This window comes from Polyodon spathula, chromosome 10, assembly GCF_017654505.1.
Source record: "Polyodon spathula isolate WHYD16114869_AA chromosome 10, ASM1765450v1, whole genome shotgun sequence".
Classification (NCBI taxonomy): Eukaryota; Metazoa; Chordata; class Actinopteri; order Acipenseriformes; family Polyodontidae; genus Polyodon; species Polyodon spathula.
The window spans coordinates 8,653,931-8,775,826 of record NC_054543.1 but is presented as its reverse complement, the minus strand read 5'-3'; the positions used below and the strand labels follow the sequence as shown (position 1 = coordinate 8,775,826).

At 40.6% G+C, this 121,896-nt stretch overlaps 2 protein-coding genes and 1 pseudogene across 3 annotated transcripts in view; 1 reads left to right on the top strand and 2 right to left on the bottom strand.

The window, feature by feature from the left end:
- Window positions 1-1,624: 1,624 nt before the first annotated feature.
- On the bottom strand, window positions 1,625-77,681 carry LOC121321854 (slit homolog 1 protein-like). Of its 2 annotated transcripts, XM_041261146.1 has the most exons (38): window positions 77,122-77,681; window positions 68,778-68,849; window positions 67,425-67,496; window positions 64,616-64,687; window positions 32,212-32,283; window positions 31,630-31,701; window positions 30,873-30,944; window positions 29,508-29,671; window positions 24,974-25,121; window positions 20,686-20,757; window positions 19,845-19,916; window positions 19,371-19,442; window positions 19,079-19,222; window positions 18,238-18,401; window positions 17,878-17,901; window positions 16,925-16,942; window positions 15,865-16,009; window positions 15,690-15,764; window positions 15,147-15,290; window positions 14,918-15,061; window positions 14,441-14,607; window positions 13,990-14,122; window positions 12,166-12,234; window positions 11,822-11,893; window positions 11,458-11,529; window positions 9,365-9,436; window positions 7,770-7,933; window positions 7,013-7,137; window positions 6,832-6,929; window positions 6,398-6,537; window positions 6,073-6,166; window positions 5,854-5,991; window positions 5,379-5,616; window positions 4,086-4,216; window positions 3,842-3,996; window positions 2,772-3,060; window positions 2,185-2,396; window positions 1,625-1,927 (listed from the first exon to the last, which is right to left on the bottom strand). In XM_041261146.1, exons 1-38 carry the CDS (start codon window positions 77,322-77,324, stop codon window positions 1,689-1,691), a joined length of 4,629 nt encoding a protein of 1,542 aa, XP_041117080.1. In that variant the 5' UTR covers window positions 77,325-77,681; the 3' UTR covers window positions 1,625-1,688. The 2 variants fall into 2 exon arrangements, with proteins under 2 accessions (XP_041117080.1, XP_041117081.1); XM_041261147.1 differs by lacking the exon at window positions 16,925-16,942.
- Window positions 77,682-82,440: 4,759 nt separating this feature from the next.
- Window positions 82,441-90,756, bottom strand: LOC121321644 (annotated as a pseudogene).
- Window positions 90,757-118,757: 28,001 nt separating this feature from the next.
- The window catches only part of LOC121321428 (pro-neuregulin-3, membrane-bound isoform-like), a 123,494-nt gene continuing 120,355 nt past the window's right edge, over window positions 118,758-121,896 (top strand). The window contains exon 1 of the mRNA XM_041260371.1: window positions 118,758-119,780. Coding sequence (XP_041116305.1) covers window positions 119,003-119,780 — 778 coding nt within the window. The 5' untranslated portion in view covers window positions 118,758-119,002. The remainder of the gene's footprint in view (window positions 119,781-121,896) is intronic.

Sequence of the window (121,896 nt, the reverse complement as noted above, 5' to 3'; positions counted from 1 at the left end):
GGATGCATGAAAATGTGGCACATTGGTGGACTGATCTAGTGACCTTCGAACCACACTGCACGTACTCCAGTACCTATTTTCCAAGGGAGCACCTTCATTCATTTCATAGAGCCATCCCCTGGCACAAGGCTGCAAATGCATCCAGTGTTACTTATTTTAAGGAAGTACAGTCATCACATACTAAACTAATCTTCATCATTTATCTCCATTATATGGTATTGCTACATGGCTAGAATTATAGTTCTTGCTTTCCAACATTTTTTTTGTACTCTCAGAACGCTCACCTTAATTTCTTGAAACCAAAAAAAATTATTAATTTCTTTCTTTCTCTAAATGCACAAACGCCTTTAAAAAAAAAAAAAAAAGATGCAGAAACCTTCGAATGAATTAGATGTAATATTCACATGGAAGACAACATATACAATATTAAACATTTTCCTAGAACAATGCTGCCTCCTCTAGTTCCAGGCCAACCACTGGCTACCTTACCGTTCACAAACTGGCTTGTTCGAGTGAGTGGAGAAAACAAATGAACGAACGAAAACACCTAGGGGAACCAATCCAATGTGAGATTGCTGTTTCCTACAGAAGCTTCCAGAAAACACTGATTTTACTCTTAACATATAAAAATACTATACCAAACTGAAATACACTGAAATATATCTATATATATATATATATATATATATATATATATATATATATATATATATATAAATTAGAATCGGTGTCTGTTAGGCATTTTGTATAAAGAGAGGACTAAAGGAGTTAGGTTACATCAGAAAAGAAAAATGTAAGCAGAAATACAAAATAAATCAAAAACAAAACATAAAAACAAATATTCTGCACCCTTTTTTGTTTTAGAAAAAAAAAAAAAGCTCTACGTATTGATCTGTAAAATCTTCCACACAGGCAATAGTTTGCACAAGTAATACTGCAGGGAAAGATCCAGTTACACTCAGACTGAGGAGAGGGCTTGACAATGAAATAATGCCCTTGCTATGTGACTCGTTCGGTGAAGCGCCCATCTGTCACAGGCAGTGGCACAGCCGGCCAGAGCCAACCTGGGAAAAAGCAGCCTGGAGTACACAGTCTTTTTGTTGTGAAGTCCCTAAAGGGCAGTTTAGTACAAGAACTCATCAGCTCTGTATGTGTGCATGTATGTTTGCATGTAAATCCTTGGAGAACTCCAGGATTTTAACCTGCACTCCTTGTCTCTTAGACGCATCTTGCTCTGTGTTAAATACTTGTTGATTTTCTGTTCATGCTTCAGTGGTCATGCTTTGAATGTAGCCCCTACATTCTGTACACTGCAGGGCAGCCATGTTTCTGAACTTCCAAAAAAACTCTGGGCTAGCTGGTCATTCTCCATGGTTCAATAAACAGCTGTGCTGTCAGGCTAAAAGGGTAAAAGGACTAGACTGTGTATGTGTGACAGTATGACAGTCGAAACACATCAATACTTGTATTTCCCTTGAAAAATGTTGTAGACGCAATGGTTTTTAGTTTTTTTCTGGTTTTTTTGTTTTTTGTGTTTTTGTTCAGTTTTCTTGTTTCAAACTCCCCAAGAAGGGAGGTAATGTCCCTATTTTACAAACATTGCTGTCCATTGCTGCGGTATATATTATATATATATATATATATATATATATATATATATAAAAGACTTTCTGGCTCCGGTGACTCCACTACATGCACCCCATGCAGCCGCACTTGATGGTCTTCTCCACTTCCTCTGTGAAGGAGCTCCCGTCGCTGCACTCAAAGGTGTATTTCCTGCGCTTCATGCGCTGGGCGCTGCAGCAGGCACCTGTCTCACATGCCCCGCTGCACTCTACCCATGACACCATGCGTGTGGTCTGGCAGATGGAATAGCCGCGCTGCACCTGGTAATAATCCCTCACTGGCTCTCCACGGCATTCAGACTCTACATGGAGAAAACATGCACAGAAATTACACCTTTCGTGATATGACATGGTAAAGAGATTTTAAAACTTTTAGTTGTTTCATCTGATTCAATCAATCTCTCCCCACCCCGCCCCCTCTCTTTTCTGGTGATTTTTCTGTAAATGCCAAGATTATTTTTGTGGTAATGCTACTTTCTTTAATTAAGAACCAACAATTATCATTTATAAAAAAAAACCCTACTTTTTAATACATTCAAATTGCAGCAAGTGTCCTCACCTGTGTCACAGAGCTTCCCACTGTAGCCACTGTCACAGTGACAATAGGCCTCCCCGGCATCAGAGATCTGGCAGTCCCCGTGTTTACATTGCAGTTTATTGCAAGGGTTAAAGAGCTCCACCTGCTGGTTACACAGGGCACCGCGATAGCTCTCCTTGCACTCACAGCGATAGGACAGCATGTCGAGTGGCACGCAGGCGCCATGAACACACCTGTACACAAAGACACAAACCTTGAGGGATAGCAAGAACCTACAAGTATATACTATTACTATCTACTCTTCTGCTACTGTTGAAACCATTCCTACAAATCATTTCACATTTGCTTCTGGAAATAAAAAAATACCCTTTAAAAACTGCAGTCAAGGTGCAGTAAATTGGTACAATTATTTAGACACACTGCCAGTGAAGTTAAACTACACCCTGACTGCAGTTCCACCACAGTTTTGTTTGAATTCTGTAGTGACAAAAGATGACAGTCACTGTGTAATTGCAGTGGGGTTGTGCTGCAGTATAATTGGCTGTTGCTTGTAGCAATGCACTGTACTTTCCCTACAGTGTAACTCTCCCCCTCGCTGTGTTTCTCACTTGTTGCCCTGGCAGGGGTTGCTGGCAGGCTGGTCACAGTGCACTCCGCTCCAGCCCGGCTGGCAGTGGCACACGGGTCCCGTGGCACCGTCGGGCTGGCAGATGCCGTGAAGGCAGTAGATCTTGCGGCAGGGCTCGCAGCCCGGCACCACGCCCGGCTTCATCTGGGTCTTGGTGAAGTCCTGAAGCTCGTTGTTGATGTACAGGTTCTGGATGCAGCCGTGGAAGCTGGAGCCATTCTGGATCTGCCAGAGCCTGGAGGCAGCAGCGTTCACATTGACCGGCATTCCTGATGGGGAGAGGGAGAGGCGGTGAGCAGGGAGCAGACACTGGGAGTGGGAACATGAACACAGGCAGGGGGGTTATATGAGTAATGGACCTTGAGGGGACAGTATACAAAACGTGCAAAAAAAAACCACCACATGCCGCAGAAAAATACAACATAACCACTGATAGTCGATGTCTGTGAAGTTCCATACCACACAAACAAAATGGATCAAACCCACTATACACTCCCAATGTTATCTTCAAAATGTTTTGGTATTAAGTGAAATATACCAGGTGTGTGTACACCAGTGTAACATTACCGTGCCTAAAAAATATATAATTTCAAATAAATCTGTACAAACTTAAGAGACTGTATCTGTTAGGATGGGCTTGTAGAATTTTTATACAATATATTCCACTGAGAGGGGATGTAATTCGACCTACATTAAATTTTTTTTTTTTTCCTCTGGATCGCTGTGCAATGAAACAATATTGAATCTACAGAAATTCATACAGTCAACACCATGGGCAGATGTTAATTAAACAGCTTGTCTGGGCACCCACAGCAAAATGGAAATCAATCATCAGACTTAACTAGGCCCTTAAAAAAAGTTCTGCGAACGGTTTGTAAAAATACTGTTTAAAGAACACAGTTTCAAAGATACATGTCACTACTAGCAAATACAGTGTCTTTGAAATCATGCAAGCAGTGGTGAAGCATGACCAGAGCGGCTGGGTGTGAATGACAGAAGTGTAGTAAAGAGTGCCTGTGGTAGAAGGAGGTATCTGCAGAGGCCCCCTACCCCCCACGTATAGCGGTGCCTCTCCGTTCAGGGGGTGTAGCTTTCCAAAGCTGTCCATGGTCATCGGGGCGCCCCCGTCAATGGACAGGTTCACCATCTGGTCAAATGTCACCAGCTCCACTGTGTGGAACTGTCCATCGTTAATGGTTTCAGTGCTGCGGAGAAGCAGTTTGTGTGAGAGAATGAATAAGAGGGGCGGTGATAATTGAAGCAATGCAGAATGAGCGCAGTACACCTAACAGACCTGTAGATGGCGTGGCTGGGCTGGCTGCCCGGGTCGTAACTGACCCTGACGTGACCCTGGTAGAGCTCCACAGCGATGTGGTCATTGTCTCCGTTATAGAGCAGGATCCCATTGTCCTCTGCTGTGGAGACCTGGAGGAGAGACCAGAGAGTCAGGGGTGAGATATACAGAATTAAATAAATATCTAAATAGCCCCCAAAAATGATAATTTGAAATTGATGTCTTAAGTGAAAACCACCTATTCTCAAGAAGACAATAGTAAGGTTATTGCTGTTGGGGTTTGCTAAATGTTTTTTTCGCGGTTGGTGGACCATGCACTGGACCATGCTTCAGTCAATGCTTTGATACACAATGCCTGCAGCTTTAGGTCAGTGCTGTCAGTATATATGTGAAAATGGAAATATCCTGAAAGTTTTATATTCATATTTAGGTCAACTGATATTGATATATTGCCCAGTCATTGAGTTATACCCATCACATTTAGTTATATATTCAATATATATATATATATATATATATCATATTATATTATATATATTATTATATATCTTATATATATAATTTTATTATATATATATATATATATATATATAGATATCTCTATATATATATATACCTATTTCCGATATAAACGTAGGACTCGAGGCTTATTTGACTCCTGATTATAATAAAAACTGGGCATAATACCGTAGTGACTGCAGATCTTCGTCTAGAAGATGGAAACTGACCTTTGGACCCCTGAGGACACATGTGGGGCCATTCAAACACAACGTTTAGTTTTCAATCACTCGACAACACCCACAATTGGTGTTTTTTACACACTTTTAACAACAGCAACTAAAAAATGAAATAAAAAGCAGACCCCACTGGAAGACCTTTTCCTTAAATACGTTATTGTTTTGCAGTTCAATATCTACCCAGCTTAATTCACTGTTCCTGAATTATCAAAAAGACAATTATATTTAAGATTCTTTAATATTGACTTAATTTACGATAATCACAGATAATATCCATGTATTATAAAAAATAATAGATGGGCTTCATTAAGTTACAGGAAAATAATTCCATCTCAGGTTTCTGTGACAGTTTATAAACTGCTCGACCTAACGGTTGCATAGTTTATGACATCACGTAAATATATATATATATATATACACACACACACACACACACACACACACACACACACACATGGTTATAGAGAGCGACATGTTACCTTCTTATAGTATGTGCAGTAACTAAACAAAAGGCGTAAATGTCCAGGTTCTTGACTGACGGGATGAAGATGGTTACCTGCAGAGTGATGTTGGCATGGGGCCAGTTCTTCAGGTCACTCAGTTGCAGATAAGAGTCTCGGTCCACAAAGTTAACGCTCACCAGCTTCTCACAGCGTGGCCCCCCAAAGCCTGGCAGACACTGGCACAGCGCATGCCCTCCCCGCTCTACACAGGGGGCGTTGTTCTGACATTCAACCACTTCACACGGAGAGGAAGGAATGGGGGGGCGTGAGGGAAACTCACAGAGCTGCCCTCTGCATAGAGAGAGAGGAAGAAATCAATGAGGAACTGTGAAGCAGGGAAGAGATCTAGGAAAAGTCTGCATATGCTAAGCATTTGGAATACACTGGGTGCCCTGTATCTATGTACTGAATGATAACCACCACACATACATGTAAATCTAAAAGGGCTGATCTCATGTCTCGATAATGTTGTTTAATCCTGTGGCTTTAGTTTTCACTTTCTGTAATGCTCCCAGCGCTGGTGCTTACCTGTAGCCCTCAGCACAGAGGCAGGTGTAGCCATTGAGCTCATCGATACATCTAGCCATGTTCTGGCAGCGGTGATCCACGCAGTCATCATAGTTCACACTGCAGTCATCACCCACAAAGCCAGGCGCACACTCACACCTTACACAAAAACAGGCAGAGTTAGGGCTGGGACAGCGAGAGACAGAGAAAAATTGCAGGTGTGGGAATGTTTTTACTCACTTGGGTCCGGAGGCAGTGACGACACACTTAGAGCCTTGCTGACATGGGTTCCTTCCAGGAGAGCAGACATCTTCCAACTCCTCACACAGGTCACCTGGAGAAGCAGAGGAGACCCCAAGAATCAGGGTCAGCAGATCACTCTGTGGTGAGTTGAATCAGTGTACAAAACCCTAATATTATGACTTGGGCCAACTTCATAATATATATTATGTAAATGAAAAGTATAATGCAGTATTTTGGAGACAGTAACATTTTATAGTATCTTGGATATATAATACTTTTTTAATCCTATGCACCGGTGCAATAAGGTCTGTAACTGGCATACCAGTGTGGTAAGGGGGGCACAGGCAGGTGTAGTTGTTGACTCCGTCCACACAGGTGGCTCCAGTTTCACAGTCATTGTCCTCGCAGTCGTCGAGATTTACTTCACAGGCTGGCCCATTGAACCCTTGCGGGCAGGTGCAGCTACGGGGAGAGAGAGACTCGGTATATCAGTTAACACAAAAGAAACTCCTCAGTCAAGCACGTACACCGACAATGAAAATATATAAATATATATAAAAATATCAGGGATGAGCAACTCAACTAGCTCCTACTCCTACTGCCACTAAGATTATTTATTACAACTGCCGTAAAGTCACCTGTTTGTATGTCAACTTATCTGATCCAGTTTAATTTGTGTTCATTTATTCTGTTTAACAAAAAGCTACCCCTTCCTCATTCCTCCTGTTGTTTCCATGCCCACACCCGCTCTCTTACGTGTATCCTCCGCTCTCCCCAGGGCTGGGCTGACAGGTTCCTTCATTGGCGCAGGGGTTGCTGATGCAGGCGTTTAGGGTCGTCTCACAGTCCTTCCCCTGCAGATGCAAAACAGAGTGGACGTAGAGCATGTCTGCCTTTGTATTGTGTCTGCGAGACTGGTGGAGATGAAGCAGCCTACCTTAAATCCTGGTGCGCAGGTACACTTGTAAAGCTCCACGGGGTCGCTCTGGCAGGTGCCCTCGTTGCGGCACGGGTTCGAAGTACAGGGACTGCACTTGGCCAGGACAGCAGGGTCTATCGTACCTGCAGACAGCCCAAAAATTTAAACTCAGGGTTCATAATACAGGAACAGAGAGATTTTAATATCTCAGAGATGCACTTTATAACATTCACCACCAGAGAGCAACATTGTCCCAGGAAAGGGCTCCAGTGTGAGTCAGTGAATGTCTTCCTTGCTCTCCTACTTTTTCAAAAGAATTCTGTTTAACTACCTCAAAGGTACACAGAGGGAGGAAGCTCCATGGTTTTTACAAAATGTATTTACAGCTAAAATGCATAGTGAAGAAGGTATTTCATAATACTGCATCATCATAATGCATATAACATTGGTTCTTCCGTTTATTGTGTACTAAAACTTATTTTAAATACTACGTTTTAGATAAACTTAGAGCAATATCCTCTTTTTCGTACACCCTCAAAACAGAAAAATGAACTCCTGTCAGAGTAAGATCCTTATCTTAATATGTTACCAACCTCCTAGATGATTTACCAAGGAATCTCTATATATTAGTAGACTCAATATTTTTCCTCAGCTAATCATCCTGCTCCCAATATGTATTTATATGTTTTTCAAAATTACCATTCAACTTGGGATTTTATAGGATCCCCCCTGAACTCTCCCTCGGCCAGTCAGATATGGTAATCGGGACTCTTACCCTGGCACTCAAACTTCTTGGCTGGCGTGGTGAGAAGCAGTTTGCCCTCCATGCCCGCCGGCCCTGTGCAACGTGCGATCCCTGGCTCTTTGTAACCAGTCTTCACCCAGTCAGACAGCCAGCGCAGGCGACAGTCACAGTACAGGGGGTTTGCTCCAATTGCCCTGCCGCAGGGAGGCAACACAGAGAGATCAGCAAGAGTCACATTCACATCAAGGTGTGCTTGATTCACAGCCCTGCATGGGGCATGTGTGCCTCGCAGGGAAAGCACCCACAGAAAATCAGTAGTGAGTGGTTTCAAATGCAGAAAAATGAGCACTTGCACCTCCACGATGCATCTCCAGTGATAAATGAAACTGCGGTAAATGTTTGCATTCTCTATTATTTATGTGGTCAGACACTGGGGTCCCAGGGATCAGCCCTGTATTCTGTCAGGGGTCTGAACCCAGTATTATCCTCAATCCACAGGCATCTGTGTTAACTGGCAGACCATCTGTCTCCCATTCATTAGGCATCTCCTTAACATTTTAGCGTTATTAAACAAATGCAGACCATAATGTCCTGGATACTGGGCTCAAGCCATCCAGTATGTGGAACTATAACCCTGCAGGTAAAAACCACTGTAGTGTTTGAATCAAAGAAAGAGGGCTCAGTTCATTGAATTTGTATATGCATGTGTATATAACAAACAAATATGTGAACAAGTGCCAATAGCAAAATAGAAGTAGCTTATTATACAGTGCTCTATATTGTTTATACAAAGTACTGTTTTTGGACTAACAGTTATTGCATTTTGGACCCTACTGGATCCATACAAAATAATTGATATTAAAATGTTCTCTGCCACCTCATGACAGCTGAAACAGAGGCTAATGAAATGAATGTAGAAGATGGACATTATTTTAAATGCTTATTACTTGTATACCCAGATACATGGCAGAATGTACTTCTCTCATCTGCCCCTCACCCCCTTCTCAGATTACAACTCCCAGCATCCAAATATCATCCTCCCAAATCAATCCAATTCCATTACTTAGAAAACATCCAAGAAATCCAATAAGTGGCAGCTGAAAATATGAAATCAATTGCTGACATAAACACAAAGGATCTCTTGAAATCATTGGCCAGTATCATCCTCTGTAACCCTTCCATACCCACACAATGGGATAGTAACATCTTTTTTTGCATGCTGGTGACATTTTATACAACAAACTCTACAATAACTTTCAGTGTGTGCTTTTAAATACACACACCCTTATAAAGAACTATGGGTAAGAATACAACGAATGAATAATAAACATTCAACATATATTTCATATACCAAATGGCTTGCATTTGCAGTTAAAAATGCTGCTCCAAATAGAGGAAACACCTGCGAGTGTTAAGATTTGAACATTTAAGTACCATTGTTATAGAAATTAGTTCGGAAACTGGACGGTGCCGTTAACAATTTCTGACAAAATAACCCCTTTATCTTGATCGCTGGCAAAATGAAATGCAAGGGCTGCCGTGCAGATGAGTGGGAGTGTAGAGGAGCCCCTGGTGGCAAGGCTTGGGGAGCAATCCCACAGGACTCCAGGAGGAGCCGTACTTACAGGTGAGAGAGAGATGGTACATCACTGAATATCCCCTCCAGTAGCTCAGACACATCGTTGCCATGGAGAGACCTGATTTACAGATCCAACAGGAAAGAAGAACAAATACAATCGAATAAAACTACTATTTTTTACCATGGTATAAACGTGCATATTATCCTGAAGTTGACAGCGCTTTTGCCATGCATTCACTGTGCTTTACTGCGTGTGCTGTTACCATCTGTGCTGTTTATTCTTCCTTCTAACTTGGATTTGCAGACAATGAGTCAGGAATTGTCTTATTATGAAACATCTCACTTCAAAACTAAACATTGCAAAATAATAATATTAATAATAAAATTCAGCCAGGGGACTGAGTGGTAGAATGTCTTGGGCTTTTATCTTCAGGGCATCCACTCAGCCTTAAAACCGGACCAGCTCTTGTTGAAATCAGAGCCCACATATCAATAACAACTGCTAAATCTGACACAGAACTGTGGCTGTTAGTGAAGGATTTTCACAGAAGTTAAGATAATGTAATTTAAACAGCAGTTGTTTAGCATTTGAGCACCCTAGGCGCTCAGCCTATGTGATGGGAATCATTTCTCAATCTGTCGCGCCCAACTGTAAAAGCAGGACCCCTCTTCTCTACCACTATTACTGGAAATACAATAAGGAACATCAGTATTAGAAGTGAATTCTGAAATGAATGTTTTCCCAGTTTAAAAAGCCAAGGGGAACCCAGTGCCTGTTTGGCTCGCCCAACACCTGTGCCAAATATCTTAGTCCACGTTTTATGTCATTTATTTTAGGTTTAAACTGGTGGCAAAGAGCTGCCCTGGAATTTTGTCAGACTGATATTGAGTTACTAATCTGGAGCTAAGAACTGCATCGCCCGGCTAATAAGAGAGTGGGATCTAATTAGGAAAGCCTGTCAGATATCCCCTATTCACAGTGGCTGTCCTTTCCTTCCTGATCTCTCAGCAGGATGACTGGGTGACGAGGCCTGGGGAGGCTTAATGGGTGTAAAACAACATGGAAGTCTTAATCTGTCAGGTCGTTACCACTTGCTTTAAAGGGCCAGCTCCCCCGGGTGCAGACAGACAGTGCAGGCTGCTGCCAGAGCAGCACCCTGGTCAGTGGGGAGCTTCAAGACAGAGACGGGGTGTCTCAGATATGTAAGCAATATCTGCAGAGATATTTCACTTTTCTTAACCCTTGCAGAGCCACAGTTCCCTTTGCTGTCACACTAGCACTGCCAATAGTCCCAATGTGACACTTATTGAATGCAATTTGAACCCTTTTTTTAAACAGCAGAAAATTACACAATAATTTAAAACAAGCCACAAAACAGTTGAGAAGGGGTTTTTGTTTCTGCTTATGTAAATCTGTAAATGTGACAATTTTTTTGAAATTACAAACCCCTAAACTAACCTGAGCACTCTGTTCCCAGCATCATTCGTTCATTTCTTCTCAAGTGATATGCAGCAGAGAGCAGTAGTAAACTGCACAGCTTCTTTATTCCATGCCAGACGAAACTAATGTCATGACAATATTTGAAATCCACGGAATGCCATCTGTCATGTGATTTCTGTTGCAAAGCAGATGGCATTTTCTCGCAGTGTGTTTCGGTGCGGACAAGGATATCCGGGCTCATTCATTTAGAAATAAAAAGCATTACATTTAAAATAATGTTTGCAGTTGTTGCCCAAGATTGTGCACGTTAAAAACATGCCAATTTCATGTGCTCCCGGACTGTTCTAATGTGCAGTGAAACAGTATGCATGGAATGGTGATGTCTGCTTTTCTATTCCGCCAATGGCAGGCGATTTGTCATGTAATTTGTCTCACTGTCCCTTATGTTTGGTTGTATTTCTCAGGCTCACAAACCTATCAATGGCCTGCACAGTATATAGTCAAACACGGCTGTCATAATTATCTGAAGGAGGTATTTTATACAATAAGGGTAAAAGCATTTGGGTTTCACTAGAATGGTATGGTAAAACTTGTTGAAACCTATTAGATTGGTTTTATTCAATTCAGAAACTTTCCCTTTGCCCTTGCCCTCATTACTAAGTAGAACTCTATGTATCTGTAAATAAAGGAAGTCTTACAGCAGACGCAGGGATCGCAGGCCTCTGAATGCCAGGACCGGGATGCATCGCAGGGAGTTGTAGCTCAGGATCCTGCAGAGACAACGTTGTTACAACCAACATCTTTCTATTTCTTTAGCAACAGTGTGTGATTCATTTCAAGATTTCAACGCTCTTCCTCGACTGCGATTAAAAAGGGGAAAGTGGTCCATTACGTTATGTGTCCCTTGAAATTGTTTCTTTGTAAAATAACATTACTGTTCAGAGTCTTTCCTTGCAATTGTTCTATTCCCCTTTGAATATTTACTGGAAGGTTTGCATGTTTTTTTTTTTTTTTTTATTACCTTCAGTATCTTGAATGCTATAAAGAACGATTCCTACTTACAGCGTTGTGAGCTGACTCATGTTGATGAAGGACGAGTTCGTCAGAGAGCTGATTTTGTTGTTACTCAGATCCCTGGAAATAAACACACACAAGCAAATACAATTGGGCAATTACTGCTGTTAAACTTTAAAACAAGCAGACAGAATAAAAGAGGATTCTTTCGCAGAACAGTGGAGCACAAATAAATGGTTACTGAGGGATGTATATTGAACCAAAGTATAGAACAGAAGGATATGGACAGAAAGCAGGAACATGTAGATAAGCAAAACGAATACAGGCAAGTCTGTTGGACTTTCTAAATGATGTTATGCTTATTTAGTTGTGTGAATGCCAGTGAGACTTACACAAGCTGAAGGTATTTAAAGGAAGAAAGCTCTTTTGGTACAATACTGAATTGGTTTCCATCCAAATACCTGTGGAAAGAAGAAAACAATAATTAGAGGAGCTCAACTCCCATACCGAAGGATAAGGAACGATACACACATCGTTTCTATTGGAGGCCGGGAGCTACTCGTATTGAAGTAAACAGCTGTGTGGTTACCTCAAGTTAAACAGCGTTTTACTCAAACACAGCCTCCCTGTCCTTTAAGCTGTAAATGCCAGGCCACACTACCTCCCTGTGTATGCCACGGTGTCCAGTGAAATCAAGTTTCCTCCAACTTTAACCCCTGACTCTATTCGCCTCTCACATTAAAGGCATCAAGCAGCTGGGATACGAGACTCCAGGGTTTATGAACTAGACTTCAAACAGTCAGCCCGCTTTCTGACTGGGTTGTGAAAGGTCTCCAGGTCACCTTCGATGTTTATCTGAGCACATTTCCAGTCACCCTGACAACCAGAGAGTGAAATAGCTGTGACCCAGGTCACATTCATGTCTCAGCAGCAGGTGTGAAGTTTTTTTTAAGTGCCTGTCTCCTCTCTTCAGCAGGTCAGCTGTGGGATTACAGTTTCTTTAGGATACTGTACTACCAGGGTCACACATCTTTCAAGCCGCAAATGTGTGGCAATTAGCATCTAACCTTATTTATGAGTTTATGAAACCAACTTGGCATCATAAGCTGGGGGTACCTGTCTCCTTTCTCCAATAGGAAAGTTAATCTACCAAACAGTTAACAGCAGTTGGTTTTTGAATGACGCTTATGCTACTTTTCAGCTTCAGATGAGTGTGAGACAGTGGGATGTCTGTTGATGGGAGCAAGGGGCAACATCTGTTGATTTGTATTGTAACCTTTGAACTGTAAGCTGAATTCCAAAGGATAGTCATGGGTGACTAAAACTCTGCTCTGCTGTCCCCCACCCTCAGTGCTAAAGCCTGGGGGCTGTGGGGATGATCCGCACAGTTAATGACAGTGTTTCTGCACCAGGGAATCCAGCTTTAAAGATGAGAGGGCACAATGTGGCGGCACACCTGGAATGCTAGCTGAGATCATCTCCACCCATCATTAGCACGTGCTCCCCATAATGACAGCCTAGCACACTGTCACTCTGAAACAATAGGTGCATTGACAGAGGTGTTTAACTGTGAGGGGGCCTCTCACCAGGTGCCCAGCTGTGAGGTATTGGGAGATAAACCACACGGGTGAGACAATAATATAAACTTGACAGGGGTTTGAGGAAAGTCTAAGGAACGAATGCCTTGGAGGTGACCTATTGTTACAATGAACTTTTGCTTGGAGATGTTTATTTATGATGGGTAGCAGTGTTAGCCACCAAAGAGCCCAGTTTCCAGGCATGGGAGGTGAAGAAGTCATTTTCATTGGTGTGATTTTGGTACACATATTACATTTCCACAAATGTTATCTTTTTCAGATTTTTTAACTGGGCCCTTAGTCTTCCAGAGTTACTTGCATAATAGTCTACAGTAAATGCCCATAGCCAATATTTTTAGAAAGCCAACAGACCAATGGCATGTTTATTTAGGTACTTCTGAAAGAGGAAGAGAACGTAGCTAACTATAATGAATCATAAAGTGACGAATCACAAAAAAAAGTCAAAACTCTAAATTAGTGCACTTTGTTGGTATCAATTTACTTTCGCTGCATTTTTGTGGTGTTCACGTTGAATCAGCCCACACTTAAACCATCAACCAGTCACAAAACCCTTCCCCTTCCCTCCCTTGAGCCAGCCACATGGCCGCCCTGCCCCCCTGGCCCCCTGGCCGCACTCACAGCTCGGTGACGTTCCTGGGGATGCCCCGGGGCAGGGCTCGCAGGTGCCTGTTGCTGCAGCGCACCACCGTCTCCAGGCAGGTACACTCGCTGGGGCACTGGGGCCGTGGCACACAGCTCGCCTCCTCCTGGCCTGTGGAAAGAGACATTTCTTAAAAGGTGAGTTACTTAAACAAAAACAATTTCAAACGCAACAGTGCATTTGCATATAAAAAATGTATTGTACTTAAGATAATAAAAATAAAAGATATGTAAAAGAGCAGTGTCAAAAATAAAATTATCAACATTTCTAATATCAAATCATTACTAGGATATACTGAAAATGATTAAACAATGGTGATTTCTTTGTGAAGCATTTAAAGAAATTGTCAACATTTCATTAGAAGCCAGGAAGGTCACCCTGAGGTGAGATCGTGTTTAGGATATGTGGTCAAGCTGGTATGACCCTCACCCTCCTCGCAGCGAAAATCCAGGAAGGCCACGTCCTGCAGGGGGATCTCCTTGAGGAAGGCGGGATGCTGGCAGCGTGGGTTGCCAGTCACAATCTTCCTGGTCCTCAGCCAGTCCCCAAGCCAGGCCAGCCGGCAATCACAGCTGAAGGGGTTAGCCAGCAGGTTCCTGGGAGAGGAGAGAAAGTGTGGAGAGCAGTGAGAGAGCTGGACCATTTCAAGACCCGGAGAAAGTGGGTGTTAGACCCTGATATTTAAATTAAAAGGCATACCAGCATTTGCATATTTACTGATATCAATGTATCATTCTGTTTCAAACAGTAGCTGAGTGAGTACACTGAACAGGAAAAATATTGATAATCAATCTAAAAAAAAAAGCACAGTGGATGGATGAGGATATTCATGATTTAAAGACTAGACTGAGGAGCAGTACAATTCTGATGGAATAAAAGCGATTAACAGGAGCCCTGGCCACTTACAGTGTGGAGAGGGACTGCAGGGTATCAAAGGCCCCAGGGGTGATGGTGGTGATCTGGTTATCGTAGAGAGAGAGGAGACGCACGTTGCGCAGCCCCGTGAAGCTGCTGTTGTGAACGCAGCTGAGGCGGTTGTTCCTCAGCATCCTGCAGGGGAGACGGAGAGTTTCAGTACAGGAGAGCAGCACAGAGCGATGAGTCTGCAGACAGCCCTAGCGGACGCGGCACTCACAGTGTGCGCAACCCTTCCAGCCCACGAAACATGCCGCTCCGCACCGAGTCCATCTGGTTGGCAGTCAGGTGCAGCTCGTTAACAGCGGCGGCGCCCTCGAACGCTCCGTCCTCAATCTCCGTGATCTTGTTGTTGCTCAGGTTACTGCTGACACAGAGGTAACCGAGAGGTTATGACAAGGGTGTCAAATGAGGGCATGGAAATAAGACTCCTATTGCATTATTTTCAACCCTATAATGAGCAATAATAGTAACAGTAATGATAATAATCTGAGTAGCAGTGCTATTACTAATAATAATATCCACAGCATCATCAAAAATGAAATGGCCTATCCTGGTCTTATCCGACATGCTTCATAGGACTGATTTTGAGGGTTTGAGGAATATTATAGGCAGTTGCAGGATTGTTATTACTCACCATAATATAGTATTTACTGCTGCTGTTTTTGTTATTTTTGTTCAAGAAAAGGCTTATCTTCTACCAGTCATTTGATAAAGATTCCAAATTTCCTTTATGCTGCCAATCTATCAGACAGTTACTCACATTTTCTTGAGCTGTGAGAGAGTCTTGAAGATGCCCGTCGCCTCCAGAGCTGCAATCTCATTGTTGTTCATACGTCTGAGGAGAGAACAGGTAGGGTTAGAACGGGAGACTCAAAAATCCAGAGAACGGTTGGAAGCAGGTGCTGCTTTTGGGGAGGCCCCCTCCGAGTACTCACAGCTCAGCGGTGGACTGTGGGATGTGCTCTGGGATCTTGGTGAGGCGGAGGTTGGAGCAGTCCACCACGTTGGCTTCACAGCGGCACTTTGGTGGACACGTCGTGTCACTGTTGCACTCACTGTTGAGTCGCGTATCCTCAGTGCCTGAAACAAGGGTATGCAAATACACAACCTCAAGCCAGGGACTAGGACTTAGAGGAGCTAAACTTTTAAACAAAAGCATCTATAGGCTGGAAACAAGGTTTGGGTCACTTTTCTCAGCACAGCAAAATGATTACCATTTCAGATCTGAGAGTGTTGGAGGGATGGACGTTAGCCTTATATCTGAGCCAGTATAAAGTTTAGGGGTGGACCCTAGAGGGTGGAGGAGTGAACAGCATCCATGTAGTGCCTATGATGAGTGAGGGAGGCGGTGGGTAAGCAGGTTTACATTGGAGGCTAGGTTAGAACACAGTCTTTTAGCATACTGGTGAAAGCCCACGCTGAAGCATTGCTGAGACCCTTCTGTTGTTTTTGGTGGTACCATGTTTGCACACTGTGCCAGAGCACATGGTTCTCTCTGTGACAAGCTGTGGCATGCTGTGCTGGGACAATCAGGCGTCCAGACACTACTGTAAGTAAACTTAATTTAATTACCTTACTGGAAACAGGCCTACATTTATTTGAACCATAAATACATCTCTCACTGCTTTAGTTTCCTTTGGATGCTCTGTTATCTTTTTCTCTACAAATCTATAAATATATAGTATGGCTAACGCACACAGAGCAAATACAGACATGCTGAAAAAAATGCCTTGCATGCAGCAAAGTTTACAACTTTTCTGCTGCATTTTCAAGGACAGAATAGGAAAGACAAAGCACACATTTTGCACGAGACAGTCCTATTAACATTTAAATCGGCGCTTCTTGGAGCAGTAGCGATTAAAACCTGGCCTGGATTCTCCAGCTGCCCAGCCGAGGATTGGATGCACACCACTGTGCCTCACTGCTTTCAAAACACCCTGCCACTGGCTGCTGGAAAGTCAATAAGGGCGGTGATTGGCTTGCTATGGTACTCACAGTTATTGTGGTGCAGTCCTTGTTAGTGATTGCAAGGGGAAAGAAAGCAAAGCATCAAATTGATGGGAAAAGGTTAGGAAAATCAAAAATCATTGGGACAAAACCATGACTTCCATAATTTCTAACTACTAGATCCCACTGCTTCCCAGTGCCTCAGTTCTAAGACTAGACTACAATGGCTCCCAGACTCAGCTAAAACATCTGAGGGCAAACCGTCACCCAGTCCTGTGTTCTAACACCTCAAGCACACACTGGCTCCCAATTCTAAAACTACAGGTCTAATAATTGGGACATGCTGCCTTATTGGCTGAATTTGCAATTGCAATTACATCATCTTCTGCTGTTATAAGAACTCAGACTAATGGCATTTGGACAGTGGTGATGCTCAAGTCCAGTTTAGGGAGGTGGAGAAATCCAGCCCAGGTATTGGAACTGACACCCATCTTTCCCAATAATAAATATATACCGTATATGAAGGTACACCTGTGCATATCAGGTTGTATTGTTTTGTTCGGTTTTGTATGCATTATTATTATAAAGCGCAGCAGTAATAGCTACCCAAGTGTCCTGCTAAAAGGACACCAGTGACTTTGTTCCATATGTATCAGACATTTGCCCTGACTAATGTGTGGCAAAACCTCCCTGGACATTAATGGTAGTGACCTGTGCTTGTTCCATTGAAGTTTCTATTCCATTGACTTTTCCTCAAAAGTAGTAATTCATGAGTCGTGAGGAATCCAGCGTTTTATTATTATTTTAATCCAGTTCTATCGTCATCTTGACACAGCCAAAGGATTCTGAAAAGCTCCTGCCAAATTTACTAGACAGCTGGAGGGGACTGGAGTCCTGGCTCCGACCAAACCCCCTCGACACGGGACAAATCAAAACTGTGAGGTCAGAGAAAAGAAATAGAGCGTGCTGAAAGAGGTCAGAAAAACAGAGGGGCTACTCACCTGGGATGAAGTACTGTTCTTTAGCTGCCAAGGGGACAGAATGAAAAAATAATATTAGTACAGTATATCATACACTTGCATGGTTATTGACCGTAAAACACAACTCAAGTATTCCCAGTACACGTGTGTTGTTAACCTCACAGTTGGCTATATTTTCCAAATTGATTCAAGTCAGAATTCTCCAATCTTGTAAATTAAAATGGGTACGTTGCTTGATTTTTGTTGTTTATTTCTTTAGATGATTTCACTTTTTAAATCTGACCAGGGTTGTAAATCCTGTAAATTCTATAATAACAGTATAATAATAAACTTGGTAATTTGGTAAAAGGTGAGGGGGGAGGAGAAGAAGAACGGACTCACCAGAGCAGCGGAACTTCTTGCTCTTGATCTGGCTGATGCGCTTGTTGGCGAGGCGCCGGGGGCTGGCGCAGCGCGCTCCGCTCGTCTCGATGGGGTTGGAGCGCAGGTAGTCTGCCAGCCACTTCAGATTACAGTCACAGATAAATGGATTCTGCGCCAGGTGCCTGAACAGTAAAACCAGATTTATGGAGTGATGAATCATTCCAGCCCACATCATCTCGATGATCTAACGTGAAACAATCTGTGACAGCCTATGAAACTCTTACTCACATAACCAGATTAATCCCAGCAATAAAACGATAAACCCAAAAGGATGCTAATTAATACGGAAAGATTATCACATGTCAGTCATCAGATTTTCCGGTGAAGTCTCAGATATTGCAGTAGGAGTCTGGGTTGTGAATATTTAATGATATATGCGGCCCTCCTTACCATAATTTACTAAAATAATTAAATACCATTTGATTTTCATGAAACGGTTATGAGCTTCCTTAACAATAATCACATTGTATGTTATTCTTAAAAAAAAAAAAAAAAAAAAAAAAAAAGTAAAATCTCAGGTGCTTAGTCTTCAAGAAACAAACGATTCCCATTTCTTAGACTGAACAGTTGTTTAAATGCTTTATAAAGGCTTTATGCTAGGTTTACAGCTGGAGAATCATAAGACCAGAGTCAGAATCTGAAGCTAATACCAATCTCGGCCTAATGCAATGCTATACTATATTTGATACTGAATTTGCAATAAAGTGGTACAAGTGTCTAGTAAAGGTTTCTTTACTTTGAAGGGTTTAGGGGTGTACTATAAATCTCAAGAACATTCTTTCTAACTGAAATGACTCACAGAGTCTGCACAGCGCGCAGTGCGGCGAAGGTCCCCTTGGCCAGAGTCTGGATCTTGTTGTCGTAGAGCGAGAGCAGGGATAGATTCTGCAGGTCCTGGAAGGCATCAGCACGGACACAGTGGATCTTATTGGCGTTCAGGAGCCTGGAATGAGAGAGACAAGGGTTTAAACAAACACACACAGCAGGAAATCTCAATTACTGTAGTGAACTGCTTACAGTACACTGAGTGGACAGTTTGGTAATTGATGTGGTGGTGTTATTATTATGATTATGACTATTATGTTACTTACAATAGCTGCAAGGCATACAGTCCATCGAAAACGCCTTTGGGTAGGTCTGTGATTTTATTTCCATAAAGGACCCTGAAAAATAAACACTTATTAAATATTATTACAGGAAAAATAATTAAATTCACACAAGTACAGAAAAAAAAAAAAGCACATCCCCTTGCAACTCTCCCATAATATTTAGTGGCAATGAAGTGACACAACAATGCCATAATTCTGTATTAACAGGCAATGGTAAGACAAGAGCAGCAGCAATTGTCCTGGTACCACATGGAAACATTTTCAGATTTTGTGGTAACAATCAATCCACACAACACACTGTACCTGTGTGCTAGGACCACTGTGCAAAATTGGTTCCAAATTGTTGGTAATGCTGAGGCATGCTAATGGCTCGACTTGTGTTTCTTCACAGTATCACATTGGTATTATAATGGTACCCCAATGGTATTTTTCAAACTTGTCTTTCAAGGTACCCACAGTGAGTTGAGAGAGCGCAGTCCTTGGAAGGCATCAGGTGCAATCTCAGAGATGTGGTTGTTACTCAGGTCTCTGGAGAGAAACAGCGTGCAGACTGGTTTAATACACATGCACATACAGTACAGCAGATATTGTGTTTATTTTCTCCAGGGATGAATTGTGTTATCTGTAGAAACTGCAGGGCTGTTACTGGTGATCAGACTGTTCCGGAGCAGCATTTCTGGGACATAATACATTTATATATCCAGAGATTCATATATAATCTCACAATTGACTTATATCACGTACCAGAAAATAATAGCTGGATTTACTTAATAAAGCCTGGTTATCTCACTGTGTTGCTGATCAAAGTTGAGGGACCACACTGTACAGCTGAAAAAAGAATACTGGGGGATTTACTTTTTATTCTACAGTTAAAAAGAACAGAATGTTTGCATATCCAGCCACCAGATAAACAAGGATAAAGAGCAGGTTATTAAATAGGACAGAACAATGATAGAGAACTGAAGCTGGGAAAGCTATACTTTTCAAATTAACCAAAGCAAAGGGACAGAAGTCAGATAAGACAGCTTAGCTGAAATATTCAAACAGGACTCTTCCCTGACCTCAGAAACAGTTCCATGGGATTCATCAAGTCGACAGGACCTTCGTTGAGAGCTTCACTGGGAAAATGTCCACTCCTGCTTTGCTTAGGGGATTGGTCAATATCTGGACAGGAGGGACAAAGGCCCCTTAACAGCCATCAATGGCAATTCTTACAGAGCAGACCCTATGAATCCAAGGTGGAATGGTAGCGATACAGTACATCTCTCCTGCTTCCCCAGTAGCTTGCTTTACTTACATTCTGCGCAGCTTCTTATAGGGGGAAAACGCACCCGGTGGGATCGACTTAATCCCATTCTGTTCCAGACGTCTGGAGACAAAAAAAAATAAATGAGAAAACACAGTCAGCAGACACACTAAGCACTGTTATCTTATCATGTATGTCAGAAATCAGAAACTTCCCCTGCAGCACAGGCCAACAGAGATGCAATGTCTGGTTTCCATTGGTCTTGCTCTTTCAAACTAGTTTTAGAGCTGGGGCACACAGTGGTTAACAATCTCAGTGGTTGATTTGATCAAGCTCTATTGGTAACCCACAGAGATAAACCACACCTTTTTAGAGCATTTTACAGCACTGGGAAATCACCCTTTATAGCATTGACTACCTATATGCCGTAACACTGAATTACCCCTAAAATAAGTGGCTCGTGCAATTCAGGGAACTCCATGGTGCTGTAAAATGCTCAAGAAAATCCTGTTGCTTATCCAGTGGTAAGACCAGTTATAAAACCATATGCTCCAGTCCTATTACCAGAAGTAGAACCCTTTTATCAAAGTGGCTTTTCTTGGTAAATACTAGGCTGTTTTTGAAGTGCAGAATGTTGAAGCAAACAACAGCAGACTACGATAACTGTGTAGTTGAATCTGCATCATAACAGAAGTTGCAATCACATATTGTTGATGCAGTGAAGTTTTAGTGTCAATTTACATCACTTTTACTTCAATCCTTCAGGCAGTGCATGATGCCAAGCCAAGAGCGTGCACCAGAAAGCAATAGAAGCTGTGGGGAAGCCAACCGATGCTCCAGTGCCAGTTCATTCTCTCCAGCTGCCTGGAGAAAGTAGAGTACAAAAAAATAGCATCCTCCCTCTATCTTTCTGTTTGTCCATCTGTCTGTCTGCCAGCAGCAGGAGTCACAGGCCTGAATTATTAAAGGCATGTGTGGCTATGTAGATCAGGAAAGATTCATTTATTGCAGAAACTTCGGAAATCTCAATCTAATCAGCTTCAGATGTGCTGGAACGATCCAGGGATACAATAAAGTCTTTTTTTTGGTGCTCTGAAAATCCCATTAGTGGATGCTAGGGGCTCGTTGTGTATTAGGGCTCTCGTTAAGTGGTTGGCTTGTTTTTCCAGAGTGCAGCAATGCAGGCAGCTGCCTCTGAGACCCACACTCAATCCCCCCCTAAGACTAATTAAGGGAGGAATTTTAAAAGCTGTGAACTGACCTATAAATAAACAGCATTTTGCCGGCCCGTGCTGGGGGTACAGCACTGCTTGAGAACTGCTGTGCCTGCTCTGCCGGCCACACAGCCTCAACACAGCGGGGAGGAAAAGCAAGTACCGCGCCCTGTGCACATCCGCAGCCCGGGACTACTTTCACATTCAAATTCATTCCAGGGGTGTGTGGGAAATAAATAATACCCACTTTTCACTTAAAATCTGCTTGAAATAGGAAATAGGTGGTTGCTGGATTTCACATGTTATGTGCCTTTATTACCTATTATCTTAATTATCTGAAGCAGAATATACTATTCACCAAAAACTGTGTTTTCTTCTGCAGCTTTTCAAGAGGGTTAAATGAAACCTTGTTTTAGTTTGTTGCGGCACAGATTCCCCTGCAAATCACTGCGATTTTTCAAGGGACGCTTGTTAAAAATAATTCAGAACAGAAACAAGTGAGCAGGGGACGGCTGCCATCCATGCCTAATGATGTTAGATTGAAATGTGTTTACATAGGCACTGCATTCTACAAATGACTTCAGGGACGTAAATGAATTCAGTGGTGACTTTAGTTTGAAAGAGACGCTACAAATTCTCTTTGAAAGCAACACTCCTATTACAATATCCGAGCAAAGGCTGAGAATGAAGTAAAACATTATTTATTAGTGTGGTTATATAAAGTGTGTGACTCTACAGACAAGTTGAAGGTTTGAATGGATTTTACAATTCTTAGTGAGGTAGACGTAAAGCTCAAGGTGGTTAATTAACTCCAGATTAACAGTGAATAAATGGCTGTACTATCCTATGATCTTCTGGACTGGGTTATGGATTAAATATTAGATATCAGTGGACAGGAATCCAAGGAAGTCTCAGGACTATGTAGCAAGATAGTTTTCCAGGTCATAATTGTGATGCATTTGTGATGCCCAATAACACCCAAACCATGTCTGGCTACAGCCATTGCATTGTCCCTTACCTTTCATCATTACTAAAAATCAGGAGCACCATCGTGGAGAGTTTACAGAAAAGCTGAGATTTCCAATATGATACCACAGGGCCCCAGACATGAAATATCCATGCATTTGTGAGCCTGCGGCAACAGACGGTCCTTGTCTAAACATTGACAAATGACTCCTGCAGCAGCGATCAATAACTCAAAAAGCACGGCACCATGACATGACGAGGTGCCCAGGTGATACATCTGTGCATTCAAAAGCAGCAGATTGAAATCGATCTGGGTCAGGAGTAAAGCTCCGAAATCATGGCTGGGGGAATTGATTCCCAATGCAAAGCAATCAGCAAGAGGGAGTTTCAGTCAATCGAGCAACAGAAACAATTGAGTAAAGCAGACAGCCGGTGAATCATCAATGCAGCTCATTTCACTTATCAGCTGTAAGCATTGCCTTTATTAAATGGGAACACCTAATGTAATTAACTATTCATCTAGAGGAAGACACTATAGATTGTAACTCTCTCAATAAGGGGATAACTGCAATTGAAACGTATTCAAGTTAGTTACGTTAAAGAAAATCTCGTAAAGATTTCTAAACTACTGACCTGAAAAAATGATCAAATTTTGCAGATTATTATTATATATTTTTTTTCTGCAATCTTTTCTGAGACGGCATTATTACGCACGGTAGAAATGCACGTGCGTAAGTAAAGGGGAGTTTTACCTGTTTGTTGTTTGGTTTTTATTCCCCCTGATGTAATTTAGTGACACAGTCCTGTTAATGTTTCGATCCAAACGCTTCCAACAGGCGCCTCTGTTTATTTTGAGCCATATATATCCTTTAGAAGACTCTTTTATCCAAAGCGACTTAAAGAGACTAGGGGGTGAAATATGCAGATAGGACCTCAGTTTTATGTCTCATTGGAAGGACAGAGCACAAGCTGGTAACAAGCCCCTTTCTCTCATAACTGGACCACCAAGCCCCACCACCCCACACACATGCACACACACGCATACACACAGCAAAGCAATTTTACAGTAATCCCATTAGTCCTCAGAATGTAAAGAAAGTTGTTTATTGATTCCAAACAACAGGGTCCAGGAGTTTCTGACAGCACATATAATGAGGAATGACCATCATCCTGCAGCCCTGTGTGTAGGGCATACTTTATATGCAGTTTCTTCTTAATCTGACCTTAAACTATGTATAGAAACCAAGGTGATTTTTACCATTGTTATTGATTTCAACTAATATATTGTCATTGCACATTTCCATCCTCTGAAGGGCTGGACAGGGGTGGGGTGGAGGGTGCAGATCAAGGGTGCTCATTGGAACCAATCTCCTGCACCAGATCTCATTTACATGCAGAGTTTTCCTCTGGGCTTAACCCCATTGTGTTATTAAAGAGAAATAAATAGCTCATGTTTATTAGCGACTGCTCTGGCTAACAGTTTATTTTCTTTTGGTTTGGTGCAGTTTCGGGGTGATCATCTATTCTCTCCCCTGGTGTTTGTGGATGAGAGTTGCTGATCCACCACTCTTGTCAGTCAGCCGTGTCACGATGCACTGAGTAGTAATGGAACCGCTAAACTCAACCCTAGTCCTGAAGCCCCTGCATTGGCTCTCTGTCACGTCACATTCAAGATCCAAAGTTCAGCTGTTGATGGTTCGTGTCAACACATTGTAGCCAACTCCTTCACTCCTCACATACTGGCATCAGGTGTTAGGTTTGACACATTCTTGGTTGTCATTTTGACAACACCTGCCATAATTTTCACACGTTCTTTGCAGGAATGGTAGAAAATCCAAGTGGGAGGAGATTTACTGTCATTTGCATGTTAACTAGGTTGACAGATGTCAAATGCTGATAACTGTGGAGATAAATTGCAGTTGTTTACACCTGTGGAAAGACGACAACCAGTGTGCAAAAGAATCCTTCTCATATTGTAAAATCGTTACCAGTGACCACCAAAGGGTCTGGCAGAGCTAGGCAAGATGTTGCAACTAGCAGTATGTTACTTATCACATTAACAGATCACTGTAATAAAATCCCTGATACAGTATATGCATAAAAGCTACAGTTTCTTGGCAACCCTTCCTAGCTAAATCCCAGCGCTGGGGTCTACTTACATTTCGGCCATGCTGTCGGGCAGGTTGGCTGGGATGGCAGTCAGCCCCTTTCCTCTGCAGTCCACAATGTTGTTGTTGCAGGTGCACATGGCTGGACAGGATCCGGCCAGCAGGCTGCAGGGCTGTGAATGTGGGGACTGGGCATGTGCTAGGAGAGGGGAGAGAGATTTAAAAATAGCATAAACGGAAATCTCCCAAAATGTAAAGCCCCAGTAAGTTACGGGATATCTGTCTCCCTGTATACCCATGCTAATGATTGCACTGGCATGACATGTATTATGAATAGATGCTTTTATAATAATTCAATATGAGCAGTAGCCTACTTCCGACATATAACATTTGAATTACCAGCACATAGTAAAGCATGACGAGGTCAAGTTCACCTCTTCAGTAATTTTCCTGAAGGGACAGTGGCTGTTTTTCTCCTTGCTTGCACACTGTAGTTCAATATATTCTGCACCCAAGTGAAAAATCAAAAGCTTATGATGGAATGACACCCCATATTACATGTGAGATGAGGGAGAGCTTCTCTAGATTTGCTTTTATTTCACTGCTGTTTCGAGATGCATCCGATAGCAGAGCGGTTCCGATGCACCTCAGTTCTAATATGACGTTGCAGATTGCCATAGTAACCTGTGTCTTGGAAACAGCCATGTAACCTGTCTGCAGTGCAAGAAGGGCTGTGAAACTGTTTTTTTTTTTTTTTTTTTCTCACACTCATTGCGGCTGCAGTATGTCTGGCCTGCTCTCTTTGATTGTTTCCAGAGAGATTAACTTGATAGGGTTTGATTGCTAAATAAATACTCGACTGTGAAACTCTTGTTACATAAAGCTGTAGAGACTCAACTGTTAACATTCATTATGGGACTGTAGATGTAAAATGTATGCTGTAGCCATGGGTGCAATCTCTGCCCTCAGTATGTATTAGCTAATATTATATTTATTCTTAAAAGATTAAGGCCCACCATTGACATGGCATACAGGTATGTCTTCACAAAACTTCAAACCCAAGTTACAGTATTTAAAGAATGTATTTTTTAGCCAGATTTCATGTTAGTTTATAATAAACAGCTGCTTATATAAGCGTTTACAATTACAGTTCTAATAAAATTTTCCACCAGTGACGGAACATGAATCTCAAAAGCTGAAATAATCAATCAGCCCTTTTGAAATTCTCCCTTTCCAAGCAGGGAGATAAGTTTAACTGCCCCAGTTCAGTCCTGGGAAGAGAGAAATTCCCAGGCACGATCCCAGATGAAAGTAGATAATCTTGCAGAGAACATACATAAGGAAGCGATTAGGAATTGTGGTCAGAGATAGGTCTTGTTTTCTCTCTCTCTCACACTCTATGTGGGCTCAACAACGTATCTCTTCAGACTGACGTTTTCACTGAGTGAAGAGGCTGGATGTTCTGCGTGAAGCCTCTGTTCTATTTTGAAGACTGCTTTGAATTCCCGGTGTCACTTCATTCACAAAGATAACAACATACAGACAACCAAGAACAGACTAACACACACAAGCATGCACTTTGGCAAAGACACGCTGTTATATTCCTGTGCGCACATGAAAGTACTGTAATTAATAAAATAAAACATTCAGACCGTAGTCACTAGACATCCATTGGAACCTCAATTGAAGGGTGCCAGCAGTCCAGAAGTGTTCAGTGCTCCTGTGAAACCACAGTTTCTGTCATTTGTAGTGACATGTGAAGAACCATCCCTCAGCAAAGTTAAGCGACCAACAAGTGATCAGTGTAAACAGGTACATATTTTCATATTTTTTATTTTAAACCTTGAACTTCACAGCAGATGAATTCCTCCTTTTATGTTCTTTTACTATTCAATAGTCAGTCACGTCATTGTCAATTGCTAGCCCTCACAAAATGAACGTAAGATGGAGACAAGACAACCTTGGGAAATTCTGCATCGGAATCTTAAACAAGAGCCGTGGAGAAGAGAGTAGAAATGAGACCACCCAACAGCTACAATGAAAACCAGTTCAGCCCAGGTTAACCAGCGGGCGTCCAGCCCTGAAATCCAATCCGTGTCTGGGTTTCGCTGGGCTTTCCCCCAACATAACGAAATACTTTACATCATCCAACCCGGGCCCCCCAAATCCCACGCAGGTGTTCCCGGCACAAACACCCCCTGTTTCTCTCCCCCGCTGCGGAGCGCGCTGCATGCCAGCGAGCCAGGCTCTAATGATCCGTGCGATGCGAGTTCAATGGCTGGTCACAGCTCCGAGTCTGTGTGTTTTGGGGGGGTGGGGGGCGGGGGGGGGGGGGGGGGACAGTTAAATTGGGATATCCATGGCAGTTCTCAGAATGCTACTTTTACGCTTAAAAGGCCCTTTAATAACCCAATCCAAGACCAAGCGGAGAAGCTCAGGCAGATCAATCTGTTTCAAGTTTTCCTGCTGCTTAGTAGCATGTTGCTTATCCTATTAGAAACGCCAAACCCCTTTCTCCAGCATGAGAGCTATGGTGTAGGGCGCTCTCAAAAGGAGTTTCATTACACGGGTGGGGGGGGTGTCCGTCTTCTCTCTCCAGCAAGCATATATCAAGGGATATAAGCAATTTAACAACATATGACTTTATAACTCTGGGTCTAACACGATTACATCATGGACAACGCACTAAGAAGTTATGTTTTTAATTACATATTGTGAAACTGCCCTGTGTTCTTCATGTCTCTTATTCTAACACAGATGTGCCAAATGGGGGCTTCAAACCTTTCAGTTCCTAGAAAACCACCCAGATGCCCTCACCCCACCTCCAAGTATCCCTCTCCTCCCAAGAGCTTAGCCCAGTGGGGACCAGTTTCAGGAAGTCCGGCTCCACTATCTTCAGCGACTTACGAGTTAATATTTGGTCATGCCATCTAGCTATATAAAAACCATTAGCCGTAACAGAGCTCCCCACACACACACATCAGCACACAGCTGACATAGCAGCCATGATGGATGTAGAGACTAATTCAATCCAATTGGATAAAAACAGCAAATGTGAAAAAGCAGGTTTGTTGCTGTACCCAGAGCGGATTCGAACCACACGGGAAACCCTGCAACACAAGGCCCATAATGAGCTCTGTTTAATTTGTTTGGTTTATTTATTAAAAACAAAACTTCCTGACAGGGACAGGCTGTTCCCACAGAGCTGAGTTGCTGCCCGAAAGATTGCTGGAGTTTAAGACTTCGCTAAGGGAGCCTTGGCGTGTGAAACGGTTTGGATAACGTGTTATTAACATGCTACAGGTCTTAACAGCTGATGTTTTTGGGATTCTTAGAGTCAACAACCTTAATCCATTACAGCACTGGGAATAAACATCCGTTTTTTAAACTTTATTTCAAAACATAATATTGTTATTTTGAAGGTCCAGGTAGACAGGACCCTGATTGACTTCAATAACAGTGTCCCTGACCCAAGGATGTGGCATTGGTTGGTTTCTATTCTCAGTAAAGAGAGCTATGACATCAAGAACACTTCCTGCAGCACTGAGGAGGTCTGCTGTGCCTTGCTTAGCACAGCTAGTTTGGTGTTGTGCTTGTTACCTTTTAGGAATGCTAAATTAAATTGTACCAAGCAATCACCTTTTCCCTTAACAAATGGCATAGCTATTTTATTATGTTTCTGATTTGGAGGAAGGGAATTCGCCATATTTAAGCAAAATGTTCCTGCCTTGAAACACAGCTGCTCCTAGCTCTGGTGCTTGTTGATTGACAAACAGCACAGCCGGCACTCCACACACCATGGCTGCTGGTATCAGTGGATGGAGATCTAGGTTATCTATCAGCAACTGCATGTTTAAAGGATTATCTTGTTTGGGTTATCTTGTTATGACCGGAGGCTGCGAAGCACTATAAGCCCCAGACCTGTCAATCTCTCTCACGCTTTTCACACAGAAATCAATTGTGGACAATGCAAAGTGTCTCTACTCCAGTGACCTAGAATCAAGTGTCACACTCAATACTCAGAACGAAAGGTGCAGGGATGGGTGTGAAGCCCCAATGCACACTGCTGACCCCAGCAAAGGAATGCAGTCCTGGCTGTGGGGGACCCTGCAGTCACTCCACTCTCTCCTCTCCAAGCAAGTGGAAGGGAATGTAATATGTTTGTAATTCAGGGATACATTTAATTTAAATTTCAGCTTATAAAGCAGAATTGCATCCCTGTAATTCCATCACTGTGCTGGTATGTTCCTGTTTCTCTCTGTTTTCAGTGTACAGGTATGTGATTCTTTAAATAAAGGATACTGTTCTTTCTCCATTCAGGAACATGTCTTTAAATATCTTTAGTGATTGTGCAGGGACTGGGATGACAGAATTATAGCTGTACCTTGTCGTTTACATACTCTTAGAAAAGAAAACCAACGGAGAAGATTTTTTAAGTCTTTACTCCAAATTGCAAAGTGTAATATCTTTCTTTGTTAGTTTTTAAACATTCCTATTTTTATTTTCATTTTAGAAAAAAAACAAAAAAACAGCTTTGTTCGCACTGGTGTGAAGGGACAGCACTAAGTGTGTTAGAAGTGCTTACCTGGGCAGGTGAACTCGTGTTTCTGGACCTCAGCCACATTGAGACCACGCAGTTGTGTTGGCCCGCTGCACTGGGTAAACAGCCCAATGGTGGGTCTCTGCCTCAGCCACTGGGAAAGCCAGGCCAGGTGGCAGTCACAATGTAGGTTGTTGGAGTGCAGACGGCTGGGGAGGCAAGCAGGTTGAAAAGCATCGCATCAGCATTCACATACATGTATGCTTTTAGAATGACTGGCACTTCAGGCCTTCAGGCAGACTTAATTTGTACTATTGCCTATTGCCTTAACTGATATATCAAAGCAAAGCATGCATTCTTATTGGAATGGGCTAGATGTGACCTGTAGTTACCTGTGAAAGTGTAATATCACTGTTTGGTAACAACAAAAAAAACTGAAATTGGTTAAAAAAAAAAAAAAAAAAAAAAAAAAAAAAAAAAAACAGTTGCACACAAATTTAATGTTTGAGCTTAAAGCCAATAACAAAATCTGCTTTCTGGTTTTTATTTACAAAACTATTACTAGCAATTCTTATTCAATGAAATGATACTTCCAGATTTCTGTCAAACCATCAGATTCCAAGGCAAAAATGTCACAAGTGTGGTAACACTGCAGTAACTATAGTGCCTGCACACAAATATTACAGTTAATAACTGCAGTACTGTTGCTTGAATTATAATAATGTACTGCATTTTTTGCTATATTATATTATATTATATTATAAAACTGTAAAACAAAGCATGTTTTCATGGAATTGGCTCCACAATTCCATGTTTTCCCCAAAGTAAAGGAAGGAAATGGCAACTGTCGTCCCAACATTTCAACTGTGGCCATTGGCTCAGCACCAACACTCTGAGGAATGATCTGGAGTGTCACGCTGCATTTGAAGGATATGTGAATATATCACTTTCATCTGCTTTTCAGTTGCTGTTTAAACACTCTGTGTGACAATGGACACTGGGGGCGCCAAGACTCCTCTGAAAAGGGGCGACACTAATTCTACTGGACTACTTCTTTTAGAATTATTTCTTGTTTTTAAAATAGTTTTTTTTCATGACTCGTAGATGTTCTGGAGATGGCACCACTCAATGAATCGAACAGTTTTGATAAATAAAAACACCAGCTTGTGATATTACATTCACCCTTTGAAGAGCTGCAGCTGTTTGTATTATTTGTGCTTGTATTAACCAAAAACAAAAGCATGTGCTGCCTGTTTAAACTTTTGCAAAGAGGTGTGGTAGTTAAATTGACACAGTATTGAAAACAGAACCCCCGGATGTATTTCACACTTTATATAGTCTGAAACTGTTACTTTATTATTTTGCATTGTAAAGCCACGGCAAAGCCTGTGAATTGGGTGCATTACTCACAAGGTTCGGAGCTTGGGCATGTGGTTGAAGCTGGAGACGGGAATGCTGCTGATGTTATTATTGTTCAGGGTCCTTGAGGATAACACACAGATAGAAGCAATGTCATTTCTGGATAACTGGAGCTTTTAAAAACTGGCACCCAATCAAAGGGATTGGCTACTGCAAATCTGCTTCAGACTTTCAGGAGACCAGGCTGCCATCCTAGCCTTTTGCCTTCTCGTCTTGGCTTCCTTCTGCTTGAAAAACTTTAACTCCAGAGTTCACTGAAATGGCACTAGCGTGCTTCTAACATCCCCCCCCACCACCCCTTTAACTTAAAATCATCCATCAAACTAAACATTGTATTGGTTTTGTCTTACGCCCAGAATGCTGACAAATGATTGTTTCTGGGTACCGTAGCGTGAAGTGTAGTTGCATTTCAAAATCATTAAAAGTTCAGCTTTAGACAAAGTTTAATACATGACAACCAGAATGTGTGCCACTGGCAGCCTAGCACTGTTAGCTGGAATATATTTTTCTGCTCCCTGTCAGTCTAGTCCAGCCATAGCTAGCCACTATAAAACCAGCAAAACAGCAAGATTGCAGCCTAAGCCCAAAGGCGCAGGTTACATCTTGCTTGTTGATGCACTGTTGTGCCCCCTTGTGGTGGGCTTTGTGCAATAACAGTAGCTTATTGCAAATGGAGGTCTGCAGTGGGGAGTGCTGGTTGAGGGTGGGAAATAGGAACGTGGATTCAGGCCACTACAGCTCTACTTACAGGACCTCCAGCCCTCTCATGGCTCTGAAGGCTCCATCCTCAATGCAGGTGATCTGGTTCTTGTCCAACTGCCTGTTTGATTCATAGAGGAGACAGACAAGCTTAGGGTTATACTCTACGTCATTCATGCACAAGCTTGTGGGACATTTGAAAATGCCCTGGTACTATAATTGTGCAATATGAAGTTGTGGTGCATAATGAAGCACAATCTTTTGGTCCAATGAAACTCATATTATTTCATTTATGAATTTAATGTTCCCCTGATGGCACAGAATTAAAAGTTCCAATTGTATTCTGTTCCATCATCTGGCCACTAAATGCACAGGGTGCTGTACAAAAATGTCATTATATGTGAATGTAAATACAAATAAAAACTGGGGTAAAAGGGAAAGAATACCAGGTAGATTTATTTAAGAAGCAGAGTTTGGAATGCTATAGCATTAGAGTGTGCTTTCTGTGATAGACAGCCCTTGTATAGCTGAGAGTTTTGCTGGAGTGGAAAGCTTGGTTTGGGAGGCAGTGTCACAGAGTGTGTTGAGGGGGGGGCCCGGGCAGCGCTGTCCCAGTGCGGGGTGTACTCACAGGTTCTTAATATCAGTAGCTCCACGGAACCCCTTCCTGGGGATGGCCTGGATAAAGTTCTCGCTCAGGTCACTGCAGAGAAAGCAGGTTGCATCATTAGAGCTTCAATAATTCATCCTGGCTGCACTCATCAATGATTCATGGTAACTAAGGAGTTTAACTATAGTGTCTGTTGAGCTAGAGTGATGGCTGCCCGGATCTGAACCCTGATTGACACTCCGGTAAACTTTCCCTGACTCTCTCAGTGATTTTAGTTTACCTGCCAGAGAATATTAATAGCCAGCAGTGTACTTACTCACCTGTCTTTGTAAAGCTTATTCGTATACCTGCAACGCTCACCTTTTTTTATAGAATGGTTTAATGTCTGTTTTTTTGCTGAGATACACAATGTTTGGTATTCATTAAACTTAACTAAGCTTGCCATGGATAACCAGTTCTGGATGCTTAACACAGTATTGTGTAAGCAGTTTTATAGCTATGCTATGCCTTCATTGTAAACTGACACTTTACGCTGCTGCAGTGCAACACATTCCAAATGTGCAGTTAGACTTAACTCTATTATAAAATAATGTACTGTAGTATTATATAGTAAAGTCAAAAATAGTCATCTATAACATATCATAGTATTTCATATAGTACAACAAATTATAGTGTTTTAGCTATTAGTATATAATATCATAGTATTTTATTATATGGATACTACACTGCTATTAAATTATAATGTTTTTTTTTATTTTAGTTTGGTGTTTTTCTGTTTCCAAAATAATTCTGTCCCAAAGTCTTAGCCTCTCGTCTGGTGAAGGGGTCCCTTAAGAAGTGAAGGGTCAGTCTCATTTGGAGACCCACACAATAGCCATTGATTGGGGCTTAGAGAGAGAGAGAGAGAGAGAGAGAGAGAGAGAGAGAGAGAGAGAGAGAGAGAGAGAGAGAGAGAGAGAGAGAGAGAGAGAGAGAGAGAGAGAGAGGGAAAGAGAGAGAGAGGGAGAGAGAGAGGGAGAGGGAAAGAGTGCGAGAGAGACAGGAATCCCTGGCCTGTGGTTTAATTAGTGGCAGCTTTTGTTCAGGCACAGAAGAGTGAGCTCATTGCTTCCCAAGTGGAGCAGGCTCAATCCCCCCGGCCCCCAGAGAGAATGGGAACAACATCAGAGCACAGTAGAGAGGCATGGAAATGAGACTGAGCGTGAAAAGGGACCAGCAAAAAGCAGTGCAGTCACTTATTCATGTTTCTAGAGACAGTAGCATTTAGTAACTCAATATGTAAAATCAGACACAGCAGCAACTACAGCAGTGCAGTACATTAGTATAGTACTTGTACTGATCAATATAGTAAAACTGTAAAACATTACTATTTACTACAGTTGCACAAATATTACAATTCCTTTTGATAATTCCATGATTATTTATAGTGTTCACATGGATTGTTATTGTGTTTTCAATGCCACTTCACACAGCTCATTGGCATGAATCATTCACTAGGTAGGTAGCTCAGAAATGGAAAACAATGACATCACAAGTGGCAAATAATGAAGATGCCAGCCCCCCCACCCTCCTCCACGCCCTGTCCGTCCCCAACTCTTTCACTGCCTTGGGTTTTCATTCCCAACTCCCCATTGAAATCACAGGGACTGGGATCTGGGGGGTTAAGAGGGTCAAACTCATAACAGAACAGTCTTCACTCCCTCCCAGCAGGGTGGCCTCTGGCGTCGGACACAGGGTTCTCTAAACAAACTGACCAGCTCCTTTCACTAAGACTCTGTTCACGCTACTGTGTGCTGGGGGAGAGCTGTGTTTGAAGTGGTCCCTGCTGATGTTACAGAATGATTGAAATCAGCAGCTTAAGCCTCCTCTAATCTCTTTAGCACGCTTTAAAGCGATTGGCTGTGGTTTACAGCTCTAGGACACCCTCCTGGCTGTGTGGGTTTGAGTGGATTAGGGTTTGGCACAGCAGGGGGCTAATTGTGTCACTGGCCAAGGGGGGTGGTGGAGACTGCAGGGTACAGAAACTCCCCATTCTCTATGTTTTTTTATTCAACATTTTTACTTTCTGAAGTGAGAAGTAGAAACTTTGTTTCCATAGAGTGTGCATGAGGTTCTGCTGCTTCTCTAATAAAAGAAAACCTTTACTTATCGGATTTGAATTTTTTTTTTTTTTTTTTTAAATTGTGATAAATTTATTATAAAAGCTGCCATAGATGGATTTCACTAGAGCCTTTCATTCAACCACACGGTAGGTACAATGCAGGCCCAGTGCCAAGCTGCCACTTCTCTCTCCCTCACACACACACACACACTCTGACAAATGCCAATATGCCCTTCCCCCAACAAAAATGTATTTATTTACAGTATGTATCTATTTATTTATTTAGACTATGAAATGGAGCTGCTAGAACTAATTGGTCTGTTAAATCATTTGAAAAATGTCAAGCAAACACAGATAAACCGCATGGGATACAAATCGAATAGATGATCAGATCCACATTCTGGAAAACAACAGCAGACAGCGTTAAATTGCACAGCCAAAATCTCCAACTAAAGAGCCTGCCGACAACTAATTGCTCAAGTTCCACTGGTAGAATTTCTGAAGAGCTTGTTGAAGTTTTACAAGTACGTCTATTCTTGGCTGGCCTGCGTTTGTGTTCACTTCCAGAGCCACGATGAAACCTAAAGCACTTTTTAACCCTCTGTTGCTTGGCGAAGGTAGTCTATTACTTTGCCTTAAAGACATCCATAAAATTCAATCAGACAGGACTTCATTATTTCAAATGTGGTCTGCCAGCCAATAGCTTAGTAGTTATTGTACATTAAGTGTTATAGAAATGAAGAGGGTTAGGGTTCAGTTATACACTCAAGTCCTCTGGGTCTTCCTGCACATTAATTAGTGTTAAAACACTCAAACGCTCCATTCTCAGCTCTTCATAACTGTCACCCTGCTCCTTAATGAGCTCTAGAAACACTTGCAGAATCGGATACTAGAGCTGTGTTCCATGAAGAAGTTCTCATATTAATTCACATACAATTATAAAAAGCAAAATACAAATTCAACTAAACAATACAAACATGTTTGTGTTGTTTCCTGTCAACATGCCAAAGCTGTTACTTAGCTACAGGTGTGTTGAAATATGTAACAAAGCTGGGACCTGTTATTACTGTCCACACTGAATAGAGATAATTGTCCCTGAGGCAGCATTACCCTACATCTAGGAGGCAGAACAAAAAAAACTAGGCAGCAGTACGCTGTGGGACATAGGATTCCTACGGTTTATTTGTGTATTTTGGTTTTGTTAAACCTTAATAATTAACCATGTGTTTTGAATGATTTCACATGAAGCCATGTGAAGACTGTGTCAAACCACGTGACACACAGCTAAACAGTCAGAGCCCTGCATTCTGAACATCCTCTGGACTTGCACCAGGCTTCCCTTCAACAACCTTGTTCAGGTTTCCCAAAACCAGGGGAGGGTCTGGGAGGCGTCAGGTGGAGATTACAGTCTGATAAAATTCTTCCCTTAGGGGGTGTTTGTAATTAACTTCAGATTATGTCTTCTCTTTATCTCACTAAATCATCTTCCACTCAAGTACAGAACTCCCCAGCGACAAATAGCCTATCTCAGAAACGATTTGGCAAATCTCCAGGCTCAACTGACAGTACAAAGTACATTTATACAGCAGAAAAAAAAGACTGTATTACACAATTTAATCTTTTCTATTTTTTAAAGTTTTCAGTCAGTTGTATCATTATTGTTCTAGTAATACTTCTGATGATTTAAATCTTACCTCCTTAAACAACAAATCAATATTGAAATGTTGTTACCAGTATATGCCATGAGGCTGCACAACATTTTGAAATGGGTGCAGACATCTGTTTGCATCTACTTGAGCACAGGAGGTAAACAGTAGCCAAGATTTAAACAAGATTGTCAAATCTGTCTCCACCTTAATATTTAAATCCTAGTGGGGCTTTATATATAGCCAAAGGAAAATAAAATAAGCTATTCTGGACTTTGTCATGCAGAATCCTGAATGTCACTATAATATAGACACTTCTGGAAGTATTCAGGTAATCAGCTTACAACCTTAGCCACCCTGTGTTCTTAATAATCTGGCAGTGTGATGCTGTCCCGTTGCTTGTTGGGGGGCAGTGTATATGTGTTGTTAATAATTTGGCAGTGTGATGTGTTCCCATTGCTTGTTTGTGGGGCAGTGTATATGTGTTGTTAATAATTTGGCAGTCTGATTCTGTCCCGTTGCTTGTTGGGGGGCAGTGTATATGTGTTGTTAATAATCTGGCAGTGTGATGCTGTCCCGTTGCTTGTTGGGGGGCAGTGTATATGTGTTGTTAATAATTTGGCAGTCTGATGTGTTCCCGTTGCTTGTTTGTGGGCAGTGTCAGTATATATGTTTGCTGCACCATCATGACACAAGCTGAAAATATAATGACTGCAAACATTACAAATAATTACGATATTTCAAATCATATGTCTTTTCTTTTGTTTGTTTGTTCATGTCATTTTCCATTGATTAGAGAGTGGCTGTTGCCCCTAAGGTGAAAAACAAACAAAAAAAAACAGTCCTGCCAGTTTCTCTCTCATGCCGGGATAGTCATTAAACACTTAAACAGGCAGCATTGATGCCGAAAATGTTTCCTCCAGCAAAATGGGTTTTACATGTGTGAGTGGCTCAGTCTGCAAGCGGATTACCTTCAGAGCTCATACAGCAGGAGATCTATGGGACTGATCTGGTTTGGGTGTTTATAGTGCTGCCGCTGCCATCCTAAATCTCCAGAGAGATCAGGTGGTTAACAGTTATTTCTAGGGGTGCCTATCAAGACATAGACATAGTTCACAACTCAGCTTTGACTTCCTATACAGGTGTTTGTGGCTGACCTTGGCAGGTCTATGCTATCATTCTCACCATTTCAAAATAGTCAAAAGAGACAAGCTGCACCTGGATAGGGAGGTATTCCACAGAACAGAACAAATTCCATACTGTCCTTCAGGAATGCTGTGAATCCTGTGAAGAATTCCCTTTTGAAATTGTTGGGTTGTCTTGACGACGGTGGGATTGTGGCTTTGGTGTTAAGTGTTTTGTGTTGAAAGAGAGCTTTAACGCTGCCTTTTGTCTCTCTAAGATATAATAATGTTGTATGTTTTCCCTCAAGAAGACCAACAGAAGAGGAGGAGATACTCCATCGAGACCCTAGTCCATTTGGTTTAGACGAAACCCAAAAAATTTGTACCGTGATGTCCTTGTGTTGGATATTGGACCCCCTTTTGGGATCTACCCAAGCATTCATCAACGTATGGGCTCAGCACCTTTAATTATAAGGCTTATATTACAGGGAGTCTGGTGTCATTCTCCTCTAGGTGAGCTCTGGGATCAAGTAACCAAATCTGCTTTGAGTTTTTACATGGCACTACAGGACACACCTACCTGGGAGGGAGCAGCTAACTTTTTTTAATAAACTGCAACATACATGCATATATACATGCATAAGTACATACAGTACAAACATACATACCCAAAGCTCAACATCCCAAAACAGACACAATGTTTTACATATTCTAAAATGTTATTTGAAGCAGCGGCAGAATTAAAGAGCTAAACGGGACAAAATTCAATGTGCAGGAAGTGTTATTATTTCTGCCCCAGCTACAAAGGTCAAGGGCATTGAACCCCTAAACCCAACCAGCCAGTTCCAAATCCAGAGCTGGTAAATGTAGATGAAGCATGCCAAACCCACAACTGATTGCCTGTGTTACATTTCTCACACACTGAGAAGTCACAGCTACATCACTCAGGCTGCCCGGGGACAGGTTTAGCCAGCCACAGCAGCATAAACAGGGGAAGCATTTGGAACCGCCTTCAAGAAACCACTGTGGCTCATCTATAGCATGTGAAAGTAAAGACGGCTGTCAGAAATGAACATGTAATGTGAAAGTTTACTCTATATAGACCTAGCCTTTCATTGTCTAGACAAGATACCCACAAGGTTCCTTGTATGACATTATTACTGAAGTGTAATTCTTTTGTAGAATATAACAGCTCTGTAGATGTAAAGCTTCATCTGCCAAGCCAGGCATATTTGGAGATAAAACTTTATATCAGGTACTACATTTAAGGCAGTAAGTGGAATTCTGTGAGATTATAAATCAGCAAATGCAGCTAAAACCAAGTACCTGGCTGGTAGGTTAAAAAAAATAAAAAAAATAATAATAAATAAAGTCACACACATATATGTTGTGTTAGGACCCCCAGTCAAATTTCTGTGCTGACAAGGGGGCTTCTGATTGGTTGTATTTTGATTTGGGTCCTAACACACACAGTCCCAAACACATTTATAGAAACTAACAAAGGCTACACTCACACCAGTACAGACACAGGTGCACACAGTTTAAGGTCTGACTCTTGCAGGTTTTTGGCATGCAGAACTATCCCAGTGCAGTCAGTCTGCTGGGTTGTTTAATCACTCATTACAGAGAACAAGACATTTCCAAAATCACAGAAGGGTTGGGTTTGTCTCTGGGAGACGACGCTGTCCAGATCCATGCAGAAGAGGATGTACTGGACTCTCTCCCCTTCAATGGTCTGGCATCCGCTGGCATTCAGCCCTCAGCTCATAAATCACACACAACAATCAGCACCTTGAAAACTGCTTGTAGCTGCAGTAATGCTTGAGAAGGGGTGGGGTCAAAGACAAAGGGAGGGGGCCCCTTTACTTCCTATTGTAAAACATGCATTAAAGTGTCGTACAAATTTGTATCAATATGAAACACATATTTACAACAGGTGCTCCTATGCCATAGATTTGTTCTATTATAGGGTTAACAGGTCTAATAAAATTATTAAGTGCTGGTCAGGGGTTTGACTTATTTTAATAATCAAGGCCTGGACTGGAGGTGCAGATGTTACCTACCCCTGTAAACCTTATTCAATTTGCGAAGCTATAACCAGAGACAAAATGCTCATCACTGGACATGATTTAAACAGAAACGGATTAAGATTACATGCACACATCCAATCACATATACAGAAAATCTCTTTATATTGAATGAGGCTGAACAGAGAACATTTCAAGGGGACACTCCTTTAATTAAAGACATTCATCACTTTGGCCACTGCTGCCATCCCACTTATTCAGTAGCATGTAATTAAACCATTATGGGCTCATTAAGAAGTCTAATGGGGTGTGGAAAGCTGTTAACAGGATAGCAAACTGAACTGATGTGCACTGGCCTCCTCTCTGTCACTCCCCCCTCCCTCACAAACACACGGCAGCTCACAGCTCAATAACGCTCTGGCCCGTGACAGATTAGGCATTGACAGTAACAGGGGATTGTAAGCCAGTCCTTCTGTCCACAGAGCAGCTTATGGTGATGAGTGCAGAGCTGAAGAGAGGTGTGAAGATTCACAGTCCAGAAGCCCCTGTCTGTCTATCCACTGGGCAATCAGGCAGGCTGGCTGAGAAATCTGCAGAGCCTGGGAAAAGGTGAGCAGTTTGACAGCCTAAGGATAGCAAGTCCACTGTCTGTCTGTCAGGCTACACAAGTAGAACTCTGAAAGGTTGGCAGGCCTGGAGACTAAAGGCCTCTCCCTTGCCTGCTTCTTTGTCCATTCACAAGGCAGTAACAGGTTTAGTGTCTGTGATTGGGGAGGGATGGACAGCACTATTTCTTTCTGTCTGTTTCTCTATCAGAAGGTCTGTCTCTCTGTCTTCTTAAAAGGCAAGTACAACATTTAGAAATGCAAGACTAACAGCCAGGATAAAAAAAAAAAATATTTACATTTTAAGAAAGTTTTATTTCAACTGAAGAAGAGACCTTTGAGGTCTTGAAAGCTTGTGATTAAGTATTGTTTTGTTAGTCCAGTAACAGGGATTGCATCTCCTTCTCTTTGTCTATCATCTCCTGACTGATATGACTACCATGTCACCTATCAAGCACAATTTTGAAATTCTCCTTAGCAAAATTGTAGCATCTTCCTTCAAGGTCATAATAGAAGTAAAATCCTATTAAAAACAAATAATAAATAAGTAAAAATCATTTAAGAGAAAGTCTCAATAGGACAGTTATAATGCCTAGTGGTTACCAATATGCTCTGAGTAAACTCACATTAAAAGATCCCTTTTCTACCCTGAGCTCTACTCTATAGTCTGCATTGCATCAAACTGCTACAGCACACTTCACAGTTCATCAGATCTAAAGAAAGACGGGTTTGTTTTTTAACTAACCTGAATCATTTGGCCACACCCTCTTTTTTAAAAAAGGATATCTTTATCAGTAGCATTTTGCAATTAAAACTAAATAAAGGGCACTGGAACGCTCACTTCTCTGATTAGCCTGTAGATAAAAATAGGTTTGCTTGCCCCAGAGAAAAACTAGGGTAAAAACGACAGTTACAATGATTAGTAATTACAAGGTGTTCTGTCGGAATCCTTTTGATATTTCTTATGAAGAAGCTCAGACACAACAGCTATGAGAGATAAAGAGAGATAGAACGAGTTGGAGGGGCAGAGGGGATAAGAGAATAAGACACCTTCTCAAACAGGTCTGGTAAAGAGAACACTCAAAACTGCAGACCAGTAAACTTATCTAATAGCTTTATTTATGCCCAATTTCTTTCTTTTTCAGTATAACTATTTAATTACCATCGTTATCCTGGTGTCTTTCTGCTGTAGATGAGGATTGAGCAAGCTGGGAATATGACATTTTTGTACGGTAGGGCAATAGGCAGAAATCTGGGGGTAGAGTGCAAATTCTATCACTACCGGTTGAAAGTTATCAGTAAAGGAAGGGAGAAAAGAAGAGGGAGAGTGTAAAAGAGGCTGATTGAAACCCAAGCTACTGTGGAAGGGTGCTGCTGTCACAGTTTGATTGGGAGAGGCGTGCTCGTGACCTGCAGGAGATTTGAATCCCTGCCAGTAATAACAGCAGATACATGGGTTCCCTGGGGAGAATAGCGTGTGCGGTCTGCAGGCTTTCCTCAGCACTCCGTCTCAGCAGTGCTGCACAACGCCATGTGTGTTACTTAACCCTCTGCTTCCAAGTCAAAAGAGGTATGCAATAAACAGCTGCATGGTAGTATTTTAATAGTACACTCCACTTCTCGAGGAAGTTTCACAGTCTGCACTGACTGCTGCCACTATATTCTCCACATCAGGTCTACAATGCACCCGTGGTTTTGTAGTTGGGCTCCAGTTTAGCTGTAAATTAAATGTAGTTAAGCTGCACTTTACAGGAAAGAATATTGTAGCGCTTCTACCAATGCAATTCTAATAATACAATATACAGTCAAACTCTGTGGTTATCGGTTGCTATTGAACACAGCTGTATTGCCTTTAACTTTATATACAGTATAGTATACTATGTGTGTGTGTGTGTGTGTGTCTCCTATATAAATGAATCTCTAGCTCTCAGGGTACAATATTAACTGCAGGACCCATTGCTTCTCTCCAACTCACACAGATTTATTTTAATTGAACAGTGTTTATGCATTCCTTATCCAACAGAATCCAACCCATGTACTTATTTATTTCACATAAAATTACTAGGAAAAGGCTCATTAAGATGAATCATCTAAGCCCTGAGGGGATGGCAGAAGCAAGAGGCAGGATTTTCTGTACGTTTCCAAAACATTAACTATTGTCCAACTCAAACCTAGTCACACAAAGCAATTGCCCCGTGAAGAGGACGGTGGTCCTTAAAGGTGCAGTCCCTAAGGTAATAAAACCCAATACTATTTTTACAGTATAAAGAGCTCTCTGTTGGCCTGTCCCTCATGTTGGACAGTCCCTTTCCAGTCTCCACTAAACATGCTGTGCCATCCTGCTCTACTGAAACTGAAGGTCAGGTGATTCATTTAAATTTAGGCCTTGGTGGTTTCAGCGACACCAAATAACAATCACTTCTGATTTGGGCAATCAAGGAGGAAGGGAGAGGGTTAAAGTGAAGAGACGGACAGATCCCTTTTCTGTTGAAACGCACTCATCCCACTGCGGACGCTGTAATGCATGCATCTCCCAGCCTGGTTGTTTATTTTTTCTATGGATTGGGAACGCTGACTGTCTAATTATCAGGGGCAGGAATGCGAGCCATTTCAATGCAGGGGGAGACAGTGAAGAGGTTCAGTCCACCGAGACTCAGGTGTGCATTCCTGGCCCCTCACATCTCCACTTAAACAACATCTAAAGGACCTGGCAACATCTCTAAAAGCAAACACTGTTTTGGGTATCGTATGGATTTGAATTCTGTTTAATCAGCAACCCCAACCCACCCTTCACACGCTTTCACTTACTCACTAATCCCTCTCTCGCTCTTCCTTACATCCTCTACCTAGCTCTGATCTCTCTTTCTCCCATTTACAAATCCTCTTTCTAAATCTTCCTTTAATCTGTTTCTTTATCCATCTCTCCAATTCTTCAACACTCTCTCTCTCCTCTATATTCAGAGAAAAAAGGCGCTTTACAGAACGTTTAAAAGGGACCAAGAACAAAGTACACAGAAATAGTACTTGGAACTGCAAACACAAGTCAAAAAGGAAGTTAGAAAGACCTAGAGAGAGATAGAAATGAGCATTTCCAAGGGGGCTAAAACCAATTCCAAAAAGTTTTTCCAATATTATAACAGCAAGAGAACATTTAAAGAGGAGGTAAAATGTCCAAGAGATACAAATGGCAAAATGATAGATGAAGAGAAAAATAGCAAATATATTAAATGACTACTTTTCACAAGTTTTTACAAAGGAGGATTCAGACAACATGCCTCACATGTCGACTAGTACCAGTATTGCCAAAGCTATTACCGTCCAATTCATACAACAGTGATACAAATTCAGACTTGGGTTTAGTGTCTGAATAATTTTTCTTCTTATTGGTAGTAGTAGTGAAAGTATTGCAAGGCATGCTTCATTATCCTTGTTTAAGAAGAACCAGCTCTGGGGTTGTACCTGCTTTGCACAGAGTGTATACAGATATTAGATAAATGTTTGCCTTTCCCACTAATAGGTGCAAAGCCTGTGCCTCCATGTTGTAGAATACCTTCCCCCACAACGTATGACCTTCTCAGCCCTTACATTCCTGGAAGACAGCTCAGATCGTCAAACTGTGGACTTTGAAAGCCTTTGGTTACTCTTGTAGTTTTAGCTGGAACTCTGCATTCGAGACTCGTTGAATTTGAAATCCACTCTTAAGACACATTTGTGCTCGGCAGCCTTTTTACATTTGATCCTGTGGACTTGATCATAGGAATTGGTTTTTATTTGTATTTGACCTGTTTTTAATGTATTTTTGAATTGACTGTTTATTGTATGCTTTATTTTATTATAATTGTTATTACCATGTGCCTGTACCATGTGTTGTATTTTCATATTGTGCAGCACCCTGAGACACCCTGGTGTGAAGGGTGCTATATCAAAGTTATTATTATTATTATTATTATTATTATTTGACACTAGGAAATGGTTTTTTCTGTTAAATGGCATTTGACCTGTTTTAATGTATTTTTTTGAAATAATGTTTATTGTATATTTTATTACATGTTCATACAACATGTTCCTGTACCATGTGTTGTATTTTCATATTGTGCAGCACCCTGAGACACCCTGGTGTGAAGGGTGCTATATCAAAGTTATTATTATTATTATTATTATTATTATTTGAACACTCTAGTGGAGAACGTTTTGTCTGCCACAGCTAAATGGTTCTTAAGTAATCCCTCAATGATTGCAGAAGTGGCTATGCTAGGTTTTTTTTTTTTCACCATAGGTTTTTTTTTTTTTCCGGATCTGAGAGGCTGCAGCTCAGCTGTGATATTATCCTGCAGGGAAATCTTTTCTCTAACAAAACGACCAACTCGTCAGCCTCTCTGGGGGAAGGCCAGACTGCCGCTCACACACCCTCCTGACGGCCTCAATCATTTTCCTGCTATCCTGGGAGTTCACCGTGATATATAGAGGTGGTGAATTAGGCACACAACTATTTTTATAGAGGTGCTGCAAATATACAAATAGAAATTCCCCTTTGGGGGAGGGGAGTCTGTGGTATAGGTGAAGGGACAAGAGGCAGAAAACAAAAACACTATGAAAGTGTTGCTTCTACTGTAGTTTAAGGGGGGATAGCGCTATTGTTATGAAGGACAAGTAGGTAGCGTGACCAAGTGAAAAAACCTGCAGGAATCAGAGACTGTGTGCAGTGTGGTCTAGTGGCTACAGCATAGGGAATGGGAGGGTAGCATGGTCTAGTGGTTAGAGCTGAGAGACTAGACAGTGTGACCTGGAGTCTATTGCCCCAGTACTCTTTAGTGGTTTTAATAACATCCTACCACACAAGCTGGAAAGGAGACAGATTTCCCTATTGAGCTCTCTAAGTGGTTTTGTAAATGAAGAAAGGAGGTGTCTGACTTTCAATGAAGTGAAATATGTTTAAATTAAAGGGAACGGTTTGGTGCTTTCGCTCCTGAGGCTGTAACAATGGAGAGAGGTCTCGGTTAAAATTCAGTCTCATCAATGCAACAAGGGGAAAAAAAAAAGTCTCTGGAAAGGGTGAAATCTCTTTATTGGATCTGCGTGTTCTCGAGTCTGATCCTGGGCTAAGCACAGCTCTTTAATGTCTGACGCTAATCCCAATTACAGGGCTTTGCATAATAATAAAAACCATGACATACATTTGTCTCTCTCCCTCTGTCTGACTTTCTCTCCCCTCTGTTTCCCTTTTTAAATTTGTATTTCCTGATCTGCTGCTCTTCTTTTTACTGATCTCAGTTCTACACCTAACTGTACCCCTCCATGCAGCCTCGCCACTTTTCTCTTCTCATCCCTATTCACTAACTGTAGCCTGCCTATTCGCACTCTCCCTCTCTCTTTCTTCTTTGTTTTTCTCCCATGCCTATCACTATTTCCTCCTCTCCCTCTCCCAGTCCTTACCCTCTAGTATAAATAGTGAGAGTGTCTGTCACTCAGTGTTGATGAATGGTGCTGGAGAAGTATCTGCGGACAGGCATTGTGATCTCACTGGCTGCAGAGAATGTGGAGAAGGGATCAGGGTATAAATAAGCACTTCAAACAATAAAGATATCAGCCAGCCTGAGCCAGCCAGCCAGTGCCACTCATAAATCGGATCCCCTTCTTCGTTAAAATATCCTGAGGGAATCTGCGACAGCTTTGTATTCAGATCACTGTAGCACACAGAACATTTGGAGGAGGTAAGCGCTAAAGTACATTTAACATGCAAGCTGGCACACAAACAGAAAATCTCAGAAATTTTGTGTACACTAGCAGGGGTATTTGTTAGTAACGTGCAGTGAGATTTATAACAAAGACAAGCAGAATATATACAAAATATTCTGATCGTCACTCCCAGATATTGTCTTTCATTATATTAACTAAGAGATGAAGATTCAGTCAGCTTTTTGCTAATGAAATGTTAAAGCAAACTTGCAGGACTAGTACCAGCAAATACAAGCAGATATTTCAAGAGGAAGCCAATAAACTAAAACTACTCCACAAAATACACCCAGATCCTAATACTGTACGCTCTCTAACTTGTGCTAAAGAAGGTCCTTGGTTCATTTAAGCACAACTGAAGAAGCGGTTCTCAATATATATGTAACAATGTATGAACAGCTGCCTTCACTATAGTCCCAATGCAGGGGATACAAATCTCCAGGAGGGGATAATAATGAATTAGTCATCAAAAACTAAACAATAGTATCCAGTTCTGAGACACGCCTCAGCTTCAAGAAAAAAAAATCATTAATCACGCTCTCTAATTATTACAAGAGGATTGCTGTGTTTTTTGGGGGTTTTTTTATGCCTATGAGCCAATGAATGTTTGTCTATCTGTGGGTGTATGTTTCTGCCCCTGTGTGTGTTTGTGTATGTGTCTGCCCCTGTGTGTGTTTGTGTATGTGTCAGCCCCTGTGTGTGTTTGTGTATGTGTCTGCCCCTGTGTGTGTTTGTGTATGTGTCTGCCCCTGTGTGTGTTTGTGTATGTGTCTGCCCCTGTGTGTGTTTGTGTATGTGTCAGCCCCTGTGTGTGTCTGCCCCTGTGTGTGTTTGTGTATGTGTCTGCCCCTGTGTGTGTTTGTGTATGTGTCTGCCCCTGTGTGTGTTTGTGTATGTGTCTGCCCCTGTGTGTGTTTGTGTATGTGTCTGCCCCTGTGTGTGTTTGTAGGTATGCAGAATCCGTGTGTGGGTGTGTACGTGTCAGTGTGTGTCTATGGAGACACTCTCACCTTTAATTACTGCAGTGCTAGCGCACAGCACAATTCTATTTTTTTTGTTTGTTTTGGGTGCAGAATCCGCATCTAAACCGGAGGTCAGTGTTGTTTCATTACCGAGAGCGGCAATGAATAATTAAAGCCGTTGTTCAGAGCGAGTGTAAATCCAACATAAATTTTACATGGAGCGCCTAACCGCTGCCTATACCAACAGCTTTCCTGTACGGATTTGACAGCCAAGCGGGGGCAGCTCCAGGCCAGGGTCTCCGTGGGACAGTCAGGGAACACTGTGTGGATAGGCCTCAAACTCCCCCAACCACAGAACAACTGACAGACAGGAACCAAAACAAAACAACAACCAACAAAACAAGCACTTTCACTCGACTGACAACAAATGAATACAGTGTTAAGCAAGACCACCTTTCTGAGCCCAGCAATGCAGAAATGCTCAAGTGCTTTTAACAAATGTTTTCCTTTGTTTGCTAATGAGAAAAAGAATCATGCATAAAACCTAAAAAGAGATGTGATTGATCTATCAACGCCACGTCTGATAATGAGATACGAAGATTGATCTGACTGCAGTATAGGGATTATGATTCATTTTACCTAAGTTAGGTCTTTGTATCCAGTGAGAACCATGTTTGTTTGTTTTTTTGTTTTTTTTTAACACAAACCATGGCCCATTGTGCATATACTGAAGATAAAAATTGTGATATGGGTGTGGCTTGGGAAGTACACAAACACTATACAATATTCTGACAGCTTGATCTATGAAGGTTTTAACAGGCAATTATATCTATAGAATACAATTCAATAATACAATATTTGTGCTTTTCAATCAAGATACAAAAATTATAAAACGACTGCAGGTAGAAACTGTTGCAAATATTAGACATAATACCCTTGCTTTATTTGCAGTATTGTGTTCTGTTAGAATGTTTATATTATTTTATACTGTCAATTACCAAGTGCCTGGTATGATACTTTAATAATAATAATAATAATAATAATAATAATAATAATAATAATAATAAAATTAGTTTAACAAAACAAAACTGGAAGATGAGGGGCACTGTCTGTGTAATTATTACTATGGGTACGGTTTATGTGTCCTTACTGTGAAGTACATCCAACGCGTCAGTCACTGAGAAGAGAGATGTGTCAGAAAATAAAGATTCTGTAACATAAGTGTTGAGAAAGCACTGTTGGAAGTTGCCGAGGTGGTGGTTGCTAAGAGACGAAAGGAACCCAGCTGGAACTGTGACTAAGCCCTCTGGGAGTAGAGGGGAACAATGGGGTTGGTAACAGCTGAGTTGGCATTGTGTGTCGGGGTTAGCTGCAGTCACTGTTCTGGGACGGTGGCAACAATAGACCTGCCTCTCATATTTACTTTCTCTTCCAAAGCTCACAAATTCTGTTTTCCTCTGACCAGGCTCCGTGTTTCATTCAGAGGCTCTGCTGCCTTCATCTCACAGGGCGAGAAACGCAAAATTCCCTTTTCAGGCAAACAAGGAACACTTTTATGGTAGTTTGTTGTGTGTGTGTGTGTGTGTGTGTGTGTGTCTGTGTTTGGAGGAAGATCTTAATGAAATTCCAGGACGCACTGTAACATAGTGAAAGCTAAGTGCTAAAAGCCCAGGAGATGGTAGGTTCAATTGCACAGTTCAGTCCCAGCTCTTTGTGTCTTTGGTGCTGGATAAAACAAAAATTATACTTGAAACATAATGGTGCCTCCCACAGCACTAATAAGTACCCCACACTGCATGTGAGTCATTTTGTTGTTTTTTTTTATCTTGAAGTCGGCCTATTGATTAGATTCTTGACAAAACCTGGGTTTGAATCCCAGCTCAAGCATTAACTCTGTGTCCAGAGTGTGAGAATAGAAGTTCCATTCGAGCATGGGTAGAAGCATCAGGGAAAACAACATAGTGCATCTGGACCCCCTTGTTTAAATCAGTTCTGGGTACTCTACTCTCAGTTTAGGACAAACCTGTACTTCTGGAATATTCTGACAGAATAATCTTCATCAGGATTCTCATTGGAACCTTTCCTGGATCATTCAGTGCCCACAGCAGAAGCACCCACACTAGTTTTAATCCCACTTTTTATTTATTTTTTACTAAACCAGGGAAAGCATTTAATCAAATATCAAAGTGACACAAACATGACCATTTTCTGGCTAACACCCTACAGTACACCAGAACAAATAACACTCTTATTACAAGCTGTTATGTGTACATTATTGCTTATATATTATGTGACTAACCAAACCAAGGCTCATAACTCTCATTTGTGATAATATTCTGAAGTTCAGACAGACACAAACGCATGCAAAATAAATGTTCTGATTTTCAATTAAATCAAGTTGCTCATTCATATAAAATCGCCAGGTCAGGTCAGGTGCTAAAAATACGAGTTGCCGTGCAAACTGTTTGTTCATTTTTTTGTCCTTTTAATATGACTGCCCTGCTCCCAGCAGCCATTGTGTTACAACCCTCAAAACTGCAGACCAAATACAAACAATGAAGATGTTTTTTAAAAGCGAAGTAAATGTTTCAAGGTTTGCACAGCTAATGCGCCCCTGGTGTGAAACCAGTTGGAGTTTGTCATAAGCGAATGAAGACAATCGTCTTGTGGCCTTGGGGGGTCAAGTGGACTCTGACCTTCACTACGTTGCTCTGTATAAAGGCATCCTCCCCAAAGTGACAGCATTCCTCCAGCTGAGCACAGGCTATGATGGGATTGTTCTTAATAAACCACATCAAAGGACACAATTTACCCACAGCAACATAAATACATTGCAAGTGAACGATGTGATTAAGATTTATAGCTGGAGAGAATTTGCACACAACTGAGATAAACCAAGCAAATCTCTTTTATTTCTCACGCAAGTGTCTCTGTGCTAGAAATTAAAACTTCACCTACACCTTAATAGAATGCTAATGTTTTAGAAATACTGCCCCATATAATTAACATTATATATATATTCCATTTGTTTTAAAACCATTTTTAGAAACCGTTGTCTTACATGTATTACTCTTATCTTTTTGTTTCATTTTACACCACCTGCAACTATGATCCTGTAAATTCACAGGTTTGGTGCCTCTGAAGACACAAAGTCAATAACCCATTTGAATTGAATCCATCGCTTCCCTAACTCTGCCCCGAGCCGCGCTGCCAGTTCATTAAAATATCTTTTAGGATGGGATTTGGCCACAGTTAGATGAACTCCAGACTAACCAATGAGGATCCACCCTATCTATCAACCCATCCGTCCTTCCATCTATACCTCTCTCCATCCCTCCCTTGGCTATTCAGTGGGAAAGTGGCTCATTTTCTGCCCCACTGCCCTGACTTGCCCGCAGCCCGCACACAATCACACAGAGCAGGACTCAAGGGATCTGCTGACACACAGCCCCACTCTCAATGCACCAGCTGGGAACATAGAGAGCGTGGAGCAAATCAAACATATATTTTGTATTTCCAGAATAAATACCGGTCTATATCTATAAAGGTACCACTGAACATACAGGAGAACAATGCTGTATTTATTGCCGATATAAGAATAGACCTGTATTTTTGAGTGGACCTGTGTTTTAAACACTCTGTCTTGTTTTGCATTTTGGCTGACATAGACAAAGGCACTGTTCAGCAGTGGTTGTGGGGCAGCCTGCTGTCCCACCTCATGCATACAGCAGGTGGTGCTACTGAGCAGTGCCGCTTGAAGTTTTCTGATGGAGAAATGGAGGAGCAGAGATACTTGGCGCCAATACTAAACCGATTGAAAATCTTATGTGAACTTTTGAACCAAGATTCTTTTTTTTGTCCATCTTATTGCTCTGGTTACCCTTAAGCAAGCTACCCAAAAACAATATCAGTGAACGGATGGGAGTATTTACAGACAAAATACCAGCCCTCCCACTTCGGTGAATCAGTCTCTCAGTACCCCAGCTGCAAATAAAAAATGACCATAACTCTTTGCCCTGGCCCTGACACCCGTTATTATTTGTATATTTGTTCTCCTCCAGTCATACAACACAGAGCAGACAATCTGTCCTGAACCCCAGACACGGCACGAAAGGTCACCACCTCATACCCTGAGAAGATTCTGAGCACTTCTGTTATTAAAAGCACTACAAATCAATCTATGAGAGAAAGTCACCAAAAAAAAAAATACATTTCCAATTTTCTTTTTTTTATTTTTTTTTTTAGTAAATGTGAAAAACTGGTTTGCACCATAAAGTAAAAGAAAGAAAGAAAGAAAGAGAAAGAAAGAAAGTGTTAGAGGAAAAGAGAAATAGTGGGGGAGGGAAAGAAAATAAAAAGAGAGACAGAGGTAGAGTGTGAGAGAATGGCTGAATTGGAATTCCATTGTTGCCCGGACTAATATTTGCTTACCGTTTTTTTGTTTTTTTCCCCCTTTAATTTTATATTTGCAAAGGGAAATTAAAGATCGCCGGCAGGTTTCCTAGCAGCACAGAAGCTGTGGGGGTTGGGGGAAGAATTCGGGCCTGGGCGTCTGTGTGAACCAGCTCCCTGTTCTTGGAACCATAGCTGGGCTGACAACACCCCCCACAGCTTACTGTGGGACCCTGTATCACCCAAATCCTACAGTATCGCTGCATTCAATAACCTAATGTGTGTCCTGTGTACTGTACAGTGAAACTGATATCTAATGTTCACCAAGAAAACAATCCATTTTGCCTGCAGTGCTTTATAGTATGTTTCTTTGAGGATTAAATAGTACTCTATTTTAATAGCAGGATATAATGTTATTGCCTGCATGTCTTTAAATTGTTCCAAGCTATTAAACAGTTTAGCAACCTGTTATTTTAGGCAGTCTATGAGTGACTGCATATTTTGTTTAACAGTGAAACTCAGTGTTTATAACAGGCACAGGACTTTACAAAAGGATATGCTTCAGCCATAAAAAAAAAGAAAATTGTTAAATAAATCTTGTTTATTTGTTGTAACCTCTATTGCTTCCTCATACTAAGATGCTGCTACCTAAAATGTTGAAACACTGCTGACACTTAAAAAAAATATGTTTAAACCTTCAGAGTAAATATTGTGGTAAATCATGATTTGAAATAAATAAATAACAATCTCAAATTACTCTCATTCAGCCTAAACCACGAAGACATTGGAAACAGGGAATCTAAACAGACACACCAATCATTAGCAAGCATGACGAAAAATGTACGCCATGATGAAAACAATGTATTCACTCTTAAGAGAAGAAAGTCATTCATTTTACCATTTATATTGATAACTATAATGCAATACAATTACAGCTAAATACACAAAGCCCCCCCAAAAAAACCAAAAAGCATCAGTCCCATTTTGTTGAGGTAACATGAATATGGTTTTGAAAGACGAAAAGGGCTAACAAAAGAAGAGCTAGTAATAAGCTGATTTCATGCAGTGTTTGGAAGGGCATTGTCAACTTCATTAGGCAGATTTGCTTCAGGCTGTCGGGATGCATTGAATACCTTTGACTTGTGTGGGTGTACCAGCATTACATCCCTGAAATACAGCAGAGCATAACTCTACTCCTTTTGGCCATTGCTGCTGTTATGAACCGCGGAGTGCAGTTTAATGGTTGTTTAGCCCAATAACCTGGACCACTGGGAATGCGCTATGAGATCACTGGAACGCAGTGCGGGCGCAGGTGTACTGCAGTTCATCTCTACACTAACTAGGCTCTGCTGCAGCAAATTATTACAATTTTTCCATCTGCCTCTCCAGTCCATCTGAACGTCCCATTATAAGCAGCCAAACTCTATCCAGCTGTCAACCAGCTGTTGCAAATTAGCGAAATGTAAACGGTTTCATTTTCTATCAACTCAAGCGCATAATTGCAATAAAAGTTATGAGCCACATGTGCAGCTTAATTATTCATTTTCCTTGCTTTGGCCAAGTCTTTCCTTTTTGTAAGCTTGGCTTAACAGAGCATTACTTGACTACCTGGTTAATACAGACAGTGTTAATAATGTAGATTAATATGTAGATATATTACATTATTTTTCTGTGCTCCGTTTTATAGTCAGCTATATCTAAAATAGACCCAGCTGTGAAATTGGGTGCCAGATCCTGAATAGGAGACAGGGCGTCTCAACCCGGGAAGTCATCTGCTATCAGTCTTGCCAGTAATAAAGTCATCTGATATGGGGCATTGCATTTTATCAGCGCTGTAAATCGTCATTCCTTATTATTTAAACCACATGATGGACTAAATCTGTTTAACAAATATTTAAAGAGATAAATCTGCATTCACATTTTTTTCAAATATTGAATCTACTGTCTGCAATTAAAAACATGGCATCAAACATTGGAAAAAAATTTAAACGTTAAAAGGGTTTTTTTCAGAGGTGCTTAATTGACTACTGTAAGAAAAAAAGCAGAGTAAAGAGCCATGATAAAACCAACCATGTTCAGCACTGAGATGGCAAGATTGATCTCATCCAGCCTGCTAACTTACTCATTATTTTGGGATTAAACAGGGATCAATAACTGAATGTGCAATTCAATTTGCGATACAAACGCACAATCAGGAAATCACAGGCTGCGTTTCCTACTTATTGAAAATACTTCACATACGACACTGCTGGTTTAAAAATACATTGTTAATGAATTGGCTATAAGTGAATGTAACAGAAGTGCATGGTGGCGATAGCATTGGGTCCTTTATGCCCCTGATCTTTGTCTTTTCTTCAAAGCAAAATATTCTCTACAAATGATAGCATAAATCTATTATTTGGCCAATAAGATAGGATTTCCAACCAATAGAGAAGACAGAATGGAGTTAAAAGGGTTATTTTTCGAAGAGGATTTGGCTCAATGTTCATCTTGCTGATCAAAGTGCAGAGGCAGAGCACCCCAATCGTACAGTGCCAAAACAGAGCAATCACAAGAATGCAGTTCCATTGATGAGAGTGAGACGCAGGCCAATCACAAGAGTGCAGTTCCATCGATGAGAGCGAGACGCAGGCCAATCACAAGAACGCAGTTCCATTGATGAGAGTGAGACGCAGGCCAATCACAAGAATGCAGTTCCATCGATGAGAGTGAGACGCAGGCCAATCACAAGAATGCAGTTCCATCGATGAGAGCGAGACGCAGGCCAATCACAAGAATGCAGTTCCATCGATGAGAGCGAGACGCAGGCCAATCACAAGAATGCAGTTCCATCGATGAGAGTGAGACGCAGGCCAATCACAAGAATGCAGTTCCATCGATGAGAGTGAGACGCAGGCCAATCACAAGAGTGCAGTTCCATCGATGAGAGCGAGTCACAGGCCAATCAGAAAATGCAGTTCCATTGATGGGAGTGAGTCACAGGCCAATCACAAGAATGCAGTTCCATCGATGACAGCGAGTCGGAGATAGAATGCTGCTAACGTTCTCCAGATGGCGGGCCTGTGTGCTCCAGCTGGAGCCCAGCAATCAGAGCTACAGGAGTCTGTTTGAGAGGGGGGCTCGGGCCTGAGGGTCTCACAGACAGCGCTTCAGTGTCGGACAGCTGACGAACCGGCCCATGGGGTGAATACCAAATCTGTTTGAACTAAATTTCAACCAAAAGCACCTTATTTTATACAAATATATTTTCATTGCTTTATAAAAAAAAATGTAGCATTTAAACTAATAAGACAATAATGCAGCACTGCGAATGTCTAACAGCTATTATTATTATTATTGATAAATCATTTAGCAGGTGCTTTTATCCAAAGTGACTTACAGAGACTGTGCATTACAACTGCTGCTGCATAGTCACTGCCAAAAGGACCTTGTTTTTACGTCTCATCGGAAGGATGAGGCACAAGGAGGTTAAGTGACTTGCTCAGGGTCACACACTGTGAGCCAGTGGCTGTGCCGGGACCACTGGACCACTAAGCCTGCTATGTTAATGGTTAATCATGGAGTTATCTGTCTGTGTACCTTATGTGCACTATGAACGGATCACAAGCCTGCAGAAACAGCAGACCGCACCCAAGAAAACAATGTCAGTGAATGACATGAAGAAAGCAAAACAGAAATACCCAGATGAAAAGAAATGTGAGTAAAACTTCTGAGATTGATATCCCACAGACAAGTGTGGTACTTGTGTTATCAAGGTACTAATAATGCACTGCTTTAAAAAACCTCACTAGTATACTAGTAATCAAAAATCCAGCCTATGGCAATAAACTTATTAATTTAGGCACATTGACAGACAAACTGTCTATGCACTATATGAATAATTGCATTGAATGAATATAGCATTTATCCACCCATCATCCCAACTACAGCAACATGTTTTAAACTGGCACTGGATTAAATCCCTACCATATATTTTAATTGTATTATAGTTAGTATTTTGTGTATTGAAACTTCCATCCTTCCTTACTTGAGGAGGTGTAAGTGCAGGTTGTGTGTGTGTGTGTTAGAAATCTCTCTCTAGCCATCACACTGACGGACAACTCATCTTCATCCCCCTCTCCAGGGGTCCTGAACGGAGGCAAGTGGGCCCAGAAGAGCCTGATAAATGATTGAGGAGGTTCTGGGGACGCCCATTCCCATTGTGCCATCTTTATCGCGCCTGACCCAAAACCAAATACCCAGGCCCCTCATCTCCGTGGCAACGGTGCAAGGCCTTGGTGTCACTTAGCAACAGTTAACAATGGGCCCTGGGAAAGCACATGCCTTATGTAAAGGGCAGCCCTTTCTCTTGGTGAGGAAGAAAACATGGGACTGGACCAAGGTTTTGGGGTAGTTAAGAAGTGTTTGGGTACCTCTCTAACCAATGGGTTTGGACCTAGCAGCCAACATCATTTTTCCATCAGTCTTCAGTTACTGGTCCATTCATCGTGTTGGTGACATTCTGATCAGGTTAACTTACACATCATCACTAACACAGCTGGACATAGTAATTAAACTGACAGATTTATTATCTAATGTTGTTTTCATGAAATAAGAGAACATCTTCTATCATTGAGGAATGCTTGGTTTTCAGGGTCATTCATGAAGATCCTTTGTCCACTAGTGTATATATGGACTCAGGAGGCTTGTGCGTTTATACAAACAAAATGGGTTAAATACCAACACATGATCCAGCACAGATCACTAGAGTCTCAGATGGTCAATTGTTTAAAATCAACACTCTGTTACTCAAAAAACCACTTCATTTCCCTGCCAGACAGAAGGTGAAATAAACTCTATTACAGGAACAAATTTCCAGCAACAGCAAAGATTTTTTCTTTTTTTTTTTTATAACAAAAATATTTTTGCACCTACAGTACATTATTATTCTTAATGTGTTATGAGTCAAAATAGTATTATAAAACTGAAATGACTCTTTTGACACTGGACATAACAAAAATGGACACACTAAAACTAATAATATATATTGATATATATATATATATATATATATATAGTCTCATTAAGAAGACCTATAAACTTCTGGATATTTGACTTAATTTCCCTCCCCCCCCCAGGTAAAAGTTTAACATTGTGTAGCAAGAATAAAATTCTTATTGTATATATCCTCTAAGCATTTATGAGAATAGCTGTTTGCTCTATAGTAGCTATCAGGTAGACTCTGATGCAAATTCAGAATGATACCACTAAGTCTTCTTTAAGGTTGACATAGAATGTACCTGAGTATTTATCTCCCCTCCAGACTGTGTGTATTGAAGAATTCCAGACTTGCTCTCCCTGCTCCCCCTCACACAGAGCAGAGTGAGTCATCTTCAAATGAAAGCTACAATACATGATCATGCAATACTTTTATTTACAACATAATTACGAAGTCATCAACACCAGATCCAGAACCATCGACAGTCAATGCAGACAGAGGAAAAGACTGTGTTGAAACAATTAGGAAAGTATTACATGTAGACATCACTGTAAAGAACTGATGGAAAGCTATCAGCCTCCTTTACACAACACAAAGGTAGTGACTAAGGATCGCACTCGCGATTCAGTGCTCAACATGCTGGCAAATGAGGACAGACGTTGGCTATTGATCTGCAGTCTTTCTACACAGGTAGTGGATTACTACCTGAGCTAAAAGAAAGCCCAAAGCTGTATCGTACAACTAACCATGCAGATGGGCCAAAACCGCAACCAACATCAAAACAACGATGAGATTCTGCCATTGTGATATTTTATAGCGCTGACGTGAAACTGCCAGAGGGAATGATGAGTAGTTGACCCTGCAGAACACTTCCACAACTGCAACTGGTGTAAACATCTTGTCACATTTACTGCAAAATTACAGAAATGCAGAAGCTTTATGTTAACAGCAGACATCTCCTCAGCCACACAACCTTTAGCCAGTCAGGCTGATCTCTAGATCCTGGTCCCCAGGCTCATGGAGACACAAAGCCTCCTCACTGCTGTGTATTGAACTTGGGATGCTAACTCGTAAGCTCAGCTACTGACCCCTGGGGAGCATTGACTCTGTACCTCCTTGTGCCTCCCAGCCCAGCTAGAAAACAGGACGCCCCACTGGGAAACTAGCTTCACAGTCCTGACCAAATCTAATCTCTCTGTGCCAGGCAAAGGAGCTTTTATTTTTATTTTTATTTCCAAAAATTTCAATTTCTTGGCAGTTCACAGCAGAGAGACTAGGCTTGTTAATTCAATCCTGCCTAAATCCCTGAGTAATCTCTTCCCAACAAGAGTGATTACGGTGTCAAGTGGCAGGCTGTATAATTGTGTATTGCCCAGTATTAAGGGATTAAAAATCACGCAAATTTGTAGGAAAAGTTGGCGCTTAAAACAGCTTTCTTCCATACCACAGCCTAGCTCTAATGAGTTTTTCCAACCTGTTTCTTCCACTATGCAGCCCAGGGCTTTAATCAAATAGCTTCTTAAACCAACTTCCTTGCTGCCACATTGCAAGCCAGTGCTACAAGAGTAGTTTAACCCTCCTGCTGTCACACTAAAGCTCTGCTCTCTAGCCTTGTTGTTAACAGCACATGCCCCCTCCTCTAGGCAGGGAGCTGGTCAGGAAAACAGTTTGCTCTGTTTGTATTGCCGGCAGCTTTATGGTTTGTTGACACAAGTTTCTAATGGAGGGGAAAGCTAATGACACATCTAGCATCCTTTGTGGCTGGACCATTATCCATTGTGGGACTGTCACCCCCAGCATTGTCATGGCCTGAGCATTTAACCTCCCCAGAGTTTAATATCCACTTAGCTTATTCTGAAGGGAGCTGGGAAACCAGATTTTCAGACATCCAAACTCAAATCACAAAACATGCATTAGAGACACACGCACACAGCGGCAAGACTGTGCAGACACACAGAGGTGCACACGTATGAAGATAATTGCACAGATACAGACAAACAGCACGCAGATACAGACAATATTACGCACAACTACAAACCTATGCAGCCTCAAAAAAAGGTACAGATGTGCATACATTCACTGTGATATGAGTACACACACACCCATATACAAATACTACTCTAGTTTCCTATTTTTTTTTATATATAGGCACATCATAAACACATTTAAGCTTGCACTTGCTCCCAGAAACACAAACCCAATCTGCATTGGTGTTAACAGATTGTTTCATCCGAAATCAATAGTGCTCTATTTCCACATTAAAAGAGTAACAGATATGAGGATACTGATCATCAGCTGCTTCAAACCCAATTAAGAGGACCTTCGTACTCTGGTCTAGGATTTGCAGGTTCCTAGAGGCAGTGCCCTAACAGAGGAGGAGGGGGTCATCTTTATCATTTCGTTTCTGTTTCATCCTCACAAGCCCTGCCCCACGCAGGAATCCTACCAACTGGGGCACTTTGAAGTGCAAATCCAGGTGCCCTGTGTTCAGAGGGAGATGAAAACACTGAGATTTCAAAGCAGAGATAAGTCCAATGAAAACTGCAAAGCTTTTCTTTTTTTCCCCCATCTGTTATAGATTTGTATGCTTTTGAACATTTTTATTGACAGCTTCCTAGACCAAAGTCCTCTGCTTACAAAACCGAGCAGGTAAAGCACTGAGCTGCCACACAGCACACACACTGACCTGTGAGAAAGGATGGAGCGCATTGTGTCCGATACAGAAGTTTACTGCAGCATACCATGGTGAAGCATGGGAACAGTGAGGTAAACTGCAAATTTGTCATCAAAATACACCACAATAAACTTCTTGTCGTCTCTCTAGTTAAAGTCTACTTATTTACGTGTTCATTAAAACAGGTTGTGATAGGAAACATATACCATACTGGGTCTGTGGACAGTAAAACAGACCTGTGTTATCTGCTGCCTGCCATGTCCTTTCCAGTGGTATATAATGTATGGACAGACTTGTTGTTCCAGGGCAGTGCCTGCTCTCTGTGATTAACTATACCTGTGTTTAACTGTAACCACCTCTTACTGTGTAACACACAGCACTCCACCCTCTTAACTCCTGGTTCTGAATCTGCTTCTCCAACTGACAGTGCCCCCTGCTGCTCAGAAAAACGGGGGCTCAGGAAGTAAAATCCATCCCTGCACCCTAAAATGATCTTCACTTCATACAAAAAAATCCCCCAACAACTTCTGTTCGGTGAGTCTCGCCGTGGTTCTTTTCTCTCTCCTATAATGAGATCAGAGCACCACGCTGCAGCCCAGCAGGTGGGATGAGAAGATGGCAGGAGGATAGGAGAGATACAGAATGCTTTCAGAGAAGACCATGTCCTGTGGGGGCACAGCACATCTAACGCTAGGCTGTAGTTCACAAGACAGCAGGTTGTAGAAACTCACTGGTCGTGGAAAGTAGTGGCTGGCTCAGTGGCTGGACTGTAATGTGGAAAGCAGTGGGAAGGAAGTCCCAGTAGTTCATTGGAAAGTTGGAGTTACATTACATCCTCATGCATAAGGTAGAGAAAACGAATATACTCCCTTAAGACTTCCTGATGAAATCTAAATCTTTGTCTATTCGTGTTTTGATCAACAGTGTGAAGTCTAGGTCTACGTGAAACCTAGGAAGGGCTTTAGTGGTGGGAGCTGTTCTCATGGCAACAGCAGAATGTAGCGCTAGAGAAGCCCACAGACTGGTTCCCAGTAGACATTGAGTGTTGATAAAACTAGGACAAAAACAAATACTAAACTCTACATAGAAACAACAAACATGCACAACAACAGGGAAAGAGTTTTTGAAGTTACTCCCCAGGAAGTTCTGTTAATGCCTTGGAGCCCCTAATTATATGTAGAGATTACAGACATGATGACAGCTACATCCCACCACAGATAGAAAGATGTTCGTTTTATCCAATGTTCACTGAAATAAATAAACTGGAGGTTCTTACTTGCACTAACTAATCTTACAGGCTAGCAAACCCCAGCTTGATCACAGGGGTATGATTCACTTCCACACACAGACAGTAAGATAAAGACAGAGGGAGGGAAAAAAGCAGGAAATGACCCGTTATCTAAGGCTGCTCACAAGGTACGTGCGTGTGTGGGCCTCACTTACCCTGTGGTTTGTTAATTTTTCTATTTGTTACAACAGCAGACAAAGCTTAAAATAGGAACAGCTCCGTTTATATTTGATTAACAACTGTTCACAGCAACATTTGAGGCCTGCTGCCAGAGTGACACCTGTCTACGCATGTCTTATTTAAAATGCTATTATGTAAAAACATGATTAGTGTTTAATTTCCTATTGCCTTTTCTATTGGCAAATAAGTACACCTGTGCTGGAGAGGAGACAGACACCCCAGCAGTTTTATACCATCGAACACAGTCTAATCCTGAACCTCTGATTCGGATGAAGATTGTCATGCAGAAACTCAGTGCAGAGTTAACCCTGCAGGTGAAAGGAGGTGTAACCCTCAGTAGTCTAAACCCTTGGACCTCCAGGCCCTACACCCTTACTGGAATCCCTCAAAGGAAAACATAACAGATTAGTGAACCTGAGCCGACAGCCTTTGATACAAGCGTGCGACTAACTGAGCTGTTTTTTCCTGGCTTGCTCATCTCCAAATTCCTTCCTTAGGATTAATTACTTTAACTTAGTGAGCGTGCAGAAGCAGAGATTTTGAACTTTCTCCAGCTGTTATTAAAACACACTGTTTTAGTATTCTGTGTGTGAACCATATAATTTAGTTTTAGTACAAGGTATGTAGTATTACTGCTTTGAAAGCCATTATTGTACTGGGGGGGGTATTCATGGGGGGGGGGGGGGGGGGGGGGGGGGGCCAAAACAAGGTTGACATCCCACTAGCTGTAAAACCAAACAGTGAAACAGTGAAATAAACGTGGACCTTTCTTTTTTTCTTATAATTTAATAAAACTTGTTTCCATCATGGGGTACCAAATGAATTTCTGGCTGATGGAAAACAGTTGACCAGGAGACATTGCTAGGAGCTACATTTAATTACCCGGTTTTACAGAGAGCCCTTGGTGTATGGAACATTATACAACTCTTTCAGCTGGAGAACTGTGGAAGTGAGTGGTCATGAGTTTCTACAGGTCTTACAATACCGAGATCACCTGTCTTCAGTAGAAGAGTCAGTGGGCTGGGGAGTTAGCATCAGTGCTAGAATCTCTCTTATCCTTCTTTATTTTATATACCCCCCCTCCCACATGGCCTGTTTACTCTAGACTTGGTTCATAATTTCAACACACTTCCTGTCTTTCCATTAGCTTCCTCATTCTCCCCTGCGCTCTAGATTAACCCACAATAAAAGACCCTCACATCCACACAGAGCGCTCCTGCATCCCCACCCTCACCCTCACCCCACAGTCAAAGCAGGAGTCAGTGACTGATGGCTGGGGGCCAGGAAGAGTCAACTCCCCCTCTTTCTCAACACCAGTCATCATGGCAACACTGGCCCAGGAAGCTGAACCCCCCCCGATTTTTACATGAAGCCCTTGGCATGGCTCTATTGGGTATTTATCTCTGCGGACAAAAAGGAGGCTTTATTGAGTTATTAAGTGCATGCCAGGAACATAGAACGAGATGGAACCAAGGTATGGGGAGCTAGGGGGCTCAACCACACATCACTCTGCCTCATGAAGCATAGGTATCAAAATGGATTAGGGATGGACCAAGCTCTCTGGATTGGAGTGGACTGGATTTGATTGGATTGGATTGGATTGAACAAGAATGTCCTATGATAAAATCAGGTGCCAGCTAGAATGGATTGAACAATTTAAATAAATGCTGAAAACATCAAGAAGCAGGAATCCTTAAAATATTCAGACGGTATGAAAGTGACTATACCAGTCCTGTCCTAATCAATGACAACATTTACACATTTAAACTTTTGTTTCACATAATGATGCTTGTAAAAAATATCCATCATCATGTTTTTTCAATTTAGTCATTTTAGGATAGGTTTCAGAATTAGTGCATTTATGTGGGTTGTAATTTAAAGATTGAGACAGTTTGAGTAACGCTAGAACTACCAAGGCGGTCAATTTGACCGTTTGCGGTTTTTAAATTGAATTTACTCTGCCTGTCTGGCTTTCTTGTGTTGTTTATATTTAAGGTACTTCTGTTCACACTTACACACAGCATATTGAATTGTGTTTACTATGCACTTCGTTTATAAAATACTGATTTCTATTGTCCATTAACATGTTAGAGCACATGACACGGAAATGCTTGCAGATGGCTTGTTCATGTGTTCTACAATGTATTGGATCTCAGTCATCAACTCTTATATTCTTCATAAGGAATGCACAGGCAAAAAGATAACGAGGAGAGATTATATATTGCAGTTTGCCGAAGAACTTGACCGGAAACATTTTGAACAGAAGAGTGCAAAGCAGGTACCCGTGCAGCTGAAAGTAGCGATCCCGGTGCCAGCCGCCCCATTTACTTTCATTTTTTTTGTTACTTATTTTCGTCATTTTGGTTGTACAGTTTTGTATATAAATAATATAACAATGTTTTTGGGGGGTTTTTAAATCTTTTTTTTTTGTAATTGCGCTTTTTTGTAACATGACTGTATACAAACCCATTTCTATTCAAATGTTCCTTTATTTACAGTGTTTCGGTTGTGCAGATGTTTTATATGATGTGCCTGAATAAAACTACGAGTTATATCCGATTGTTTGTTCATTCATTATAATATTTATGTTGTTTTTAATACGGTGGTCAAATTGGCCGTTCATGGTAGTTCTAGGTATGCGTATAACTCAGGTAGTTCTGCAGTGTAAAGGATGAAAACATTGCTTCTGGAATCTAGGAGGACACACCTGGGAATGGAATTCAGAGGAACTCTGGAACATGGTGGAAAGAGTGACGGTAATCCTTTTTTTTTTTTTTGGAAGCGATGCAACACTTGTATAAATTATGTTGTCTGAAGAAAAGCAAATCTAAAGTGAGTGCATTTTGGACTACATTTCCAAAAACATCACATGCACTTAAGAAGATTTATTTGATAACTGCCTATAAAAACACCCCAAACAAGCTTCTGGAAACTAACAAACAATAAATGTACCTTTATTTTTGGTCAGAATAACTAAAAGGCATTAACCCTTTTGGCATGTCTCTGTAGTTTCTACAGAGAAAGCATGCAATTAAACAATTTTATTTTTCATGTTGCAGCCTAGTAATAGCAAAGAAAGCTGCAGGGGTGTGTCTCTGAGTGGCTCAGTCTGAGACATACACTTTCTGCCTTTTGTTTCTTTGTTATTTTGATACCTTCTTCCCTTCACGTAAAGACGTATCTGTTTTGTTCAGTTTTTTTTTTTGTGTGTGTGTGTTTTTATTCACTATGCTCCAAGCAGACGTGCCTCTGCGACAGGAGCGATGCAGACAATAAATCCCTTCTCAATCCCTCTTAACCAGATGCTTCTCCCTGGGGGCACCTATTGCTTTCTAAGTCCTTCCTCTCAGTCTGTACCTTTGCCCTGCGAAGGAGCTGCAAGCACACTATACAGGCAGGCGGAGAGAAGACTACAGAGCTCCAGCAGCCTGCCGCTTGAGGAATCCCAGCAAGTCGTTATCACTGATTAACACCCCAGTTCCTGCTTACTGTTCTAATGAACAGCATGCCTCTGCAACATTCCCAGGCTTTCTGAAATTCCACAGGGGTGTTGCGTGGTTCCACAAAGATGTACAATTCTAAACTTCTCTTTCAGCTTAATTATTTAGCACCTTACAGCATTTTACTTATTGAACAGTTCTTGAATTAAAACATACACAGTAATTACAGTGTAGACACAGAAAGACGCTCGCTAACCGTTTTCAACCCACCATTGTCTGCAAAGGATTTTCTAAAATAACGAATGAACGTTACCAGTACTAGACGGCAAAGCCTAATATAGATAATGGTCATTATTTAGTTCTTACAATTGCTTTTTTATTAGGTAAATGCATATCATACACTTAATTTTACACCCTAGAGGCAGTGCAAACCCTGGGAGCCAGGAGATCAACCGCTGACTCACTCTCTCCGCTAACCTCTGTGTGTCTCAGCCCCTCAGTTGTAATACAAGCAGCCTTCACTAGGAATGAGAGCTTCTATCTCACCAGGGCTTTTCTGGGTAACTGCTAAACAAACACAATAAAAGAGAATTCCTGTTCTTTTCAATTATGTAGTAGCTAGTTAGTAATTAATTCATGGTTTACATATTATTATTGCAAGAGATTCTATTGCCTGTTTCTTACTTGCCCCCCATTGTGACTCTACAAAGTCAGAAGGACACAGCCCTGAAACTGACACAGCAGTTAAACAGTTAATGGGTAGTACTGGGATTAGGAAACCACAGGAGAGGAGCAATTATATAGTGGCACCAGGGGCACGTTGCTGAAGACCTAACCACACACAGACAATTCTTAAGCTGTCAGAAGTTTTGACAAAAGGGGGGGGGGGGGGGGGGTTCCTTTTCTGCAAAGCTTTTCTTACTACACGTTTGCCATGGTGTGGTTTCCACAGTTAGGTCATTATTTTCATTGAAATATGATTTTAATATAATAGCACAATAAACTTATTTGCTAACCAGAAGCAATCTACTAAATTAAGTTCAACAGTATATCTTACAGGAGAGATCACATGGATCGTCACATTCCAAGGGGACCCAAGGCGTGATTCCATAATAAATGCTGCTTCTCTATTTGTCCTGATGTTTCAAATTACTCTGGCATCAGTTATCATAGAACGAGACAAAACTGCAAACAGATATTCTTTTGTGGAAACCAGGGAGTTAGCTTATTGTGAAGAGAGGGGGACTGAACTGAGAGGGAAGCTCGGGTACTTACAGTCGGGAGAGAGCCGCGTTCTTCTGGAATAGCAGCTCTGGGAACATGTGGAGCTGATTTCGATTCAGGCGCCTTTGGGGGGTGGGGGGGGGATACAAGAAGAGCAAGTATGAGTCTCTCACCTTCACAACAGCCCTCTTTCATTCATGAATTCATTAATAAGATGACTGCAACATGAACCAGCACTGAATCACAAATACGCAGCTTAGCAGTCTAATGGTCTCTACTGTCAGTTCTCTACAGTGTTTACATAAGCAATAATATTCCTAAAACTGTGGAGTGTATTTATCCTCTTTTGGAAATAGTCCTGTTTATTTGATCAATCAGCAAGAAACTGGAAATGCGTTCTATAAACCAGACATCTAACAAGCAAGGATTCTGATGAAGAATGGTCATGGTAACAGATGGGAAATAACGAGTCATTTACGGTTTCCTGGAATTACCTTTAATAACACCGTGTAACAATTTTTTTTTTTGTTCCTGGGTAGTAAGTGTAATTTCCTAATGGCTTATGCCTCAAAAGTATAGAAAATGGCTATTATTCCCCACAAACTTTGCTTTTGTGACCAGGACAGTGATATTTCAAAATATCACTATTTCCAATGGGAAAACGGGCAAATGTGTGTCTTTTCGTTCACATAAAGTCAGAAAAAAACAACATATGAATCCAAATTAACATGTATTTATACTAAAGTAATACAAAAATGACTACAAAAGATTTAGAATTGAGTAGTTTTTCGAGATTTACGATTATACTGTAAATACAGTTTTACGTTTATACTGTAAATACAGTATAATCGTAAACCTCAAAAAACTACTCACTTCTAAATCTTTTGTAGTCATTTTTGTATTACTTTAGTATAAATACATGTTAATTTGGATTCATATGTTGTTTTTTTCTGACTTTATGTGAACGAAAAGACACACATTTGCCCGTTTTCCCATTGGAAATAGTGATATTTTGAAATATCACTGTCCTGGTCACAAAAGCAAAGTTTGTGGGGAATAATAGCCATTTTCTATACTTTTGACATTTATTTCTGCTGATATTAATTCACAACAAGAGCAGGTTCATCTAAATGAGGTAATATTGAAATATGGGATTATAAGGAAAAGTAAATATAAAACTATACATGTTTTCTAATATTTGTATTGTTTTTTTAATAGCATTGCCTGAACTATCATGGTGAATATTTGAATTTTCAATGATTATATTGTTAATGAACTAATTGAGGTCGGGTGTTAATGTCTTTACCGGAGTGGGTTTTGTCTGTTCACTACAGCCTGAGGAAGGCTGTCTGGCTCAAACACCACTTCATTTTTAACTTTGTTCTTTGAAATAATACATAATAAAGAATGGAAACGAGATCTACAATCTATCGTTTCTCCCATGCTACACCGCTGATCCGCTCCCTCCACTGGTTCCCTATCACTGTTCGCATCCAATTCAAAACTCTTGTACTCGCCTATGGCTATCTCAACCTTTCTGCTCCCTCCTATCTCCAGACTACTATTTCTCCCTACACCCCCTTTTTGTCCCCTCCGCTCCACCACCACCAGCAGATTAGCTGTACCCTGCCCCCACCACCTCCAGAGCCCGCTTCTTCTCCACCCTTGCCCCTCAGTAGGTGGAACGACCTACCCACGGATATCAGGACTGCTCAGCCCCTGACCACCTTTCAGCACCTTGCACTGAACTGCTCCATACCTTGCTGTATTCTACTACTGCTCTTAATTAGAACTATTTCCTGCATCTTGTAAATGATTTTACTCTTATAGGTATCCGTATTCATTTTTTTTGTTATTGCTCTTATTTGAAATCATTCTCATCTATTGCTTAATCGTACTTGAACCTTAAATCTAATTATTTACTATACATTTTATTTTGCTCTTATTTGAATTTGATCTTATTTTCTACTGATTTTACTGTACTTTATAACTGCTCTTATCTGTAATATGCTATTTTGCAATGTGATATTTTGTAACAACTGTAAGTCACCTGGGATAAAGGTGTCTGCTAAGAAATTATTAATAATAATAATAACAAAATAATAATAATAATAATAATAATAATAATAATAATAATAATAATAATAATAATAATAATAATTGTTTGTTTTGTTATATTGTACTTTTTAAGTCATTAAAAGGATAGTGGCACAAAATTAAAATGTAATCCTAGGGCACATTTTAATCATGACTGCAGGAAAACTTAATTAAGAGAACTGCACTATAAGTCACTTCTATTATAATGGATGACTACGCTTCAAATACAAGGCAGTAATTCAAACAAGGGATTTGGACAACATTATACATTGTGAGACCAAAGGTCAAGAAATGGTTTGCAGACTTCATTCAACCTCCCAGATCCCTTACAGCTTTGTGTTTTGTTCAAACGCTTCTAATGTTTCATGTCATGTGCTTACAATTTCTTTATTAAATGTGTTCACTGTAATGCTATTATTTATAGGTTCCCATTAGTAAGAATTTTCATTTGTTGGATAAAACTCATTCTCTTCAAATACAAACGTTTCTGGCTAATGGGTTCACCAGTGTAATTCATGCAATTTGAACAGCACAAGAATACTGGTGCTGTGGCAGGAGTGAGACAGAAATACTGGGTTACATTTGGCTAGATGATCAAGCAAGAATGTAAAGCAGGTGCAGGTACTAAAGGCAGTATATTTGTTTATCAAGAAACCTCTTCAATAGGAATTCTAGTGACCCTGTATATATAGTTTCTGTTTATATCAAAATATTGTTCATATGAAGTTATTGCAATATTGGCTAGAAGCTTCATGACACTCACAGTCTCTCTAGCTCCTTCATGTCATCGAATGCTCCGCGCTCGATCACGCCAATCTGGTTTTCCATCAGCTGTCTGCAGAAACAAGAGAGGAACCAATAGAAAGATTAGATTGAGGGAGCACAGAATTTCTAACTGCAACAAAAAACAAATGTACGTCTTAGATGTGGATTCTTTTATAGATTGAATGAAGGGTAGATATTATACAATCTTTAAAAAAAAAAAAAAAGAAATGCTTGTAAGATTTTAAAACAGTTAAAAATTAAATGGAAAAACTAATAAGGGGCTTTGTTTAAATGTAAATCAAAGAGTTTTTCTTTTTCAACATGCATACAATTATATATAAACATATTCTGTGTTGCAATTATTAACATTTTAATGGCTTTTTTTAAGATATAGATTCACTAAGAAATATATCTGTTTTCTGTGATTGGATATTGTCATAACATTTTCTTAAGAGGAGAGGTGGAAAACACTCTCCTGACACATTGAAAACAACCAACGACATCTAGAGAGATGTATGACTGTATCAGTGAACTTTACAGAAGCTTTCCACCAATATAAATAAGAGGTCCTGGCTTTGGCTCAGGAATCGTGCTGCCAGGTCTTTATCCAGAAGGTCAAAGGGCAGCTCTTTGTTTATGTGACAGAGGTCAGTAATCCGAGAGAAGGCCGCACTGGGCACTCCCCGGCTGTGTTTTTACTGCAGAGTTAATCATGTTAACAACCATGTTGTAACCTCAGTGTGCATGCAGAGGTTAGGGTCCCTCGGGGAGCGGATTTTTACAGGCACATAAACCCTAATCCAGCAATCCAGCTTACTCCCCCTTGAAAGGGATCGTTTCCGGCTTGCTGATGACTTCTGACAAGATGAAAGCCAACATGAAACTATGACATCTAAAAATGGTATGTGGGGGGTAGAACGTTTTATTTATATAAAAATACTTCACAAGGAGAAAATAATGGCTTTCTGCTCAGTGGGAGGATTGCATAGAAGAATGCAGTATATACATACATACACACACACACACACACACACACACATATATATATATATATATATATATATATATATATATATATATATATATATATATATATATATATATATATATATATATATATATATATATATATATATATAAACATATTCTGTGTTGCAATTATTAACATTTTAATGGCTTTTTTTAAGATATAGATTCACTAAGAAAGATATCTGTTTTCTGTGATTGGATATTGTCATAACATTTTCCTAAGAGGAGAGGTTAAAAACACAAGATTGAAAACAACAAAATACATCACACATATAGATAGATAGATATTGCTGTAGATTAAAAAAGAAAAACAAGCACTTACAATACTCGGAGGTATTTCAGTCCAGAAAAATCGTTTTTGTTGACGCGTGTGATGTTGTTTCCATTCAATTCCCTGCAAACAGCAAAAAGATACCCAGTCATGTTGATATCAGAACCCCCTCTGACATGTCTGTCTGTTGAGGCATGTCAGGGTTTCCAAGCAAATTGATCAAAGTAATTAATTTCCACGCTTTGCTGGAGGATGCCAGAAATACAGTTTAACTAAGGATGAGCACATTTGAAATGGAACCGAGAATTACTTACGGTGCATTAAAAGAATTTCTCACAATTTCTCAAATCCTATGGTATGTGTATAGGCACAATAAGAAAGACACTGTAAAGTACTTATTATTACTTAATCCATTTAGATTTCAAGAAAACATGTACAGCTTAAGAAGTGAATTTAAACAAAAACACTGGAACATATAGGGGGATATATATAAAGAGATGCCAAAGGCAGAGCATCCAAATGAGTGTGATCTGAAAAAATGCACTGTAACTTTTTTGCTAAAATTGATGCATGTAAAATTTTATGCAAAAAGCATATCCTCCAAAACTAGAATACAGTAGTTAAAATAGAATATACAAATACGAAAGACAGAAAATAGGAATCTCTCCTAAGTTAATACTTAAAGTGCCTTCCAGCGGAGTGTTTGTGTCCTGTATTGTCACAGCAGGGCTTCTCAATGCTTACAGAGAGACCTTTTCTTGTGGAGTCTAACACAGAACACCTTTAAATAAATCTGGGTTGAGCAAACATGATATAAACTGTTCCAAAAGCAACATGTGGCTCCAGGACAAGAAGTGAGGAAATCCCAGTGCAGGTCCTTCCAGTGCTAGCCCACAAACAGCAAGAGGACTCTGCAGTGTTAGCAGTACAGGATCCTTGATATCACGAGGGTCTAGTGTTCCTTCCCCACCCCTTACACCACACGATCCCTGCCTCACACAATTTAAAAACTCAGCTGTATTACTTTATTATTTTTATTTTTCAATGAACATGCAATCCTGCTTATAATAATGACCACTCAAGGGACCATATAAAAATAGGTCATTCTGGACAGATGGTTTTCATATCAAGGTGCTTTAACATGGGGATTGCACACATAAGGATTCATTGTGGATATTATAAGCAGGTGGTCTTTCAATACAGGTGGTCATCAACACAGGTTAATCGCGTAGTTAAAAACTGTTAGCTAACATAAGTTCCAAAGAATGTTTTTATGGTGGAGTCCCTGGTGAAAAGCAAAACACATTCATATGTTCTCCCAGTGTTTAATTGTATGTATATCACAACCAAAATATTTCTTTGTATAATTTATAACTGCATGTTCAAAAGCTATGTAATGTAAAACAAGGTATTTTGCCTTGATGAGATTTACAGGCCAATAATATCCCTTTAATGGTATCAACACCTCTTGCACATGCTTTCTAATGAAGGAGGTAGTCTCGCCGTGCAATCAGTTTATCGGGTTGTAGGCTTGTGACATTTCCTTTGATTGTTTTCAAAGTAAAACGCAAGGTCGAGATCCCAGATTGATTGGTTGACTTAAGGGCTTGTCATCTGTTCATTCTAAGTCCTGATCTTAATAACAACAGGCTGCAAAAAAACTTGAAAAACTCATCATGTTTATTTTTGCCATCTGTTGGAAGTCCCAAAGCATAGGAGAGACCTGTTTTGAATTCTGTAATATTACGTGAAATGCAATCCCTGGCCGGAGGGAGAAAAAATTACAAATTATGACTCCATGCAGTTGTATAATGCTGTTGTATTTGGGTGTTTTCCAAGCTAAATAATCTGGCTACCCAGAGACATTTGTTAAAAACAGCTCCAGGCTGGCAGTGCCAAGGGATTGAAGGTCATTCAAAGATGCTGCAAATCCAAGTCCTTGGCCAAGGGTCTGAACCTGATAATGAGGACGTGGCCAACTGTCCATTATTTTACAGTACAGCCAACCTGGGCCGTTTCTGATCTTTTGGAGATTCAGCAGTATATGATGGAACACTATCTTCTTCTTGTTATCTTAAATCCTTTAATAATGTACTAACAGCCATTGTGGCAGAAAAGAGAGCAGTTTTCAAGGTACTGAAAAGCATGAACAGATCTGTATCCCTTACTACGACTGCTGTGTAAAACAAACAAGGGTTCCACAGATGACGATCACAGCCATATACACTACGTTGCTTAACATTCTGCCTAGCACTGATCAATGCCACTTCTTGTAACCTGTTCAGTTGTGCATGGGCTTAAAGCCCTCAATGGCCGGCCCCCCCTCTATATGTATACTGCAGAAAGGCACGTAAACACAACAGGAAGTGATTTCGGAGAGCTTTTAACAAACGGGTTAGGCTTCGTGTTTGTTTTGCAGTGACTTTTCTGTTCCGTGTGTCTCTTGGGTTACAGCACAGCTGTACTCGCTGAGGGGTTCATGTTTGGATCAAAGGAAATTCTTCATCTAGTTTTTTTAGCTGTTTTTTTTTTTTTTTTTTTTAAAGCGAAGGCCAAACATCTGTTTGCAGAAATGCCAGCCCACTAAAGAATGACAACATCAGCATAGCTAACAACCCTTCTTCCTACCTAGTTGTGGAAATGAATGATTAAACCCTGAGAGGCAGAAACCTGAAACAAAACAGAACATTCCTCAAAATCCAGGAGTTGATAGAGTCTGAAAATCACTGGCATCCAATACAATTCCCAAAAGGAATCACTTGTATGGATTTGTTTCTTCGGTGATAGCGGGAATAAAATACGTGTTCAAAATGGATTACTAGAACCACTTTTTTATAGATATATGTAATACTGCTTCAGGCCATTTAAAACATATGAGGCTTTAATTAAACATGTGTTGTCATGTTACATTTTTAATTGTGTTGTATACACAATTGTATTTGATAATTAATAATAGAAAATATTTAAGAAAAAAAAGTAATATTATAATAGAGTAGAATTGTCTTTCAAGGACAGTTGAGAGTAATGGAGGTCAGTCCCACCTCAGCTGTAAAATTGTGAACAAGCAGACCCCCCCTCTGTGAATGAGAAGGGGCATCGCAGTCAGGCTATTCTGGGTGAATAAGTCGATAAAAAAACACACACGCACCAACAGCCCTGACCTCTCTCAAAGGACGGTGGGTAAAAGTGTAGTAAGGCAATCTGTCTTGTCAGCACTGACCTGCAAACGGCTCTCAAGTTACCCTCTGTGCAAAGGAGCACAAATTCAATTTTACCCACAAGGAACAGAATGAAGGGCTGTTAGGGGGACAGGCCGTGGCATAACGGTTTGAATCCCCTCCTTTCAAGGTCAAACTCAGACTCATACACGTGGAATGAGTTTGGAGTTTGTTGCTCAATTCCTTGTGGATACTCTGCCACACATTAATGTGCGAGATCGCAGGGACTCTGGGATGGAAAATGAGGCTGGTAACACACCTGGGACACCAGCTACACTATCTGCAACATAAATGATACAAGCTGGAGAGAGTGTGCATATGTTGTGGTTTGAGATAAAGCTCACTACTATAGTCTTTGGGAAACATTCGGAAATCGACATTGAAGTCTGTGTATTGAAAATTAATAAGAGAAATTTCCTTCTACCAAAAAGGCTTATGGCTAAATAATTTATTGGATGACAAACAGCCATATCTGTATATTGTATAATGATAAGAAAACAGGTGTGAGTAAGATCCTTTTTTTGTTTTGGTAAGGCTGTTGGATATTGAGGGTCCTGGTGACTGTATGAAAACACTCTTCCATTGGAAAATCCTGTCTGACTCTGCAGCTCAGACAAACACACTCTCTTCTGTATGTGACAGCTTATTATTTGTTGGAGTTGTGCTGGTTCTCTTTAGGAATGCCTTAAATATGTAAGATTTGTCATTGTAAAAACCAAAGCAGCAAAACAACAGAGAACAGTCTCTGTGGACTGCTTGGCAAAGCCACCAGGATCCAAACTCAAGATTAGCTGATATGCAGTCATTTCTATTGACTAAAAACCCACGTTTCGTTAGTAGAGTCACAATGCTCTGCTCTATTCATTACTTGATTTTTTAAATGTATTTATTTTTTTGTATGCACAGTGGTGTAAAGATAGTATAGAAATGTAAACTAGCATCAAAGGTAATATGTTGCTTGTCACCAAGCACATACAGCTATTGTGAAAAGCAGTGGAAAACATACATTTGGAACCATAAGTAATTACAAGAAAATAGAAGTATACACACAATGTCAATGCATTACTTTTGATCTTCCATTACAACAGTCCAGTGTAAAAACATACAATAGTTTTGCAAATTATTAGACCACTGTCCTTCTTGTTGGTTCTGTTGTTTGTTGTTATTATTATCATCACTATTATATACACAAGAAAGCGAGTATTTTTATTGCTAATACAATGGTAATGTTTATAGCTTTGTAATATATTATGCATTGTGATGAAAATTGTAAGTTTTAATATCTCTAAGATAATGATTTGAATATATTATAAGGGTTGGGTGGGTATTTATTAAAGAAATGAAATGTTAGTTCTATTTATTATGCTGACAACAGCATTGGTATTTGGTAGCTGCTGTGTTTATAATTATATTACAGATATGGGATTTTGGTTTACATGGACAAATCTATTAATCTTGTTGTATTTATCGTAATATGCTGTTTGTATATTATGTACTCCTTCCTGTCTCTTGTACTTGACTTTACTCTGATAGGTATTCGTATTCACATTTTTTGTAACTGCTCTTATTTAAAATCATTCTCATCCATACCATTCAACTGCTCTTATCTGTAATGTGATATTCTGCAATGTGATATATTGTAACAACTGTAAGTCACCCGGGATAAAGGTGTCTGCTAAGAAATTAATAATAATAATAATAATAATAATAATAATAATAATAATAATAATAATAATAATAATAATAGCAGCCAAGCCTGATGAAAACATTTAATAATTTTGTTTGCCAAATTAGAATTTATTTTTTGACAAGAGGGAGAATTGTTGCCAGTTGTCTGAAGTGTGCAAATCCCTTCATAGTGGATTAGCACCTCTGTGCAGTGCCAAGGACTCTTCTGTCAACTGTTCATCCCCATTAGGCTAACAGCAACAGTCCCATGTAAGGGATTTGTTCCATCTTGTCTGGATTAAAAAACAGATGAGGTAAATAAAAAGCTATCAGTTAACCAGACTGTGTGCCACACCAAATAGCCAAAGGCATCTGAGCACCATCCCAGTCATCAAAGGACAAACAGCCTCTGTTTGAAGATTAATTCATGCATTTATTTATATCTACAGATACGTACACAGGGCATCCAGCCCTCTTCTTATGCTGGATAAATTCCCGCTTTCACACAGGTTCGAGGAAGAGAATGTTGGCTGGTCAATAGGGGTTAATTCCCTGCTCATTTCAAGTGTTATGGGAATGTTTTGGGTTTTTTTTACATCTCATGTCAAGAATGACAACTCAAACAGCATTGCATTGCATTGCATTGCGAGTGTCCATCTCTAAACAGCACACCAGCAAGCTTTTGTTCCTAACAGATCCTTTTAAGATGTCACGCTTGGGTGCTAGTGGATGGTTAGGTCCAGGCGATTTTTAAACCTCAAGACATGCTGGTGGGGAGCTGGAGGGTGAAACTGTGACCTTGCTGCCTACAGAGTCACTAACACTTTGGGTAGATATCTGAAATGCGGCTCTCTCATATTTCACTGCCAAGTAATTAAATGCACAGTTGTTTGTACAAATAAAATGAAAACCAAGTAGATTGCTGTTCAAGCTGAGTACAGGCAGTGAATAAAATCAGTACTGAAATAAATGTTTATTAGATATTACATCTTCTCCATGTACAATAAAAAAGGAGAAGACCCATTCATGTACTCTGCACTCAGAGCCAAAGCAGGGTGACAGACCCCTGTACTGAGAGTTACCTCTATAGAGTAACATCATGCAGAAAACACTGCTGCAGGATGTACATTTAACTAGCCCATGACTGGGAAGCTAGAGTTTCTGTGGATCTCCGTGCAACAAAGCCCTCCTAAAGGAATCTACATTCTTCTGTATCTGTGGAGGGATCTGATTATTCATACTTTACGTGTTTATATTTCGAGTGCCAGAGCAAAAATAAAAGTACTGTAGAAAGTGGTGATTTTGAGAAGTTGGAGAGGTTGTGCTAGGCTGCAGTGTGAAATGTCGCAGGTTTTATTTATTTACCGGGAGATTATGCCTGAATGTGAAAGGCCACTGAAAACCAAATGGTTGTAGTTCATTAGTATTATTGAATGACCTCTAATTTGTATGATGTTAAAGGGTTAATCAGAGTAAGGAAATATACCCAGCGTTGAACATGATAAATCATGTTTAGCTAAATAGACAATGTCACAGTTATACTGTCCAGAAAGTTCATGGTTAAAGCTGCCAGAAGGGACCCTTTTTTGCTCACAGTCATTAAAGAATCTGGTTGTGCCGCACAGAGGTCAACTCTGATGGAAAGGCTGTTTGACAAGTGAAAATGGGACTCTGCTGTCTCCCTTCCATGTTTACAGACCTTGTCAGCACTCATCATGCTGTGCCGGGCAGCCGGAGAGGAGAGTAATGGGCCTTTGTAATGAGTTCTAGGAAACTGGTTTATAGCCTGTCCATGCTAGGAAACTGCTCAGTCTAATGAAGGAAGACAAGGCATCAGGAGGAAATGCAGTCTTGTGGTTAAACTAAGGGACTGGGAGTCAGTTTGTTATATTGTACTAGTTATTGATGGGGACTGGAAGGTAGTGCAGAAATGGGAAAGGCAATGCAGCCTTGTGGTTCGACCGCAGGATTGGGGGCTAGTGAGGCAGGAGATACTGGTTTTTAATCCATACATCTGCAATTATAAATCAGTTCTGAAGTCTGATTGATTTGCTATCCACCTATTAACACATTTTCAGCTCCGTAAAACCTACTATACCGGAACACTTTCTGTATTAAAAGATCAAATGAACTATCCTATCCTTTTAAACATTGGAAGTCAGTCTACAACTGCAACCTCCAGTCAGCAACATAAGTAAAGACAGCAGAATTGCTCTCTTCACAATACCGTAAACCTACAGCCTTTCACAGTGTGCATATAGGCTGCTATTCATGAGACACTTACCTAAATATTTTAATATTGCACCACCATCATTAATGAAACCCTCACTCTATTACCAGCCTCTTTGCCACATACACTCCATTACTGCCACCACAAGCCAAGTCTCGTTGTAATATTAGATTTAAATAACACATAACTTCTGTCTATACCATGAAGAAGTAGGTCAAAAAACAACCTATAGCCACAGCATGTAGAATGGGATCTCTTAATAAAAGAACTTAGTTGACCCATATCGCATGCTTACAATTTCCATATAAATGAATTTTTGTACATTTTCCATCAGATCATTGAAAAGTAGTTGTTCCATTCTATTCCAAAGATCAGTTCTTTTTTAATGCAAAAAAGAAGAATGTATGAAGCATATTTTTTTTCTTTTCTGCGATAAATTATTTCATTACAAGTTACATTTGCATATAAAAGAGGGAGCCCAGAATGGCCCTGTGTTTAATTGTCTTTATGTTGGATGAGAATGAACGTCATTTGAATGTTGCCTCTGATAGCAGCATGCATCTCTGCACACGGGTCTCTGGGGACACTCAGCGAAAGGAGCTTTGTTTGTTTCATTGATGTTTTTTCTGGCTGATTTAACAAAAACAAGTTCATTCTATATCATATAAGACTTCAAAGTTACTTGAAAATGGGGAGGTGAGAGTGCAATTCTTAGCTGAAGATCAATTCAACTGAACTAGCAGTGATTTGGTTCAGTGCTGGCACGGATTTAGGCATCTTAAAGAAACATGCTGTATTTAAAATAATTTAACACTGCAATCAATGATATTAAAATGTCAAATACAATTCACATATGCTCCATACAAAAAAACAAATAAAAACAATATAAGAAACCTGCAATATACTGTACTGTACAAAATATACAAAAAGATGATCCTGAGCATAAAGGTATGTTTAATGAATATATAAATCGTGCTGTAAGAATTCAGACCGATGTACTTTTTTATTTGTTAGATAGATACATATTAGTTCTGGCACTGCACTACAGCAACTATTGTGGCATTATGAAGAATGCAAAGAAAGTACAATGAGTGTCATCACACGTGTGGGAGCAATACATGTGTGTACTGTACTAAGACAGCAGCAAGTTATGGACACATCAGTGTCCATAAGCTGGGACTGTAATAGTTTTTAAGACAAGACTAAAAATGCACTTTTATAAAATGGAGTAAACACCTTGTGAAAGACAGAACAGGAGTACAGACAGAAGGATACTCACAGCCTCTCAGTGTTCCTTGGAATATTCCTGGGCACGGCTTTGATCCCTAGTCCGTGGCAATCCACAGTGGTGCCACTACAAGTACAGAGTGCTGGGCAGGCACTGGCATAGCTTCCAAACAGGGTGCCCAACAACACAACCCAGAGTCCAGCTTTTGCCAGCGTTGTGCCAGCCACATTGCTGCTGCTTCTTCCAAGAGACATACTGAACCACCAGTCTGTGCAAAGCTAACAGCTAACCAATCCCCCAGATCCTTCTGCTTTTAAAAAGCCTTTTCACACCAATGTGCAAGAGCAAGAAAGATATATAAAACGTGTGTGGATATCTTCAGATCCTCTGAAGAAAAAAAAAAAATTAAAAAGCCAGCAAAAATTATATTTCTATATATTGTATAAATATTGACAACTGCTCTCCAGGTTTGCTTAAAATCTTGATTTCCTTCTTTCTCTTTATCGAGATGTTCCCCTCTTGCTCTGTGTCTTTCTCCCTTTCTCTCCAGCCTTCATCTGATTGCCTGTAAAAAGGGAAGAGGGAGAAAGCACACACACACACACACAACAGTCATCCATCAAAAGGAGCTACAAATAGCAGCTACCCGACTCCTCCTACCTTACCCCCCCCCTCCCAGAACCCTGCCTGAACTCATATTCATTCTCATAATCTCTCATCTCAGTCTCACAGCAGCCCCCACAGACCAAAGAGCAACCTGTAAAACAGTCAGTGTGTCCTTTCATGCTTTCCTTGATTCCACAAGCATAGCAAAAAGTAGCAGACAAGGCTGAAGACTGGATAGCAATGCATCCCAGTTATTAAAGTAAAGATTCTGTTAGGCAGTGTAGATAAATAGTTAGCCCTGGGGACTGGGAGGTAGTGTGCTACATATATTAAGGTTGATGGACTGGCAGCCAGTGTGCCCTACTGGTTAAAGTCCACCGAAAACATTGATGTTAAAAGGAATTACAGAAACAACACAAGTCACACAGACACACTTAAATACCATTTATTAGCAAAGAAACAACCTAGCTCATACAACCGGCCCCACTTTTCTGTATTGAAATGCACATCAATAAAACAGGCAGAGAAGCACTCAGATAACACTTTTAACAGTCACAATCTCTGTCATATTTCCAATTAAGATTTTTTTTTTTTTTTTTTAAATACCTCCAGCTTAAAATAGCAGCAAAACCACTCCTTTTACAAACGTAAAACATATTCATACATTTTGAAGTGAAAAACTAAACTAAGAAATGAGGTAATCTGTGTAGAGGAGCAAAAACCCACCATACAAAGAACAATTCTACCAGCACAATGCAAACTCTTATAAATCAGCGATCAAGCCCCTTTACCACATAGGTAGCCAATGAAGGCAGGACATAACTTCAGCCGTACTTGAGCACATTAAGTGTTGAGTGATGCTAAGTTTGAAAATGGGGGTAGTATTTGGAAATAGGCAAAAGTGGGACAAAATAAAAAATCTATCACCTATTTTGAAAGAAACAATACAGCCACCTACATGTGTGGAAAACATCCTGGTTTCTTTTTTTTATCCTTTAAACCTACTCCCCCTTGTGGATCACTCTGGTACTTTTTGCTCACTGCTTACTGACTTGAGAGTGAAATAAATTGTTCTGGTGTTTTATGACTCAATTTTCAAAATCCCATATACTTTTACAGATACAATAGCAGTGCATGTTTAGGTTATCCAGAACTATAAAACCCTTAATGGAAGTATATGTTATTTGGTGATGCACAGCCTATATTATCCCATGCATGCTCAATGGAGTTTAAAAAGGTGAAAAAAAAAGACCAAGGCTGTACATTTCTGGTTTTTTGCTATAGGATATCCTTTTTATGGGCAGTATATGTGTGCAGGCATTATCCTGTAGAACTGTGGTGACATTATTATTCATCTATTATTCTGCCATGCTTTGAAGTTTTTTGTAATGAAGAAATTGAATTATAATATTTTTTTTTTCTCCTTTCATATTGGACCACCATCATAAAGTGCTTTACAGAGGTAGGCTGTGAACTGTGCATTATATGCAGTCACTTACAATAGGACACTGATTTAACATCTCCTCTGCACGATGGAGCACAAGGAGGTTAAGTGACTTGCTCAGGGTTAGACAAGTGAGTCAGCCAGTGGCAAAGGTGGGATTTGAACCAGGAACCTTCTGGTTACAAGCCCTGGACTTTAACCACACCCACAATATATATATATATATATATATATATATATATATATATATATATATATATATATATATATATATATATATATATTAATCCAACAGCATATATAAGTTTGTGAATTTCATTAGATTTACCTGGTGATCAAAATTCAATTGCAATCAATATAAAATACCCTTGTTCACTTCAGAATGATAAAAATACAGAATTCATAAATGTACCACAAAAAGGCAGAATATGTTTAAATTAAGCTATACCTTTGACCGAGCACAGCTATTCTGATTTGTTATTCCAGAATGTCAGCTCTGATGTTTGCACATTCTGTGCTCATTTTGTCCTGCTCATTTAATTTTTTCCCTAATGGTGCTCTGTATATAAATCACCCTGTAAATCTATTAGTTTTTGGTGGTTTATTTTAAACAAGCTGTACTAGGTATCTTGATGTAAGAAAAAGCAAACAAAAACAGTATATTGTAATGTTTACAGTTTAAAATACAGTACATTCAATACATATTAATGCAGCTTATCTCAACACTGTTAAAAGTGCTAAACCTTCTGTTACAATAAAGCTTGTCTGTTTTTTTCCTGCAATGGGTCAATGTGGAAACATTATTCAGGACAAGGATAATTCTGTTTATATATATATATATATATATATATATATATATATATATATATATATATATATATATATATACACACACACACACACACATACACACCATTTATTGCTCTGGTTAAACTGCCAGAGCTAAACTTTAACCATCAAGCACAAAACAGGATTGACACCTAATCAGGGAAACAGCACATTGTTTAAGAAAGAAAGAAAGAAATCACAGACACAGGTCAAGGTAAAACCTATTTAATCCAACAACTGAAACCAAGATAAAAGCAAACCAAAACATCTTCTATATTACATAAAAAATATAAATACAAACACATTTTAATTTTTTGTTAATACAAAAACACAATTATGCTATTCCACCAATACAACTAAATAAAACAAGAGTACTGGCAAACCTTGCCATGAACTCTTAACCAGGTAGTAAAATAACAAAACACAGACCACACTACTTATCATCCTGGTGAGTTAGGGACTCGTAGCTTATCCCTCAAATGCAGGGTCAGTTAATTAAAACTGAGGGCTATTTACAATACTAATTCAGTGCTGTAGTCAGGTTTTCAGTGGGTATTTATTAGATAGTTGTTCTCGCCTGGCAAGAGACAGAGATATAGCTCCCAGAGTGATTAGCCATCGCTGCCTAACAAAATGAGATATGAGCTGAACCAGAAACTCATGCAACGCTTTGCTGGGTGAAGACAGGTAATCTGCTCCTTGAAGTAACAATAAACTGGGGATGATTTACAAAACTAACCTCCGCTTTAGACCTAGGGTAATAATACATTGGATAGCTGGTTTACTCTCTGAAATTTCACTTATTCCATAAGTAATATGGAACCTTACATCATTTAGTATAGCTATATTATAGAAGGTACTGTCTAACTGTAGTCTGTCAAACCCAAACACGGCTACATATGAAACCATTAGTCTGTATTAGGAAGGTGGATATATTCAGCAGCTTGTATCTAACCAGGAGGTATATTTCACAGGATGGAGCTGCTCTCCCATTTAATTACATTGGCTATTGAGTTGGATTCAATATCCAACACACCTCTAATCCGCTAGGACAGAAATTGATGGACGCATTTCACTTCATCCCCTTTCCCTCTTCTAGAGCGTGGGATTTAACAACTACCATCAAAAAAATAAAAGCTGTCTATTTGAGACACAGGTTTTGTAACCATCATTTAATAAAAACAATTTTGGATTATAACTAATAGAAAATAACAGATAAAAACAAACAAACAGTGTCTGGACTTTTCACAGTCAAATAAAATCAACCAATACAGTTTGGTTGAGAATTATTTTTATATTGTTTTAAAAAGAATATCCTTTCAACCTGGAGGAGCCAAGAAGCATTAGGTCCATGTGCCATTATCATAATCTATATTTTAAAAAAAAAAAAGTGACATTTTCGGTCTATGCACAAAGAATATATTACGGCAAGCCTGGTCCCACAGTGGTTATAATGTAACAGACTTAAATGCAAACAGAAGTTACAGAGGATCCTGTGACTGCAATAACATTTTCATGTGATCGAGTTTAATTTCTTTTTGCATCAACACAAAGTATGTAGGACCAGAATGGTCTCAAGTAACAGGGTGTTCTGTAACGCCTTAAAATATACTGCCTTAGTACCATGGCAATGCAGGTAACACTGGCTGGCAAATATCTAGTGGTCATGTAGTTATCACAATATCCTGACCTACCAATTTTAAATCTCTATTAGTTTGTGGTGCTTTGGGATTCGGCTCATTAGTTCCTTATTAAATAACCAGGTATCCATGGCAATAAGGTCTGCTCTTCAAATTAGTTATATATTAACAACCCATCTCACATGTGCAGTTCTGCACTAAAATGTGCCCTACATTTTCTTGCTCAAAAAAGACATTTAAAATAATGCATATATTTGAAGAATCAGATCATTATTTATTCAGGGATACCAATATTCTTAGCAAGTCACTGTCTAAGTAGGGTAAAATTGGAAAAGAAAAGCAGTACCCACACCAGTTTAAAAAAAATAAAAAATGGTAGGCCACAGAACAAGACCATATTTAATCAAATTGTTGCTCGGGTAGTTTCTTTTGTCCTGGACACAAGATGGATGATTTACCAGACAGAGTAAGGGTAACCAAGTCTTCAATAGAGCCATGTTAAAGATTTAAAGCCATGTTAAAGATTCTGTTGCTTCTTAATGTATTAAACAGTTGAGGGTCACCATAACTGTAATAGATTTATTCTGTAAAAACGATAACTGTGGAAATTAATCAGAATTTTTATTTATTTTTTTAACTTGAGGTCTGAGCAACAAAATATACATCTGATACAGTCTAAATGGAAGTTAAAGTACTAACAATTAACAAAGGCACTTTAAAAAAAAAAAAAGTTAAAATACAATATTAAAAAAAAAGTTAAAATGAATTAAGAAAACACATTTAAAAGCAATGCAGATTATTTTAAATTGTTTTCACAATTCACTAGAATTACTCCAATCCCTTCTTGTTTTCCGTACCACAGCTCTTAACCTCTCATACATTTTAAAAAAATAACATATATTACCTCCTCTGTCTCGATCTTTTCATTGGACGCTGTTTTTTTTTATACTGAGTAAATAGGCAGTACATTTGTTGGTTCTGGAGCTTAGAATCACTTAAGTAGTGACAGACAGCATTATAGGTCCCACCACTAAAGAACATGTAAAGAATATCCCAGGGACCAATGAAATTACATCTCTAAAAAAAGACATCCTACTATACCACCTGGTGTCTTACCCCAGGGATATTATCCAGGCTACACATAACATTACATCGGGGTCATTTCACAGTAAAGGGATAACAAAAACTGACTTCTGGTGTCCAAATTAGAGCAAAAATAAAATTATCCTGATTAACTTAACATGTCAATTTCTAGAGAGCAGATGTGACATGTCTGTCTTAAAAATAACAAGAGCATGTTCTCAGTATAACAGTATTCAGTACCCCAATCCCCTTCATTTTATCACTTTCCAAAACCAACATAAAAATAGTCAGAATTAAATAAAGAAATGCATGTTTTTTAAAAGTCTACCTGCTCTAGAACAAAGCAGTAATATGTGCTAAAACCACAGGCTTTTTAAGACTATATTACACAGTAGAGTAACTACTGGATGAGCAACAGAACTGAATCGTTCTATATCTTAGTTTACTACTGCACAAAATGCTTGCTTCAGTTCCCTTAAATATCCACAGCTTGTTATAGAGCACTCCAACACAGTTTTGAATTATTCTTTTAATGTTTTGTTTTGTTAAGGGTTGTGTAGATATTGGGTGCATTTTAAGATTTATATTCAAGTTTCATCTTTTTCAATTTATTCTGGGCAAACCCCCAGAGCCAGGTAGAATTTTCAAGTGGCGCCAAATGTATTCTACTACTGCCGAAACTACATCCTTCACAGCGAGCCATTACTTCAGTACATGCCTTACAAACCCACCTCTTGAGATGAAGCAGTCATATTGTTCTCTAAGCACTTCCAGAGTTAGGTGGGCCTCTATAATCAAGTTAGCCAGGCAGGATTATAATATTTTGGCAAAAACATGAATTCTGCAATAAGGTGTTGGTAAATAGATCCATATTAGCTTAACTGTTGAAGTACTGGTACAGAAGGAACTAATATGAAATTTTATGGGCCAAATTACAAAAGCAGTGGCTTTGATAGTGTCGTAGTCTGTAAAGCTAGTAAGGTTACCTCACAGACACGAGAATATAAACATATGTATTTACAAATACAAATTAAAAGTTCATGTTCCACCCTCTTGCTGTGTGCAATATGGCATTACAAAGTTAAATACATTTACATATATACAGTACAATGAAATGTCTATATGGCTCAATAATGTAGTCCATGCAAAAAAAGGTAAGTTCATAGAGGTAATGTGTAAAGGATATCTCACAGTCGAGGCTGAACTAAAGATCAATTTTACTGAACTCCATCTCTAAACAGAAGACTCGTGTGATGGGGAAAAGCAGACATTTGTAACACTGCATGATTCCTAAAAGAAGAAGAAAAACAAGTTCAACCATGTGATTTAGGTATGCAAAACATGAATGATCATACATTTCATAAGGCTGCGTCTCAGAGGATTAAGAAGATAAGTGAAATCAACCAAGTAACACTCATTTTATGGAAATCGTGACAAGTATGTTCATGTTCAGTTGTCCTACTTGCTTCTGTTGTCACAAAACATACAGCAGGCACTTGCCTTTTGTTTCGGAAGACAAACACGAGTCCAAACAATTTTATTATTGATGCACATCGACTCACCTGTTAGTTTGTTTTAGAACTTCTCTCTGAAATACAGTGTTGCATGTTCCATTTCCATAAACGTTTTAATATATTAACTAAAATTACCTTTTCTCTGCCGAGGTAATCATTAGAAGATTGTGGTCGCAGTTGTCTATTAAGCAAGGCTGGAGAGTCCTGGGGCCTTTGTAACTGAAATTGAAAACAGAGGCTTAGGATGGAATTAAGGTGGCAAGCTGTGGACAGTCCGACAATTGTCAAGCAAAAATAAATAAATAAAAACATCTTCAAGTCCGAGTATAATTAGAATGACTATTGTATGTATGTGCTTGCTCTTTATTAATATGGAATTTCTTAAATGTGCATCATTTTCAACAGTCAAACACACTTTTGCACTTTCAAAAACAAATGTTCCAACAGCTAGATGGCACTGTTGTCTTCATAATTCTATTATCTAAGCAATTCTGCTATAAGATACTAACATGGGAAAGGAATGGTGCTTGTGTCAAAATTGTACATACATTACATAATATAAGCCCACCAATGTGTTAAACAATACACATTGTATAATGTTAGATGGCATTTTTTCAACATCTGTTTTATTTTATTTGCACAATAACTCATTATGAACATGTAATTATGCATCTGGTTATGGACACTAAATTCCATTTGTACCAGCTCACATACCCTTCTATAAAGTTTCAATACATAAGAGTCACACCTGATGTATCCATTAGCACTTACCACGTTGAGATTGATGTTTTCTTTACATGCTTTGTCTATCTGTCCTGAGCTACAAGCAGTCGCTTCTGGGGTCACAGTTTTGTTTTTCTTTTCCATTACAAATGGGTTCCCCAATACTTTACGCTGTTTAAATAAATATATAAATTAGATAGATATCGCTATAGATAAAAAAAAAAAAAGTACTTACAATACTTTAAGTATTGTTTAAAAAAACTACTTCCTGTAAAATACTGTTACATATAAATAAAAAAAAATTTAAAATCTGTGCATAACAAAGCAACAAAACACACCACCTTTATTAGTCCTCCAACTGAGTGAGATCTGGCGTGCTTCTTCCTGGGAGGTGTCTGCATGTCAAACACTGGAGTACTGAGGGTGGCCTGCTTACTAAACTGTGAGAAGTTAAGTCAAGAGAGAATGTCTGTATTTACTTATTAAAAACAGCTCGAGATCATAAAACAGATGCCCCAGATGCTGCCATGTAGAGTACAGTGTGATTAGAATGTGAGCTTACCACACCAATGATATGGTGAGTTGATGTGGTAAACTTACTTTCTAATCACCCTGTATATTGCAGCCCATAGCAGCATGTGCAAAGCTGTTCTCTAATTGTTTCTGTAATTTGACAGACAACCATTTAAGAAATATGTCTGTAGCTTAAAGTGTACCAATCTGTTAAATACCAATGTTCCAAATGCTAAACGTTAATACACATGTAGTATTTAGAGTATAGTATTAGACAGGATGGGGGCGTATATTGGTATGGCAATGCATCTTTGTTTGTAATGGGCTTTGTCTAAAAGGGTGAACAATGAAAAGACCTTCCCATCACCTGTATTTGTACCTGTCTAACTATTTTTTTCTTCTTAGCGGATTCTGGCATATTGTGGACATGGCGGAAGAGCTCCTTCAGCGCCTCTTCTGTGTGATAGCGACTGTTGTCTGGTTGGGAGCAGGGTGGATCGATGCAGTTCCGCTTAGAGGGGAGCAGGCCCTTGGAGTCATCCAAGTCATCCTAGAAAGGTACAAATAAATAAAACGCATTATTAAAATAGACAAAAAAACAACACCAGGTACAAATTACCAAACAGTGATACATTCTCGTAACAAGCTGGCTTGTGCTGGTTCTCCAGCATGTAGCAGCAATTGCTATTTACTTTGTTTCTTTTAAATAGTTTTTACCTCCTCTCCACACCCGTTCTCCACTCACCAAACACACAACCCAGAGTGAGTGAAAAGTGCATCTATATATACTGTTGTGCCGGGATTCAATCACTAATTAATTATTCACTTGAATCCCAGCAACCCCATGCTCACATATTATTAAATACTTTAAATACATGTGAAGTGCAATCCCCGTGCCTAAATACAGCTATATATTTTAAATCACTCGTGCTACACAGACCCATTTATATCCCATGCACCAATATCTATACACTAATATTAACACACCGCATGCAACATATAACACACAAATACACACAGGGGCGGGGCACATTGCCACAATTCTGTATGCTTTTCTTGTTTTTGTTCTGTTTTTATTTTCATCCTCCTAGATGAGAAGAATGCACAAGACAGTGTATCTTGAAAAAAATGAAACTGTAATATGGTAGTTATAGTAACACAAATTGAGGCTGTGAGAAACTTGGAATCAAGGCAGATACCCTTACCTTGGACTGAACAATTTTGGATCCTGAAAATTCTATACTGGCACGCTCTCGAATGTAAATGGGTGCCTAAAAAAGGGAACAATTTTTGATATTACTAATTTATTTTATAAATCAAGATCTGAGGTTCAAGACATTACCTTTCAGTAACACCTGAAAAATGTATATGCAATCCTTAAGTTGAAAGAGTAGGTTTGACTTATTTACAATTTATTCTTAGAACAGTGTGTATGCTTCTATTTGATATGGATAATAAGACAAAAATAATAAGACAAGAAGAAAAATGATGTTCTAACCCGGAATATTTTCTGAGAGTGCTTGATCATGAATGCCATGCCATAGTTCAGTTTCATCGTGTTCTCTTGGAGGTCGTATGCCGTCAGCTAGTTCAACACAAAGAAACAACTCAGTTATGTCATCAGAGATTAGGTTTCAGATGTCATTCATACTGTGCTTTCATTCTATATTACTCAATGCCCTGCACCAGATAGACACAAAAAACGGACACAGCCAGCTATGACAGTGTACTAAAGGGGAGAATAGTATTCCCCATTGCTCCTGTACACTAATCATCATTTTGTTTCGTGGTTTGTTCTACACATATATTTCATGCCATAAAAGTGCCTTCTGGCAAGATCAACATGGGGAAACAATTTTAAAAAAATGATTTAAGCCTGTAAATGTTCACTTGCTTGTATAAAACAAGCATCCAGTGTCCACGTTTTAGAACCAAATGTGCTATATATACTATATATATGTACTATATTTAAAGCATCATGTTGCACCACAAGAGCCTGTACTGGCAAGTGGCTCAAATTAAGAAATACAATCAGAAAAATAAATTTTTTCTTGTGGTTATTTTCTTTTTCATTTGAAATATATATTTTTTATTACTTTATATAAAAAAATTGACATAAGCCATTATTGCTTATACTAAAGACAAACCTAACTTAAGACTTTTTAAATACAACCTACATTTTTTGGCCACATGATCTGAGGGGTGAACATGAGGGCCAGATTAGAGGCAGACATCTTGTTTTTCTCCTGCTGCCTGGCAGTCTGGTAAAGGAGATCCAACAGGAGCTTCAGGAGGCTGCGATTGGCAGGTGGGAGAAGCATGAACAGCAGCTGCAAAGCCTCAGTCTGACACACTTTGTCTGGAATTGTGGTCTTATTCCCCTTCTCATCAAACAGGGTCAAGTCTAAAAACAAATTATAATTGTATCTAACAGTGTAGCAACTTACAGAAAACCCTGTAGCATTTATTTGAAACACATTACTCTTCCAGTAGACAATGTTGTATGTATTGCAATGCTTTTTTATATTATTCTGCTTGTTTTGTCAAATCCTGGGGAATAAGCTGAAAACATGTTTCAACTTTCAATGTCAAAAACAGAATTTGTCTTAAGAATGCCAAAGTGTATCCAGATAATCCTCCCTACTTTTTCTGATGATGGTTTTCAAAATATATACACCACACTTGATAATCAACAATTGTTTCTCATTCTGCAGTGCAACACCGGTGAAGAGATGTAGGACAATGAAGGAACGCACGGTGTAATGTCCTTTTTGGATTCTTACTGTACCTGCTATTTTAAGGTGAGCATGGTAATGCTTTTGAGTCAGCAGTGTTTCAGGCAGTTCCCCGAGAAACGTTTTGAGCGTGGAGCCACGTCATTTGGATGATATTCCACAGAATCCAGGTCTATATCAATGCCTCTGTTCAGACACTCCTTCAGAGCTTGCTGCCTGATGCTGTTCCCAGGGACTCGGAAAAGCCCTTCCACTTGTAAGTCTGAAACATTTAATCCATAAATATAAACCATTTGATAGAAATTTCCTTCTCAGGACAAATTGAAAATTATTGCATTATGCCCTGCAATCTGTTACACAATTAAAAAGCTTCATTATGTTTCAATAAAGAATTTGAATTCGGCTCAAACATAAACACATTACTGTAAAAGGTGAGTGATTTAACACAGTATTTTGTAAGACTGAAGAAAAAAAAACAGCCTAAAACTCCTGAAGAGAACCGATGTGATATCGAGACAATATGCATTCTATCGACAGTAGGGCACAGATCTGAAAGTTTGTATGTACAAAGAAACAAAAACTCACTTTTGTGCAAATACTCAGTTAGCTGGTAAATTTGTGCAATTCCTTCCTCAGTCAGAGGGGCTCCAAATACAACATCTTTATCTAGAAGAAGAAACATACTTACTGTTTAAGCTTCTTCCAAAGACAGACACTGCTGCAGGCAAGCCCACAGAAACATTACAGTCAACCACTGCATCACAATTATTTATTTATTTATAAACTTGCATAAATTGTCAAAATATTATGGTGCTACAAATTACTTTTATCAGATATTAGTACAGTATTAATAAATAAAATAAAAATATACAAGTGCCATGTGCAACTTATAGTACTGGTGGAGCACCATAGCAGTTTGATCCATTCCTGGTTTTACTGAGTTTACACAACCTTGTTATCTATACACTGTGGCTTATCAGACTTCTATTAAAACCTGGAATGTGTGAAACTGCTTTGCAATAGGTGTCTCATTTTCATCCCTGGAACATGGGTGAAGCAGTGTCACAGTCTGTCACCACACACATATTCAGATTTAAGTCCAAAGCTTAAACAGTGATTTTGCTGTTTTCAGATTTCTAAATAATGACAGCTCTGTAAATGCAGTCACTTCATCATCTGAGGTATACTGATTGTAATTGACTCTTATCTGCACTGACCTTTGCGTTTGAGAAAGTTTAAAGAGCGAAGAAACCCTGCTGCCACCCCAGCCCCACTGTGCAGTTTGGGATCCACCTCTCCCAGGAGCTGAGCAAATTCAGTCCCTGGAAGGTCAATCAGCCGTGTGATGTTACTGAGAACCAATTCCATGAAAGCATCAGGTTTCTCGTGCCGCAGCTTCTCCACAAAGAAATCAGGATTGAAGATGATGGGCTGGCTCCATGGACAGGTCTCATGGCTGATGACATTACAAAATGTATCCCTATAAAAAAATTGAAAACAATTCAGTGCTTATAGTTTAGTTTATGTACTCATTACAAAGAGTATCCTGCTGAATAACATCCCAAATACTGTAAAATTGCTTTTTGCTCTGCTTCAAGTCTTGTTGTGTTTATTTATTTTCTCCCTCTGAGGCATGTTTTTTCCACCTAGCCAGTTTCAAATAGAAGAGGGTACACAGCCTTCTCTCAGCTAAAACTGGTAAAATATTTACAGACAGCAAGAAAAAAACTACCACATTGCGTTTCTACTGCCCATACAACATTCTTAAGTGAATCCTGAGCTTCTTCCTGCGATTCCTTTAATTTTGTGATAGAATAAAATACTTAGCCAGTTTTTTATATCTGGATAACCTTCGTATACACTTCAAAAAGTGAAGCTTTAAATAAAATATTTTTTTTTTTTTTTTTTTACAATTAGCTTAAACTTGACTTATTCACACAATGAAGCAGTGGCCGAGTGGGGATTTGAACCAGAGACCTCCAACTTACAACCCCGTTTCTTTAAACGCTGGACCACACAACCTCTTATCTTATTACCTGGTAGAGACCCTCAAGTATATATATATTTTGAGTACTAAACTAAATGGACAGTTAACCAAATGTTTCACAACTTTCGGCATCAGCTCAAATAAACGTGTATTTTAAAGGAATACAAGCAATACCCAGTGCTATGTGTACTGTAAATCGCACTCGTTATTAGGCATCGGTTACTACTGCTTTAGTACACTACTGACAGCTGATTTTTCCTGCTGGCGTCATCGCCTGACACACACACACACACACACACATTATTACAGTTCCAGGTGATCAAGGTATGTATCGTACGAGTACAGTCTATGACACTAATCGACACAGTGACAAAGCCAAGTTGATTTAAATAGATTCACTGTATTATTTCTAACTAGACATTTGCCCATTAAAGTCTTCAAGTCAATATATATTATTGTACAGCTATGCAGCTCGGTTATTTTTCATTTCCAAACTAGTCTGATGGTTGTTTTTACCTGCAATATTGTTTGTTTCTCACTGCTTCCTTCCCAGCTGCCATTTTCTGTTTGAATCCTCCGCCAATCCCCGCCTCGCGCTGACTTCGGTGCTCATGATTGGCCAGTGCCGAGAAGTGGGTGGGGAGGGAAATACGTTCCACCCTCCGACTCTGATTGGTTAGTTTGAAAACAAAAATAAATACTACATCTCAACTCAGTCTATGGCGCTTAATCACCACGGGGTGGCAGCATTGGTAGAGAACTGCAGTACAACAAACTCTAAAGCCCTTTTTTGAGACAGGTTCTGGTTTAATTTGTCGTTTTCTTTGGTTATTTAGAAACTGCCTGTTTAAAAAAATAAAATAAATAATCATTAGATTATTTATTAATCTATAAAATATCTGCTCCAATGACTGACAATCACTGAACTGCCATTTTCTCCTTATTTGGTTTGACCAGCAGAGTTTCAGCATGATATGAACACTACATTTATCTTGCATAATTGGCACGTTGCACAGATTACTGTGAGGAGCCTTTGAGTGATTGAGATTTCCATTAGGTGGCAATGCAGTACTGTAAGACAGGTGCTGAAGACAGGTGCAGACAAGGTGTGTTTATGACTAGCTAAGAGGGACACCTCATTATCTGTGTCTCAATAGAGAAAAACACCTGTTGATCTCCGTCAGTGATCCTTGGTAGGAATGTGCCATGGGAAGGCTGTACCTGGCTTTGAAGATGAAGATTGAAGGGAACCCCCACTTAATATCCTGATATATACCCCTATAGGCTTTTCCCCTTCTTCCTGCTCCCCTCTCTTTAAAAGCAGCTTGAGCATAACACAGTGAACACAGGAAGTCATTCTGAGAAAGCTTAACATCATTTAAAGTTGTCTTTAAATGACCAGGAAGTTATTTCGAAATATCTTAAAATGATTTACAGATATCTCTAAATGATCATTTGGCTTGCCATAGATGATTGCACACTGTTGTTGCAGCTCACTATACTGTACTCTTAAAAGTAACAGGATTTTGTGGCCTGAAGACCAGTGATTGGTTAAACTATATGGCAATCAAATATTAACAGTTACACACAACAGTGTCGTCTCCCCCTCTACATCCTTCCTCTCTATCTTCCATCACTTCCCCTCCCCTGCTTATCCATTTCTTTTAATCTCTCTTCATCCTCTCTGTCCCTATCTCTTTCTTATCTCATTCCCACCCCCCCTTGTTCCTTTCTCTATCTACCTCCTTCACCACCCCCCCCCAACCTACTTCTCTCTCCGGTCAATACATCAGTTTAGCAGATGTCAGTCTCCATCCTGAGGTTGACAGGTGGTGATTTGTACCTGTCAAGAGTCCAGATGTTGCATTGTGGAGAACTGTAGATAAGAGGGAGAGGGTATATAGCGAAGTAGAGAGGAAGTGAGAGAGAAGGACATGGGGGGTGTATATATATATATATATGAATGCTTTTATTCTGTGATGGGAATGTTGTGGAAGGGTGGCACAGCTGGAGGAATGTTGTGGATGGATGGCACAGCTGGAGGAATCTTGTATATAACATGTTGTTATGTTTAGAAATACTAAAATAAACTCTATTAATTGATGACAGGTTGTTATAACTTGTTTTAAACTAAAGCCAGTTAAACTGTAAGGATACAGGGAAGAAAGCCTCAATGCAAAACACATTTTGAAATTAATAAATGTTGAAAAACTGTTTGCAAATAATAATGTCAATTAATTATTTCATACACAAGTTATTTCAATCTTAAAATGTTTTTATGTTGAAGCAGTTTTGACAATAACTATATTTTGTGTGTTTTATTTTTATTATTTCCCAACAAATCCTATTCTAATGTTATTTTAAGATAACTGAACAAGACAGTAATCAATCAAATATCAATATATCCAAACATTTGAAAACATCAGTTAAGTAACAAGATGAATCAATTTGATTAATAACTCGATTTAGTTGTTATTGAAACATATTAATAGCTTCAAATTCGTCACAAAAACTTTGTTATCATGAGCTTCAATTGGATTTTTAAATTAATGGTATCAAGTACAGAAGTTAGTATGAAATATTTCTATATATAAAAAAGCATATGTCTGCATCTCAAAACTTATCCCAAAGCACAAATGCATTCAATACAACTAATAAGCAATAGCAACATTCTATGAACACACTTAACAAATTAATATCCCAAAAGCATGTCATTTTAAAATACTGAATTTTTACCATCTGTTGGTTAGTATCACATCCGCCAGCAGAGAAAGCACTTCACACAACCTATTGTCAGGGCTCTCGCTCTGTGTCCCGCCTACAGATAGACAATCTGTTAAGCTCTGATTTGCGAGTTTGTGTTTAGATTAACAGTCCGCATTTTGAAACTCAGATTTTGGTAGACGAACATAAAATAAAAAAAGTTAGTAGCAGCAATACTGGTTATTCGGCTATTCGACTTTGTCTGATGGGGAGTGAGGGCGTCGCTACAACACTTTAATATCTCTGAGTACAGATTTTTCCTGTTGTGGAGGTCAGGGGTGTTGACAGTATTTTGGTAGAGTTATCTAAACAAACAAAAACATCTGGGATTGGGGTAGGGTAATATTCATAAAAGGACCAGTTTTATTCTATTCCAAGCTTAAATATAGTCCAATATAGCCCTTCAGTTGCCATAACACAGAAAAGGTGCCAAATGAATGGTTTATGAGATCTTAGCCATAGAAGATGTGGCAACAGATGCTCCAAGAATGACTTGTGGACGTGGAATGGTGGTGATCTGCACATGCTCAGAATGAATCCTGGCAGCATGCTGCTCTTGCAGTGTAGCCAGGCATCGCAGGGGATGGCAGCCCTTCATCACGACAATGACAGAGAGAGCAGATCCGTGGTGGAGGAGAGAAGAGAGAAGGAGGATTCCCTGAGGAGAGAGGAACCTGCTGCTGAAATGAGATTTCACTGTTGAATGGCAGACCCTGACCCATTGCTACTCACACATCGCTGCAGATGCTAGGGAGGGAGGGGTGTGCACAGCCTGTGAGGGATAGCATTTGAAAAGATGCCATTCTGCCATTCATTAGATGTCTGTATCTGTAGCTCAAGATGTCAAAGACTTGCTTGAGGCTAGGCCTGGTATCTTGAATGTAGAACCAAGGGATCATACAAGAGGCTTGCAGGTAATCTACAATACTTTATTACACGGATACCATACATAGTCTTTACAGACATCTAGATTAGCCAACATACATGTTGTACCAGTGTAAATAAAATATAAAACCGACATACCAATTTTCTTTAAGAATTTACATTCAGTGGCAGAACTTTGGTTTCAAAAGTGAAGGTGACAGTTTCTGTAGCTGGGGCATATACTAACAACATAAAAAATAAACATTCATTTTATTCAGATTGGCATTTTTGCAGTCGTGAACTCCAGGAGGGGGTATTTGACAGCCTTTCTACCACAATAAGATTCCAATATTCAAATCGAAAATATTTTTTAGAGTACTGAGACCATAGACATTGAAAAGTTCACAATCAAAAGAAAATAAAAACATGTAGAAACTTTTCTTTACCAGTGGGCACTGCTTTCTCCTCTCAGCTTGAGGTCGCTTGTAATGCATTCTGCGCCAACTCTGACTCAGTTGATTGGCTTTTCCGTTGGGTTTTAGGGGATTTCAATACTGCCTAGTGATTATACAAATACATTACTGAGAAATAAAAGTGAAATGTGAGGGGGTCATGTCCCCTATGTAAATGACTCCATGATTGCAGTGCAGTCTTCCCGTCTTTATCAAGTTGTACTGTGGGAATGTAATTGGGGTAGCCTTTGTGTGGTGTGGAAATCAACTCAGTTGTACAGCCAACCACGTTTATTCTTTTTCTTTGGTTCCAAGCTTCCCTACAGCAGGGAATTGGTTCAGGGTTCATTAACCTTTTTTTTTCATTATTTTAAACACTTTCTACTTGACATTTGACATGGATTCATCCACATTTTATATATTCAAATAACCCATAACCATCCACACAGGGAAGAAGTCTCTGGTTCCCTTTCAATTAGAAGATGACCACCAATGACATTATGTATGGGATATGCCCATTGGGTAGGTATTGCTGAGCTCTCTATACCAGAGCTGCCGATAGGCCCCTTCCTGGGGTGACGCACTCAGTCCTGCCCACCGAGGGATTAAAACCATCATCGTGAGGAAGCCATTTCTCTTTTTCCTTCTCAAGATGGTAAGGTAAGACCTCTATGTCTAGCTGGGCGTGTTGATAGAAAAGAGCTTCTCGAGTCGAATTGATTTGATTGTATTTCCCTTGCATTCGCACGGAAAGCTGGCTCCCAGAATCAATGACTCTGAAAAGACCGAGACTTTCGCCTTTCTGTCTTTCAGTAGCCTCCTCGCTTGCATGGTAGGCCGCTCCTTGTTATCTGTCTGTCGTGTGTGAGCGACAGCCTATGCAGTCACCAGCAAGTGGTTGGCTATATCTTTCTTGAGAGTACACAGTTCCTCCATGGGGCTAGGCCTTGCCGCATCCCCGCTGTTGAGTGACTCTTCCAGCCATGCTCTCCTCAACGGGGCTAGGCCTTGCCGTATCCCACAGTCGGACCTTGTAAACAAACAGTGTGCTCTCCCCTACTAATTCTATTATTTTCTCTGTCCACTTCCGACTGGCCCACCGCGGCTTTGGCCCATGTGTCCCCTGGTGCATGTTACGTGCTGACCAGGTGTGTGACTGCGTGCTTAGTTTAGGCATAATTGCATAGTTGATCCCCAGTGCGTCGGTATCGTGGCGCAATCAAAGCCCTTGGTACTTTGGTATCTTGGTGCGCAGGTGCTTATTGCATACGGCACACAGTGCCCAACACCAAAGCGTCAGTGCACAGACACAGCGGTGCATGGTGCACGGTGCACATAATGCTCTCAGTACACGGTGCTACAGAGCTAGTTGAAATACGTACTGTGCACGGTGCACAAGGCGATTGGTGCAGATTGCAACAGCATCAGTGAACAAATGCAAGATGCTGCAAGGTACATGCAGTGCTTACGGTACTCATTGAGCATGGTGCTTGGCAGGCAGGTGTCTAGTACCTCGGTGAACATAGCGCCCTCTGGTGCCCGGTGCACAAGGTGCCTCGAAGCCCTCTGCCTGTAGACGGTGCTCCACTCCGCTGTAGGCTACGCACTGCCGTGGTCATGTGACTGTATGTAGTCCAGGCTAGACACCTCTGTCCATGAACTGCTGTGATCAAGACTGCGTGAAATAGCTCTCTCTCCAGTTTTCTGGAGTTCCCCTGCAATTTCATTGCTGGAATCCGGCTCACCAGTTCCCTGGATCCAGAAACCCTGCTTCTGTGAACTCAGCTATAAACGCTGCATCACTGTGCTGTGTTTACTCTTTTTCTTTTCAACAGCCTACATCACTTTGCGATTGCAGTCTGCTTTTCTAACCTTACAGCGCTCGCTGTTTTGTGTTTTCCTCTGCTATTGTGGTTTTAAAAAAAAGAAAAAGAGCGGCATGATGCTCCACCAGACCCCGGCTCTGCCTGCGCCCCGCTGTGGAGTTGACTCCACTGGATTGTCTCAGCCCGCCCTCTCGGTGCGCTTAAAAATTTCAGTTCATCAACGTTGCCATTGTGTCTGTTGTATTACCCTCACACTTTTGCCGTTGTGTGCATGTATGTGTGGTTTTATTTCACTGCCTTAATTTAAAAAAAATTAAAATATAAGCATGATTTCTCCACCGGGACCCAGCTCTGCTGTTCCCCGCATTTGCATACGCCTGCTTGTTTCAGCTCACCTACTCGGTGGGCTGGTAAAACAAAACAAAATCAGTTACCCACGTTGCCATGGTGACTGTTATTTTTATGGTTATTTGTTACTATTATTTTTGGTGTGCGTGTGTGTATTTGTTTCTTTACTGCCTTGTAGTTTAAAAATAAAAAAAATAGTACAAGCGTTATTCTTCCACTGGGACCCAGCTCTGCTGCGCCCTGCTGTTGAGTTGAATCAGCCAGCTTGTTTCAGTCCGCCTACTCGGCACGCCTGGTCACCCACCTGGTGTGGTGAATGTGTTTCTCCCATAGCTGGATTGCTGTGTGTGTAAGCCTCTGCAGTTAAAAAAAAATTGCAGTACTCCTTGAGCCTGTGCTCCACTTTGGCATACGCTACTCGCTGCCGTGTTGTGTGAATGCACACGGTCCAGAACCAGGTCATCGCTGCACTGCACCATGGTGCAGCACGGTGCTCAGACACTCCATGCTTCGGTGCTTAGCACCAGAGCAGATCTATAACACTTGCACTCAGTGCCTCGATTCTTTGATGCATCAGTACTATATTCTACCTCACTCAGTGTTCTTGGTGCTCCTGCACCATTGGTGCCCGAGTGCTTCAATACACAGGCCTGCACCCTCCTGTGTTTAAACAACGCCCTTGGGGCTGTGCAGACATCAACCATGGCTAAAGTCTACACTTGCACGTCCTGCACAACGTCCCCTGTTATCTCGGCTGAGCCGTACGTGGCATCGGCAGCCCCTGGCCAGACAGCAGGCTCAGCTGAGCTGATAACACTGGCCCCGTAGCTGACCCCGCCCTCACCGTTGGTCACCGCGGATGCTACAGAACCGGATGTCAGCATTGCTGAGGAGGACCATGATGAGATTTCGATAGGGGCCTCATTGGAAGGTACAGGGGCTCTCAAAAGTATTCACCCCTCTTGGACTTTTCCACATTTTATTCTGATCAACACAAAAAAAAGTCCATAATGTCAAAGTGAAAAATAAAATCTACAAATTGTTCTAAATTAATTACAAATGCAAATCAGACAATAATTGATTGCATAAGTATTCACCCCTTGCGTCAATATTTGGTAGAGGCACCTTAGACAGCAATTACAGCCATGAGTCTATTTGGATAAGTCTCTACCAGCTTTGCACATCTGGACACTGCAATTTGCCCATTCTATGCAAAATTGCTCAAGCTCCATCAAGTTGGATGGGGACATTTGGTGAACAGCAGTTTTCAACTCTTTCCACATATTCTCAATTGGATTGAGGCCCAGGCTTTTACTGGGCCACTCCAGGACATTGACCTTTTTGTTTTTAAGCCACTGCAGTGTGGCTTTTGCTGTATGTTTGGGGTCATTGTCCTGCTGGAAGATAATCTTCTCCCAAGTCCCAGGTCTCTTGCAGACTTCAGCAGGTTTTCCCTCCAGGATTTCTCTGTACTTTGCTGCATCCATTTTGCCCTCTATCTTCACAAGCTTTCCAGGCCCTGATACAGAGAAGCATCCCCATAGCATGATGCTGCCACCACCATGCTTCACGGTAGGGTTGGTGTTCTTAGGATGATGTGCTGTGTTAGGCTTGCGCCAAACATAGCGATTAGCGCTGAGGCCAAAAAGCTCTATTTTGGTCTCACCACTTGGTCTTAGACTCTCCCACGCGCCTTCTGGCAAACTCTAGCCGAGATTTGATGTGAGTTTCTTTCAACAATGGCTTTCTCCCAAAAAGGCCAGTTTTGTGAAGCACCCAGGCTATTGTTGCCGTATGCACATTGTCTCTCAGCTCAGACGTGGAAGACTATAACTCCTTTAGAGTTGCCATAGGCCTCTTGGTGGCCTCCCTGACTAGTGCCCTTCTCTCCCGGATGCTCAGTTTTGGAGGACGGACTGTTCTAGACAGATTCATAGTTGTGCCATATTCTCTCCATTTCTTAATAATGGACTTTACTGTGCTCCGAGTGGGCGGGACTGAGTGTGTCATCCCAGGAAGGGGCCTATTGGCAGCTCTGGTATCGAGAGCTCAGCGATACCTACCCAGTGGACAGGCATATCCCATACATAATGTCGTAGGTGGTCATCTTCTCTTTCAGGGAACCAGTAACCTAACGTTTCATTGTGTTCTCAGAGTCAGCATTATGCAGCTTCTGTTAACTAGTACAATTAAGCCACTAGTGTACAGTTCCTGTTCTTCCAATACGTGTCTGTGTGCATGTACATATATCACTGTGTGTGTGTGCGTGCGTGTGTGTGTGTGTGTGTGTGTGTGTGTGTGTGTGTGCATATATCACTGTGTGTGTGTGTGTGTGTGTGTGTGTGTGTGTGTGTGTGTGTGTGTGCATGTGTGTGTGTGTGTGTGTGTGTGTGTGTGTGTGTGTGTGTGTGTGTGTGTGTGTGTGTGTGTGTGTGTGTGTGTGTGTGTGTGTGTGTGTGTGTGTGTGTGTGTGTGTGTGTGTGTGTGTGTGTGCCAGGTAGCATTCTGGGCAGAACATTTTATCTCTGCAACACACATTCTTCTATTCTGTGGCTCATCTCTGCTGATAAGGGCTGTGTGTCTGGAGTTCCACTGTCACCTCATTAGAAGCACCTCACTAATTATAGCCTGCTTGTGTGTCTCAGTTTGTCTAAATAAACCCTAATTTATAATTTCACCCTCCTTCCCAGTGGCTGAGACACTTGCAGTTCTGCAAATGATATCTCTGCGATTACCACACACAGCACAGGTGTCCTGAATTAGGGCTGAGCAGTGTACCCTAGTACTCTAGCTAGAGCTGAGGGACATGAAACCCAAATCGTAATTAGGGATCACTAACTCTTGCCTAAGCATTTTTCTAATTTTACAATTGGTCTATAATCCACACCATGCCATGGTAATGAAACACATGCTGAGATCAGCTGTACAAACTGAATTTTAATATCATTTCAAACAGACAGTGATCTTATTGTGTACAGCACAGTGGAGATCGTTATTTGCTAGAAACAAATTATTAATGTAACCTGGATCAGTGAGAGAATCCTGCCTCCAACGCCACCCCCCATTTAATGAAATTCAGCTATGGAAGTTGTTGTCTATTTAAAGATGGTAGAGACTGTAGTGCTGAAGCTCACACTGGATCCTCCTTTCCAGTTGAATGCTCTGCATGTTGAAGCACATGGTTACAGCACAGTTACACCACTAGGGACTTGAATCACAAAATGCAATAAAATTGAATGTACATTTCAGGAATTGTGCAATCCTGTATGTAGATGACCATGTATAAGATAATGCTTAATTGTCCCTAATGTGCAGTGGACAGCGACCTGATTTTAGAAGCAACCTGAATTTAGTGGAGGTTTGAATTTATTTATGGACAGTTTGCTTAGAGTCCTGCAGTGATGACTAAAACTGGAATGGATTCAGACACACTGTGAGGAGTAAGAGATAAGAGATGCAGTGCTCAGTAAATCTAGGGAGAGGAGTGGAGAAAAACACTAACTATATCCAACCAGTGTGAATGGAAACTGAGGTGAAGTTATTTCAGAACAGAGCGTTCTGAAAAGGAGAAGATATGTGTCTAGAAAAAGAAGAGCTAATGTACGGCTCTCTTTTGTAACTTTTTGTAATGAAACTGTGCTCATCTAGTAATGCCGTGGCCAGCTCTTTTCAGGGTGAATCCAATATGATTTTGTTTTTATTGTAAAACCTGGAGTAAATGCTGGCAATAAAACAACCTTCTGTGACAAAAATAATCTTACAGACCGAGAGTGAAGAAGAAAGGAAGAGTACAGAGAGCATTAGGACTGAAGCAGCCTCTTATTACACACTGTGCTTTGAGGGTGGAGGAGGGGATATATTGCCCACTTCTACCATATTCCATTAGAGAAAGTGTAGAGCACAGAGCACAAAGTACTGCACTTGATTGAGATCGAGGCAGTTTATTGAATTTTCTGGTTTATTGTGGAAAGTGGAATACAGAGAGATGCTATCAATCTCAGTTATGTGGCGGGAAATGATTCTGTGTTCTTGGGATCGCAGACTCACCCCCCTCAAGCCTGAAGCGCACCTCTAAAACTGATATCAAGCATCAGCTACAAAGAGTCAGTCCCTGAAAAACTAGTGTTTAAAATGCTGTTTAACTACAGAGAAAAATGTGTTTGAAAAAATTGAGCACTGTCCCTCTCGTAAAAGCCCTTGTTAGTGTATGTGTGTCCTACAGTCCAGCCACTGCAGCCAGCACAATGACACATAGCAGCAGCCATGCCTGTGTTAATACATATTAATTCAAGCATGAGAAACCTCTCCCCAGCCTTCTGTTTACTTGATTGGGAAGCGGGAGTAAGTATGCAGTGTGTTACTGAATTTAGATTTTGTGAAACATCTTAAATGTATTAAATTAATGTGCAGTCTGGCTCGAAGATGCAAATGCAATTATCCACCTCTCGGCATGTGTCAAATCAAAGAGGGGAAATTACTTAAAAGATGTAAACATAGACTATGTCAATCTGTTTGTTAGGGTTAAGTTCTCAATAAACCTGTTTTTTGTTCCAAATTCCACACTGATGTCAGACATAGCTCTATCCATTCCAACAAGTTTATTTTTTTTTTTTTAATTACTTAATGGGGATTCATAAAGTAAAAGGGGAACGTTTTCGCACTGACCACATACTGACTGAAAAAAAAGCATACAGTACACGCACTGTTGAGTCACTGGCTAAAACTTTCAATTCAGTACATCATAGCCTAATGTGCATTAGGAACCATAAAGTATACCATTAAGTATAATGCATCTTATGTGGGTAGAAATTTGGTATATGTTATACATCCAATCAGGTGGGAGCTTCCTGGTTGCCATGGCAGCAGCCGTTTGAAGGTCATGGACTAACTCCGATGGATTGCTTTGTAAATTACCTCAGCCAAGCGAACACTCCCACATTCATCCCTGTGATAACAATAACTGTTCAGCAGAACTAAGGCAACTACGATATTCATAAATAACAAAGTGTTCAAAACAAGTGGTGATTATTATATTATTATAGAGTTTGTTCAATTTACTTAATTTTCCGGTTTCAAGAGACCCCTTTGCTCTCTTTCTGCTGGTTGCTTTTTAATGTACTCAAGGTAAAATCTATCTAATGTGTTGATTTTTTATGTTTGCAATCCTTCAAATTAATGATACACCCCGTTTCTGAGAAGTCCTCATTTGATTGGTGGAAGACGCGTTCAGGACGTTTTCTCATTGGCAGACTGAATGATGTATTTCTGTTAAAAACCTACTTCTTGTTATCATTGACTGGCCAGAATGCATTTTTATCTTTTATTAAAAAGTGAAACATAATTCATCCCATATAACAATAAATAAATAAATTAAGAAACAAAGGTAACTAATTGTAAAAGCACACAAATAAATGGGGATTGACAGCTGATGCTGTCCACAGAATACATCACCAAAATATTAGTCTCGGGGTAAATGAGCAAAACAGGGTGCTGTCCCTTTGAATCTACACAGGTCTGTATCAGGTTGAAGTTAGTTCTGCTTCAGAGCACCTCTAACTGGAGGTAAGTGAGATGAATTCACAGGAATTTCTATGTGCTGCTTGGGCTAGTCCAGGCTAGCTGCCCTTTAACACAGCGATTAAGATTAATCACCTTGCTCTGGACACCAGTCACTTTTGCTGCACCTCCTTACACGCTAACCTTCGACACTTTATTGCTCTCTGACCATCCTTCTCTCTCCCTCCCTCCCTTCCTCCCTCTCAGACACCTCCTTCCATTACTTCTTCCCCTCCCTCCTTTTCACCCCTTCCCTCTCTCACCCTCCCTCCCTCCCTCGCCCTCCGTTCCCTCTTCTCTATCTCTTTCTCCTTCTCATTACAACTTTTCACACTCTGCATCTATGAATCTGACCCAGTTTGATCCCCCAGAATTTTTTTTATTTTTATTAAAAACAAAACACTGCTAAAAAAGGCCTGACTATCAGTTGAAAATTGTGTCGATCGGTTGGATTACATCTTTAAAAATAGCAAATAAAACTAATTAAATTGGTAAATAAAAACAAAAAAAGTGGTTTAAGCCACGGTTATTTGTACCTCTTCACTGAAGATGCAGTACGTTCCTTTTGTTGGTAACTGAGAGAACCCGATCTTTCTCAGGCGGACACTTTCCTGGCCTCTTATGGCAGACATGTTGTTTTCTCTGCAGCTCTTTGAGTTGTAAACTAGTCTTTAGTGGCTCTGATTTGTAATATATCCTCTTCAAGAGCTGCCTGCCTGCCTGCATCCCCGCTGGCTTGGCCCCTGTTTCAGTTAAACACACTGCAGCATTCACACTTTTTATCCTGATGATGTGCATTTGCAAAAATAGATTGCTCTTCTCTTAAATGAGTATAATTGGCTTAACTGGTTGTCGATGTGACTGCAATGCAAATGGTCCAGATAATGTAATTCTTAACAAACACTTTCTAATCACACCATGCTTGCTGCTACCTCAGAGACTGCTAGGTCTTTCTTTTTGTAAATTCATGTTTTAGAAATGCAGGGTTTGTGCCCCTGCTGACGGACAGACAGACAGACAGACAAAGGACTGACAGTCCCTCGCCTTTCATTCTGTTTAGGGTTTTAATGAGGACTAGGAGAGGAGCAATTCATTTACTTTGTGCTGCTTAATGCCATTATCCAAGTGTGATGGAGTTTGACATTGTTTTTTTTTTCCCCCTGTAGAAAATGCTGGTGGATATTATATGGGTGGGTGTGTTGAGGAGAATAAACTGTTTGAAATCTAAAAGCAATCAAATTGTGATTAAATCACCCCAGACACATGCACATACACAGAGAGACATGCATACATTCACACATTGACAAGCACAGGGCACACGCTTCGAAGGACAGCGTGTGTTCGTCTTCGCCCCTCGCGAGTCAGCGCAGGGGTGGTAGCGGTGAGCTGAGCCTAAAAATAATTGGACTTTACTAAATTGGGGAGAAAACAATACAAATAATTGGCGACCAATTTATTTATTTTTTTAATTAAAAATACAGTTCCTGCTTCCAGAATCATGCTTTGTGTCAGACAGTAGAGTATAGCTACCTGCAGTAGAAATTAATTATTAAAAAGACCTGGGTTGTAATGAGAGGCTGTCCTCTTGAGGTCTTGCTCTCTTCAGCTTTGACAATGCTGCAGCCCTGGAGGGAGCCTGACAATCTTGCTATTACCATCTCTTTGTGGCTGAAGCGCTGGTGCATTGCCCACACACTAACCACAGGGCACATACCTGGGAGCCTGATTCACACTGTGATTCTGGAATACTGCACTATGGCTTCAATGAGTAGCTGAACTGATGGACCAGCAGGCTCTAAAACACTGCTTCACATCTGCATAGACACAAAGAAAGGAGCTATTTGTGAATTAAGTGACACTTTAAACAAGAGCTGGCAATTCGCTGGCTCTCCGCTCTTCAGTACAGTACTAAGTTATCTATACTAGGCTGCATTAAATTAGCTGGCTCTCAGATCCCCAGTGCAGTATAGAGTTTTCTATACTAGACTGCCATGCATTTGTTGGCTCTCAGATCCCCAGTATTGGGCTGTGGCAGGCTGGCGAGTGGATAGAGGCCCAGAGACAGACTGCAGTTCAAAAAAATAACTATTTTATTATAAATAAACACAAAATGAAAGGGCACAAAACAAAGCAATTTAAACACAAAAAGATAAAAAGCAAAACTTACAAAAAATAACAGTTTCCAGGCTGGGCGATGCCTTCACTGGACTCAAACTTTCTAAACAACCCCAAAAAAACCAACCTGCTTCCTCAGCTCCCTCTCCCCAAATGAGAAGCAGAGGCCTCCTTTTATATCAGGTGGCTGGGCGCTGATTGATCGTTAATCAACCTAATCAACTAATCAACCCCAGCCACCTGAACATAATAAACCCAGGCAGGTAGGGGAAGTTAACCCCATCTCTGCCAATTTAAAGGGCAGAGCTTTGCTCTGCCACATGGGCTTTCTGCTAAATCTTACCTCTATTTTGACTGAGGTTTTGAATTCTTTAAAAAAAAAAAAAGAAAAAAAAAGAAAATGTTTAATGGACGCATAAGAAGCAGTTGCAAAGGACCTGTTGTGAGTTCTTAGTTATCATGGAAAATGTGTTTGTACGGAGCGGGTTGTTTCTGCCTTTACCATTATCAGTGAGTGCAGTGCTGCATGGTGATTTGAGCCCTGAGGCTGTAGCCCACAGTCACTGTAGACACACTTCCATTACTCACAGTGCACAATAATAGTAGTAATTAATGCTCCAGAGCATGTCTATTTAAACCTTGCAGCCAAGTTGAATTTTAAAGAAGCTTTGCAGAATCTTACGCAGGTATTTAGAATGGCAGGCATGCTGCTCTATGGATCGTGCAGCGCGAGTCGATTTGCTTTGATGTGAATTAGTAGGAAGACTTAAAAGAGCATCTACCCACTCTCCTTCTCTCTCTCTCTCTCTCCCTCTGCCTTACACTTCACCATTCTCAAAGAATACATTTGTATTACATGTGATGTAAACTCACAAAACCATGATGTGTACGTGTGTACGTGTCAGTGTGCGGGAGAATGGAAAGCCAGTATCTCAGAGGCCAGGGTTAGAATCAGGCCTGGTATTGGATTTGAAAGTGATTGAAAGCTTCAAGAAAAGTTAAAAATAGAAAGAGAGAAAGAAAACTAGATAAGTTGTGCTGTCTGCGCTTTAAAAGCGTTTATTAAACTATGTTGCAGGCGAGGGAGAGGGACACATATATATTGAAAGAGAGAGAGCAAATTGACTTGAGCCGTGCTGGCAATTCTCCTGTCGACAGAAGGCAGAATTATTGGATTTCTGAGTTACAATAAAGGATTCATGTATACAGATTGAGACAGTATTTTTCAGCATCTCAAGGTTACAGCACATAGTCTTTCTGTTTGATTTACATCTTAACTTGGCAGCATGCTATTATTGGCAAGAAAAGCACAGCCTTCCGTATGCACTTCTCACAATGCTAAAACACCTTCTATCCAGTGTGGGTGTAGACAGGGTTAGAGTTGAGAGGATCAGCGCTCAGCACAGTGACCAGTGGGGGTGTAGACAGGGTTAGGGTTAGGAGGAGCAGTGCTCAGCACAATGACCAGTGGGGGTGTAGACAGGGTTAGGGTTAGGGGGAGCAGCGCTCTGGACCCATGTACGTGCTGTGCTGTGCTGTGTTGTGCTGTGCGGTGGGGTAGTGATCAGGGATATGTGCTGGTTCTGTGGCAGCAGCTCAGTCCTCAGTTCTCCTCTGCAGCAGACAAACACAAACTGACATAGCTGCTTCCCCTTTCTACCACAAAACTCCACCCTACAAACAATCCATTGCCATGGTTTCTCCAACTGTTGTCCGTCCTGTAGCTGATTGCAAGTGAGTCATTTTGTGTATGTGTAGCTATGCACTCCCCCTAATAGGGTCACCTTCCAGTTTCAGCCTACCAACGAGGCTGCCCATCTTTGAGGAAACATACCAGCAACCTTACACAGCGCCCTTTCTGGTCAGGAGGGAGATTTACAGCTTGAATTCCCTCACTCTGTTACATCTCACCTCTGAGTGATGCCGAAGGAACACTCAGCTAACTAAGTTCCCCAATCGACCCTCCTCCCTTAAAAAAAAACAAAAAAACATTTTGATGCACCTTATCCACAAAATGTTTCACAGGGTAGTGGAAGGGCTGCAGTGTCAGATGCCACCAAGTCATCTGCTGTTATTGTGCTTCATCGTGTGTAACCGCTTTAAAGGGACATGGTCTGTAACAAGAGTGAAGGAACACCCCAACAAGTCATACTGAAGGAATGTGAGTGGCCCATTTGATCGCCATACACTCCTTCTCAATGATGGTCGTAGTTAATCTCTCTCAGAGTCAATTTCTTGTTCATGCAAGTAATCAGGTGCTCTACCCCATCAACTTGTTGAGACAGGACTGCACCCAGACCAATCAGGGTGGAATCAGTCTGGAGGATGAACCCTTTACTGAAATCTGGTGACATCAGACCTGGGTCCTGGCATCATCTTCTCTTAATCGTATCAAAAGCCCCCTGAATATTTAATTATTTTTGGAGCGGTCTTCTCGGTGAGATCCACCAGGGTGTTAACTATGGTGGCATACTCTGGATAAAGCAGCTGTAATAGCCAGCTAACCCCAGTAGTGATCTTACCTGAGACTTGGTTCTTGGGATTGTGGTTTCCACCAAAGCCTGGACTTTAGAGGGGATCGCCTTTACCCCTCCCCCATTACCCATAATGTGGCCAAGATATTGGGTCTCTTGTTTACCAAATGTACACTTGCCCAGATTAGCCGTCAGGCCCATCTCCCTCAGAGACTGTAGGATGGCTGAAAGTCTAATAATATGCTCTCTCCTGGTGGAGCTAAAAACCACCACATCAATGTATGCAGTGGCATACTGCTGATGGGGCATTAGGACCTGGTCCATCAGTCTCTGAAAAGGTGGTAAAGGGCATGGTCAGGAAATGGAATGAGTGGAATTTGTCAAGTCCAAAGTCGAGATTAACTGTGCCGTCCCACTAGGTTGAAGAGCTCGTCAACCCGGGGCATGGGATATGCATCAAACTTGGAGAGGGCATTGACCTTTCTAAAACCTCCTGGCTGGTGGGACCCCTGCAGCTCTTCGGGATTTGGACGGGCTCTCTCTCTGACTGTGACACCTGCTGGAGTAATAATTACATGTTTAATAATATTAGTTCTACCGGGCAAGTTAGAAAAAAATATCACTAAACTTTTTCACTAACTTGTGGAGCTTGTAATTTTGATCAGGAAGTAAATGTTAGCTGCAGCTGATGGATTTACATAGGGACCAAAATCCTCTTCTATACTGTCATTAGGTCTTTAAACAGGGCCTCCCTTTCTTTCTAGGGTTTTAGTCGATTAATATGATAAATGTGGGTTTTATCTCGGCGATCGGTTTGTCTAATTTCATAGTTTACATGACCAATTCCCTGTATCATCTCATACAATCCCTGCCACTTAGCATACCGTTTAGATTCTGACATACCAACAGTACCTTATCTTCTGGCTGAAAAGTCAGAATCTGTGCTTCTTTATTGTACTGTTGCTCTTGCCACTGCGGAGTCAGTTTTAATTTTCTTGTGCCAAACAACCAACTAATTCCAAGTGGTCTTGTAACATTATTACATATTTAACTATGTTTTGTGAATTTTTATTTTGCTCTTCCCATCCTTCTTTATGGTTGTCTCATGTATAGCAGCTTGAAGGCAGAAAACCCAATCGAACTCTGAGGCACCTCTCTCACGGCAAACATCAGGCAGGGAAGGAGTTTGGCCCAATGTTTCTGCTCTTGGTTGGCAAATCGCGTCAGCATCTGCTTTAATGTCTGATTAAAACATTCCACTAAACCGTCTGTCTGCGGATGATAAATGGAGGTCCAAATGGACCGAATTTGCAGTTCTTTTAAACATTGTGGCATAAATTTAGTTCCATGATCAGTCAGTATTTCTTTAGGGGTTCTTACTCTCGCGATAATCTGGATTAACTTTGCAATTGCTAATGCACTAGTGGATCTCAATAGTACAGTCTCTGGATATCTAGTCGCGTCGTCCACTACTACCAAAATATGCGTATGAGTCAGACTGGCTCAATGGGTCCACTATGTCCATAGCAATGTGTTCATAGGGGACATTAATCAGGGGCAGTGAGACCAGTGGGGCCTGACGAACCCTCCCCGGCCTACTTTTCTGGCATTCTGGGCATGCCATTACGTATTGCGTTAACTCACTATGCACTCCTACCCAATAATATTGAGCCAATATTAATTCCTGTGTCTTTTTGGTACCTAAATGTCCCTAACAAGGGGGGCTCCCGAGTGGCGTATCTACAAAGGCGTTCCATGTGGATGTGCCCTATACCCTGGGGATCGCAGGTTCGAGTCCAGGCTATTTCACAGCCGACTGTGACCGGGAGTTCCTAGGAGGTGACGCACAATTGGTCGAGTTCTGACTGGGTAGGGAGGGCTTAGGTCGGCAGCGGAATCCACAGCTCACCACGCATCAACAACCCCTGTGGCCTATAGGGCGCCAGTGGTTTGCACTGGAACCACCAGATCTGTGTTGTCCTCCGGCATGGGGGTGGTGGGGGGTTGAAAGCAGTGAGCCGAGGATACAGATAATAGTCGGGCACACTAAATTGGGAAGAAAACTGGGGTAAAAATATTGGAGACGACTACATTAAAAAAAAAAAAAAGAAAATGTCCCAAACCCTGTTCTCGTGGTTTGGCATACTCTATATAGCAAACGACCGACCACAATGTGGTGAGGATATGTGAGTGGCGGGCTGCTTTCAACCTTTCTGTTCCCATGCCAAGTCAACATCTCGGTCCCACACTTCCGGGATATCAAGTGGGCCTATTGTAGCTCCAGCACTAGGGGTCTCGGTAACCTGGCCCAGCAGGTCACACTGGTTCCCAATCCCCTATCCTTGCCGTTTACTAGATATGGAAGAGTCTTCCACCAAATCCCAACTTTCTCTCATTTTGTTTTCTTTGGGAGGAACCAGGAAGGGAATAAGTCAGCGTGCAGCAGGAAAATGTTTCCAATAGGTTCCTCCACTGCTCCCATGGTCTTACTGGAGACTGGTTTTACCGTTTTAGTTATTACACATTCAAAATACTCTTAGAGAGTACTGTGATCCATGAAAATCTCTTAATGTAAAATAGCCTCTAACCCCTCTGTGGTCCTCGGCCCTGGGTGCCTGTAGAGAATCAAAAAACAAAGTCCTGAATTACCACAAGTAACGGCAAAATTAAAGCATATAGCGATAAGCCATTCTTTGAATTGCAATTGGAAGGGTTTTCATATAATCCATGTACACTTTGAGCATAAACAAATGCTGTACCATCTCTGTAACCTCCTGCTTTATAAGCACACCTTCCCTGGCCCGCCCAACAGAAATGAAAGATGAATGCTTATAACAGTAACTGTTTTAAATCACTGCTTATGCAAATTTAATAAAGCCTTTACTTACCTCTGCTTAATCAGTCTGTTTCTCCTTTTACTCAGTCTCGTCTCGAGCAGCTTCTGTCTCGTGCCAGCCTTATCTCATGCCAGCCTTGTCTCGCTCCAGCCTTGTTTCTCACTCCAGCCTTGTCTCGCTTCCGCCTTGTCTCACTCCAGCCTTGTCTCACTCCAGCCTTGTTTCTCACTCTAGCCTTGTCTCGCTCCAGCCTTGTCTTGCTCCAGCCTTGTCTCGTTCCAGCCTTGTTTCTCACTCTAGCCTTGTCTTGCTCCAGCCTTATCTCGCTTCCGCCTTGTCTCGCTCCAGCCTTGTTTCTCACTCTAGCCTTGTCTCGCTCCAGCCTTGTCTCGCTTCCGCCTTGTCTCGCTCCAGCCTTGTTTCTCACTCTAGCCTTGTCTCGCTCCAGCCTTGTCTCGCTTCAGCCTTGTCTCACTCCAGCCTTGTTTCTCATTCCAGCATCTGTTTCTCGTTCCAGTGTCCCACCTTTCTAAATGTCAGATTTTATAGGGCAGTTAATTAACAACAATGAGTCTAGATGGAAGGCAGCCGAAATGCATTTGTGACTAATTATGTCTATTACATCGCCAGTGAAAAGAAACAAATCAAAATAAATCAAAATAATTTTAAAAAGTCTCCACCATCAATGGGTAAATAAACCAAACAAGAAAGAAAATAAACTATAACGTATATAACAAAACAAGTGCAAATAATTAGCTAATTAGTGAAAACCAAACATAATACATGCAATCACCATTTTCTACTTTTAGTCATTTGTGACACTAAGTGTTATAGCTAGGTCTGTGATATCTGGTACTCCCCAGTGAAAACAAAACATCACTGTTATAGTTGTAGCAATCTTTCTTTGACAGCATTGTGAGAAACATTGAAGGTGAGAAAACAAACCATTCTCATTTTTAGATGTTACTTTCCAACTGAAATTGTTTTATTGTTTGTTTAGCATTAAAGAGATTTGCAGTGTTGCTCTCAAAAGGAATTTGGCCGTAAAAGCACTTCATCTCTATAATAAACACACAGCAGGTGGATGGGAAAGAGCTTTTTGTGTTTCGTGGTTCTCTGTGAAACTAAGTCCTTGTTCTGTTTGATGTCATAAAGCTTGTGAGATATATTTACTTTGCAACCGACCAATTGGGCAGCGTTAAGTTTAGATCCTGCTTGGCGTTTGCTTGTTCTGGTTATGTGTTATTATTATAAGCAGTAGTATACTTTATAAGTTTTTTGTCAGATATGGTGTTTCCTTCTGGAAGTACGCCAAACATTTGTTTTGAACTTTCCCTTTAACCCTTTAAGATACAAGGGACATATGTGTCCCACAAACAAAATTATGCTAACTTTATTATTTTTATAATGAGGTGCAAGAAATGGGATTTAAAATGTACTGACAAATTCATCCGGTCATCCAAATTGTCAGTTTCCAAGCGATACTTGAGTTTCAACTGTATTTTAAGAAGAAACCGTTTGAACAACCACGCAATTGCTTGTGTACCTTAAGGGGTTAAGATCGAAATATTATTTTCAATTAACAGTATGATTATGGGGATACCATTTGATTTCCTCGCAAACAGGAATAGATTTCAAAATGGAGGCCTTGTTAAACATGCAAGGAGTCTGTGTTGCCATATTGTGAAACGTATTGTCTTGTGTGTTAACTCTTGTCTGTGTCTTAAGACTTCCAGTAGCAAGATCAGGAGCTATATGTAGCAAAAACATCACTTTCACCCGTGCATTTTACTGAGAACTGTAATACACCACTAACACTTATTCACTTATTCACTAGTGTTGGTGTGTTAAACTGGACATTTGGTTGCAGGTCAAATCCATGGGATTTTTACAAACGAAGTGACACACTCCACTGTACTCACTTCCATCATTTATTATTTACAGGTGTTTGCCATAAGGCTCTGGACATTGCATTTAATTTCAATAGACACCCTTGCACCTGTTTATAATTGTCTGTGTGATTCTTATCTGCACTGCACCGCACTTACTCATATCCACTCACCATTTTGCCACAATGCTTCACATTTTTGGGAACACAACAGATATTTCTGTGTAATTTCCTGTAATCTTGTATAAAACCACTTTGTTCTCAGATTTCAGAAACACAGACACTTTGATCCTAGCGAGCTGACATGAGGTGGAGCTGGCAGCTCAGCTGGCAGTGGAGAATGTGATACCTATCACAGATTTAGACTGAGCTATTCCTGTTGTAAAGGATGCAATGGGTTTAACGTCCAACTGGGGGTATGTTTGTTGGTGGTCGGTGATGTATATCTTATTGGTGTGGAAGTGTGTCTATTGTAATGTTGTAACATCTCCATCTGGCGAGGTACAGCTGTCAGTTTGTATTTCTGTTGAAATATAACTCAATTTTTAAGTTTTTATAAACTAAAGTTCTTATTTTACATATTTCTCATACCAACTACGTATATATTTCCACAGAAATGACAGAATTCTTCCAGCTGTATGGTAATTCTGCAGATGGCTATAATAACCACTCTCCCCAGACAGAGATGAAAAGCCTGAAATATAAAAATGAACACTGAAAGGAAATCATGGCTCTTCTGGTTTTAATGTCCTTATCTGTTTTACACAGTGATGCTTTATGAAAAAAAAAAAAACTATATATGCAACCAAATATGCAAATGTCTGGCAATCGGGCAGAATGTGAATTAGTTAACACTTATTATCTCCAAATGTGTGCAATTGAATATATATTATTGCTTTGCTTGGCTGGTAGCTGTTGCAGAATTCAAACCAAATGAATGGTTCTACTATAGACTTCTTTCCCCTGTAGAATTTACTGTGCAGCACTGCCAGTGGACCAGTTTGAAACCAGAACAACCTGACTTGCAGTTAAACTGAGGGTAGCGTATCTGTGCAGAGTGGAGCCTAAAGTAGTTTACCAGCAGTCTGTTTATTTTAGATATATTTTCACTGCCAAGCTAAATAGCATTCTATCTAAAATGCATGGCCAAGCCCTTCTATTGAGTGACCTGTTTATATCTCTGTAGTCATAGAAATTGAGCAGCATGGCACATGGTTTGTGACACTTATTGACTGAAATGTACTGTCCAGCTCTGAACTCATAATGCACTAATGCAACACAATGCATCAAACCTTTTATCCATATGCAATAGTACATTACAATGCATCAATCCATTTTATAGACTGACTAAACCAACAAGTTCTTCCCCTTACATTTTAAGACGGGCCAATAGGCATTAGTGATTTTACATTATTTTAAAGATGCTCTCAGAAAGGCTGGGTTTAGCATGTAAGTGAGAGAGAAAGGTCAGGAAACCTTTAGAGAATTGAACACCTGTGAAATCAGAAAGAAAGCGAGAGAGACAGAGAGAAATGATATGCGCTGATGTTTTGGAATGAGCTTCTCATACCAAATAAATTTATCTTATCTGCTGAGACCATGAATCGGTAATGATACCAAAGAACAATGCAATCTATTGCTGAAGGGCAATGCAGCAGGTTATTGCAAAGATCTGTCTTCTAACACAGAAGTATTCAAAAGTCATATTAAAAAAGTCAAGTTTATCCTTGACTTGGTCACATGAATATATTTTAGGAAGTAGTCCCATATATGTTATGGTTAAGGATGCATTCTAACAAATATTTAAATTGTCATGTGGTGCAAGCAGTCTAGGTGAAACAGTAGGGGGCAGCAGTAATCTTTCATGGGTTTTAGACCAGTAAACAAACACTAGAATAAACGTTCCCATTGCTTTCTATGCAAAGCAACCATGTGAGAATGACTCAGGGTTATATACCAGTTGGCTACTATATCAGCTGTGTAGTTTTCTGTATGGTTCGGTCTAATTAAACACATTTACTGTGTTTTTTTTTTTCTCTTACAGGAAAAAGTCTTTTAATGTTGTCCTAACTTGATTTGTAAATGTCAACGCTTATAGTGAATGTTTATGAGTCAAAAGTATAATTTTTTTCATTAAAAATCTAATTTTCACTGAAGCAAAAGCTTTGTAGATTTAATACCATCAGTTGCCCTGCAAGCCCTCATTTGTGTAATGCACATCAAGTTGTACTGCGATGCAGTGACATCATCTGTCTTGGAGATGAAGTTTAACATCATCAGTTTCTTGGAAGGCTAATTGTCTTGCACAGGTAGTGTCACACATCTTAAATAAACTGTCCTATAGACCAAACAGTTTTATAAATCCAGTGGCATCAGGTCATCATTTCTGATCAGCTGATTGCATTGTATAGGCAGTGTGGCACCTTCTGTGATACACTTTGTCTTTCTGACAAGTGTATCACAGTTGTGTCTGTCATTTTAATTGTAATACTAACAGTATGGCAATCAGATGTGTATTTAGACTGAAGAACTAGAACTGCAGGGGAACGTTCTCAGAATAACTACTGCATCCGCTCACAGAAAGACAACACTACAGTGAAAATGTATGAAACTGGAGCAATTTATAGTATATTCTATCTATATTTTCACTTATAGAAATTATTTTCTTTGGCTGACACTGTTTCATGCTTTGAAATAGGATGGTCAGATTTCAGAAGCTAAACAGCAGGATCAGTCTGGTCAGGATCTTCTTCTTGGGTTGTGATCTTCTCAGATCTCAGGAAGATGAAGAAAGCAGCAACAGACGGGTCAGTCCTGGTCAGCATTTCTTATGTTGTGCTGTGGAGTGTTCTTCATGTTTGTTAATGCGCACATTGTAAATTCACTTGACAACACTGTTCTCATGTGCTCTACGCTTGCTGTGTTTTTCTTGAGGCCGGTGTACAGTAATTCATTCTCTCCAATTTCCTGACTTCAAAGGCTTAGAATTAGAACTCTCAGCTGAGCCAATCCCAGAGGCACTGCTTCAGGAAGGTCAGCATGGCAGCCCTCCACTGGAGAAGAGACCCAGGACAGAGCCCTCCACTGGAGAAGAGACCCAGGACAGAGCCCTCCACTGGAGAAGAGACCCAGGACAGAGCCCTCCACTGGAGAAGAGACCCAGGACAGAGCCCTCCACTGGAGAAGAGACCCAGGACAGAGCCCTCCACTGGAGAAGGGGTGGGACTGCTGCAGTCCACATCATAATGTGTCGTAGTCCAAGATTGCATTAAACAACTACAGGCCGGTATATAATGTCTACAAACTGAACATGTAATCTAGGAAGAAGCTTTTTTATATATTATTATTATTTTATTGTACTTATTTCTTTTGTAACAGCAACTTACAATTGAAATGAGGGCATTTTTCCAGTGTTTCAAGAATCAGACAACAGGCGAGGATAAAAACATGTTCAAGCTATAATAACAGTGAGCAGGATGATTACCTGGGAACAATAGATTTACTTTCACTGGGCAATAGCTCAAGATTTCTACTTTAGAGAGCCCTTTCATTCCTGGTAATGGCTGTGGCCTCTCCACCAGGATTACTATCATAACATATGCTGATGTTAAAAGAAAAAAAAAATGCATTTATTTTTTCTTCCCCCAGTTTCTTAGTTTCTTTGTCTCTGTGGAACTAGGTTTTATATTTCAAGTTATAAAATGCTGCACCTCTAGACTAAAACTTTTTTTTTTTAATGTAAATAAAGTCATGTTGGCTAAATATGTATGATGTATACAGCTATGGTCAAATGTTTTGCATCACCCTGTAGAATTAACAAATTTTGCTTCATAACATCTAATTAAACCTGCTAAATAATGTTACGTTAACAGAGCTGTCTTCTCATACCGTGTGCTCTCAGGGTGGTGCTCAGTTCTTAGAACCCCACCCCCTACACACACTTGACAAGCTTCCAGAGTTGTGTTGACAATGCTTTTTGTGTTGGTGGTGTGTGAGAGCCCCAATCAAAGGGAGCTAATACGATTTTTTCTGGTTAACACCCGTAAAATCTCACAGCTATTCAACTGCACTGTGCTGTGTAATCATGAACATTATTGGTAAGGATATCAGAGTCCCAGCCTGGGGAGAGGTCTCGAGCCAGAGTCTGCACACAACACCCCTCACAGCAGTATAGCTCTGAGTCTAAAGAGGAACAATTTAGAAAGTAGAGGCAGAACAAGAGACAGAAGGGGTTCAGCTGTTACCACCATTCAGCCTTCTTAAACATGTGAATAATGAATTATTAGAAGCATTTTTGTAAGTGATTTTTTTGACTCCGCATTATATCCAGTTCAGACTAAAACAAAACATATACAGTCAATATTCGAGACAATGTTAGTCTGCAAGTGAGGGGCCAACATTTTGGGACAGCAGCCCTGATACAGAACAACTGAGGTGGGGTGTTTGTTTTCCCTTATCTTCTAAATATCTTGGCATCACCAAACATTGTTTAGCACTGTGTATTGTTTAATGCTGTATATTTCTGCCTTGGAGATCTGATTAATACAATATTGAGCTCTTCTTAAGGCTAATTTCTAAGGGGGTGAAACCAAGGTTGAAAAAAATGAGTTCCATTATAAAGACCTGACCACTACATTGATGAAGGCAAAACTTTGTATACTTGAAATCAATAGCATGGGTATTGATAAAAATCAATAATGTAACACCTGCTAGCTAACTAATGAGTCACAACCCCAAATTAGAGACATTCGTATTTTTTCTGCCTCATTACTTCATTAAGTCAGCGTGTAAAAGATAAGTAAATAAACCATCAATCTCAATGTTATTACAACAGTGTTCAGCATTGGCAAAGTGAATGGGACTTGAAACTACTCAGTTGCCTTACTTTCTCAGAGGTCAAAACTTTAAAATGACAGTCTTTTAAGGGGTGGTTTTCTACAAAAATAAGGAATAAATAGTATTTCCTGATAACACTTTGTGGCAGGGTGAAACCCAGTGCACAGGTGTGTGGGTAGCATTGGGTTGGCAGGGAGGGGTTAAATTCCTAAATGTTTTAGCACTGTAACATACAGCTTCTGTCTTTGTGGCTTCTACCTGCCAGTTACCAGCCAGGCTGTGATGCTGTCCTGGCCACATATCATTATAACAATCAAAATTGTACTGCGTTGTCCCAAGGGTAGAGGGATCTGCATCCACCCAAAACTGCAGACCAGTAAACCAATCTGAGCACATTTGTATTCATTTTTCAATATATGACACTGACATTATTTAATTTGTTTTGTTTTGGGTGTGGTCTTTCTGTAAAGTATGGGTGAGTGTGCATGTAGATGGGCGAGTGTGGAAGTAGATGGGTGAGTGTGTAGGTAGGCTGGTGGGTGTGCATGTAGATGGACGAGTGTGTAAGTGGATGGGCGAGTGTGGAAATAGATGGGTGAGTGTGTAGGTAATGTAGATGAGCGAGTGTGGTGAGGGTGAGTGTGTAGGTAGGCTGGTGGGTGTGCATGTAGATGAGCGAGTGTGGAAGTAGATGGGTGAGTGTGTAGGTAGGCTGGTGGGTGTGCATGTAGATGAGCGAGTGTGGAAGTAGATGGGTGAGTGTGTAGGTAGGCGAGTGTGTAAGTGGATGGGCGAGTGTGGAAGTAGATGGGTGAGTGTGTAGGTAGGCTGGTGGGTGTGCATGTAGATGAGCGAGTGTGTAAGTGGATGGGCGAGTGTGTAAGTGGATGGGCAAGTGTGTAAGTAGATGGGTGAGTGTGTAGGTAGGCTGGTGGGTGTGTAAGTAGATTGGCGAGTGTGTAAGTAAGTGTGCAAGTGTCTAAGTACATGGGAGAGTGTGTATGTAGTTAGGAGTGTATAAATCATCAGCCAAGTGTGTAAGTAGGTGAGTAAGTAGGTTAGTGAGTAAGTAGGCAGACAAGATGTAAGTAAACGCGTGAGTGTGTAAGTAACAGGCCGTTTCCAGTGTTCAAGTAGGCAGGCACAGTATCAGCTCCTCTCCATTTAGAATTTTTTTTTTCTCTGTCAATCTGTACTTTAGCTATGATTTCTCACCTCTCTACAGTGCATATATTTTTTATATACTACCCACCCATTCGCAATGACCTCAGATGGGATCTGCTTGAGGGATCATTTATTTATTGGATGTGCATTAAGGAGCTGCATCAGGAGGTGCTTTATCTCTGTTATCCATTCTCCATCAACACTGTTCTCTCTCTCTCTCTCTCTCTCTCTCTCTCTCTCTCTCTCTCTCTCTCTCTCTCTCGATCTCGCGCCAGCAGCAGACTCTTATATACACACCCTGTCTCTACATTTCAGCATCGGATTGGTTTGGGACAGCTCCTGTTCTCCTGGTTGCTGGAATTAGTGTTTGACTGTTAACAGTGGATGCTCTACCTGTCTATCTGTCCGCCTGGACCTCTGGCCCTGAGGATTTGCAGGCTCCGATAGCTTCTTCTCATAATGTTGCTGCAGTAGCAGTGCTAGGATTGGTTTTTCTCTCTCTCACTCTCCCATCCCCGCTGGTGGGGGGAGCAGGTGCAATCCCCCTCCCCCCCTTCTCTCTCTCTCTCTCTCTCTCTCTCTCTCTCTCTCTCTCTCTCGCTCTCTCTCTCTCTCTCTCTCTGAGCAGCAGTGTCTCTGGCATGAGCGTTTGCAACGGGATGTTGGAGCATCTGTAAGCTCAGAGGAAAGGAAAATGAATACACGAAAAAACAAGGGCAGATAATAGGAATAAAACCAGAGACAGGGTGATCGCAGTAGAATATTAATAAAGCAAGAAGAAGGAGACAGTGCTAGAATATTCTCCCTGTGTCTGTCTGCCTCTCACACTCCATCACTGTGGAGGAATGTAGCAGTATAGGGCAGGATTTTTTTCTTCTCTTGAAATGACAGTCGACGGAAAGACTGACATACTGTGCCGGACAGCCGTGGCAACCCAAGCAGCAGGACCCGGAGGGAAGAGGGAGGCAGAGTGCTGAGGAGGCTCGAAAGAAAGGTGGACAGACACCAAGCTGCTTTGCTTGTTGGTTTGTGTGCTGCTTTGTTTTGTTTTTAATATTTTTTTATTTTTTCTGTGCTGCTGCCATTGCTATTTCTGCTGGGTAATTATACAAAAAAAGGTCTTCAGAAACTCAGGAGTTGCTTGGGAAAGGTAGGAACGAGTGGAAAGTGAACGTGTGTTTTTTTGAGCTGAGTCAGCATTGAATCTAAACTGCAGTAAAGAGCCCCCGCTGATCCTCCGAACGAGGGAGCGAGAGAAGGAGGAAGAAAATCAAGAAAGCAAAATTAAGAAAATTTAAATGGTTTTATTTCTTCAGTAGAGGCAATGTCTAGCTGCGAACTGACTGCAACTCCCCTAGAGGAAGGATTTACAGATTATATTTAAAGATATTTTATATATATATATATATATATATATATATATATATATATATATATATATATATATATATATATATATATATATATATATAATATATATCTTTTGAAATATATATTTAGTTTTGCCTGGGATTAAAATTTCTAAACTGTACTGTGTTCTATTTTTGTCTGGGGCATCATTTTTCCTTCAAAACAAAAAATCTTATCTATATATTTATTCTATATTTCTATTTCTACTCGCTCTCTGTCTTGCTCTTGCTCCTCAATGCCTAGTATTGCTTGTTGCCCCTCTGCTCAGTCCTGCCCATGCCCCCCTTCCCCCTACCCCAGGGGTTAACTCTTTCTGCACAAGCAGGATGAGCGAGGCTGCGACGGCCGTTGTGTCAGGGGCTGCGATCTCGGAGGATCCAGAGGGGGCCACAGGGGGCTCTGAGCAGCCTTCCCCACCTGAGCCTGGACCCCTGCGCTGTGGCAGCTGTGCCCTGTGGCCCCGGCAGCAGACCTGGCTGTGCGTGGTGCCCCTGCTCATTGGTTTCATTGGCCTGGGCCTTAGCCTCATGCTGCTCAAGTGGATCGTGGTGGGCTCGGTCAAGGACTACGTCCCCACAGACTTGGTGGACGCCAAGGGGATTGGGCAGGACCCCATCTTCCTGTCCAAGCCGAGCGCCTTACCCAAAAACTCAGAGACTACTACAACCACCACCACAGTATCCAGCAGAACTCGACCTGGGCTGGGGAGCCACAGCACCACCACAGCCTCCAGTGCTGGCGCGGTGGTCCCTGCCAGCTCCGGCAGCTTCACTCCACGCCCCCCCAACCGCATCAGCACCCGGATCACCACCACCACCACGCGGGCCCCCAGGCTGCTGCCCCCAGGGGGCCGGGGAGTGACCCCACGAGGCACCACTGTCCGCAGAGTGACCACGGGCAGCAGTGCCGGGATGGAATCAGCGGTGCCATCAGGAGCAGTAAGTGCAACAACAGAGGCTGGCCAGGAGCCCACTACCCCGCCCTCACCCTCTCCCTCTGGGCGCTTCTACCTTCACGACTCAACAGCTGTCTGGACCCTCAGTCACTTTCCAGCAGAGAGAATTCCAGCAGTGCCCACTCGACCATCCCTGCACACCAAAACATGTGAGTTCATTATGGGACCATACTGTTGAGAGGGTTATTTTCGATAATATAATTTCAGTGTAGATACTGAGGCAGTTTGGAGCTTTATTTAACTGCACATGTATATCATGAAGAATGCATATTAACTACATGTGTATAACATGTGGACTATAATGGAATTACATTCTGCCTGTGATCATGTAGTTAAAGCGTTACTTAATATTTTGTTAGATACATTTTGGGACATAGGTCAAGGTAGTTTTAATCTAATGGATTCATTCAGATAAATTAAAGTCAATGCTGACTAAGTAAAATGAATGCAGAGAAGGTTGTGTCGAATAACAGGTAGATAGCAGCAGATTGTAAATCGCAGGCCGGCAGATCTTCCCACAGACAGTATGGGAGCTTCAGTTTTTTGCAGCTGCAACACTAATCTATCCTGCATCACATCAGTGGGAATTTGTGATTTATTAATATTAATAATTATTATTATTAATATTAGACTGGTGGTATCAGAAATAGTGTAATACATCAATAATTAATTCTTTTCAATTATGGAGCAAATTATATTTGAGTTAATACGCATTTGCACTGAGTACAGTATCACTGTGTATTAGCTTTATGCTGGTTACACCTAAAACGTGATTCTCTGTTTTTCTGTCTGCACTACAAGAGGAGTGCTTCTGTGTTCAACGCAAATACAGCCGAACATCTTTGACACACGACACATTCCCAGCGTTCCCAATAGCCCTTAATTAAATTGAATTGAACCGCGGCTTATTTCAAAAGGAGTGGACTGTCTCCAGCGATTCAATTCTGTATATTAATCTAGAGCTATATGATCAATAATAATAATGAGTTTTATTATTGTATACGATCTCCTAATGTTTCAAAGCTGATTGCCTTAAGTATTCTGTTTGATGTGATCAATGGCGACCGGACAGGTCATTAGGAGGTAAAGAGCTAGACAGTATCTTGCTGTTTTAGTTGTATGCAGCTGTTAACACAAAATACCATATTATTAATAACAACATGTTTATGTGTGTGTTTGTTTTGTGTATCTATGTTTAAACATGCCTGTTACATTACTATCGATTAAGATTATTCTGTCAAGCCCTGTTTATTAACTCATTTATAGTGAAAGCAACAATATCGATAAATGATAGCTATGAATGCCACCTCAGTATCGAGTGTTAGGCTGCTGAAAATCCAGCAAGTGAGAGGGATTGCTAGACAGAAGCTTGAATTGCTGGTAACATCGCTGTCAAAATAGCCTTGCGCTCTCTCATTGTGAATGATATGTATGTGCTGTTCTGTAATGCTTTACTACTTTACTAAGTATATGTATTATGTATTCATGATTATTTATTTACCAGATTTGTCAATTATTAATTACCTCCATTGATGAATTAGGAACCAGGGTGGTGACTGGAAGCAGGCTGGCACCACGGAAGAACTCTTTCATGGTGTTCAGTCAGTGTGTTTTCCTGCAGTTGTGGATGAGACTCGAATCATTTTATCATGTATCTCGAGATTCTGCCATGTTATTTCTCTCAGCACAATCTCTTAACAGTTGTGCCCTTTTAGCAGGGCTATTCATCATATATTAACAGGGGAGTAGACTAGCATTTGAGTTGTTTTTCAAGTGCTATGGGGTGCAAATAAACATCTGCTATTTATTCTGCATCAAATAAAGATGTGACAAGTCAGTTTCTGTCACGCTCGGAAGAAAAGCAGGAGACCTGATTGTCTTTTAAAGAAGATAGTATTAGGTGCTTGGTTGGCAGGTGCTTCTGTATCTAGGACTGCACACATCCCTGTGCTTTTCTCAAGAGTGACTCTGTGGTCTTTGCTGCGGATTTTTACTCCCACCTTCCCTAAATGACAGACTCGTTAACAAGTGAGGAACAGCCACATATCCCACCAGAACAATTTGAACACCATACAGATTCGACACGTTGAATTAGTGCTGTCTGTTGACAATGTTATTGTAATGATTTCAAATGTGCCCAGGGAGTTTAGTATGTGTGTTTTTTTTGTTTTTTTTTAACACATGTAAAGCTGCTACTTTTTTTCCTGAACCAGCTGACAGGGACAAGAAGCAAGAAGAAATCTGTAAAAATGTGCTCCAGTTCCC

Bases quoted from the DNA above. Each gene is read 5' to 3' on its own strand.
- LOC121321854 (XM_041261146.1), bottom strand. From the start codon at position 77,324: ATGTCTCTTGGAAGAAGCAGCAGCAATGTGGCTGGCACAACGCTGGCA. The intron at 64,688-67,424 runs GTGAGTGTCATG...CACCCCCCAAAG, and splicing joins ATGAAGGAGCTAGAGAGACT to GCGCCTGAATCGAAATCAGC. The intron at 30,945-31,629 runs GTAAGTAGAGCT...GTTATCCTCAAG, and splicing joins ATGAGAGGGCTGGAGGTCCT to GACCCTGAACAATAATAACA.